At 50.4% G+C, this 102500-nt stretch overlaps 4 protein-coding genes and 1 pseudogene across 4 annotated transcripts; 3 read left to right on the forward strand and 2 right to left on the reverse strand.

Moving 5' to 3' along the window:
* The first annotated feature begins 2154 nt into the window (after nt 1-2154).
* On the forward strand, nt 2155-36766 carry LOC130191244 (CSC1-like protein 2). Its single transcript, XM_056410908.1, is given in 15 exon segments — nt 2155-2981; nt 5748-5799; nt 6808-6964; nt 16369-16502; nt 16578-16712; nt 16814-16967; nt 17032-17138; nt 24472-24558; nt 24646-24711; nt 25423-25585; nt 32883-32988; nt 33054-33221; nt 33303-33418; nt 33501-33583; nt 33851-36766. Coding segments are annotated over 15 exon segments (2004 nt in total). The 5' UTR covers nt 2155-2722; the 3' UTR covers nt 34068-36766.
* Nucleotides 36767-36839: 73 nt separating this feature from the next.
* rrbp1b (ribosome binding protein 1b) lies at nt 36840-54245 on the reverse strand. The gene is made up of 19 exons (XM_056410889.1): nt 54119-54245; nt 52124-52303; nt 50295-50441; nt 46520-47793; nt 46343-46446; nt 46051-46161; nt 45738-45890; nt 42607-42641; nt 42096-42185; nt 40730-40781; nt 40421-40455; nt 39598-39655; nt 38881-38949; nt 38697-38789; nt 38473-38544; nt 38322-38408; nt 38152-38244; nt 37893-37955; nt 36840-36947 (listed from the first exon to the last, which is right to left on the reverse strand). The coding sequence occupies exons 4-19, from the start codon at nt 47763-47765 to the stop codon at nt 36912-36914; spliced, it is 2397 nt and encodes a 798-aa protein (XP_056266864.1). The 5' UTR covers nt 47766-47793; nt 50295-50441; nt 52124-52303; nt 54119-54245; the 3' UTR covers nt 36840-36911.
* On the forward strand, nt 53546-67664 carry LOC130191224 (cysteine-rich protein 2-binding protein-like). The gene is made up of 12 exons (XM_056410890.1): nt 53546-53840; nt 54153-54307; nt 54446-54702; nt 64172-64287; nt 64358-64479; nt 64562-64734; nt 64976-65307; nt 65519-65956; nt 66072-66205; nt 66305-66480; nt 66759-66949; nt 67373-67664. Exons 3-12 carry the CDS (start codon nt 54456-54458, stop codon nt 67544-67546), a joined length of 2103 nt encoding a protein of 700 aa, XP_056266865.1. The 5' UTR covers nt 53546-53840; nt 54153-54307; nt 54446-54455; the 3' UTR covers nt 67547-67664.
* Nucleotides 67648-78607, reverse strand: dzank1 (double zinc ribbon and ankyrin repeat domains 1). The gene is made up of 16 exons (XM_056410888.1): nt 78493-78607; nt 77020-77071; nt 76590-76705; nt 76456-76517; nt 76034-76151; nt 75769-75915; nt 75198-75323; nt 74896-75118; nt 71968-72101; nt 70832-70915; nt 70675-70762; nt 69317-69357; nt 69147-69225; nt 68926-69052; nt 68638-68712; nt 67648-67932 (listed from the first exon to the last, which is right to left on the reverse strand). Exons 1-16 carry the CDS (start codon nt 78493-78495, stop codon nt 67770-67772), a joined length of 1638 nt encoding a protein of 545 aa, XP_056266863.1. The 5' UTR covers nt 78496-78607; the 3' UTR covers nt 67648-67769.
* Nucleotides 78608-85265: 6658 nt separating this feature from the next.
* LOC130191225 (DNA-directed RNA polymerase III subunit RPC6-like) lies at nt 85266-91717 on the forward strand (annotated as a pseudogene).
* The last annotated feature ends 10783 nt before the right edge of the window (nt 91718-102500 follow it).

Raw genomic sequence — 102500 nt, forward strand, 5'->3', positions numbered from 1 at the left:
TCATCATCATCACCACGGGTTGATTCACTCACGGAGCTCCAGACTCTGCACTCAGAACTCAGGACCTGGCTTCAGGGCATCTTCCTCCTCCTCTTGTTCTTCCTCCTCTTCCTCTTCCTCCTCTTGTCCCTGCTGACTGATCCGTTACTTTTAGCAGTGTCATGTTGATGTCGGTGTCAATGGGAGCTGCTATGTGTTGTGTTCACTGACTGTTGGAAGAATCAATACCAAGAGTTCGATCTGGATGCCCGGGCTTCAGCACCTGATTCTCTCTGTGACCTTTGACCTCTGTCCCGCAGCACAGTGCTCTCTAACAGGAAGTCCTCTTGCTCCCTTCCTCCTGCCTGTGACCTTTGACCTCAGCAAGGTGCTCTCTAACAGGAAGTCCTCCTCTTCTTCAGAAAGCGTTTTTCGGTTTTTTCCATCTCCGAAGGTGGCGATCACGCCGCCTGGGCTACGGTCACCGACGTCGACAGGTGATCCTTCCACCTTTGACCTTCTGCAGCATTCATCGGTTCGATGTCGCAGCCGGTGGCCCCTGAAGATGGGCCAGCCCGCCCGGTCAGCGAGAGTAACGGGGTCTGATGAGTCAGTCACCTAGCTGATATGGAGTATGTTTGTCAACAGATGTTTGTCAACAGATGTTGGTCTGGTTAAACTTCTCCACCGGTCCCGGCTGACCGGAGCCCGTGCTCACGCCGTCTGGGCGTCACTTAACTGTCTTCGTTCTCCGAAGACTGAAGTAGCGGCCGAGAGGAGCAGGAATAGTGAAGAAGGTTCGCCGCCCCTTCCACGGAGCTGCTTCGATTGGCGTTTCAACACGGAGCTGCTCTCTGATTGGTGCTCTAACACGGAGCTGCTCTCTGATTGGTGCTCTAACACGGAGCTGCTCTCTGATTGCGCCCCTTGAACAAGACTGACTCCCCGCAGGCAACAGGGGCTACCGCGCGCGCAGTTATTACATGAACGGGGTTCGACATCGCGACGACGTCGTAGAGATGTCGCGATGACGGGTGTGTTGCTAACGGAGGTGATGCTAATGGAGGTGATGCTAACGGGTGTGTTGCTAACGGGTGTGTTGCTAACGGGTGTGATGCTAACGGTGTGTTGCTAACGGGTGTGTTGCTAAAGGATGTGGAAGCACAGGTGATGCTACGTGTTGCTGGCGGTGTTGCTAACAGATGTGTTGCAAACGGGTGTGGTGCTAACGGGTGTGATGCTAACATAACTTCTCCCCGTTGTCCAGCCGGAGACGAGAGCATGATAAGGGAGCCGGCCAACAGGTAAATCGTTAGCCTCACTGTGTCAGCCAACCTGTATGCATAGTTTCGCGGGGCTTACTCACTTCAACAGAAGTCCTGACGCTGCGTTTAGTCAGATATAAAGTCCTTCATTGTTTACACTTCAGTCGTTTACTTGAGCTAAACTTTCTTTAATCAAAATGGAAACGCCACTGGCTGGAGTTAGTTGTAGAGAATGTGTGTGTGTATTACAACATTATATTTACATTTGCATAAGACCTGAGACGCCACAACAAACTCTGATTTATTATATTTCCAGTTCCTATTCGGGGTAAGTGTTCCGTCTTTGTCCCGCAGCGTCTGTGTTGATAAAGTTTGATCTTGACTCGCCTGTAAACGCCTTCACAGAGGCAGGTTGATGTTTGTGTTCACTTCCTGTTAGCGCCCTGTGCCGAGGTCAGTACTGCGCGTGAGCGGCTAACGCCGCCTGTGTGTCCTCAATGCTGTTCTCTGCGATGTACCCGGAGACGCCTGACTGGCTTAGTCATTGAGCCTTCAGGCTGCCCTCGGTGACTTCGACCAGAGGGACAACGTAAGACTCCTTCTGTCTCCTCCTCCTCCTCCTCCTCCTCACTGTCTCCTCCTCCTCACTGTGTCCTCCTCCTCCTGGTGACATCTGTGTTTATACCTGCAGGGTTTCTGCTCGTGGCTGACGGCCATCTTCAGAATAAAGTGAGTTCCATTGTAGTAATAAAATAATAATAATAATAGTAATAGTAAAATAATAATAGTAATAGTAATGATAGTAATAGTAATAATAGTAATAGTAAAATAATAATAATAATAATAGTAATAATAATAGTAAAATAATAATAATAGTAATAATAATAATCGTAATAATAGTTTAGAGCAGATGTTGCTCCGAACGCACAGAGTTTAATTTGTTGTTAATCTCTTGATAACTTCCATCCATTCTCATCCGCTTATTCCGGGGTCGGGTCTCGGGGGCAGCAGACCCAGACTTCCCTCTCGCCCGCAACCCTTTCCAGCTCGTTCTGGGGCCCCGAGGCGTTCCCAGCCGGGAGATGTACTCTCTCCAGCGTGTCCTGGGTCTTCCCCGGGGTCTCCTCCCAGTCTTGATAACTTGTCACACTTTATTTCAAATGAATCTGGATTAATCTCGAGGAAAAAACATCTCCCCAAAACATGGAACTGTAAAGCTGCAGTAGTTGCTGCAGCGCCCCCTGCTGTCTGCATGTTGTCATAGCAGGAGGCTCGGGGTGCATGGCGAGCCCGTTGAGGAGGTTAGTGACATCACACGTCCCGACCGGAGCAGTTCATTGGTCCATATCTTCTCAACAGTCAGATACCAACAAGCGTTTGATAACGTCGATGATGACGAACCAATCACGACGCGCACGTCTAGTGAGGCGTTCAGGGGGAGTGGAAGAAAACGCTTTTTACTCGATTCAAAATGGCGGATGATCTCATACAGGATAATAATAGTACACAATAACGATAGGTCCTTGATGTTGATGAACATATTACATGTTGATGTGGATCAGATCCTGATCAGGTTCTCGTGGTTCCCCCTCAGGGACGAGGAGATCCGGGAGAAGTGTGGAGAAGACGCCGTCCACTACTTGTCGTTCCAGCGCCACATCATCGGGCTGCTGGTCGTCGTCGGGGTTCTGTCCGTCGGCATCGTGCTGCCCGTCAACTTCTCCGGAGACCTTCTGGGTGAGGAGAGCCAATCAGGAGAGAGGAGGCTACTCTGCGAGCCAATCACGAGAGAGGAGGTTGCTTTCGTATTTCCTTCTCTTGATCCTCCAGGCTGCGAGTTTGAGATTTTTAAATCTTCCTTATGAATAATACAACTTGAGTAAAAGATGAAAGACTTTAAATGATTTCTTCCTCAAGTCCTTCTGACTGCTCCGCTGTGATTGGCAGAGAGAACATTGTCCCTCCTCCCAGGGTCTCCACCTGCCCTCTAACTGGTGCACTGTCCCTTTAAGAGTCTTCACACGCTGCTCTTCCCTTTAGCCACAGTTATCAGGAAAGATGTTTCCCTAAGACCCCGACCCCCTTCAACTGTCTGTGGGTGTCTAGGTCTGTGGTTACCTAGGTTTGTAGGTCTACATGTCTGTAGGTATACATGTCTTCAGGTCTACATGTCTGTAGGTCTACATGTCTGTAGGTCTACATGTCTTCAGGTCTACATGTCTGTAGGTCTACATGTCTGTAAGTCTACATGTCTGTAGGTCTACATGTCTGAAGGTCTACATGTCTTCAGGTCTACATGTCTGTAGGTCTACATGTCTTCAGGTCTACATGTCTGTAGGTCTACATGTCTTCAGGTCTACATGTCTGTAGGTCTACATGTCTGTAAGTCTACATGTCTGTAGGTCTACATGTCTGTAGGTCTACATGTCTGTAGGTCTACATGTCTGTAGGTCTGTAGGTCTACATGTCTTGGTTTCATGTCTGTAGGTCTACATGTCTTCAGGTCTACATGTCTGTAGGTCTACATGTCTGTAGGTCTACATGTCTGTAGGTCTACATGTCTGAAGGTCTACATGTCTGTAGGTCTACATGTCTGTAAGTCTACATGTCTTCAGGTCTACATGTCTGTAGGTCTACATGTCTGTAGGTCTACATGTCTTCAGGTCTACATGTCTGTAGGTCTACATGTCTGTCAGGTCTACATGTCTGTAGGTCTACATGTCTGTAAGTCTACATGTCTGTAGGTCTACATGTCTGTAGGTCTGTAGGTCTACATGTCTGTAGGGCTACATATCTGTAAGTCTACATGTCTGTAGGTCTACATGTCTGTAGGTCTACAATCTGTAAGTCTACATGTCTGTAGGTCTACATGTCTGTAAGTCTACATGTCTGTAGGTCTACATGTCTTCAGGTCTACATGTCTGTAGGTCTACATGTCTGTAAGTCTACATGTCTGTAGGTCTACATGTCTGTAGGTCTACATGTCTGTATGTCTACATGTCTGTAGGTCTACATGTCTGTAAGTCTACATGTCTGTAGGTCTACATGTCTGTAGGTCTACATGTCTGTAAGTCTACATGTCTGTAGGTCTACATGTCTTTAGGTCTACATGTCTGTAAGTCTACATGTCTGTAGGTCTACATGTCTAGGTCTACATGTCTGTAGGTCTACATGTCTGTAGGTCTACATGTCTGTAGGTCTACATGTCTGTAGGTCTACATGTCTGTAAGTCTACATGTCTAGGTCTACATGTCTGTAAGTCTACATGTCTGTAGGTCTACATGTCTGTAAGTCTACATGTCTGTAGGTCTACATGTCTGTAGGTCTACATGTCTAGGTCTACATTTCTGTAAGTCTACATGTCTGTAGGTCTACATGTCTGTAGGTCTACATGTTTGTAGGTCTACATGTCTGTAGGTCTACATGTGTGTAGGTCTACATGTCTGTAGGTCTACATGTCTGTAAGTCTACATGTCTGTAGGTTCTGTTTTTGGGCTACATGTCTGTTGGTCTACATGTCTGTTGGTCTACATGTCTGTAGGTCTACATGTCTAGGTCTACATGTCTGTTGGTCTACATGTCTGTATGTCTGTAGGTCTACATGTCTGTTGGTCTACATGTCTGAAAGTCTACATGTCTGTAAGTCTACATGTCTGTAGGTCTACATGTCTGTTGGTCTACATGTCTGTAGGTCTACATGTCTGTAGGTCTACATGTCTAAGTCTACATGTCTGTAGGTCTACATGTCTGTAAGTCTACATGTCTGTAGGTCTACATGTCTGTAGGTCTACATGTCTGTTGGTCTACATGTCTGTAGGTCTACATGTCTGTAGGTCTACATTTTCCATTTTTTCTACATGTCTAAGTCTACATGTCTGTAGGTCTACATGTCTGTAGGTCTACATGTCTGAAGGTCTACATGTCTGTAGGTCTACATGTCTGTAGGTCTACATGTCTGTGGGTCTACATGTCTGTAAGTCTACATGTCTGTAGGTCTACATGTCTTTAGGTCTACATGTCTGTAGGTCTACATGTCTGTTGGTCTACATGTCTGTAAGTCTACATGTCTGTAGGTCTACATGTCTGTAGGTCTACATGTTTGTAGGTCTACATGTCTGTAAGTCTACATGTCTGTAGGTCTACATGTCTGTTGGTCTACATGTCTGAGGGCTACATGTCTGTTGGTCTACATGTCTGAGGGCTACATGTCTGTGGGCTACATGTCTGTAGGTCTACATGTCTGGGTCTACATGTCTGTAAGTCTACATGTCTTAGGTCTACATTTTGGGTCTACATGTCTGTAGGTCTACATGTCTGTAGGGCTACATGTCTGAAGGTCTACATGTCTGTGGGGCCATGTTGGTTCGTGTCTACATGTCTGTAGGTCTACATGTTTCTAGGTCTACATGTCTGTTGGTCTACATGTCTGTAGGTCTACATGTCTGTAGGTCTACATGTTTCCAGAAGGTTCACCAACAGTCTTAATGTTTGTGTCTGTTCCAGAAAACAATGCTTACAGCTTCGGACGCACGACGATAGCTAACCTGAAGTCTGGGTGAGTACCAGATGAGACCACCAGAGACCACCAGAGATCAATAGAGACTGCCAAAGACCACCAGAGACCACCAGAGATCAATAGAGACCACCAAAGACCACCAGAGACCACCAGAGATCAATAGAGACTACCAAAGACCACCAGAGACCACCAGAGATCAATAGAGACCACCAAAGACCACCAGAGACCAATAGAGACCACCAAAGACCACCATAGACCATCAGAGACCACCAGAGACCACCAGAGATCAATAGAGACCATCAGAGATCAGAAAAGCCCAGTAGAGCCCCAGAGCCCAGTGGAGCCCAGTAGAGCCCCAGAGCCCAGTGGAGCCCAGTGGAGCCCAGTAGAGCCCCAGAGCCCAGTAGAGTCCAGTGGAGTCCAGTGGAGCCCAGTAGAGTCCAGTGGAGCCCAGTAGAGCCCAGCAAAAGGGAGCCCCGTGGCCCAGGAGCCCAGGAGCCCAGTGAGCCCAGAGAGGGGCCCAGTGGCCCAGTGGGCCCAGGAGCCCAGTGGGGCCCGTGGGCCCAGAGAGCCCAGTGGGGCCCAGTGGAGCCCCGTGGAGCCCAGTGGGGCAGTGGGCCCAGTGAGCCCAGTGAGCCCAGTGGGGCCCCGTGGGGCCCCGGGACCCAGAGAGCCCCGTGAGCCCAGTCCCCGTGGCCCCGAGAGCCCCGCCCCGATCCCGGGGCCAGTGAGCCCCGTGGAGCCCAGTGAGCCCCGTGGGCCCAGTGGAGCCCAGTGAGCCCAGTAGGCCCAGTGGGCCCCGTGGGCCCCGTAGGCCCAGTGAGGCCAGTGAGCCCAGTGGAGCCCAGTGGAGCCCAGTGAGCCCGTGAGCCCCGTGAGCCCCGGGGGCCCCAAAGGCCCCTAGTGGAGCCCAGTGGGGCCCAGTGGAGCCCAGTGGGGCCCAGTGGAGCCCAGTGGAGCCCCGTGGAGAGGGGCAGCGTGCTGTCCTCAGGACCAACCCTTTGGGTGCACCCCGGAACCCTTTCCCGTACCGCTGACGGTCTACAGCATGAGGAGGCACACCTCCAAGATGCACTACAAGGAACCTTTGGTGAGGGCCCCCAGGTCAGATAAAAAGACCCCGGGAAAAGGGAAGTACCCACAGAGGAAGTACCCACACAGGAAGTACACCCTCTGGTTCTCATCCATGGTTCTTGACTTGCAGGTGAAGAGAACTTTATTCATTAACGGCATCTCCAAATACGCTGAGGAGACGCAGATCAAACAGCACTTTGAGTGAGTTGGTCTCCTTCTTCTGTTCTCCTTCTTCTGTTCTCCTTCTGTTCTTCTTCTGTTCTCCTTCTGTTCTCCTTTTCCCCAGGCATGAGAAACCCCCACCCTTTCCAATCCGTTTGAAAAAAAAAGGTGACTTCGTGAATCGTGTAGATCCGAGTTTTGTTTTGGGGAGGTGGGGGCATGGCCGGGCGATATGAGTTTGGGGGGCAGGAGTGGGGGTGTTTAAAAGAACATCTTTGATGGGGGGTGTCGGTCCCGCCAACGTCAAAATGTCTTCAGCGTTTTGGTTTTGGTTGAATTTGCCCCATCTGCTGCTGCGCTGCGGTGGGCGATCCAAAAGCCCGCGTTAAGCAGTGATTTAGCATATTTTTTTTCTCAATACTTCATTAAAGGCGATCAGGCCGCTGCTCCCTGTCGGGGTGTCCAAAGGGTGGCGAAATGGCGAATTTGGCTTTAAAAAAAAAATAAAAAAAAATGCCAGAAGTGAAATGTTTAAATTCAGTCTTAGTTCTGTAACTCTCTGCTCATCCTGATGAACTTGTATCCGGGGAGACTAAATTATTTTCATCAATGCTCTGATGCCCCATGTAGTTTCATTTATCGTGGTAAAACTAAATTTCCGTTAATGTTGAAAAAATTGGTAAAAAGGGAAACCCTACAGATATTTTATTTATTACTATTATAGATAAATATCCTGTTTATTTTTGGTATACTGTTTTATGGTATGTATAGATCATATATTTTTTATATGGTTTGAAGATCGTGACAACCAGGTAGAGGCAGAACCCTGGGAACAGACCTTTGGGTCAGCAGAGCTCAAGACTTGAAGACTCTGGCCGGGGGCCTGTTATTAACTTTGTATTGATATGAATATGATGTATTCCCCTGCGGGGGTATCCAGCTAAGTCATTCATGTCAGTAACCCCCAAAATCTCTCAGGGATGGATTACGAGCGAGCCTACGGCCCGGGGCCCATGAGCTCAGGGGCCCCCCAGAGCCCCGGGAAATCTCTTTATTAAATGTATTGATATGATCGATCCAGTTCCAGGGGCTGTTTTTTAGCAGTGTTTTTTCTCGGGGCCTGGCCCCGGGGGGCCGTGGGTTTCAATCCGCCAGCCCCGTTTCCTCAACCCCCCTCCTGTCCAATCCCCCCCCCTTCCCGTTTTCCTCTTTCTGTTTTCTTCCCCCCCTTTCTTCTGTTCTCCTTCTTCTTCTGTTCTCCTTCTTCTGTTCTCCTTCTGTTCTTCTTCTGTTCTCCTTCTGTTCTCCTCAGGCATGAGAATCCCTTTACCCCCCAAAATAGGTGACTTAATCGTGTAGATCCAAGAGTTTTTTGTTTTAGAGGAGTGGGACACGGAGAAAATGTGGAGTGGTGCTCTTGCAATAGAACATCTTTGATGGGACGTGTCGCGTCTCGGCCAATCAGCGTCAAGATGTCTTCAGCGTTTGGTGGTTTAGGTTAGCTTGTATGTTAGCGCTCATCTGTGCTGTCACGCTGCGGTGGGGGGGGGGGGGGGGTTGGGGGGGGGTTTAAAGGGGGGGGGGAAAAAAAAAAACCCCAAACCCGGGGGGGGGGGGGGGGGGGCCCCCCCCCCCCCCAAAAAACCCCCCCCGGGGGGGCCCCAAACCGGGGAAATTTTGGGGGGGGGGGAAAAAGGGGGGGGGAAAAAAGGGGGTTAAAAAAGGGGGCCAAGGGGGGGGGAAAAAAAGGGGCCTGGGGGGGGGGGGGGGGGGGGGCCCCCGGGAGAAAAGGGGTTTTTCCCCGGGGCCCTTAAGGGGAAAAAAAAGGGGGGGGCCCCCGGGGGGGGGGGGGGGGTTTTTAAAAAGGGGGGCCCCAAAAAAAAAAAAAAAAGGGGGGGGGCCCGGGGAAACCAAAAAAGGGGGGGGGGGGGAAAAAAAAAAAAAAAAAAAGGGGGGGGCCCCCCCAAAAAAAAATTTTAAAAAAGGGGGGGGAAAAAAAACCCCCCCCCCGGGGAAAAGGGAAAAAAAGGGGGAAAAAAAAGGGGGGGGAAAGGGAAAAAAATTTGGGGAAAAAAAAAACCCCCGGGGGGGGGCCCCAAAAAAAGGGGGGGGCCCCAAAAAAAAAAAAAAAAAAAAAAAAACCCCCCAAATTTTCCCCCCCCCCAAAAAAAAACCCCCCGGGGAAATTTGGGGGGGTTTTTTTCCCCCCCCCCCCCCCAAAAAAAAAAAAAAAGGGGGGGGGGGCCCAAGGGGGGGGGGGAAAAAAAAAAAGGGGGGGGGGGGCCCCCCAAAAAAAAGGGGGGGGCCCCCAAAAAAGGGGAAAAGCCCCGGGGCCAAAAAGGGGGGGGGTTTTTTCCCCCCCGGGGGGCCCGGGGGGGGAAAAAAAAAAAAATTTTAAATGGGGGGAAAAAAAGGGGGGGAAAAAAAAACCCCCGGGAAATTTTTTGGGGGGGGGGGGGGCCCCCTTTTTGGGGGGGGGGGGAAAAAAAAAGGGGGGGTTTGTGGTTTTTTTAAAAAAGGGGAAACGGGGGAAAAGGGGAAATTTTTTTTAAAAAAAAAAAGGGGGGGGGGGGAAAATTTTCCCGGGGGCCCCCAAAAAAAAAAAGGGGGGAAAAGGGGGGGGCCCCCGGGGTTTTCCCCGGTTAAAAAACCCCGGGTTTTTTTTCCCCCCCCTTTTTTCCCCCCCCACCGGTTCCCTTTCCCCCCGGGGGGGGGGGGGAGGGGCCCCCCCCCCCCCTTTTTTTTAAATTCCCAAAAAAGGGGGGCCCCCTTTCCCGGGCCCCCCCCCCCCCAAAAACCATTTTTTCCCCCAAACCCCCCGGTTAAAAACCCCCGGCCCCCCCCCCTTTTTTTTTCCCCGGGCCCTTTTTCCCCCCGGGGGCCCCCCCAAAGGGGGCCCCCTTTTAACCCCCCCCCCTTTTTCCCCCCCTTTCCCCGGGGGTTTCCCCCCAAACCTTTTGCCACATGTCACCTGGTTACCACATGTCACCTGGTTACCACATGTTACCTGGATTTACACGCTGCGCAAGTTACCCGCGGTTTTGTGTCACCTGGTTACCACATGTCACCTGGTTACCACATGTTACCTGGTTACCACATGTTACCTGGTTACCACATGTCACCTGGTTACCACATGTCACCACGGTTACCACATGTCACCTGGTTACCACATGTTACCTGGTTACCACATGTCACCTGGTTACCACATGTCACCTGGTTACCACATGTTACCTGGTTACCACATGTCACCTGGTTACCACATGTCACCCTGGTTTACCATGTTACCTGGTTGCTTGATTTACCACATGTCACCCTGGTTACCACATGTCACCTGGTTACCACATGTTACCACGGTTACCACATGTCACCTGGTTACCACATGTCACCACATGTTACCTGGTTACCACATGTCACCTGGTTACCACATGTCACCTGGTTACCACATGTTACCTGGTTACCACATGTCACCTGGTTACCACATGTTACCTGGTTACCACGGTTACCACATGTCACCTGGTTACCACATGTCACCTGGTTACCACATGTTACCTGGTTACCACATGTCACCTGGTTACCACATGTCACCTGGTTACCACATGTTACCTGGTTACCACATGTTACCTGGTTACCACATGTCACCTGGTTACCACATGTCACCTGGTTACCACATGTTACCTGGTTACCACATGTCACCTGGATTTTCATGTCACCTGGTTACCACATGTCACCTGGTTACCACATGTCACCTGGTTGCCACACACATGTCACCTGGTTACCACATGTTGCCTGGTTACCACATGTCACCTGGTTACCACATGTCACCCTGGTTACCACATGTTACCTGGTTACCACATGTTACCTGGTTACCACATGTCCACCTGGATTTTTATGCCTGGATTTACCACATGTCACCGGTTGCCACATGTCACCTGGTTACCACATGTCACCTGGTTACCACATGTACTGCAGGTTACCACATGTCACCTGGTTACCACATGTCACCCTGGTTACCCACATTGCCGTTTACCATATTACCTAGTGCCACATAGCCACCTGGATTTACATATGCCCCATGTCACCTGGTTACATGTCCACATGGATTTTCATAATTGCACTGGTTACCACATGTCACCTGGTTACCACATGTCACCTGGATTTACCACATTTGCCTGGATTGCCTGGTTACCACATATTTGCCTGGTTACCACATGTCACCTGGTTTACCACATGTTGCCTGAATTTTATGTTGCCTGGTTACCCACATGTCACCCTGGTTACCACATGTCACCTAGTTTACATGTCACCTGGTTACCACATGTTGCCCTGGTTTACCACATGTCACCTGGTTACCATGTCACCTGGATTTGCCACATGTTACTGGTTACCACATGTCACCTGGTTACCACATGTCACCTGGTTACCCATGTCACCTGGTTACATATTTACCTGGTTTACATATTTACCTGGTTACCACATGTCACCTGGTTACCACATGTCACCTGGTTACCACATGTCACCTGGTTACCACATGTCACCTGGTTACCACATGTTACCTGGTTACCACATGTCACCTGGTTACCACATGTCACCTGGTTACCACATGTTACCTGGTTACCTCATGTCACCCACATGTTGCCTAGTTTACCACATGTCACCCTGGATTACCACATGTCACCCTGGTTACCACATGTTGCCTGGTTACCACATGTCACCTGGATTGCCACATGTCACCTGGATTTTACCACATATTTACTGGTTACCACATGCCTGCGATTTTTACCACATGTCACCTGGTTACCCTTACCCTGGTTACCACATGTCACCGCAGGGTTTACCACATATTTACCTGGTTACACATGTTACCTGGTTACCACATGTTACCTGGTTACCACCGGTTACCACATCACCTGGTTTCCCATATTTACCCTGGTTACCACATGTTGCCTGGTTACCACATATTTACCTGGTTACACATGTCACCTGATTTTCGCCTCTACAGTTACCACAGCGTCACTAGTTTACATATTTAGTTTACCACATGTCACCCTGGTTACCACATGTTACCTGGTTACCAGATGTTACCTGGATTGCCACATGTCTTCCTGGTTACCACATGTCCTTTGGATTACCACATGTCACCCCTGGTTGCCACATGTGCCCCTGGTTACCACCTGTCACCCGTTTTCCATGTCACCCTGATTTTCCACAGCATGCCTGGTTACCCATGTTGCCTGGTTGCCACATGTCACCCTGGTTACCACATGTCACCTGGATTTTCCCCTTGTGTTGCCTGGTTACCACATGTCTGATTTTACATGTCACCCTGGATTTTGCCACATGTTGCCTGGTTACTACATGTTACCTGGTTGCCACATGTCACCTGGTTGCCATGCCTGGATTGCACCACATGTCACCTGGATTTTTGCCACACCACCTGGATTTTTCCATGTACCTGGTTACCACCCAGTTACATGTCACCTGGTTACCACATGTCACCCTGGTTACCACATGTTGCTAGTTTGGATGTTACCATACCTGGATTTACCCACATGTCACCTGGTTACCACATGTCATTTGCCCTGGTTACCACATGTCACCCTGGTTACCATATTTCCAGGTTTACCATGTCACCATGTCACTAAATCCACACACATGTCACCTGGTTTACTGCATGTCACCCTGGTTACATGTCACCTGGATTACCACATGTCACCATGCTCACTGGTTACCACATGTGTCCCACCCTGGTTACCATATGTTACCCTGGTTACCACATGTCACACCTGGTTACCACATGTTCACCTGGTTACCACATGTTGCCTGGTTACCACATGTCACCTGGTTACCACCACGTATTTAACCCTGGTTACCACATGTCACCTGGTTTACCACATGTCACCTGGTTATCACATGTCCACCTGGTTACCACATGTCCTTACCTGGTACCACATGTTACCTGGATTTACCACATGTCACCTGGTTACCATGTCACCTGGTATCCACATGTCACCTGTGGTTACCACATGTCACCTGGTTACCACATGTTACCTGGATTACCCCACATGTTACCTGGTGCCACATGTCACCTGGTACCACATGTCACCTGGTTACCACATGTCACCTGGTTACCACATGTCACCTGGTTACCACATGCTACAGTTTATCACATGCCTGGTTACCACATGTTACCCTGGTTACCACATACCACCACATGTCACCTGGTTACCACATGTGTGTCTCACCCTGGATTTTACATGCCTAGTTACCACATGTTTTTGGTTACCCACATGTCACCTGGTTACCACCGGTTACCTGGTTACATGTCACCTGGTTACCACATGTTACCTGGTTACCACATGTCACCACATGTCACCTGGTTACCACATGTCACCTGTTTACCACATGTTACCACGGTTACCACATGTCACCTGGTTACCACATGTCACCTGGTTACCACATGTTACCTGGTTGCAACATGTATCACTGGTTACCACATGTTACCTGGATTTGCCACATGTTCACCTGGATTACCACATGTCACCACATGGCACCCTGGTTACCACATGTTACCTGGTTACCACATGTCTCCCTGGTTACCACATGTCACCTGTTGTCCATACCACCCTGGTTACCACATGTCACCTGGATGTTACCACATGTCACCTGGTTACCACATGTCACCCTGGTTGCCACATGTTACCTGGTTACCCACATATTCACCTGGTTACCACATGTCACCTGGTTGCCATGTTTACCTGGTTACCACATGTTACCCTGGTTACCACAGCGTCACCCTAGTTACCACATGCCTGGTTTTATATTTACCTGGTTACCACATGTCACCTGTTTACCACATGTTACCACGGTTACCACATGTCACCTGGTTACCACATGTCACCACATGTCACCTGGTTACCACATGTCACCTGGTTACCACATGTCACCTGGTTACCACATGTTACCTGGTTACCACATGTCACCTGGTTACCACATGTTACCTGGTTACCACATGTCACCTGGTTACCACATGTCACCTGGTTACCACATGTCACCACGGTTACCACATGTTACCTGGTTACCACATGTCACCTGGTTACCACATGTCACCACATGTCACCTGGTTACCACATGTCACCACGGTTACCACATGTTACCTGGTTACCACATGTTACCACGGTTACCACATGTCACCTGGTTACCACATGTCACCTGGTTACCACATGTCACCTGGTTACCACATGTCACCTGGTTACCACATGTCACCTGGTTACCACATGTTACCTGGTTACCACATGTTACCACGGTTACCACATGTCACCTGGTTACCACATGTCACCTGGTTACCACACATGTTATACCTGGTTACCACATGTCACTAGTATCCATATACCTGGTTACCATGTCACCTGGTTACCGTATGTCACCACTGGTTACCACATGTCATTTTCCCTGGATTTTACATGTTTACCACGGTTACCACGCATATCTTCTGGTTACCACATGTCACCTGGTTACCACATGTTACCTGGTTACCACATGTCAGCTGGTTACCACATGTCACCTGGTTACCACATGTCACCTGGTTACCACATGTCACCTGGTTACCACATGTCACCACATGTCACCTGGTTACCACATGTCACCTGGTTACCACATGTTACCTGGTTACCACATGTCACCACATGTCACCTGGTTACCACATGTCTTTGGTACCTACAGTCACCTGGTACCCATGTTACCTGGTTACCACATGTCACCTGGTTACCACATGTTACCTGGTTACCACATGTCACCTGGTTACCACATGTCACCTGGTTACCACATGTCACCACATGTCACCTGGTTACCACATGTCACCTGGTTACCACATGTTACCTGGTTACCACATGTCACCTGGTTACCACATGTCACCTGGTTACCCACATGCCTGGTCTAGTTTACCACATGTTGCCACTAATTTGTGTCACCTGGTTACCACATGTTACCACAGTGTCACCACCACATGTCACCTGGTTACCACATGTCACCACATGTCTACAGTTTACCACATGTCACCTGGATTTTGCCACATGTCACCTGGTTACCACATGTCACCACATGTCCCTACTGGTTACCACATGTCACCTGGTTACCATGTTACCTGGATTTGCCACATGTTACCACTGGTTACCATGTCACCTGGTTACCACATGTCACTAGTTTTATGTTACCTAGTTACCACATGTGCTGGTTACCACATGTCACCTGGTTGCCACATGTCACTGGTTACCACATGTTGCCTGGTTACCACATGTCACCAGATTTCGCATCACTGGTTGCACATGTTGCCTGGTTACCACATGTCACCTGGTTACCACGCGCATGTCACCTGGTTACCACATGTACCTGGTTACCACATGTTACCACATGTCACCTGGTTACCACATGTGCCTGGACACCACATGTCACCTGGTTACACCATGTTGCCTGGTTACCCACATCCACATGTCACCTGGTTACCACATGTCACCCTGGTTACCACATTGCCTGGTCACCACATGTCACCTGGTTACCATGTCACCTGGATTTACCACGCATGTTACCTGGATTTACATGTCACCTGGTTACATGTCACCTGGTTGCCACATGTCTGCAGTTGCTGCCACATGTCTTACATGTCACTGGTTACCACATGTCACCTGGTTACCACATGTTACCTGGTTACCACATGTCACCTGGTTACCACATGTCACCACGGTTACCACATGTTACCACGGTTACCACATGTCACCTGGTTACCACATGTCACCTGGTTACCACATGTTACCTGGTTACCACATGTCACCTGGTTACCACATGTCACCTGGTTACCACATGTCACCTGGTTACCACATGTTACCACGGTTACCACATGTTACCTGGTTACCACATGTCACCACATGTCACCTGGATTGCACGCTAACCGCCTGTTTACCACATGTTACCACGGTTACCACATGTCACCTGGTTACCACATGTCACCACGGTTACCCCATGTTACCACGGTTACCACATGTCACCTGGTTACCACATGTCACCTGTTTACCACATGTTACCACGGTTACCACATGTCACCTGGTTACCACATGTCACCACGTCACCTGGTTACCACATGTCACCCTGTTTACCACATGTTACCACCCAGTTTTTATGTCCTGGTTACCACATGTCACCACATGTCACCTGGTTACCACATGTCACCACGGTTACCCGGTAAAGTTTCCCCGTAGCCATGAGTGTTTCATGACATCACTTCTTGTAGATGAGCGTTTCAGGGCTCCGTAGCACATCGTCTGGTCAGATGCTCTGGGTGAAGTGGCGTTAGCCGGTTAGCATGTTAGCATTGGTCCTCAGGAGGAGGCGGTGAGCTACTACACCAAGACGGAATCCAAGCTGAAGGAGGAGTACCGGAAGGAGAAGGAGAAGGTCCACACCAAACCGCTGGGCATGGCCTTCGTCACCTTCCAGAACGAGTCCATGACGGCCATGTGAGTTCACCTTTAATCATCCGTACTCTGACCCCGCCTCCTCCTCCATGTGACTCCTCCCCCTCTGCTCCACAGCATTCTGAAGGACTTTAACGCCTGTCAGGTTCAGGGCTGCCGGTGTCGCTTAATGGGCCAACGCTCCTCTCAGTTCAGCCCGGCCGCTGCGATTTACAACTGGGCGTCTCAAATGTGCGCCCGACCCATGAGAGCGTCCGCTGGTAGGTCCTGGCTCACGCCCACAAGGCGACCGCACACCGACCAATGGCGCGCCGGTAGCCTCTCAGCTGACGTGTCCCGGTTCCTTCCTGCAGGGAGCACCTGTCGCTGGGCGGAGTCTCCTGGTGGATCCGCTGCTTCATCATCAACTGCATCCTCTTCCTCCTGCTCTTCTTCCTCACCACCCCCGCCATCATCATCTCCACCATGGACAAGTTCAACGTCACGAAGCCGGTGGAGTACCTCAACGTAAGGCTCCGCCGCCGGCCTCCAGCTGCAGCCTCCAGCGGCTGACTGTGGCTCTCTGTTGCAGAACCCCATCGTCACGCAGTTCTTCCCCACGCTGCTGCTCTGGGCCTTCTCCGCCCTGCTGCCCACCATCGTCTACTACTCGGCCTTCTTCGAGGCCCACTGGACCAGGTACCGCCAGAACCACCAGTCTGGGACGATAAGACCAGCCTGAGTGTTCCCACGCGGCTGCAGGTCACGTCCTAGGTTCCTCAAGTCTTAATGAGGTCATCAAGTCCAGGTCAAGTGTCAACAATGGCCTGCTGTCTAGTGACCTTGCATTGACCCTGACCTCTGTCTAGTGACCTTGAGTTGACCCTGACCTCTGTCTAGTGACCTTGAGTTGACCCTGACCTCTGTCTCGTGACCTTGAGTTGACCCTGACCTCTCTAGTGACCTTGAGTTGACCCCTGACCTCTGTCTCTAGTGACCTTGGGTTGACCCTGACCTCTGTCGTGACCTTGATTGACCCTGACACTCTGTCTAGTATTGACCTTGCCATTGACCCACAGCCTCTAATACTAGTGACAGGTTGACCCTGACCTGTCCAGCCTGACCTAGTCGTGAGCCCCTGACTGCTCTGAGCCTTAAGTTGACCCCTGACCTCTGTCTACTGATGACCTTCGTTGACCCACAGCTCATCTAGTGACCTTGAGTTGACCCTGACCTCTGGCTGACCATTGTATTTGACCTCTGTCTAGTGACCTTGAGTTGACCCTGACCTCTGTCTAGTGACCTAGTGTTGACCATGACCTCTGTCTAGTGACCTTGCATTGACCCTGACCTCTGTCTAGTGACCTAGTGTTGACCCTGACCTCTGTCCCAGTGACTAATTGAACCCTGACTTCTATCCCAATGACCTTGATTGACCCTGACCTCTGTCAATGTAATGTATGTTGACCCCTGACCTCTGTCTAGTGACCTTGTGTTGGCCTGCCTATAGTGACCTTGGGTTGACCCTGACCTCCTGTCTAGTGACCTTGAGTGTTGGTGACCTCTGTCTAGTGAGCCTTGAGTTGACCCTGACCTCTGTCTAGTGACCTTGTGCATTGTGACCCTGACCTCTGTCCAAAGTGACCTTGGAGGTTGACCTGACCTCTGTCTAGTAGGCTGGTGGCTGACCCCACAGAGCCTCCTCCATCCCCCAAGACCTTGGAGTTGACCCTGACCTCTGTCTAGTGACCTATATAGACCCCTGGACTTCTGTCTAGTGACCTTGGTTGACCCTGACCTCTGTCCTGGTGACCTTGTGTTGACCCTGACCTCTGTCTAGTGACCTTGGAGTTGACCCTGGCCTCTGTCAGTGACCTTGTGTTGACCTGACCTGTCTAGTGACCTTGAGTTGTGACCTGACCTCTGTCTGAGTGACGGAGTTATTACAATATCATCTGGTGACCTTGAGTTGACCCTGGCCTCTGTCTCGTGACCTTGAGTTGACCCTGACCTCTGTCTAGTGACCTTGCGTTGACCCTGACCTCTGTCTAGTGACCTTGTGTTGACCCTGACCTCTGTCTAGTGACCTAGTGTTGACCCTGACCTCTGTCTAGTGACCTTGAGTTGACCCTGACCTCTGTCTAGTGACCTTGTGTTGACCCTGACCTCTGTCTAGTGACCTTGAGTTGACCCTGACCTCTGTCTAGTGACCTTGCATTGACCCTGACCTCTGTCTAGTGACCTTGAGTTGACCCTGACCTCTGTCTAGTGACCTTGAGTTGACCCTGACCTCTGTCTAGTGACCTTGTTGACCCTGACCTCTGTCTAGTGACCTTGACCCTGACCGACCCTGACCTCTGTCTAGTGACCTTGTGTTGACCCCTGACCTCTGTCTAGTGACCCTTGTTGACCCTGACCTCTGTCTACACCCATTGACCTGACCTCTGTCTAGTGACCTTGTGTTGACCCGACCCCGTCCAGGCGACCTCTGACCCTGACCTTGTGTTGACTGCCTCATCAGTGACCTTGCGTTGACCTTGACCTCTGTCCTGGTGACCTTGTGTGACCCTGACCTCTGTCTAGTGACCTTGAGTTGGCCTGACCTCTGTCTAGTGACCTTCGTTGACCCTGACCTCTGTCTTGACCCCTGCCTCAGTGACCAAAGCGACCCCCGGACCTGTCCAGTGACCCAGCATTGACCGACCCCGCTTTCCTCTAGTGACCTTGATGACCCTGACCTCTGTCTGCTAATGACCTTGTGACCCTGACCTCTGTCTAGTTGACCCTGACCTCATCTAGTGACCCAGGTTGACCCTGACTCCTGTCTAGTGACCTTGAGTTGACCCCGCCCTGACCTCTGTCTAGTGACCTTACGTTGACCCTGACCTCTGTCTAGTGACCTTGTGTTGACCCTGACCTCTGTCTAGTGACCTTGGTTGACCCTGTCCATTGAAGCCTGCTGTTGACTGACCTCTGTCTAGTATTTAGCCAAGGTTGACCCCAGCTCTGTCTAGTGACCTTGGGTGCCACCTCTGTCTAGTGACCTTGCGTTGACCTTGACCTCTGTCTAGTGACCTTGCATTGGCCTGACCTCTGTCTAGTGACCTTGTTGACCCTAATCTAGTAACATTGACCCTGACCTCTCTAATGTGTATGTTGACCTCATCTAGTGACGTACCTGTTGACCCTGAAACTCTGTCTAGTGACCCAGGTTGTTGACCTCTGTCTAGTGACCTTGTATTGACTGACTTCTGTCTAGTGACCTTGCATTGACCCTGACCTCTGTCTAGTGACCTTGAGTTGACCCTGACCTCTGTCTAGTGACCTTGTGTTGACCCCTGACCTCATCTAGTAGCCTTGAGGTTGGCCCAACCTGTCTAGTGACCTAGTGTTGACCATGACCTCTGTCTAGTGACCTTGCATTGACCCTGACCTCTGTCTAGTGACCTTGAGTTGACCTCTGTCTCAAGCCTTGAGTTGACCTGACCTCTGTCCTGATGACCTTGTGACTAGCCCTGTCTAGTGACCTTGTGTTGACCCTGACCTCTGTCTAGTGACCTTTGTTGACCCTGACCTCTGTCTCGTGACCTTGAGTTGACCCTGACCTCTGTCTAGTGACCTTGCATTGACCCTGACCTCTGTCTAGTGACCTTGTGTTGACCCCTGACCTCTGTCTAATGACTGGCCGTTGGCCCCTGACCTCTGTCTAGTGACCTTGCATTGACCCTGACCTCTGTCTAGTAGCCTCCCTGACCTCTGTCTAGTGACCTTGACCCTGACCTCTGTCTAGTGACCTTGTGTTGACCCTGACAGCAGGTTATTTCTGACCTCTGTCTGGGCATGAGTTGACCTAGCCTCATCTAGTATTTGGATTGACTGACCTCTGTCTGTTGACCCTGACCTCTGTCCCTTGAGTGATGACCTTGTGTTGACCCTGACCTCTGTCTAGTGACCTTGTGACCCTGACCTCTGTCTAGTGACCTTACATTGACCTGACCTCTGTCTAGTGACCTTGTTGACCCGGCTTCTATCTAGTGACCTTACGTATTTAAGCCTCTGTCAAGTGACCTTGAGTTAAGCCCTGACCTCAATATCTAGTGACCTTGTGTTAGCCTGACCTCTATCTGACCTTGCGGCAGCTTAGCCTCTGTCCGTGACCTTGAGTTGACCCTGACCTCTGTCTAGTGACCTTGAGTTGACCCTGACTGTCTAGTGACCTAGTGTTGACCCTGACCTCTGTCTAGTGACCTTGAGTTGACCCTGACCTCTGTCTAGTGACCTTGAGTTGACCCTGACCTCTGTCTAGTGACCTTGTGTTGACCCTGACCTCTGTCTAGTGACCTAGTGTTGACCCTGACCTCTGTCTGTCTAGTGACCTTGCTGACCTCTGTCTAGTGACCTAGCGTTGACCCTGACCTCTGTCTAGTGACCTTGCATTGACCCTGACCTCTGTCTAGTGACCTAGTGTTGACCCTGACCTCTGTCTAGTGACCTTGCATTGACCCTGACCTCTGTCTAGTGACCTTGAGTTGACCCTGACCTCTGTCTAGTGACCTTGCATTGACCCTGACCTCTGTCTAGTGACCTTGAGTTGACCCTGACCTCTGTCTAGTGACCTTGTGTGTTGACCCTGACCTCAGTGACCTTGTTGACCCTGACCTCTGTCTAGTGACCTTGTTTTGACCCTGGCCTCTGTCTAGTGACCTTGAGTTGACCCTGACTTCTGTCTAGTGACCTTGAGTTGACCCTGACTTCTGTCTAGTGACCTTGAGTTGACCCTGACCTCTGTCTAGTGACCTGACCCTAGCCTCTGTCGTTGACCCTGACCTCTGTCTAGTGACCTTACGTTGACCCTGACCTCTGTCTAGTGACCTTGCGTTGAAGCCCGACCTCTAGTGACCTTGCATTGACCCTGACCTCTGTCTAGTGACCTTGTGTTGACCCTGACCTCTGTCTAGTGACCTTGAGTTGACCCTGACCTCTGTCTAGTGACCTTGTGTTGACCCTGACCTCTGTCTAGTGACCTTGTGTTGACCCTGACCTCTGTCTAGTGACCTTGACCTCTGTCTAGTGACCTTGTGTTGACCCTGACTCCTGTCTAGTGACTAGTGTTGACCCCTGACCTCATCGTGACCTTGCATTGACCCTGACCTCTGTCTAGTGACTTGATGTTGACCCTGACCTCTGACTGGTGACCTTGCATTGACACTAACCTCTGTCTAGTGACCTAGTGTTGACCCTGACCTCTGACTAGTGACCTGGCATTGACTGACCTCTGTCTAGTGACCTTGTTGACCCCTGACCTCTGTCTAGTGACCTTGTGTTGACCCCTGACGCTTGAGTTGACCCTGACCTCTGTCTAGTGACCTTGAGGTTAGCCCTGACCTCTGTCTGAGTGACCTTGGAGGTTGGCCCTGACCTCTATCTAGTGACCTTGCGTTGACCCTGCCCCTCTGTCTAGTGACCTTGCGTTGGCCCTGGCCTCTGTCCTAGCTGACCTAGTGTTGACCCTGAGCCTCTGTCTAGTGACCTTGTGTTGAGCCCTGACCTCTGTCTAAGTGACCTTGAGTGTTGACCCTGACCTCTGTCCTAGTGACCTTACGTTGGCCCTGACCTCTGTCTAGTGACCTGAGTTGACCTGACCTCTTGTCTGGTGACCTTGAGTTGAAGCCTGAGCCTCTGTCTGGTGACCTTGCATTGACCCTGACCTCTGTCTAGTGACCTTGGATGTTGACCCTGACCTCTGTCTAGTGACCTTGCGTTGACCCACAGCCTCTGTCTATAAAGTGACCTTGAACGACCCTGACTTCTGTCTAAGTGACACTTCGCGTTGACCCTGACCTCTGTCTAGTGACCTTGTGTTGACCCTGACCTCTGTCTAGTGACCCCATTGACCCCTGACCTCTGTCTAGTGACCTTGAGTTGACCCTGACCTCCTGTCTCCCTGACCTCTGTCTAGCTGACCGTGTTGACCCTGACCTCGACCTTGCTCTGTCTAGTGACCTTGTGTTGACCCTGACCTCTGTCTAGTGACCCTTGTGTTGACCCTGCAACCTCTGTCTAGTGAAGTTGACCTGACCTCTGTCTAGTGATAGCAAGGTTGACCCTGACCTCTGTCTAGTGACAGTTGACCCCTGACACTCTGTCTAATGACCTGACCTTGAGTTGACCTGACCTCCTGTCCTAGTAGCGTTGAGTTGACCCTGACCTCTGTCTAGTGACCTAGTGTTGACCATGACCTCTGTCTAGTGACCTTGCATTGACCCTGACCTCTGTCTAGTGACCTTGAGTTGTACAGCTTCTGTCTAGTGACCTTTGTTGACCCTGACCTCATCCTAAGTGACCTTGAGTTGACCTGACCTCTGTCTAGTGACCCCCTTGCGGCCAGACCTGACCTCCTGTCTAGTGACTAACATTGACCCACAGCCTCTGTCTAGTGACCTTGCATTGACCCTGACCTCCTGTCCTAGTGACCTTGACCGTTGACCCTGACCTCTGTCCTAGTGACCTAGTGTTGACCACGGCCTCTGTCTAGTGACCTTGCAGTGACCTGACCTCTATCTGATGACCTTGCATTGACCCTGACCTCCTGTCTAGTGACCTTGTGAGCCCTGACCTCTGTCTCCCCTGACCTCTGTCTAGTGACCTTACGTGTTGACCCTGACCTCTATCTAGTGACCTTTGACCCTGACCTCACCATGTCTAGTGACCCCTTGCGTTGACCCTGACCTCTGTCTAGTGACCTTGAGTTGACCCTGACCTCTGTCTAAGTGACCTTGTTGACCCTGACCTCTGTCTAAGTGACCTTTGAGTTGACCCCTGACCCTCTGTCCTCAAGTGACCTTGAGTTGACCCACAAGACCTCTGTCTAGTGACCTGAGAGTTGACCCTGACCTCTGTCTACGAAAAGTGACCTTGAGTTGACCCTGACCTCTGTCTGAGTGACCTTTATGTTGATTGACCTCTGTCTAGTGACCTTGCCTGACCTCTGTCTAGTGACCTGACCCTGACACTCTGTCTCAGTGACTGACTACCTCGTGACCTCCTCTGTCTAGTGACCTTGCATTGACCCTGACTTCTGTCTAGTGACCTTGAGTTGACCCTGACCTCTGTCTAGTGACCTAGGTAGTGGCCCCTGACCTCTGTCTAGTGACCTTGGAGTTGACCCTGACCTCTGTCTAGTAGCCTTGTGTTGACTGACCTCTGTCCTAGTGACCTTGAGTGACCCTGACTTTTCTCTGTCTAGTGACCTGTTGACCCTGACCTCTGTCTGAAGTGACCTAGTGTTGACCGACCTCTGTCTAAGTGACCTTGAGTTGACCCTGACCTCTGTCTAGTGACCTTGAGATTGACCCTGACCTCTGTCTAGTGACCCTTGCGTTGACCCCTCTGTCTAGTGACCTTGTGTTGACCCCTAGCCTCTGTCTAGTGACCTTGAGTTGACCCTGACCTCTGTCTAGTGACCTTGAGTTGACCCTGACCTCTGTCTCGTGACCTTGAGTTGACCCTGACCTCTGTCTAGTGACCTTGCATTGACCCTGACTTCTGTCTAGTGACGCCGTTGACCCTGACCTCTGTCTAGTAGCCTGAGTGTTGACCCTGACCTCTGTCTAGTGACCTTGAGTTCTGACCTCTGTCTAGTGACCTTGTGTTGACCCTGACCTGTGCCTCCTCTGAGTCCGTGACCTAGTGACCCTTGAGCCTGACTCTAGTGACCTGACCCTGACCTCTGTCTAGTGACAGTTGACCCTGACCTCTGTCTAGTGACCTTGCCCTGACCTCTAGTGACCTTGCAGTTGACCCCCTGACCTCTGTCTAGTGTGGATGTTGACCCTGACCTCTGTCTGAGTGACGTGTTGACCCTGACCTCTGCATCAAGTGACCTTGCTGACCTCTGTCTAGTGACCTTGAGTTGACCCTGACCTCTGTCTAGTGACGTTGAGTTGACCCATGACCTCTGTCTAGTGACCTTGCGTTGACCCTGCCCCTCTGTCTAGTGACCTTGCGTTGACCTTGACCTCTGTGTCTCCAGGTCTGGAGAGAACCGGACCACGATGCATAAGTGTTACACGTTCCTGATCTTCATGGTTCTGCTGCTGCCGTCTCTTGGACTCAGCAGGTAATACAAACCGCTCGCTGTAGAGAGTCTGAAGGTGACCTCGGCGTTTTGACCTCTGACCTCCTCACTGAATGATCTGTTTTCCAGTCTGGATGTTTTCTTCCGCTGGCTCTTCGATAAGAAGTTCCTGGACGATGTCACGGTCAGATTTGAGTGAGTCCAGATGTTAAACTTTAATATGTATTAAAACAAGGAGTTTTATTCTGAAGCTGAGCCAGAGACGCCGCCGTGTCCCCTTCAGGTGCGTCTTCCTGCCGGATAGCAGGCGTTCGCCTTGAACTACGTCATCGCCTCGGCGTTCATCGGGAACGCCATGTGACCTACTGAGTGATCCTTGTGACTGACTGCTCGCCACCTCTGATCCGCCCTTGGCCTGGCCCGCTCGGCCGCGAGCCGCCCGCTCAGCGTCAAGAGGTGCAGACTAGAGGGGCGACTAGACCTGGGGAGGACTCTAGGGCGTTGAGTTGACCCATGACCTCTGTCTAGTGACCTTGCGTTGACCCTGCCCCTCTGTCTAGTGACCTTGCGTTGACCTTGACCTCTGTGTCTCCAGGTCTGGAGAGAACCGGACCACGATGCATAAGTGTTACACGTTCCTGATCTTCATGGTTCTGCTGCTGCCGTCTCTTGGACTCAGCAGGTAATACAAACCGCTCGCTGTGAGAGTCCCTGAGTGACCTCTGACGTTTGACCTCTGACCTCCTCACTGAATGATCTGTTTTCCAGTCTGGATGTTTTCTTCCTTGATGATGAAGTTCCTAGACGGTCAGATTTGAGTGAGTCCAGATGTTAAACTTTAATATGTATTAAAACAAGGAGTTTTATTCTGAAGCTGAGCCAGAGACGCCGCCGTGTCCCCTTCAGGTGCGTCTTCCTGCCGGACAACGGAGCGTTCTTCGTGAACTACGTCATCGCCTCGGCGTTCATCGGGAACGCCATGGACCTGCTGAGGATCCCCGGACTGCTCATGTACATGATCCGCCTCTGCCTGGCCCGCTCGGCCGCAGACTGAGCCGACGTCAGAAGGGTGAGGACTGAAGGGGCGACTAGAGGGACTAGAGGAGGACTTGAGGCGGAGTAGAGGGACTAGAGGGAAGAGCGACTAGAGGGAGGACTAGAGGAGCGACTAGAGGACTAGAGGACGACTAGAGGACGACTAGAGGACTAGAGGAGGGACTTGAGGACGGAGTAGAGGACGGAGTAGAGGACGACTAGAGGAGGGACTAGAGGACGACTAGAGGACTAGAGGACGACTAGAGGACGGAGTAGAGGGGCGGAGTAGAGGGGTGAGAGGAGGGACTGAGGGAGAGACTAGAGGACGGACTGGGGGAGGACTGAGGGGACTAGAGGAGGGACTGAAGGGCGACGCTTGAGGGGGCGACTAGAGGAGGACTAGAGGGGGCGACTAGGACGACAGGAGGGACTGAAGGGCGACTAGAGGACTGAGAGGACTGAAGGGACTAGGGACAGGGAGGACTGAGGAGGACTAGAGGGAGGGCCGGAGTGAGGGTAGAGGGCGACTAGAGGAGGGACTGAGGGACGACTAGGGGCGACTAGAGGAGGACTAGAGGAGGACTGGGGGCGACTAGAGGGACGATGAGAGGAGGGACTGAGGGGCGACTAGAGGGGCGACTGAAGGGCGACTAGAGGAGGAGGGACTGAAGGCGACTAGAGGACTGACTAGAGGACGGACAGAGGAGGGCGACTGAGGGCGACTAGAGGGGACTAGAGGAGGGACTAGAGGGACTAGAGGACGACTAGAGGAGGGGAGGGACTAGAGGGCGACTAGGGGACTAGAGGGAGGACTAGAGGGGACTGAAACGTGGGAGGGACTAGAGGACTGGGGGCAGACTGAAGGCGACTGGGGGACTGGAGGGCCTGAAGGCGAGGCGACTAGAGGGCCGGAGGACGGAGGGAGGGGCGACTAGAGAACGACTAGAGGAGGGACTAGAGGACGACTAGAGGACGGAGTAGAGGACGACTAGAGGACGGACTTGAGGACGACTGGGGCGGAAGGGCGACTAGAGGGCGACTAGAGGGGCGACTAGAAGGGCGAGGAGGACTAGAGGAGGAGAGGGGCGACTAGGGCGACTGGGGGAGGACTAGAGGACGACTAGAGGGACTAGAGGAGGACTGGGGGACGAGAAGGGCCGACTAGAGGGGACTGAGGAGGACTAGAGGGACGGAGGAGGACTAAGGGCGGAGGAGGACTGAGGGGCGACTGGAGGACTAGAGGAGGACTAGAGGGCTAGAGGGACTGGGGCTAGAGGAGGGCGACTAGAGGGCGACTGGGGCGGACAGAGGAGGGACTAGGCTGGAGGACTGAAGGGCGACTAGAGGACTAGAGAGGGACTGAGGGAGGACTAGAGTAGAGGGCGACTAGAGGGGAGCCCTAGAGGGAGGGACTAGAGGAGGACTGAGGAGAGGAGGACTGAGGGCGACTAGAGGGGGACTAAGAGGACTGGGGAGCGACTAGAGGGGGACTAGGCGGACAGAGGAGGGGGGGCTGAGGGGACTAGAGCGACTGGAGACGACTAGAGGACGACTAGAGGACGGAGTAGAGGACGACTAGAGGACGACTAGAGGACGGACTTGAGGGGCGACTAGGGAGGCCTGGGACTAGAGGAGGACTGGGAGGGACTGAGGGCGACTAGAGGAGGGACAGAGCTAGAGGAGGACTAGAGGAGAGGAGGACTAGAGGGACTAGAGAACTAGAGGAGGAGGACAGAGGGCCGGTGAGGGACTAGAGGAGGGACTAGAGGACGACTAGAGGAGGGACTGAGAGGCGACTAGAGGGAGGACTGGAGGAGGACTAGAGGGGCGACTGAGAGGAGGACTAGAGGAGGGACTAGAGGACAGAGTAGAGGAGGGAGTAGAGGAGGGAGGAGGGACTAGAGGAGGGACTAGAGGACGACTGGAGGACTAGAGGAGGGACTAGAGGAAGACTAGAGGAGGGACTAGAGGACGACTAGAGGAGGGACTAGAGGAGAGACTAGAGGAGGGACTAGAGGAGGACTAGAGGAGGGACTAGAGGAGGGACTAGAGGACGACTGGAGGAGGGACTAGAGGACGACTAGAGGAGGGACTAGAGGAGAGACTAGAGGACGACTAGAGGACTAGAGGAGGGACTAGAGGAGGGACTAGAGGAGGGACTAGAGGACGACTAGAGGAAGGACTAGAGGAGGGACTAGAGGAGGGACTAGAGGAGGGACTAGAGGACGACTAGAGGAGGGACTAGAGGAGGGACTAGAGGACGACTAGAGGAGGGACTAGAGGAGGGACTAGAGGACGACTAGAGGACGACTAGAGGACTGGGGAGGACTAGAGGGGAGGGACTGGGGGCGACTGAATGAGAGAGGAGGGACTAGAGGGACTGAGGAGGACTAGAGTGAGGACTAGAGGAGAGACTAGAGGACGACTAGAGGAGGACTAGAGGAGGGACTAGAGGAGGACCTGGGACTGAGGAGGAGGGGAGGACTAGAGGACTAGAGGACTAGAGGAGAGACTAGAGGAGGACTAGAGGACTAGAGGAGGACTGAGAGGGACTAGAGGAGGAGGGCGACTAGAGAGGAGACTGAGGCGACTAGAGGGGCGACTGAGAGGGACGACTAGAGGACTAGAGGAGAGGGACTGAGGGGGCGACTAGGAGGGACTGGGGAGGACTAGAGAGGACTAGGGGACTAGAGGAGGACTAGAGGAGGGACTAGATGAGAGAGGAGGGACTAGAGGACGACTAGAGGGACTGGGGACGGAGAGGAGGACTAGAGAGGACTAGAGGACTAGAGGAGGACTGACTGAGGGACGGGGAGGACTAGAGGAGGACTAGAGACTGGGGCGACTAGAAGGGCGACTAGGGAGGGACTAGAGGACGACTAGAGGAGGGACTAGAGGAGACTAGAGGAGGACTAGAGGAGGACTAGAGGAGGGACTAGAGGAGGGAGGAGGACTAGGGAGGAGGACTGAGGAGGACTAGAGGAGGGACTAGAGGAAGACTAGAGGAGTGGGCGACTAGAGGGGCTGGAGGAGGAGGGAGGGACTAGAGGGCGACTAGGGCGACTGAGGAGGGACTAGAGGAGGGACTAGAGGACGACTAGAGGAGGGACTAGAGGACGACTAGAGGAGAGACTAGAGGACGACTGGAGGACTAGAGGACTGAGGAGGACTGAGAGGACTGGGGAGGACTAGAGGAGGACTAGAGGGGACTGAGGAGGGACTGAGGGGACGACTAGAGGAGGGACTAGAGGACGACTGGAGGGCTAGAGGAGGGACTAGAGGAGGGACTAGAGGACGACTAGAGGAGGGACTAGAGGACTGGGGCGAGTGAGGAGGACCAGAGGGGGACTAGAGGAGAGGACTGGAGGAGAGGGAGGCCAGAGGAGGACTAGAGGACAGAGGAGAGGACTAGAGGAGGGACTGGAGTAGAGGAGGGACAGAGGAGGACTGGAGGACTGAGGGGCGACTAGAGGAGGACTAGAGGAGGGACTGGAGGGACTAGAGGAGGACCAGGAGGACCAGAGGGCGACTAGAGGGAGGACTAGAGGAGGGACCAGAGGGACTGAGGAGGACTAGAGGACTGAGGAGGGAGGGAGTAGAGGAGGACCAGACAGGACTAGGGAGGGACTAGAGGGAGGACTGAGAGGAGGACTAGAGGACGGAGGACGACTAGAGGAAGGACTAGAGGAGGGACTAGAGGAGGGACTAGAGGAGGGACTAGAGGACGACTAGAGGAGGGACTAGAGGACGACTGGAGGACTAGAGGACTAGAGGACGACTAGAGGACGACTAGAGGAGGGACTAGAGGAGAGACTAGAGGACGACTAGAGGAGGGACTAGAGGATGGACTAGAGGACTAGAGGAGAGACTAGAGGACGACTAGAGGAGGGACTAGAGGAGAGACTAGAGGACGACTAGAGGACTAGAGGAGGGACTAGAGGAGGACTAGAGGACGACTAGAGGAGGGACTAGAGGAGGGACTAGAGGACTAGAGGAGGACTAGAGGAGGGACTAGAGGACGACTAGAGGAGGGACTAGAGGAGAGACTAGAGAGGGACTAGAGGAGGACTAGAGGAGGACTATACTAGAGGAGGGACTAGAGGGACCTACTAGGACTGAGGAGGGACTAGAGAGGAGGACTAGAGGAGGACTAGAGGAGGACCAGAGGCGACTGGAGGGACTAGAGGAGGACTCAGAGGAGGACTAGAGGAGGACCAGAGGAGGACTGAGGGGACTAGAGAGGAGGGACTAGAGGAGGGACTAGAGGACAACTAGAGGAGGGACTAGAGGACGACTGGAGGAGGGACTAGAGGACGACTAGAGGAGGGACTAGAGGGACTGGAGGGAGGAGGACTGAGAGGACTAGAGAGGGACTAGAGGAGGACTAGAGGAGGACTAGAGGAGAGACTAGAGGACGGACTAGAGGAGAGACTAGGAGGACCACCAGAGGAGGGACTGGAGGGCCGACTAGAGGAGGGACCAGAGGGACTGGGGAGAGACTAGAGGAGGGACTAGAGGACTAGAGGAGAGACTAGAGGACGACTAGAGGAGGGACTAGAGGAGAGACTAGAGAGGGACTAGAGGACTGGGAGGGAGACTAGAGGAGGACCTAGAGGACTGAGAGGACTAGAGGAGGACTAGAGGGAGACTGAGGGACGACAGAGGAGGACTGGACTAGAGGAGGACCAGGAGGAGGACTGGAGGGACTAGAGGACCAGAGGAGGACCAGAGGAGGACCAGAGGGGGACTAGAGGGAGGGACTAGAGGGACGACCAGAGGAGAGACTAGAGCGGGACTAGAGGAGGACTAGAGGAGGGACCAGAGGACTAGAGGGAGGACAGAGGACTGAGGACTAGAGGAGAGACTAGAGGACGACTAGAGGAGAGACTAGAGGAGAGACTAGAGGACTAGAGGAGGGACTAGAGGAGAGACTAGAGGAGGGACTAGAGGAGGGACTAGAGGACGACTGGAGGGCTAGAGGAGGGACTAGAGGAAGACTAGAGGACGACTAGAGGAGGACCAGAGGACCAGAGACTGGGAGACTAGAGGAGAGACTAGAGGACTAGAGGAGGGACTAGAGGAGAGACTAGAGGAGGGACTAGAGGACGACTAGAGGAGGGACTAGAGGACGACTAGAGGAGGGACTAGAGGACTAGAGGAGGGACTAGAGGACTAGAGGACTGGAGGACGACTAGAGGAGAGACTAGAGGACTAGAGGAGGACTAGAGGACGACTAGAGGACGACTAGAGGAGGGACTAGAGGACCACTGAGGGAGAGGAGGACCAGAGGAGGACTAGGGAGGGGACTGAGGACTAGAGAGACCAGAGGAGGACCAGAGGACCACTAGAGGAGGGACTAGAGGACGACTAGAGGACTAGAGGAGGGACTAGAGGACGACTAGAGGACGGAGTAGAGGACGACTAGAGGACGACTAGAGGAGGGACTAGAGGACGACTAGAGGACTAGAGGAGGGACTAGAGGACGACTAGAGGACGACTAGAGGACTAGAGGACGACTAGAGACTGAGGAGGAGAGGAGGGCCAGGGAGGAGGACCAGAGGAGGACTAGAGGACCACTAGGGACCCTGGAGGGACTAGAGGAGGGACTAGAGGACGACTAGAGGACGGAGTAGAGGACGGACTTGAGGACGGAGTAGAGGACGACTAGAGGACGACTAGAGGACGGAGTAGAGGAGGGACTAGAGGACGACTAGAGGACTAGAGGAGGGACTAGAGGACGGAGTAGAGGACGACTAGAGGACGACTAGAGGAGGGACTAGAGGACGACTAGAGGACGGAGTAGAGGAGGGACTAGAGGACGACTAGAGGAAGGACTAGAGGAGGGACTAGAGGACGACTAGAGGACCGACTGGGACCAGAGGAGGACTAGAGGAAGACCAGAGGAGGGACTAGAGGAGGCGAGGGAGGAGGGACTAGAGGAAGACTAGAGGAGGGACTAGAGGACGACTAGAGGACGGACTAGATGAGAGACTAGAGGAGGGACTAGAGGACTAGAGGAGAGACTAGAGGAGACTAGAGGACTAGAGGAGGGACTAGAGGACGACTAGAGGACTAGAGGACGGACTAGATGAGAGAGGAGGGACTAGAGGACTAGAGGAGAGACTAGAGGACGACTAGAGGAGGGACTAGAGGACGACTAGAGGAGGACTAGAGTGAGGACTAGAGGACGACTAGAGGACAACTAGAGGAGGGACTAGAGGAGAGACTAGAGGACTAGAGGAGGGACTAGAGGACAACTAGAGGAGGGACTAGAGGACTATAGGAGGGACTTGAGGACGGAGTACAGGACTGAGGGACTGAGGAGAGGAACTGAGGAGGACTAGAGGAGGACCCAGAGGAGACTAGAGGACCCACCAGAGGAGAGACTAGAGGAGACAGGAGGAGACCAGAGGATGACTGGAGAGGACCAGGAGGACTGGAGGACGACTAGAGGAGAGACTAGAGGACGGACTAGAGGAGGGACTAGAGGAGAGACTAGAGGAGGGACTAGAGGAGAGACTAGAGGACTAGAGGAGGGACTAGAGGACGACTAGAGGACGACTAGAGGAGGGACTAGAGGACGACTAGAGGAGAGACTAGAGGACGACTAGAGGAGAGACTAGAGGACTAGAGGAGGGACTAGAGGACGACTAGAGGACAACTAGAGGAGGGACTAGAGGAGAGACTAGAGGACTAGAGGAGGGACTAGAGGAGAGACTAGAGGACGACTAGAGGAGGGACTAGAGGACGACTAGTGGAGGGACTAGAGGACTGGAGGACGACTAGAGGAGAGACTAGAGGACGACTAGAGGACGACTAGAAGACGACTAGAGGAGGGACTAGAGGAGAGACGAGGAGAGACTAGAGGACGACTAGAGGAGGAGAGGAGGGGACCTGGGAGGACGAGGAGAGACTAGAGGAGGGACTAGAGGACTAGAGGAGGGACTAGAGGACTATAGGAGGACTAGAGGAGGGACTAGAGGAGGACTAGAGTGAGGACTAGAGGAGGGACTAGAGGAGGGACTAGAGGACGACTAGAGGACTAGAGGAGGGACTAGAGGATGACTAGAGGAGGGACTAGAGGAGAGACTAGAGGAGGGACTAGAGGACTGGAGGACGACTAGAGGAGGGACTAGAGGAGAGACTAGAGGACGACTAGAGGAGGGACTAGAGGAGAGACTAGAGGACGACTAGAGGACGACTAGAGGAGGGACTAGAGGACGACTAGAGGAGAGACTAGAGGACAGACTAGAGCCACCGGTCTAGAGGACTCGAGGCCAGGCCGCCCTGTGGCGCCCATGCTGTCCCCTGAGGTCGTCTCTGGTCCTCAGCACCAGGCCTACGAGTTCCAGTTCGGCGTGGCGTACGCGTGGATGATGAACGTGTTCACCGTGGTGATGGCGTACAGCATCACCTGTCCCATCATCGTGCCCTTCGGTCAGTGCTGCAGACACAGGTGAGCCGTGAGGCCGGCCGGTGCTGAGTCTGTGTCTGTCCCTCAGGCCTGATGTACATGCTGCTGAAGCACCTGGTGGACAGGTACAACATGTACTACGCCTACCTGCCCTCCAAGCTGGACAAGAAGATCCACTCGGGGGCCGTGACCCAGGTGGTGGCGGCGCCCATCCTCTGCCTCTTCTGGCTGCTCTTCTTCTCCACCGTGCGCACGGGTAAGCCCCGCCCCCTCGGGACGAGTCGGTATTCGCCAGGTGAGGGACGCTAACTCACGATAGCCGCTCGTGTACCGCTAGGTTTCGAGACGCCGACCTCCATGTTCACCCTGGTGGTCCTGATCATCACCATCGTGGTCTGTCTGTCTCACGTCTGCTTCGGACACTTCAAGTACCTCAGCGCTCACAACTACAAGGTACCAGAACCTCCTGTGACCTCTTTGACCTCTACGACCTCCAGAAACCTCACGGCACTCACTCGCTCTGCTTCTGTCTCAGATTGACACCAAGGACAACGAAGTGGACACCGTCGAGAACGGACGTCCAGTTCGTCCCTCGTCCTCCCCCATCACCAAGTCTCAGGTGAGTTGAGGGGGGACTCCTCTGGTTGTATAGAAGTCTATGCTTCATGTGTTAAAGCTAGCATCTAGCACGAATTAACCACAAATAGTCCAGCCAGTCACACTCCATGAGTCCACAGCCCTGATTGGTTGATAAGAACCAAGATGGTGACGGACAGAACTTCCACAAACCACCGAGCTAGCTGGAGCGTCTGGTGTTCCGACCTTTGACCCCTCAGTGAGGCAGCTCGAGCTCCTCTCCTGACCGTGGTTGTGTTCTTGTGTTTGGCAGCAGCAGCAGCAGCAGATGTACATCGCTCAGGTCCTCCAGGACCCGACCTCGGACGAGCCGGCCTCCGCCGCCGCCATCAGCGGCGGCGGCGGCGGCGAGGAGGACCGAGGGTCGTCCCAAGACGAGGAGCTGCTGAACGGAGGGAGCAGCATCAACGAGGCGGATTTTCAGTCAGGGGAGGACAGTCTGATCGCCAACGAGGTCCACCACTAGCCATGGTGGAGCTACAGGGAGGGGGCGGAGCTAGTTGAGGGTCCAACCCACACACAGACTGATGGTTAGCTCCTCCCACTCCCAGCTCGAAGACTTGACCTTGACCGTTGGCGCCGGGTCGCCGACCTGCACGTCTGTGGACACCTGGTGGACACCTGGTGGACATCGGACGTCCTCCACATGAAGACCTGAACACAACCTTTGATTTATTTATCTATATTTGTTTTTCTCAGGGGCGGCGGGGTTTAAATATTCGTCCCTCGGATGGGTTTCTGTTCGCACTCGTGTCTTGACTCCTGATCCCACCGCAGGCTGCCGGGACTCCACCTGTCGAGGGGTCGAAGCTGATGCTGACTCTTTCTTCGTCTAGTGGACGCTCCAAATGATCCACCAATACCCAACACTACCACCCACCACCACCGCCAACACTACCACCCACCGCCAACACCCAACACTACCACCCACCGCCAACACCCAACACTACCACCCAACACTACCACCCACCGCCAACACCCAACACTACCACCCACCAACACCCAACACTACCACCCACCGCCAACACCCAACACTACCACCCACCGCCAACACCCAACACTACCACCCACCGCCAACACCCAACACTACCACCCACCGCCAACACCAAACACCCAACGCCACCGCCAACACCCAATACTACCACCCACCGCCAACACCCAACACTACCACCCACCGCCAACACCCAACACTACCACCCACCGCCACCGCCAACACCCAACACTACCACCCACTGCCAACACCCAACGCCACCGCCAACACCCAATACTACCACCCACCGCCACCGCCACCGCCAACACCCAACGCCAACACCACCAACCACTGCCACCAACTTCACCATCCCCATTGACATTGGATGCTCCACCACCAGCTCTCGTAGCTTCACCGTCTCTTGACCTGGACGTTTATCTTTTACCTGGTGAGGGTCCGCTGCATGTCGTTAAAAGTTCCCTCTGGATCCTTTGAGGGACGTCACAGACCATAAAGGCCTCTGATCCCAGTATGGATCCATTGGGGGACTTTGGAGACCAGAGGTCCTGATCCCAGGATGGATCCATTGGGGGACTTTGGAGACCAGAGGCCTCTGATCCCAGTATGGATCCATTGGGGGACTTTGGAGACCAGAGGTCCTGATCCCAGTATGGATCCATTGGGGGACTTTGGAGACCAGATGTCCTGATCCCAGGATGGATCCATTGGGGGACTTTGAAGACCAGAGGTCCTGATCCCAGTATGGATCCATTGGGAGACTATGGAGACCAGAGGTCCTGATCTCAGCAACACGTCCTTCTCCTTTCTGTTGCACCCCAACAACCCTGAATCATTAACACCAAAACTCTTTTCATTCATGAGGACTCAATGAAGGACTTTAGGCCCTCTGACCGCAGCAGAGTCAGGTAGACGCTCCTTGTCCAGATAGCATGAAGCTATCAAGACCCTCGCGAGTGAGAGAGAGACATCACCAGTAACCACAAACATGTTTCACTTGATTCCTCTGGAGTCCAGTTCGTAGGACATGTTTAGCTTAGCTTAGCTTAGCACAGCACGAAGACAGGAAGCAAGAAGTCAGATGTTTCTTCTCTTAGAGACCAAAATATTAGCTTCTCTTCGCAGCTAGTTTCGGGTTTCCTTATCTTGGTTTGCTGTTAGCTGGTTTAGCTAACGCTTCTGTTTTCTCCTCAGAACTAAATGCTATTGTTTAGCATGCTAGCTAGTAGACACTATAAATATTTAATTTGCTGCAACACTAAGCCCCTGACTCATTGTGCTAAACTAGGCTACGGTAAGCCCTGAGTCATTGTGCTAAACCAGGCTACGGTAAGCCCTGAGTCATTGTGCTAAGCTAGGCTACGGTAAACCCTGAGTCATTGTGCTAAGCTAGGCTACGGTAAACCCTGAGTCATTGTGCTAAGCTAGGCTACGGTAAACCCTGAGTCATTGTGCTAAGCTAGGCTACGGTAAGCCCTGAGTCATTGTGCTAAGCTAGGCTAATCATGTCACCAGATGTTTTCACCGTAAAAAGTTAAATCCGGTATCTTCATCTCTTTGAGAATTCTCTCAAACTTCAGCTTCAGGACGGCGTGAAGTCTGTTTCCCACAATCCTCGTGGTGCTGGACGCCGGCTTCTGTGTGTCTCTGTGTGTGTGTGTGTGTGTGTCTCTGTGTGTGTGTGTCTGTGTGTGTGTGTCTCTGTGTGTGTGTGTCTGTGTGTGTGTGTGTGTGTGTCTGTGTGTCTCTATGTGTGTGTGTGTCTCTGTGTGTGTGTCTCTGTGTGTGTCTGTGTGTCTCTGTGTGTGTCTGTGTGTGTGTGTGTCAGCTGGACTATGAAGGCTCCGTGCTGGAGGACCTGCTACTTTGTGTGTTGTGATGTTTTTATTTTCTTGTTTACTCTTCACCTGCAGCTCAGATTTAAAGGGCCAGCGCTACGGACAAACCCTCCCCACGTCTACTGAAGCAGAACAAACAACAACAATTATAGTGATCCGCTTGTTAAACCCTGAGTCCAGAGGTCACTGAAGGGGTCAAAGGTCGAGAGCTGCTCTTTGCTTTTTTATTTTTATTTTTTACAGACGAGTGAAACGTGGAATAATGAAATGTAAATAGCTCTTTAACTTATGGTTATATTTATTTGTGTGTTCCTGATGAATAAACTGGCTTTCATCCGTCACCGCGTCCTGTGTTTATGGGCGGAGCCTCGTTAGCTCGTTAGCATGCTAGCACTGAAGAAAGAGCCTCACATTGAGTCACGTATGTTTATTGGTCAGTTCAGTAAAACAAGTAACCATGGAAACCAGACGCCAGGGACCGGGTTCAGACCTGGACCTCCTCCTGGACCTGGTCCTCCTCCTGAAGAAAAAAGAATTATTTATTATCTATTTAGGAATGTTATTTATTATTTGTATATATATTTTTTACAAAGACATGTACATATATTGTGTTCAGAATTAATATATTAGTAGAATATTTATTTTTATTTAGTACCAAAAAAATAATTCTGGATTATTATAATTATCAAATATTATTACAAGCCTTTATTCTTTTAATATTGCTGATTATGGCTTACAGCTAAGAAAACTCTAAATCCTATCTCATAAAATTTTAATATTTCCTCAGACCAAGTTAAAAAAAGATTTATAACAGCTGAGTGTTTGTCAAGGCTCAGGAAACCCTTGCAGGTGTTTCGAGTTAATTAGACAATTCAAGTGATTTGTTTAATACCCTACTAGTATACTTTTTCATGATATTCTAATATTTAGAGATAGGATATTTGAGTTTTCTTAAGCTGTGTCATAATCAGCAATAAATCAGAATAAAAGGCTTGCAATATTTCAGTTGATTTGTAATGAATCCAGAATGCATGACATTTTTGTTTTTTTAATTGCATTACAGAAAATAAAGAACTTCATCACAATATTCTAATTTTCTGAGACAGTCCTGTATATATATACACGAGTATATATGTATGTATGTGTACATAAATAAAAAATAAATAAATATACACTTTTATTTATCCCCAAGGGGAAATTAGTTCTCTGCATTTAACCCATCCTTAGTTATTAAGGAGCAGTGGGCTGCGGTGAAGCGCCCGGGAAGCAACTGGGGGTTCAGTGCCTTGCTCAAGGACACTTCGACTTGCAGCTAATGGGGAGAGCGGGGATCGAACCCACAACCTTGCGGTTGAGGGACGGCCCTCTTACCCCACTGAGCTACAGCCGCCCATAAAATATAATACATGAGTATATATGTACATATGTATGTATGTACACACGTGACCTGTGATGTGGTTCAGACCTCAGCCAGCTCCTCCAGATGCTCCTCCAGATGTTCCTCCAGCAGCTTCAGCTGATCCAGGACCTGCAGACAGAAGTAATCACACAATGAAGAACACAACAGCAGCTCATGGTTCATGAAGGTCCATCATGGTCCATGAAGGTCCATCATGGTCCACGAAGGTCCATCATGGTCCACGAAGGTCCATCATGGTCCACGAAGGTCCATCATGGTCCACGAAGGTCCATCATGGTCCATGAAGGTCCATGAAGCTCTTTACCATTTCTTTCTGCAGTTCAGCTTCAGACAGTTTACTCTTCCAGACGTTTTCTTCTTCTTCGGCTCGTCTGTGTGAAGCCTGAAGCTCCGCCTCCTGAGAGAAGAAAACAAACAAAAACATTGTTTACACACGTTATTTCCCTGTTTGTTGACAGGAAGTCGTCGTCGTACCGTTTCCTGCAGCCGCTTCGTGTTCTGGAGGAACTCCGTCTGCAGCTCGGCCCGCTTCCTGTCGGCCTCGTTGAGCCTCGACTGCAGCTGAAGATCATCATCATCAAAACAACATCTAATATTGAATAATGAGAAGGTTTTGTGTTTTTACCTCAGAGTGAGCGCTCTCTGCTGAGTGTTTACTCTCCTGAACCTTCTGGGTGAAAAGATCCAGCCAATTTATCTGCAGAAGGAGAGGAGTGTGTTGAGCCCTCAGTGCTGACTGACAGGAGGAAACAGAGTGTGTGTGTGTGTGTGTGTGTGTGTGTAAATGTGACTGACAGGCTCAAAGAGCTTTTGCTGCTATTTTCTGGAAACAGGAAGCAGCTGACTGACCTGCTCCGTCTCCATGGAAACACTAGGAAACAGAACCTGCAGGGACGCCTGGAAGTCCAAGCGCAGGGCTGAGAACCCGGATTGTACTTCAGTCTGGAGAAGTTTTAAAATAAATGATTTTTAAAGTTTACATTAGAACATAAAGTAAACCCCCTCATTGGTCTTTAGATATTATTAAACAGACCAGCGCCGCCTGAAGCTCCGCCTCTCGCCGCTCTGCAGTGGAGAGCGACGCCATCTTGTCCTTCAGCTCCTGAGGAGACAGAAAAGTATTTTTAGCAATGAGTTTGTAAATATTTGTGTTTGAAAGAATGAAAGTGTAAATATAATTAAAGCTGCAAGCAGCGATGAACGGGTCCTCTTCCTGCTTCGCACGTCGGGGGTGCTGGCCGGACGCCGGCCCCCTCGGCCGAGAGCGCACGCACGGCGTTCGGGCGTTTGACCGTTTGTCACGCGACACAGATTTTACTTTGCTAGTCGGTGGCGCTTTGACTCTGAGTGAAAAAAGGCTTGTTGATATCCTCAGGCCTTGAATTCTACGAAGCATGAGAAGTTTGGAGCAGATTTGAGCGAGCCCAGGGTTGCCAGCTGTGACAATGTGAACATATACATGCATCATGTGTATCCATGTGAAGTCTCGACCTTGTCATGTAAATTACATGTGAATGTGATTCAACGTGTCGCTACGAGCTCCACAGGGAAGCATCATCACGAGTTCTGATATGCGTGTGAAATTTCCCTTGGTTGGGGTATGCGGTGTGCGGACAGTCGACGTTTGTTTGGAGAGAATAAGAAAAAGAAAAAGAATCATTTGAAAAACAATAGGTTCCTCTACGACGAAGTCTCAGAGGACCCTAATGAATAACTTTTCTTCAGCTTGGTTCTTTATATTTAGACTCACGTTGTGAGTTTGAAGAAGTTCTTCCTCCAGACGCAGCAGCTGAGAGTCTTCCTCCAGACTGAACACAACATCAACATAACAACACAACGTCAACAACATAACAACACAACATCAACAACATCATAACAACACAATGTCAACAACAACAACATAACAACATCAACATAACAACACAACAACATCATAACAACACAACGTCAACAACAACATAACGTCAACACCATCAACATAACAACACAACATCAACAACATAAACATAACAACACAACGTCAACAACATAACAACACAACGTCAACAACAACATAACGTCAACAACATCAACATAACGGCAATAACATAACACAACGTCAACAACATAACACAATGTCAACAACAACAAAACACAACGTCAACAACATAACAGCACAATGTCAACAACATAACAACACAATGTCAACAACAACATAACAGCACAACGTCAACAACATCAACATAACAACACAACGTCAACAACAACATAACATCAACAACAACATAACAACACAACGTCAATAACATAACAACAACAACATAACAACACAATGTCAACAACATCAACATAACAACACAACATCAACACAACAACACAACGTCAACAACAACACTACATCAACAACAACATAACACAATGTCAACAACATCAACATAACAACACAACGTCAACAATAACAACATAACACAACATCAACATAACAACACAATGTCAACATAGATGATCTGTGAAACACCCATTTCATCTCAACCAGATCTAATAGTCATAATAATAACAATAACAAGTGAACTTTCAGACATGAAGCTCTTCACCTTTCAAACGGTTGATCAGACTCACTTCCTGGATCCTGAGGAGGAGAAGAAGAGTTTCATGTTTATTTAGTTTTGTTGTCATGACAACTATTAAAGAATGGTTTACAGAGTCCGTGTTGAAGTTGAGGTTCTTCAGCTGCTAACTAACGTTAGCTTGAACTAACATGAGTTTGAACTAACGTTAGCTTAAACTAACATGAGCTTGAACTAACGTTAGTTTAAACTAACGTTAGCTTAACTATAGCCCGTAACCCCGTTACGTCTTTGTAAACCAGACGATACAGACGTGAGATGTTTGTTCAAACGTACGTCTTTCTGCATCTCGGCACCAGCTGCTGCTTCCACTTCCTGTTCCTTCAGACTGAGACACAAAGACACAGAGACACAGAGACACAGAGAGACAGAGACACAGAGATACAGAGACACAGAGAGACAGAGACACAGAGACACAGAGAGACAAAGACACAGAGACAGAGAGACAAAGACACAGAGACACAGAGAGACAGAGACACAAAGACACAGAGACACAGAGAGACAGAGACACAGAGAGACAAAGACACAGAGACAGAGAGACAAAGACACAGAGACACAGAGACAGAGAGACAAAGACACAGAGACACAAAGACACAAAGAGACACAGAGACACAGAGAGACACAAATAGACACAGAGACACAGAGAGACAGAGACACAAAGAGACACAGAGAGACACAGAGACACAGAGACACAGAGACACAGAGACACAAAGAGACACAAAGACACAGAGACACAAAGACACAGAGACACAGAGACACAGAGAGACACAGAGACACAGACACAGAGACACAGAGACACAGAGACACAGAGACAGAGACACAGAGACAGAGACACAGACACAGAGACACAGAGAGACACAGAGACACAGAGACAGAGACACAAGGACACAGAGACACAGAGACAGAGACACATAGACAGAGACACAAGGACACAGAGAGACAGAGACACAGAGAGACACAGAGACACAGAGACACAGAGACACAGAGACACAGAGACACAGAGACACAGAGACACAGAGACACAGAGACACAGAGACACAGACACAGAGACACAGAGACACAGAGACACAGAGACACAGAGACACAGAGACACAGAGACACAGAGACACAGAGACACAGAGAGACACAGAGACACAGAGACACAGAGACACAAAGAGACACAGAGACACAGAGACAGAGACACAGAGACACAGAGAGACAGAGACACAAAGAGACACAGAGACACAAAGAGACACAGAGAGACACAGAGACACAGAGACACAAAGAGACACAGAGACACAGAGACACAAAGAGACACATAGAGACACAGAGACACAGAGACACAAAGAGACACATAGAGACAGAGACACAGAGAGACACAGAGACACAAAGAGACACAGAGAGACACAGAGACACAAAGAGACACAGAGACACAAAGAGACACAGAGAGACAGAGACACAAAGAGACACAGAGACACAAAGACACAAAGACACAGAGAGACAGAGACACAAAGACACAGAGAGACAGAGACAAAGACACAGAGAGACAGAGACACAAAGAGACACAGAGAGACAGAGACACAAAGACACAGAGACACAGACAACAGTGTGTTGAGCTTCAGTTCTTCTGTGAGGGAGGAATGAAGATAAACGTGTCTCTGACCTCTGAGATGATGTCAGCAATAGTAGCTCCGCCCTCATCTGAGTAAGCTCCGCCTCCAACGCACCAACCTGCTCCTCTCTGAGCTGCACGCTGACAGGAAGTCACACAGGAAGTCAAACAAGAAGTCAAACAGGAAGTCACACAGGAAGCCAAACAGGAAGTCAAACAGGAAGTCACACAGGAAGCCAAACAGGAAGTCAAACAGGAAGTCACACAGGAAGCCAAACAGGAAGTCAAACAGGAAGCCAAACAGGAAGTCAAACAGGAAGTCACACAGGAAGCCAAACAGGAAGTCACACAGGAAGCCAAACAGGAAGTCAAACAATAAGTCAAACAGGAAGTCACACAGGAAGTCAAACAGGAAGCCAAACAGGAAGTCAAACAATAAGTCAACCCGGAAGTCAAACAATAGGTCAAACAGGAAGTCACACAGGAAGTCAAACAAGAAGTCAAACAGGAAGTCACACAGGAAGTCAAACCAGAAGTTCTTTAGTAAAACAAAGGTGGTTACCAAAGCTTCAGCTGATCCATTTCAGACGAGTTCACCTGAGGACAAACAGGTCGCTCCTTAGCTTAGCATGTTAGCATGCTAACATTAGCCAGTGACCAGTAAACAGCTGATTGAATGTGTATTTCTTTAGTGATTACACGTCACGTGACGAACCACATGGCCTGTGCATGTCCTCTATTGTTCCATCTGTTGACAACGTGTCGTCCTCAGAGGAGCGTTACAGGAGCCAGGTTGTCCAGCTGGACCGTGAGCTCCTGCAGCGCCCCCTGGAGCTCTGGGGGTGAACAGCAGGAGTTCTTACTCCAGAGACTCCTGAGAGCCCAAGGAACGTTGGACTCTTTGCATCAGTTAGCACCGCCACGCTAACGGAAACACTCACGGCTAACGGCGGCGGCCTCCCGCAGAGCGCGCTCGCCGTCCTCACGCAGCAGCTGCACAAACATGGAGCGGGTCACTTCCTGTCTGCGGCTCCGCGTGGTGGCGGTTACCTTCAGAGTGTCTCACCTGGGACAGTTCTTGCGCTGCGGCGGCCATCTTGGCCTCCAGGATCTCTTAGTGATCCTCGGCGGCCCGCAGGGCGTCGCTCCGCTCGGTCAACTCCCGACCCAGGCGGACGCCGTCCTGCCTGAGACGGGCCAGCTCCGCATTCTGTCTACAGGAGGGGGGGGGCAGTGAGACTGGGCCGGTGGTTTGGGTTCAGGGCGTCTCGGAGGATGGAGTTCTCCTGCTGCAGCCGGGCCAGCTGAGCGCTGGGACCGGTCTCCAGCTGCTCCTGCAGACCCCCGACCTGTGGAGGTCCACAGCTAACACGTAGTCCAGCTGAAGGTCTGAGACTTCGCCATGACAACAGCTCCAAAGGGATTCAGCTCTCAGAGACCTGGAATGGACCCGTCTTCAAGGACCTGCCTCAGATTGGCCCTCAAGGACTAAAGACGCGATTTGATTCAAGACTTGAAGATTTCTCCTCAAGACTTGTAATTTGCTCTTGAAGACCTGTGAGGTGACCTAGAAACAGCTACAAGGACTCAAGACCTTGTGGACCTGCCCTCAAGGACTGGAGACTTGTGGACCTGCCGTCAAGGACTCAAGACCTTGTGGACCTGCCCTCAAGGACTGGAGACTTGTGGACCTGCCTTCAAGGACTGGAGACTTGTGGACCTGCCATCAAGGACTCAAGACCTTGTGGACCTGCCCTCAAGGACTGGAGACTTGTGGACCTGCCGTCAAGGACTCAAGACCTTGTCGACCTGCCCTCAAGGACTGGAGACTTGTGGACCTGCCTTCAAGGACTGGAGACTTGTGGACCTGCCATCAAGGACTCAAGACCTTGTGGACCTGCCCTCAAGGACTGGAGACTTGTGGACCTGCCCTCAAGGACTGGAGACTTGTGGACCTGCCCTCAAGGACTGGAGACTTGTGGACCTGCCCTCACGGACTGGAGACTTGTGGACCTGCCCTCAAGGACTGGAGACTTGTGGACCTGCCCTCAAGGACTGGAGACTTGTGGACCTGCCCTCAAGGACTGGAGACTTGTGGACCTGCCCTCAAGGACTGGAGACTTGTGGACCTGCCCTCAAGGACTGGAGACTTGTGGACCTGCCCTCACGGACTGGAGACTTGTGGACCTGCCCTCAAGGACTGGAGACTTGTGGACCTGCCCTGAAGGACTGGAGACTTGTGGACCTGCCCTCAAGGACTGGAGACTTGTGGATCTGCCCTCAAGGACTGGAGACTTGTGGACCTGCCCTCAAGGACTGGAGACTTGTGGACCTGCCCTCAAGGACTGGAGACTTGTGGACCTGCCCTCAAGGACTGGAGACTTGTGGACCTGCCCTCAAGGACTGGAGACTTGTGGATCTGCCCTCAAGGACTGGAGACTTGTGGACCTGCCCTCACGGACTGGAGACTTGTGGACCTGCCCTCAAGGACTGGAGACTTGTGGACCTGCCCTCACGGACTGGAGACTTGTGGACCTGCCCTCACGGACTGGAGACTTGTGGACCTGCCCTCAAGGACTGGAGACTTGTGGACCTGCCCTCACGGACTGGAGACTTGTGGACCTGCACTCAAGGACTGGAGACTTGTGGACCTGCCCTCAAGGACTGGAGACTTGTGGACCTGCCCTCACGGACTGGAGACTTGTGGACCTGCCCTCACGGACTGGAGACTTGTGGACCTGCCCTCAAGGACTGGAGACTTGTGGACCTGCCCTCAAGGACTGGAGACTTGTGGACCTGCCCTCACGGACTGGAGACTTGTGGACCTGCCCTCAAGGACTGGAGACTTGTGGATCTGCCCTCAAGGACTGGAGACTTGTGGACCTGCACTCAAGGACTGGAGACTTGTGGACCTGCCCTCAAGGACTGGAGACTTGTGGACCTGCCCTCACGGACTGGAGACTTGTGGACCTGCCCTCACGGACTGGAGACTTGTGGACCTGCCCTCAAGGACTGGAGACTTGTGGACCTGCCCTCACGGACTGGAGACTTGTGGACCTGCCCTCACGGACTGGAGACTTGTGGACCTGCCCTCAAGGACTGGAGACTTGTGGACCTGCCCTCAAGGACTGGAGACTTGTGGACCTGCCCTCAAGGACTGGAGACTTGTGGATCTGCCCTCAAGGACTGGAGACTTGTGGACCTGCACTCAAGGACTGGAGACTTGTGGATCTGCCCTCAAGGACTGGAGACTTGTGGACCTGCCCTCAAGGACTGGAGACTTGTGGATCTGCCCTCAAGGACTGGAGACTTGTGGACCTGCCCTCACGGACTGGAGACTTGTGGACCTGCCCTCACGGACTGGAGACTTGTGGACCTGCCCTCAAGGACTGGAGACTTGTGGACCTGCCCTCACGGACTGGAGACTTGTGGACCTGCCCTCACGGACTGGAGACTTGTGGACCTGCACTCAAGGACTGGAGACTTGTGGACCTGCCCTCACGGACTGGAGACTTGTGGACCTGCCCTCACGGACTGGAGACTTGTGGACCTGCCCTCACGGACTGGAGACTTGTGGACCTGCCCTCACGGACTGGAGACTTGTCTCATGTCCCGTAGAGGACTTGAGACCTGGCCTGAAGACCGGCTCTTTGAGACTTCCTTCCTCCTGAACCGGTCCACCTGTAGTCCTACCTGCTGGTGGAGCTGCTGGACTTGTCTCAGGTGGTCCTGGTTCGCCGTCTCCATCGTGGCCCGAATGACGTCGACCTTCTGAGCGTGAGCGCTAAGCTCCGCTTTTAACCGGGCCTCCAGAGACGCCATCTTGGATTTCTCTGCAGCGAGTTCCTGAAGAAGGAAACACCTGAAGGTGTCAGAGACCGTCAGACGAGGACGTCGTCACGGCGACGCCTCCCGTGTCGTCGGTCCTGTCCCCCGGAGAGTCCGCCGCCTCGTTTAGGGACCTTTTAAGAAGGTCTCCCTCCTTCAGAGGGCCCAGGGAGCTCACCTTGCTCAGCTCTCGGAGGCGGCTCTTGGCGTGGGCGGCGGCCTCCTGCTCGCCGCTCAGCAGCTTCTCCTCCAGCTGCTTCCTCAGGCCGGCGTCTCCTTTGGGACTCGCCTGCAGACACAAGCACCATCTTTACATTCACAACAGACGCACAGAGCTGATGACTCAGCGTTCGCGGCCTTGAAGACTCGGCGGTCGGGATCTCTCCGATCGATCGATCGTGACTCGGTGTTCTAGCTGCTAACGTTAGCCGGTGACCGCTCATACAAGCTAACGGTCTCGGTTGTGTTACCAGCTTCCAGGAGTCGTGACGAACGCCGGCCTTCTGGTCCTGGCTGAGCGACGCCTCGGACACGGCGGCGAGCAGCTCGGCGTACGGCGGCGAGGGGGCGGAGCCTGAAGAAGAACCAGGACAAACCCTCAGAGTTCTGTGAAACATCCTCTAACTTCCTGCTGCTCGTCCACTAACCCGGCTCCGCTTTGGTCTTCTTCTTCTTGCCGGCCGTCTCTTTGGGCTCTTCGGCAGCTTCTCTGGTGACTTCGGTGCCGACGTTCACCACCGGCGCCGCGGCCGTGAGCAGAACTTCCTGAGCAGCCGGCTCCACCTTAGCCGACTTCTTCTTCTTCCTCTCCTTCGGTGAGGGGGCCAGAGGCTCCTCGCCGGGGGCCAGAGGCTCCTCCGTGGGGGCGGCGATGGGAGCGGCGGTGGGATCAGCGGTGAATTCGGTGGGGGCGGCGGTGGGAGTGGCGGTGACCACGGTGGGGGCGGCGGTGGGAGTGGCGGTGACCACGGTGGGGGCGGCGGTGGGAGCGGCGGTGACCACGGTGGGGGCGGCGGTGGGAGCGGAGACCACGGGGGGGGCGGCGGTGGGAGCGGCGGTGACCACGGTGGGGGCGGCGGTGGGAGCGGCGGTGACCACGGTGGGGGCGGCAGTGGGAGCGGCGGTGACCACGGTGGGGGCGGCAGTGGGAGCGGCGGTGACCACGGTGGGGGCGGCGGTGGGAGCGGCGGTGACCACGGTGGGGGTGGCAGTGGGAGCGGCGGTGGGAGCGGCGGTGACCACGGTGGGGGCAGCAGTGGGAGCGGCGGTGACCACGGTGGGGGTGGCAGTGGGAGCGGCGGTGGGAGCGGCGGTGACCACGGTGGGGGTGGCAGTGGGAGCGGCGGTGACCACGGTGGGGGCGGCGGTGGGAGCGGCGGTGACCACGGTGGGGGTGGCAGTGGGAGCGGCGGTGGGAGCGGCGGTGACCACGGTGGGGGCGGCAGTGGGAGCGGCGGTGACCACGGTGGGGGTGGCAGTGGGAGCGGCGGTGACCACGGTGGGGGTGGCAGTGGGAGCGGCGGTGGGAGCGGCGGTGACCACGGTGGGTTCTGGATCCGGTGTTGGTTTAGGTTCGGGGGCGGCAGCCGGTTCTTGCTCAGATTCTGGTTCGGGACGAGCCGCGACCTCCGGCCCCTCGCCGCCTAGTTCTGGGAGCTTGTTGTCGTCCTTCTTCCGGGCTTTGTTCTTCTTCTCCAGGCTCTTGTCCTTCTTCTTCTTCTCTGCTCTCTGCGGCGGCGCCTGCACCAGCTGGCGGCGCTGTTTGGCCAGCGCCTCCTCGTAGGACGTCTCCTTCATGGACAGCGTGGACACCAGAGCGATGCCCACCGCCGACAGGAACATGAACCCTCCAAAGACCATGAAGCCGAGAGTCTGAGGGTCCGAGAGGTCCATGATGTCAGAGTGGAAGTCTCACAGGAATCTGGAGGGGGAAGACAGACGTCAGCTGAAGGTCCAGAAGAGGAACCGCCACATCAGGTTTACTGTAGCGCCCCATCAGGACAAACATGACGTCGCAGAACGATAACATCGCAGAACGATGATGTCGCAGAACGATGACGTGACAGAACGATGATGTCACAGAACGATGACGTGACAGAACGATGACGTCACAGAGCGATGACGTCACAGAACGATGATGTCGCAGAGCGATGACGTCACAGAGCGATGACGTCGCAGAGCGATGACGTCGCAGAACGATGACGTCGCAGAACGATGATGTCACAGAGCGATGACGTCACAGAACGATGATGTCACAGAACGATGATGTCACAGAGCGATGACGTCACAGAACGATGATGTCACAGAGCGATGACGTCGCAGAACGATGACGTCGCAGAGCGATGACGTCGCAGAGCGATGACGTCGCAGAGCGATGACGTCGCAGAACGATGACGTCGCAGAACGATGACGTCGCAGAGCGATGACGTCGCAGAACGATGACGTCGCAGAACGATGACGTCGCAGAACGATGACGTCGCAGAGCGATGACGTCGCAGAACGATGACGTCGCAGAGCGATGACGTCGCAGAACGATGACGTGACAGAACGATGACGTCGCAGAACGATGACGTCGCAGAACGATGACGTCGCAGAGCGATGACGTCGCAGAACGATGACGTGACAGAACGATGAAGTCGCAGAAGGCTGGCGTCGCAGAACGATGACGTCACAGAGCGATGGCGTCGCGACGATGCAGAACGATGACGTCGCAGAACGATGACGTCGCAGAACGATGACGTCGCAGAACGATGACGTGACAGAACGATGACGTCACAGAACGATGACGTGACAGAACGATGATGTCGCAGAACGATGACGTCGCAGAACGATGACGTCGCAGAACGATGACGTCGCAGAACGATGACGTCGCAGAACGATGACGTCGCAGAACGATGACGTCGCAGAACGATGACGTGACGGCGATGTCGCAGAACGATGACGTGACAGAGCGATGCGATGGCGTGATGACGTCGCAGAACGATGACGTGACAGAACGATGGACGTCACAGAACGATGACGTCACAGAACGATGACGTGACAGAACGATGACGTCACAGAACGATGACGTCACAGAACGATGACGTCACAGAACGATGACGTGACAGAACGATGACGTCACAGAACGATGACGTGACAGAACGATGACGTCACAGAACGATGACGTCACAGAACAGTGACGTCACATCGAGACTAACTTAAGATATTTAATAAGATAAACATAATAATGAGCCTCATGAATCAACACAAACAACCAAACTTCTCTGAGCTGTGAACAAACAGGAAGTCCCTCCTTCATCACACATGACACTGAGCCTCACACACCTGTATTCACCTGGAGGTTAAAGGTCACCGTGTAACAGTGATTCGTGACGCCTGACGTATTGATTGTACTAATATCTCGTGTCTCCAATTGGCTGATTGATCGATTACAGCTACGAATAATTAATCTGCTGATTTATTGATTAATTGTTTTGTCTTTAAATCTGAAAAGATGAAAGAAAGAAAATCAATAAGATTCATTGATATTGATCTCTGGATTAAACCATCGGTTCAAACCTCAATTTGTTGACGATGAATCAATAAAAACATCAATAGATGAGTAAACAGTGTGAGAACATGTGAGTACTACAGTAGTACCTCCGGACTCGACTGCTATGATACTTTATACTTTTATTAAACTGTCAGATTCAGAGTTATTGAGCGGAAAAGAGCTTCTGAAGTATTTAAAAGTTTATTTTTTAATACAATATTCAAATAATATTAATATATTATTACAATTATATTAATATTATATTATATTTATGTAATATTATATTAATATTTGATTTATATTAATATTTGAGTTCATCATTGTTTTCAGTCATTTTTCAGACTTCAAGAACATTTTGTTCCCAAAACTTCCGTCGTAGTAAACTAAGAAAGTAATAAAGTACACATTGAGTACTCGGAGTATTGTACACACAGAGTACACAGAGAGTACACAGAGTACACACAGAGTACAAAGAGAGTACACAGAGAATACACACAGAGAATACACACAGAGAATACACATAGAGTACACACAGAGTACACAATGAACTCGTAGGCTACTATCAACTCAGACACACACACACACACTTCATTATGTAACTCCGTTCAGATTCTTGTTTCTCTCTTGAAACCAAAGAGTTGAAATTAAATAAAATCTCTGAATTCTCAACATTTTATCTATTTGTTATATTTACTTCATAAAAATACTTTAAAACATTTGAAACCTTTAGTTTTAAAAGCAGAAAAAACTTTTCTTTACACATGTTTGGTTCTTTAAAACAACTCTTAAAACTTCGAGTCTTCTCTGTGTACTTGTAGTAGTACTTGTAGTATAACTTGTAGTATAACTTGTAGTACTTTAGGGTCAGTGTGGTGTAAAGTAGCTCTCACCTCTCCGGGGTCTGTCAGGCTGCAGAGCCGTGGCACTTTCTCTGAACGGGACCAGAAGACACGCCCCCGCCGGTAGCGAGGCTCCTCATTGGCCAGTCGGCAGGACGTCACAGTAAACACAGGCAGCCTCATGGGAGATGTAGTTCTCTTAAAACACACACATGACACATGTTGAGCTTGTTTTAAAATATAACATTTGTATTGTTTTATTAATCAAATGATGAGTATTGGTTATATTATATTGTATATAAGAAGTCAAATAAAATCAAGAATATTTTTATTGTAATTATTTCTTTTATAATTTAATTAAGGAGCGATGAACACATTAATGCATCAATAATTATAAGACAATGATATAATATATATTATTATCCATAATTAATACTTTTAATGTTGTTACTTTATTTTGATTAAAGTACTTTTGTGCTGGGATTTTGACGGATTTTGACTTAAATTAGAGTATTTCTGCAATATCTGAGTACTTCCTCCAGCGCTGCTGACTGACCGCCAGGCGAAGAAGAAGAAGAAGAAGAAGAAGAAGAAGAAGAAGAAGAAGAAGCCGTGATAAAAGCAGCAGCTGTAGAAGAAGAAGAAGCCTCATGCTAAAGCATTTGGGAAAGGGAGCACTTTTTAAGCTGCTGTGCCTTTATAACAGAGTATGGGAGGAAGGAAAGTTACCGAGCGTATGGAAGAAGGCAATAGTGATCCCAATTAGAAAACATGGCAAAGATCCATCTAAACCCACCAGTTACAGACCAATATCACTAACATCCAATATGTGTAAAGTAATGGAAAGGATGATAACGGAAAGACTTTCTTATACACTTGAGAAGAGAGGAATGCTCACGAGTTTTCAGAGTGGATTTAGGAAGGGTAGAAATACCATGGACCCAGTGATAAGGCTAGAGACTGACATTAGAAAGGCCCAGGCAAATAAAGAGGCAGTCGTTGCAGTGTTTTTTGACATTGAAAAAGCCTATGACATGATGTGGAAGGAAGGTTTGCTAATCAAGATGCACAAAATGGGAGTTGGTGGGAGAGTCTATAACTGGGTAAAGGATTTTCTGTTTGGAAGGAAAATTCAAGTACGGATAGGGTCAGACGTGTCAAGTCAATACTTAGTCGATAATGGCACGCCTCAAGGCAGTGTGATTAGCCCGCTACTCTTCATCATTATGATTAATGACATATTCACAAAGGTACCACTAGATATCGGTAGGTCTCTGTTTGCTGATGATGGGGCATTATGGAAGAAAGGAAGGAACATTGAACATGCAGTCAGAAAAGTTCAAAAAGCAATCGATGAGGTGGTGGAGTGGGGATATGATTGGGGGTTCAGGTTCTCAGTGGAAAAAACAAACTGTTTTTTTCACCAGGAAAATAATTAAGGATGGGATGAAGCTTACGATGTATGGGAAAGAATTAGAAAGGGTGGGCACATTTAAATTTCTGGGGGTTCTTTTTGATTCACGGTTAACATGGGCAGATCACGTCAGGAGAGTAGAGGAAAATGCAAAAAGTAATAAATGTGATGAGATGTGTGAGTGGTAGGGAGTAGAGCTAGCTGTTCAGCTTTAAAAACCATTTATGTGGCCTTGATAAGATCGGCGTTGGATTATGGAAGCATAGCATATGGATCAGCAGCTAAATCTTTAATTGGTAGATTAGATGTGGTTCAGGCGCAGGCATTACGAGTTTGTAGTGGAGCTTTTAAAACATCGCCAATCCCTGCCCTGCAGGTGGAAGTGGGAGAAATGCCGCTGGATTTAAGAAGAAAGCAACTAATGGCAAACTACTGGGCTAATTTGCAGGGACACAATAATGCTCACCCTGCAAAAGGAGTGTTGCAGGCGGTCTGGGAGAATGGGAGGAGCCAGAAAAATAACTTTGGTCGGATAGGCAATGACATTGCAAAGGAGTTTAAGGTGTTTGATCTCAGAATAAGCCCCTCTGTGGTTTACCCGGTGGTGGCTCCATGGACACTGGTGTGGCCTGAAGTAGACTGGTATCTGTTAGATTTAAAAAGAGAAGAGAAAGGAAAAGGGGATTTGTTAAGTGCATTTGAATATCGAGTCACGGAAATATACAGTGAGTATACTATGATTTATACGGACGGTGCGAAGAAACCTGAGACGGGACTGACAGGATTTGGGGTGGCAATACCAGATAAAGGAGTAGGGATCAACAGGAGAACATCTGATAGGCTAGGGGTCTACACAGTGGAGATGGTGGCAGTGCTAGTGGCGTTACGATGGGTGGAAAAGGCAAAACAGGGCAAGGTGTTAATATGTCGATGCAGCCTCAGTCCTAGCAAGCATCAGATCTTTTCATTCAAGCAGTCGGCAAGATATTCTCTATGAGGTCCTTCAGTCGGTCACACGTGTTACCAACCAGGGAGGTCAGGTGACATTCATGTGGGTTCCAGCACATATAGGGGTGAGTGGGAATGAGAGGGCAGACAAGTTGGCAAAGAGTGCTTTAAAGAAAGGAGACATAGAAATGAGAGTTAACATCAGTAAGGCGGAGGTCAAGAGTATTATCTGGGAAAACGTCAACCAAATGTGGCAAAATAGGTGGGACAGAGAGAAAAAAGGGAGACATTTGTATCTTATTCAAAGGAGTGTTACGGCAACCAGGATGGGAAGTTGGAACAGGAGAGAGGAAACAGTGCTGACAAGGCTACGGTTGGGCCATACGGCACTTAACATGACATTGAAAATGATCGGGAAACACCAGACAGGCCTGTGTGAAGGATGTGGAGAAGAGGAGTCGGTGGAGCATGTGGTGGTTCATTGTAAGGCGCATGAGACTCATAGAGGTGATGAGGAAGAAACTGGGGGAATTGGGGGTGCGTGAGTGTACACTGAAGGGAATACTGAGCATGGGGGGGAGAGCACAGATTAGAGTACTGTTCACGTTCTTAAAGGACACAGGGGTTTATTATAGGGTATAGTTGAAATGTAGGGATGAGGGTTACATTTTGGTTTGTTATATATTTTTATTTGTTTATTTATTTAAATATAAATATATAATTTTATTTATCTTTTGGGGGGGGGGGTTTGTTGGTGTTGGGGGTAAGGCGTCAACTAACGGAATAGTACTCCAGAGGGTGGCGGTAATGCACCAATTATATGGATGCCAACCGCCGTTAAAAAAGAAGAAGAAGAAGAAGAAGAAGCCGTAATAAAAACAGCAGAAGAAGAGCGCGAGGGAGGTGGCTAACGGGATGCTAAGCTAACGGGATGTCGACGGTCTCTAAAGTGGTTCTGGTGGTTTCTGTGGTTCTGACTCTGAGCACCGTGGCTGCTGTTCACCTCAACCAGTCCTGGGACAGACAGGTGAGCCCGGCGAGCTGGACCGAGCCGGGCTAACGGATAACGGAGCTAACGGTTAGCTGCGGAGGTCACTGGAAGCTACCGGAGCTCTTTATCTAGCAGCGGCCGGCGTTTAACCGTCAGCAGAGAAACTAACCGCTAAACTGAAGCTACCGCGGGAAACCCTGACAGATAAGTCACAACACCCGGTACCGTCTTTCAAAACAAGGAGGTATGCAACACATGGAGAGGTTTGGTTCCGGTGCGAGGTTTCAGTTTAAGCGTACCGTGATGTTAGCATGCTAACCGCTAGCCTGGCCTCAGTGCTGCCCCCTGCTGGTGGAATCAGAGCGTCACCTGTAAAGCTCACCTCCAAGCGTCACTTTAAGTTCATGACTTTCGTCTTAACGACCGAATCAAGGGACGAGATTAGAATGTGTCGAAGTCATTATCGTTTCGGTGGTGTTTTTACTGTTAAACTCTACTTTAAACTTGAACTTGGTGTGTTACCTGCAGCGGGTTTGACCTGTATGTCTGACCCTAGCGGCTCCACGAAGGCGTCCTCAAGGATCTGGAGCGTCTGCAAAGGAAGAAGGAGAACCTGCGCCTCCTGGAGGAGCAGAGGGCTCTGACCTCACAGCTGGAGGAGGAGCGGCAGTGCAGGCAGGCGGAGCTCCGCCCACAGGAGCACTGAGACAGGTAATCACACCTGGATGACCTCATTGTAACTCAACTTAATGTGATCATCACTTTTATGTTGCAGCTGGTGTAGCTCATATTAAACACTAAATATGTTTGATAACTACTACTTCATAATCCCTGCCGTTACCTGTACAGGTGAGCAGTGATGGACAGCAGCAGCGAGCAGCTGGGTGGAGCGGAGGACGAGGCGGCCTCCGAGGGCCTGGAGGAGGGCGAGGTGGAGGGGGAGACTCTGCTCATCGTGGAGTCTGAGGACCAGGGCTCCGTGGATCTGTCACATGACCAGAGCGGAGACTCTCTGACCAGCGATGTGGGCGAGGAGGCCGACGGAGGCTGGGCCTGTGAGGACGCGCCCTTCTACTGCGACCGCTGCCACAAGTGGGTCCCTGCAGGTGAGACGCATACATGTAGTTCTCCTGGTGTCCACTAGGGGCATCACTACTGTATTAGAGATAATACATGTAGTTCTCCTGGTGTCCACTAGGGGCATCACTACTGTATCATAGAGATAACACATGTAGTTCTCCTGGTGTCCACTAGGGGCATCACTACTGTATTATAGAGATAACACATGTAGTTCTCCTGGTGGCCACTAGGGGCATCACTACTGTATTATAGAGATAATACATGTAGTTCTCCTGGTGTCCACTAGGGGCATCACTACTGTATTATAGAGATAATACATGTAGTTCTCCTGGTGTCCACTAGGGGCATCACTACTGTATTATAGAGATAACACATGTAGTTCTCCTGGTGTCCACTAGGGGCATCACTACTGTATTATAGAGATAACACATGTAGTTCTCCTGGTGTCCACTAGGGGCATCACTACTGTATTATAGAGATAACACATGTAGTACACCTGGTGTCCACTAGGGGCATCACTACTGTATTATAGAGATAACACATGTAGTTCTCCTGGTGTCCACTAGGGCATCACTACTGTATTATAGAGATAATACATGTAGTTCTCCTGGTGTCCACTAGGGGCATCACTACTGTATCATAGAGATAATACATGTAGTTCTCCTGGTGTCCACTAGGGGCATCACTACTGTATCATAGAGATAATACATGTAGTTCTCCTGGTGTCCACTAGGGGCATCACTACTGTATCATAGAGATAATACATGTAGTTCTCCTGGTGTCCACTAGGGGCATCACTACTGTATTATAGAGATAACACATGTTGTTCTCCTGGTGTCCACTAGGGGCATCACTACTGTATTATAGAGATAATACATGTAGTTCTCCTGGTGTCCACTAGGGGCATCACTACTGTATTATAGAGATAATACATGTAGTTCTCCTGGTGTCCACTACCGGCATCACTACTGTATTATAGAGATAATACATGTAGTTCTCCTGGTGTCCACTAGGGTCATCACTACTGTATTATAGAGATAACACATGTTGTTCTCCTGGTGTCCACTAGGGGCATCACTACTGTATTATAGAGATAACACATGTAGTTCTCCTGGTGTCCACTAGGGCATCACTACTGTATTATAGAGATAACACATGTAGTTCTCCTGGTGTCCACTAGGGCATCACTACTGTATTATAGAGATAATACATGTAGTTCTCCTGGTGTCCACTAGGGGCATCACTACTGTATCATAGAGATAACACATGTAGTTCTCCTGGTGTCCACTAGGGACATCACTACTGTATTATAGAGATAATACATGTAGTTCTCCTGGTGTCCACTAGGGACATCACTACTGTATTATAGAGATAATACATGTAGTTCTCCTGGTGGCCACTAGGGGCATCACTACTGTATTATAGAGATAACACATGTAGTTCTCCTGGTGTCCACTAGGGGCATCACTACTGTATTATAGAGATAATACATGTAGTTCTCCTGGTGTCCACTAGGGGCATCACTACTGTATTATAGAGATAACACATGTAGTTCTCCTGGTGTCCACTAGGGGCATCACTACTGTATCATAGAGATAATACATGTTGTTCTCCTGGTGTCCACTAGGGGCATCACTACTGTATTATAGAGATAATACATGTAGTTCTCCTGGTGTCCACTAGGGACATCACTACTGTATTATAGAGATAATACATGTAGTTCTCCTGGTGTCCACTAGGGCATCACTACTGTATTATAGAGATAATACATGTAGTTCTCCTGGTGTCCACTAGGGCATCACTACTGTATTATAGAGATAACACATGTAGTTCTCCTGGTGTCCACTAGGGGCATCACTACTGTATTATAGAGATAATACATGTAGTTCTCCTGGTGTCCACTAGGGGCATCACTACTGTATTATAGAGATAACACATGTAGTTCTCCTGGTGTCTACTAGGGGCATCACTACTGTATTATAGAGATAACACATGTAGTTCTCCTGTGTACACTAGGGCATCATTACTGTATTATAGAGATAATACATGTAGTTCTCCTAGTGTCCACTAGGGGCATCACTACTGTATTATAGAGATAATACATGTAGTTCTCCTGGTGTCCACTAGGGGCCTCACTACTGTATTATAGAGATAATACATGTAGTCTCCTGGTGTCCACTAGGGGCATCACTACTGTATCATAGAGATAATACATGTAGTTCTCCTGGTGTCCACTAGGGGCATCACTACTGTATCATAGAGATAACACATGTAGTTCTCCTGGTGTCCACTAGGGGCATCATTACTGTATTATAGAGATAATACATGTAGTTCTCCTAGTGTCCACTAGGGGCATCACTACTGTATTATAGAGATAATACATGTAGTTCTCCTGGTGTCCACTAGGGGCCTCACTACTGTATTATAGAGATAATACATGTAGTTCTCCTGGTGTCCACTAGGGGCATCACTACTGTATTAGAGATAATACATGTTGTTCTCCTGGTGTCCACTAGGGGCATCACTACTGTATTAGAGATAATACATGTAGTTCTCCTGGTGTCCACTAGGGGCATCACTACTGTATTATAGAGATAACACATGTAGTTCTCCTGGTGTCCACTAGGGGCATCACTACTGTATCATAGAGATAATACATGTAGTTCTCCTGGTGTCCACTAGGGGCATCACTACTGTATTATAGAGATAATACATGTAGTTCTCCTGGTGTCCACTAGGGCATCACTACTGTATTATAGAGATAATACATGTAGTTCTCCTGGTGTCCACTAGGGCATCACCACTGTATCATAGAGATAACACATGTAGTTCTCCTGGTGTCCACTAGGGCATCACTACTGTATTATAGAGATAATACATGTAGTTCTCCTGGTGTCCACTAGGGCATCACTACTGTATCATAGAGATAACATGTAGTTCTCCTGGTGTCCACTAGGGCATCACTACTGTATTATAGAGATAACACATGTAGTTCTCCTGGTGTCCACTAGGGCATCACTACTGTATCATAGAGATAATACATGTAGTTCTCCTGGTGTCCACTAGGCATCACTACTGTATTATAGAGATAATACATGTTGTTCTCCTGGTGTCCACTAGGGCATCACTACTGTATTATAGAGATAACACATGTAGTTCTCCTGGTGTCCACTAGGGCATCACTACTGTATCATAGAGATAACACATGTTGTTCGCCTGGTGTCCACTAGGGCATCACTACTGTATTATAGAGATAATACATGTAGTTCTCCTGGTGTCCACTAGGGCATCACTACTGTATTATAGAGATAACATGTAGTTCTCCTGGTGTCCACTAGGCATCACCACTGTATCATAGAGATAACACATGTTGTTCTCCTGGTGTCCACTAGGGCATCACTACTGTATCATAGAGATAACACATGTAGTTCTCCTGGTGTCCACTAGGGCTATCACTACTGTATTATAGATAATACATGTAGTCTCCTGGTGTCCACTAGGCATCACTACTGTATCATAGAGATAACACATGTAGTTCTCCTGGTGTCCACTAGGGCATCACTACTGTATTATAGAGATAATACATGTAGTTCTCCTGGTGTCCACTAGGGCATCACTACTGTATTATAGAGATAACACATGTTCTCCTGGTGTCCACTAGCATCACTACTGTATTATAGAGATAACACATGTAGTTCTCCTGGTGTCCACTAGGGCATCACTACTGTATCATAGAGATAATACATGTAGTTCTCCTGGTGTCCACTAGGCATCACTACTGTATTATAGAGATAATACATGTTGTTCTCCTGGTGTCCACTAGGGCATCACTACTGTATTATAGAGATAACACATGTAGTTCTCCTGGTGTCCACTAGGGGCATCACTACTGTATCATAGAGATAACACATGTTGTTCTCCTGGTGTCCACTAGGGCATCACTACTGTATTATAGAGATAATACATGTAGTTCTCCTGGTGTCCACTAGGGGCATCACTACTGTATCATAGAGATAATACATGTAGTTCTCCTGGTGGCCACTAGGGGCATCACTACTGTATTATAGAGATAACACATGTAGTTCTCCTGGTGTCCACTAAGGGCATCACTACTGTATTATAGAGATAATACATGTAGTTCTCCTGGTGTCCACTAGGGGCATCACTACTGTATCATAGAGATAACACATGTAGTTCTCCTGGTGGCCACTAGGGGCATCACTACTGTATTATAGAGATAATACATGTAGTTCTCCTGGTGTCCACTAGGGGCATCACTACTGTATTATAGAGATAATACATGTAGTTCTCCTGGTGTCCACTAGGCATCACTACTGTATTATAGAGATAATACATGTAGTTCTCCTGGTGTCCACTAGGGACATCACTACTGTATCATAGAGATAATACATGTAGTTCTCCTGGTGTCCACTAGGGACATCACTACTGTATTATAGAGATAATACATGTAGTTCTCCTGGTGGCCACTAGGGGCATCACTACTGTATCATAGAGATAATACATGTAGTTCTCCTGGTGTCCACTAGGGACATCACTACTGTATTATAGAGATAATACATGTAGTTCTCCTAGTGTCCACTAGGGGCATCACTACTGTATCATAGAGATAATACATGTAGTTCTCCTGGTGGCCACTAGGGGCATCACTACTGTATTATAGAGATAATACATGTTGTTCTCCTGGTGTCCACTAGGGGCATCACTACTGTATCATAGAGATAACACATGTTGTTCTCCTGGTGTCCACTAGGGCATCACTACTGTATCATAGAGATAACACATGTAGTTCTCCTGGTGTCCACTAGGGCATCACTACTGTATTATAGAGATAACACATGTAGTTCTCCTGGTGTCCACTAGGGGCATCACTACTGTATCATAGAGATAACACATGTAGTTCTCCTGGTGTCCACTAGGGCATCACTACTGTATTATAGAGACAATACATGTAGTTCTCCTGGTGTCCACTGGGGCATCACTACTGTATTATAGAGATAACACATGTAGTTCTCCTGGTGTCCACTAGGGCATCACTACTGTATTATAGAGATAATACATGTAGTTCTCCTGGTGTCCACTAGGCATCACTACTGTATTATAGAGATAACACATGTAGTTCTCCTGGTGTCCACTAGGGCATCACTACTGTATTATAGAGATAATACATGTAGTTCTCCTGGTGTCCACTGGGGCATCACTACTGTATTATAGAGATAATACATGTAGTTCTCCTGGTGTCCACTAGGGCATCACTACTGTATTATAGAGATAATACATGTAGTTCTCCTGGTGTCCACTAGGGCATCACTACTGTATTATAGAGATAACACATGTAGTTCTCCTGGTGTCCACTAGGGGCATCACTACTGTATTATAGAGATAATACATGTAGTTCTCCTGGTGTCCACTAGGGCATCACTACTGTATCATAGAGATAATACATGTAGTTCTCCTGGTGTCCACTAGGGGCATCACTACTGTATCATAGAGATAATACATGTAGTTCTCCTGGTGTCCACTAGGGCATCACTACTGTATCATAGAGATAATACATGTAGTTCTCCTGGTGTCCACTAGGCATCACTACTGTATTATAGAGATAATACATGTAGTTCTCCTGGTGTCCACTAGCATCACTACTGTATCATAGAGATAATACATGTAGTTCTCCTGGTGGCCACTAGGGGCATCACTACTGTATCATAGAGATAATACATGTAGTTCTCCTGGTGTCCACTAGGGACATCACTACTGTATTATAGAGATAATACATGTAGTTCTCCTAGTGTCCACTAGGGGCATCACTACTGTATTATAGAGATAATACATGTAGTTCTCCTAGTGTCCACTAGGGGCATCACTACTGTATCATAGAGATAATACATGTAGTTCTCCTGGTGGCCACTAGGGCATCACTACTGTATTATAGAGATAATACATGTAGTTCTCCTGGTGTCCACTAGGGCATCACTACTGTATTATAGAGATAACACATGTAGTTCTCCTGGTGTCCACTAGGGCATCACTACTGTATTATAGAGATAATACATGTAGTTCTCCTGGTGTCCACTAGGCATCACTACTGTATCATAGAGATAATACATGTAGTTCTCCTGGTGTCCACTAGGGCATCACTACTGTATTATAGAGATAATACATGTTGTTCTCCTGGTGTCCACTAGGGCATCACTACTGTATTATAGAGATAATACATGTAGTTCTCCTGGTGTCCACTAGGGCATCACTACTGTATCATAGAGATAACACATGTAGTTCTCCTGGTGTCCACTAGGGCATCACTACTGTATTATAGAGATAATACATGTAGTTCTCCTGGTGTCCACTAGGGCATCACTACTGTATTATAGAGATAACACATGTAGTTCTCCTGGTGTCCACTAGGCATCACTACTGTATTATAGAGATAACACATGTGTTCTCCTGGTGTCCACTAGGGCATCACTACTGTATTATAGAGATAATACATGTAGTTCTCCTGGTGTCCACTAGGGCATCACTACTGTATTATAGAGATAATACATGTAGTTCTCCTGGTGTCCACTAGGGCATCACTACTGTATTATAGAGATAACACATGTAGTTCTCCTGGTGTCCACTAGGGCATCACTACTGTATTATAGAGATAACACATGTAGTTCTCCTGGTGTCCACTAGGGCATCACTACTGTATTATAGAGATAACACATGTAGTTCTCCTGGTGTCCACTAGGGCATCACTACTGTATTATAGATAACACATGTAGTTCTCCTGGTGTCCACTAGGGCATCACTACTGTATTATAGAGATAACACATGTAGTTCTCCTGGTGTCCACTAGGGCATCACTACTGTATTATAGAGATAATACATGTAGTTCTCCTGGTGTCCACTAGGGCATCACTACTGTATCATAGAGATAATACATGTAGTTCTCCTGGTGTCCACTAGGGCATCACTACTGTATAGAGATAATACATGTAGTTCCTGGTGTCCACTAGGGCATCACTACTGTATCATAGAGATAACACATGTAGTTCTCCTGGTGTCCACTAGGGGCATCACTACTGTATCATAGAGATAACACATGTAGTTCTCCTGGTGGCCACTAGGGGCATCACTACTGTATCATAGAGATAATACATGTAGTTCTCCTGGTGGCCACTAGGGGCATCACTACTGTATCATAGAGATAATACATGTAGTTCTCCTGGTGTCCACTAGGGGCATCACTACTGTATTATAGAGATAATACATGTAGTTCTCCTGGTGTCCACTAGGGGCATCACTACTGTATCAGAGATAACACATGTAGTTCTCCTGGTGTCCACTAGGGGCATCACTACTGTATCATAGAGATAACACATGTAGTTCTCCTGGTGTCCACTAGGCATCACTACTGTATTATAGAGATAACACATGTAGTTCTCCTGGTGTCCACTAGGGCATCACTACTGTATCATAGAGATAACACATGGTTCTCCTGGTGTCCACTAGGGCATCACTACTGTATCATAGAGATAATACATGTAGTTCTCCTGGTGTCCACTAGGGCATCACTACTGTATCATAGAGATAACATGTAGTTCTCCTGGTGTCCACTAGGGCATCACTACTGTATTATAGAGATAATACATGTAGTTCTCCTGGTGTCCACTGGGGCATCACTACTGTATTATAGAGATAACACATGTAGTTCTCCTGGTGTCCACTAGGGGCATCACTACTGTATCATAGAGATAACACATGTAGTTCTCCTGGTGTCCACTAGGGGCATCACTACTGTATCATAGAGATAATACATGTAGTTCTCCTGGTGTCCACTAGGGGCATCACTACTGTATTATAGAGATAACACATGTTGTTCTCCTGGTGTCCACTAGGGGCATCACTACTGTATCATAGAGATAATACATGTTGTTCTCCTGGTGTCCACTAGGGGCATCACTACTGTATTATAGAGATAATACATGTAGTTCTCCTGGTGTCCACTAGGGGCATCACTACTGTATCATAGAGATAACACATGTAGTTCTCCTGGTGTCCACTAGGGGCATCACTACTGTATTATAGAGATAATACATGTAGTTCTCCTGGTGTCCACTAGGGGCATCACTACTGTATTATAGAGATAACACATGTAGTTCTCCTGGTGTCCACTAGGGGCATCACTACTGTATTATAGAGATAACACATGTAGTTCTCCTGGTGTCCACTAGGGGCATCACTACTGTATTATAGAGATAATACATGTAGTTCTCCTAGTGTCCACTAGGGGCATCACTACTGTATTATAGAGATAACACATGTAGTTCTCCTGGTGTCCACTAGGGGCCTCACTACTGTATTATAGAGATAATACATGTAGTTCTCCTGGTGTCCACTAGGGCATCACTACTGTATCATAGAGATAACACATGTAGTTCTCCTGGTGTCCACTAGGGGCATCACTACTGTATTATAGAGATAATACATGTAGTTCTCCTGGTGTCCACTAGGGCATCACTACTGTATTATAGAGATAACACATGCAGTTCTCCTGGTGTCCACTAGGGGCATCACTACTGTATTATAGAGATAATACATGTTGTTCTCCTGGTGTCCACTAGGGGCATCACTACTGTATTATAGAGATAACACATGTTGTTCTCCTGGTGTCCACTAGGGGCATCACTACTGTATTATAGAGATAATACATGTTGTTCTCCTGGTGTCCACTAGGGGCATCACTACTGTATTATAGAGATAATACATGTAGTTCTCCTGGTGTCCACTAGGGGCATCACTACTGTATTATAGAGATAACACATGTAGTTCTCCTGGTGTCCACTAGGGGCATCACTACTGTATTATAGAGATAACACATGTAGTTCTCCTGGTGTCCACTAGGGGCCTCACTACTGTATCATAGAGATAACACATGTAGTTCTCCTGGTGTCCACTAGGGGCATCACTACTGTATTATAGAGATAATACATGTAGTTCTCCTGGTGTCCACTAGGGGCATCACTACTGTATTATAGAGATAACACATGTAGTTCTCCTGGTGTCCACTAGGGGCATCACTACTGTATTATAGAGATAACACATGTAGGTCTCCTGGTGTCCACTAGGGGCATCACTACTGTATTATAGAGAACACACATGTTCTCCTGGTGTCCACTAGGGCATCACCACTGTATTATAGAGATAATACATGTAGTTCTCCTGGTGTCCACTAGGGGCCTCACTACTGTATTATAGAGATAATACATGTAGTTCTCCTGGTGGCCACTAGGGGCATCACTACTGTATTATAGAGATAATACATGTAGTTCTCCTGGTGTCCACTAGGGGCATCACTACTGTATCATAGAGATAATACATGTAGTTCTCCTGGTGGCCACTAGGGGCATCACTACTGTATTATAGAGATAATACATGTAGTTCTCCTGGTGTCCACTAGGGGCAGCTAGATGAAACTAATTGTGTCCTCAGCTCAGCTCCGTGGGGAGCAGCCCAGCTACCTGAAGGGAGACAACTTCTTCAAATTCATCTGCTGCTCTGAAGACGGGAAGGAGAGCTTTGAGAGGATGAGACTCACCTGGCAGCAGGTAAACTACCACGCACGCACGCACACACGCACACGCACACACGCACATGGTCATGGTTGTGTGTGTCCAGGTGGTGATGCTAGCCATGTACAACCTGTCTCTGGAGGGAACCGGCCGCCAGGGCTACTTCAGGTGGAAGGAGGACATCTGTGCTTTCATTGGTCGACACTGGACCTTCCTGCTGGGCGCGAGGTCTGCCTCTCCTAAGGGTCTCAGGTACCGGTCTGACCCAGACCGCTGCCCGTTGCCGTGTTTGACCTGTCGACCCCTTCAGGAAGAAGACCTCCACCTGGTGGAGCACGGTGGCCGGCTGCCTGTCGGTCGGCAGTCCCACCTTCTTCCGGTCCGGGGCTCAGGAGTTTGGGGAGCCGGGCTGGTGGAAACTGGTCCAGAACAGACCCCCCACCCTGCGGCCGGAGGCGGACAAGTCCTCCACCAAGACCAAAGGTAAGCAAGACCGGGACCACGACCCTCACCTGGGACCCTCGCCCGGGACCCTGACCCGGGACCCTGACCTGGGACCCTGACCCGGGACCCTCACCCGGGACCCTGACCTGGGACCCTGACCTGGGACCCTGACCCGGGACCCTCACCCGGGACCCTCACCCGGGACCCTGACCCGGGACCCTGACCCGGGACCCTGACCCGGGACCCTGACCCGGGACCCTGACCCGGTCTCTCCCTGCAGCCTCCAGGCCGGCCGTGGAGCCGGCGCCGGCCGTGGAGGGCCTGAGGAAGCGTGGGAGCAGGAACGCCGTGGAGAACGCCATCCAGCTGAAGGAGAAGCGCTGCCGGACTCACGAGGCCAAAGACATCCGGCGTGCACAGAAGGAGGCGGCGGGCCACGCCGACCGCGGCGCCGCCTCCACGCTGGCAAAGCCGAGCGCGGGCCGCGGGGCGGCGGCCGGGCGCCGGCCGGACCCGGTGCTGGAGAAGGGCGAGGTCGTCGACTTCTCCTCCCTCAGCTCGTCGGACCGCACGCCGCTCACCAGCCCGTCGCCGTCGCCGCCGCCGGATTTCGCTCGGGGCGCCGGGCGTCATTCGCGGCGCCCAGCCTGCTGTCGGAGGCGGACCTGATGCCGGACGCCATGCGCCGCAGGCGCTGTTCCACGGTGAGTCGCGGTCGCCGCTTCGGGCGCCGGGCGAGCCGATGAGTGACGCGCCGTCTGCCTCAGACGACGAGGAGCCGGAGGGATGATCGACCCCGGCGTGAGTACGTCCCATTGCCCAGCGGCGGGCGGCGCGCAGAACCTCCCGCCGCGGCACGGCAGCACATCAAGCGCGGTTAAGCCGACAGCGAGGGACGGGCGACCTGACGGGCGGCGGAGGAGCGGCGGGCGCGGAGGGGCGCCCGCTGGGGGCCGGCGCGGAGGATACCTCACCCGAGAAAGCGGACGGCGGCAGACGGGCGCGGCCTCGGCCGCCTGTACGAGGAGCGTGCTGCCGCCTGCGCCGCCTGCCGCGCCCTGGGCGTGGCGCCGCAGGCCAGGCGGCTGCACAGGAAGCTGCTGCTGCCCGCCGCCAAGCGGCAGCGAGCTTGCTGGGCTGGACGCGCGTCAGCGCCACCTCGGCCTGGGGCTCTACGGCGCCCAGGGCGTCGGGCGCTGGTCCCGGCGCCGCCGTGAGAAAGTACCACCGCCAGGAGCTCCGGATCCTGGATCGGTTCCAGGTACCCGAGACCCGCCCACCTGGTTCTGACCCGTGACGGGGATAATTCAAACTGCTGGTTCAGCCCGGTGGTCTTGCCGAGTCCTCCAGAACCCTGACGGTCTTGTTCCTTGCAGACCAACCAGTCCAGCAGACGAGGCGCCGAGCAGCGGTCCGTGTCCTTCTGGCGCCGGCTGATGGGAGCAGAGACCGGATCGGACCAGACCATCAAGAGCCCCTACACCTCCCGGAGCCTGAAGCCCTTCATCAGGTACCTCTGGGGTCCTTGAGGTGGTTGGGGTCTTCATCTGAGGATCCTGTTGGGTCCAGGAGGTCCAGGTCCTCCTTAGTCCTCACAGCTTGTTTCCAGGAGGGACTACGAGAGTCGTCCGGTGAAGCTGAGGCTGCTGGATGAGATCCGGGCGTACCCCCACAGGAAGGAGTCCTCCTGGACCCCCGAGCCCAGCGCCCCCCTGGACTACTGCTACGTGCGGCCCAGCCACATCCCCTCGGTCAACGCCATGTGCCACGACACCTTCTGGCCAGGTACAGATCCTCCTAGAGCCGCCCCCCCGCCAGCCCTCTCCCAACCCTCGGTTCCCCCAGGTGTGGACCTGTCGGAGTGCCTCCAGTAGCCCTCTAAACCCTCGGTTCCCCCAGGTGTGGACCTGTCGGAGTGCCTCCAGTAGCCCTCTAAACCCTCGGTTCCCCCAGGTGTGGACCTGTCGGAGTGCCTCCAGTAGCCCTCTAAACCCTCGGTTCCCCCAGGTGTGGACCTGTCGGAGTGCCTCCAGTAGCCCTCTCTAAACCCTCGGTTCCCCCAGGTGTGGACCTGTCGGAGTGCCTCCAGTACCCGGACTTCAGCGTGGTGGTCCTCTACAAGAAGGTGGTGGTGGGCTTCGGCTTCATGGTCCCCGACGTGAAGTACAACGAGGCCTACATCTCCTTCCTGCTGGTCCACCCCGAGTGGAGGAGGGCCGGCATCGGGACCTTCATGATCTACCACCTGATCCAGGTGAGACCGCATGTTCACGGAGCCTGAACGCACCGTGAGAACCTTATCTACCTTCAGTCCTCATGTTCACTGAGCAGAGCCTGAAGGCCCCATGAGAACCTTATCTACCTTCAGTCCTCATGTTCACTGAGCAGAGCCTGAAGGCCCCATGAGAACCTTATCTACCTTCAGTCCTCATGTTCACTGACTAGAGCCTGAAGGCCCCATGAGAACCGTATCTACCTTCAGTCATGTTCACTGAGCAGAGCCTGAAGGCCCCATGAGAACCTTATCTACCTTCAGTCCTCATGTTCACTGACTAGAGCCTGAAGGCCCCATGAGAACCGTATCTACCTTCAGTCATGTTCACTGAGCAGAGCCTGAAGGCCCCATGAGAAGGTTACCTTGAAGGTGACTCTAAAGCATGATGTAATCCCCCCCCAGACCTGCATGGGGAAGGACGTGACCCTCCACGTGTCGGCCAGCAACGCCGCCATGCTGCTGTACCAGAAGTTTGGCTTCAAGTCGGAGGAGTACATCCTGGACTTCTACGATAAGTACTACCCGGTGGACAGCGCGGATTGCCGCCACGCCTTCTTCCTCCGCCTGCGGCGCTGAGGCCCACTGCCTGGCTCCAAGGCTCCCGGGCAAAGTCTGGCTTCATGAAGACTTTGATTCAAAATAAAACCTGAAGGAACCACATGAACCATTTAAATAAACCGTTTGTTTTAAAATACGTTTAATGTCAAATCCATCAGTGAAGCTTCACCTCATGGAGGCTAGAGGGAGTCCTGTGGGACTAGAGTGAGTCCTGTGGGACTAGAGGGACCCGTGGACCAGGTCACAAAGCATCCAGGGTCCCTTTGGGTCTCCCCAGTCCTCCCAGCAGGTCCAGTCCGGCCTGCGCAGCCAGCAGAGACACCATGGCGTTGCAGCCGCAGTTCACCGCCACGTCGTACGCCGTCTGCCCGCCGCCGTTCCTCCGCCTCACGCCGGCCCCACAGCTGAGTGATGTCATCAGCAGGGGGAGGAGCAACAACGTGTCCAACCAATCAGGGTGGCAGTAGTAGTAGTAGCAGTAGTAGTAGAAGCAGCAGTAGTAGTAGTAGTAGAAGCAGCAGTAGCAGTAGTAGCAGTAGTAGAAGCAGTAGTAGTAGTAGCAGCAGTAGTAGCAGCAGCAGTAGTAGTAGTAGCAGCAGCAGTAGTAGCAGTAGCAGCAGTAGTAGCAGTAGTAGCAGCAGCAGCAGCAGCAGTGCAGTAGCAGCAGCAGCAGTGGTAGCAGTAGCAGTGGTAGTGGTGGCAGTGGCAGCAGCAGGTGGCAGCAGCAGCAGTGCAGCAGCAGCAGGTGGAAGCAGGTGGCAGCAGCGTGGCAGTGGTGGCAGTGGCAGTGTTGCAGCAGTGGCAGCGGTGGCAGTGGCAGTAGTGGCAGGCAGCAGCAGTGCGGTGAGCAGCAGTAGTAGTAGCAGCAGTGGTAGTAGCAGCAGCAGTAGCAGTAGTAGCAGCAGTAGCAGCAGTGGTAGTAGCAGCAGCAGTAGCAGTAGTAGTAGCAGCAGTAGTAGTAGCAGCAGCAGTAGTAGCAGTAGCAGCAGCAGCAGCAGTGCAGTAGTAGTAGCAGTAGTAGCAGTAGCAGTAGCAGCAGTAGTAGCAGCAGCAGTAGTAGTAGCAGCAGTAGTAGCAGTAGCACAGTCTGTGGACCAGGTGTTTCATACCCCAGCAGGACCTGAGCACCCTTCAGGCCTTCAGATCCCAGAGCTGCAGCTTCATGCAGAGCCGTGTTCTTCATCCTGAGGAGGAGGAGTTTGATCATGTGACTTCATGTTAATATAACATAATGAAAGTTCCCTGTGGTCATTTATTCTGAACCAGTCGCAGGTCAGTGTTCAGGGCTCTCATCTGCGTATTAAACGATGACTCTATGGGGACCTCCACCGTGGGGACCTCCACCGTGGGGACCTCCACCGTGGGGACCTCGGGTCTCGGCCGTGTGGTCCTCTCACCGTCCAGACTGCTGGTTCACGTCGGCGCCGCGCTGCACTAAAACAGGAAGTATGTCGTGGTGACTGCTCACCACAGCCACCGCCAGAGCGTGCTGGCCAGTGCTGCTGCAGCAGGAAGGGTCCGCCCCTGGTGGCCAGGAGGAAGCAGACAGGTGGTGTAAGCTACGTCGATGGCATCGACCAATCGGGAGCAGTTTACTGGTTGTCCTCAGAGACTCGTACCTGATCCAGGAGCTGCTGGATGACGTTGATCTCACCTAAACCTGGACCCAGCTCCTTCAACAACTGCACGTCCCTCACCTGGAACCAGGAGAACCAATCAGAGAGGAGCGTTCATCTGGGACTGTAACACAGAACTCAGGTAAGTTCAGACCCGACAGAAGTTTCTTACCGGAGGTTTGGGAGTCGGGTTCAGTTTGGGAGAACCACTTCCTGTCGGACACAAAGCAGGGCATCAACATAAAGGTGAAGACGTGGTTCTCTAGGTGTGATGATGAAGGTGAAGAGGTGGTTCTCTAGGTGTGATGAAGAGGTGGTTCTCTAGGTGTGATGATGAGGGTGAAGAGGTGGTTCTCTAGGTGTGATGATGAAGGTGAAGAGGTGGTTCTCTAGGTGTGATGATGAAGGTGAAGAGGTGGTTCTCTAGGTGTGATGATGAAGGTGAAGAGGTGGTTCTCTAGCTGTGATGATGAAGGTGAAGAGGTGGTTCTCTAGGTGTGATGATGAGGGTGAAGAGGTGGTTCTCTAGGTGTGATGAAGGTGAAGAGGTGGTTCTCTAGGTGTGATGATGAAGGTGAAGAGGTGATTCTCTAGGTGTGATGATGAGGGTGAAGAGGTGGTTCTCTAGGTGTGATGATGAAGGTGAAGACGTGGTTCTCTAGGTGTGATGATGAAGGTGAAGAGGTGGTTCTCTAGGTGTGATGATGAGGGTGAAGATGTGGTTCTCTAGGTGTGATGATGAAGGTGAAGAGGTGGTTCTCTAGGTGTGATGATGAAGGTGAAGAGGTGGTTCTCTAGGTGTGATGATGAAGGTGAAGAGGTGGTTCTCTAGGTGTGATGAAGGTGAAGAGGTGGTTCTCTAGGTGTGATGATGAGGGTGAAGAGGTGGTTCTCTAGGTGTGATGATGAGGGTGAAGAGGTGGTTCTTTTGGTGTGATGAAGGTGAAGAGGTGGTTCTCTAGGTGTGATGAAGGTGAAGAGGTGGTTCTCTAGGTGTGATGATGAGGGTGAAGAGGTGGTTCTCTAGCTGTGATGATGAGGGTGAAGAGGTGGTTCTCTAGATGTGATGATGAAGGTGAAGACGTGGTTCTCTAGGTGTGATGTGAAGATGTGGTTCTCTAGGTGTGATGATGAAGGTGAAGACATGGTTCTCTAGGTGTGATGATGAAGAGGTGGTTCTCTAGGTGTGATGATGAAGGTGACGAGGTGGTTCTCTAGGTGTGATGATGAAGACGTGGTTCTCTAGGTGTGGTGATGAAGGTGAAGAGGTGGTTCTCTAGGTGTGATGATGAAGAGGTGGTTCTCTAGGTGTGGTGATGAAGGTGAAGAGGTGGTTCTCTAGGTGTGGTGATGAAGGTGAAGAGGTGGTTCTCTAGGTGTGATGATGAAGAGGTGGTTCTCTAGGTGTGGTGATGAAGGTGAAGAGGTGGTTCTCTAGGTGTGGTGATGAAGGTGAAGAGGTGGTTCTCTAGGTGTGATGAAGAGGTGGTTCTCTAGGTGTGGTGATGAAGGTGAAGAGGTGGTTCTCACTGAGGAGGCTGTCGGCACTTCGCTCCGTAACGCTGCTCAGAGTCTCGGTCCGGCCTGCAGGTCTACCGCTGTCCCCTGTTGGATCCACCTGAGAACAAACGGTCACCTTCTGGTCTCGTGAAGCGTGACGAATGGGTTCCGTGTATTGAGAACACACCTGATGTTCTTCTCGTCCGGCCGACACGAAGCTGACGGTCACACTGACTTCATAACAATCCTCCTGAACCACAGCAGAAACCATCTGAAGGAGACACAATGCGTCACCTGACAGGAAGGACCACCTGACAGGAAAGACCACCTGGTTAGGATGGACCACCTGGTTAGGAAGGACCACCTGAAGGGCCACCTGACAGGAAGGACCACCTGAAGGACCACCTGACAGGAAGAACCACCTGAAGGGCCACCTGACAGGAAGGACCACCTGACAGGAAGAACCACCTGAAGGGCCACCTGACAGGAAGGACCACCTGGTTAGAAGGGCCACCTGGTTAGGAAGGACCACCTGAAGGGCCACCGACAGGAAGGACCACCTGAAGGACCACCTGACAGGAAGAACCACCTGAAGGGCCACCTGACAGGAAGGACCACCTGGTTGGGAAGGACCACCTGGCAGGAAGAACCACCTGAAGGGCCACCTGACAGGAAGGACCACCTGGTTAGAAGGACCACCTGACAGGAAGGACCACCTGGTTAGGAAGGACCACCTGACAGGAAGGACCACCTGGTTAGGAAGGACCACCTGACAGGAAGGACCACCTGGTTAGGAAGGACCACCTGACAGGAAGAACCACCTGACAGGAAAGACCACCTGAAGGGCCACCTGGTTAGGAAGGGCCACCTGACAGGAAGAACCACCTGAAGGACCACCTGACAGGACGAACCACCTGAAGGGCCACCTGGTTAGGAAGGACCACCTGACAGGAAGGACCACCTGAAGGACCACCTGGTCATGATGTCTGAAACTGAGTCTTTTAACTTCCAGTTACTTTGAGATACTTTCACTCTGTTGGCTCTGGCGGTGTGGCCCGCCTGCCGGTCCACAAGGACCGACCGCCGGTCTGCCCTCTCAGTCCTTGTCCTGGTGAGCCTGCATGAGGTCATCTGGTTTCACCAGAATCCAATCCGGTGACTCCGATGTGGAGCTTTAAGAAGAACTCTATAGAACCAGAACACCTTCTCTCTGATGGTCTGGTTACTGATGGAGGACTATAGAGGCCCAGGACTAAACTGAGCTTGTATAGACTCTTTACAAGCTCAGTTTAGTCCTGGTCCGATCAGGTAAAGTTTCCTCACAGTAACTTTAAAGAGTCGGGTCTTGCGTACCCGGCCCAGACGAGGCTCTCCCAGCAGAGTCCTGAAGGGGGCGTTGTTCTGAGCGTAGCTCCTCAGGTGAGCACACAGGTGGTCCAGCTGCTTCCTCCAGAAACCTGAGGACACAGGCGGGTTCAGTCCAGCAGACCTCTACTGGGGCGAGGTACTCGTATATACCTCGACCAGGGCTGACGGCGGTCAGTAGGAGTACTTGTAGGAGTACTTTACCTCGACCAGGGCTGACGGCGGTCAGTAGCCATACTTGTAGGAGTACTTTACCTCGACCAGGGCTGATGGCGGTCAGTAGCCATACTTGTAGGAGTACTTTACCTCGACCAGGGCTGATGGCGGTCAGTTGTAGTACTTGTAGGAGTACTTTACCTCGACGAGGGCTGACAGTGGTCAGTAGGAGTACTTTACCTCGACCAGGGCTGACGTGGTCAGTAGTCGTACTTGTAGGAGTACTTTACCTCGACCAGGGCTGACGTGGTCAGTAGTCGTACTTGTAGGAGTACTTTACCTCGACCAGGGCTGACGTGGTCAGTAGTCGTACTTGTAGGAGTACTTTACCTCGACCAGGGCTGACGGCGGTCAGTAGTCGTACTTGTAGGAGTACTTTACCTCGACCAGGGCTGATGGCGGTCAGTAGTCGTACTTGTAGGAGTACTTTACCTCGACCAGGGCTGACGGTGGTCAGTAGTCGTACTTGTAGGAGTACTTTACCTCGACCAGGGCTGATGGCGGTCAGTAGTCGTACTTGTTGTCATACTTGTAGGAGTACTTTACCTCGACCAGGGCTGATGGCGGTCAGTAGTCGTACTTGTAGGAGTACTTTACCTCGACCAGGGCTGACGGTGGTCAGTAGTCGTACTTGTAGGAGTACTTTACCTCGACCAGGGCTGACGGCGGTCAGTAGTCGTACTTGTTGTCATACTTGTAGGAGTACTTTACCTCGACCAGGGCTGATGCCGGTCAGTAGTCGTACTTGTAGGAGTACTTTACCTCGACCAGGGCTGATGCCGGTCAGTAGTCGTACTTGTAGGAGTACTTGTCGGAGTACTTTACCTCGACCAGGGCTGACGGCGGTCAGTAGTCGTACTTGTAGGAGTACTTGTAGGAGTACTTTACCTCGACCAGGGCTGATGGCGATCAGTAGTCATACTTGTAGGAGTACTTTACCTCGACCAGGGCTGATGGCGGTCAGTAGTCGTACTTGTAGGAGTACTTTACCTCGACCAGGGCTGATGCTGGTCAGTAGTAGTACTTGTAGGAGTACTTTACCTCGACCAGGGCTGATGGCGGTCAGTAGTAGTACTTGTAGGAGTACTTGTAGGAGTACTTTACCTCAACCAGGGCTGACGGCGGTCAGTAGTCGTACTTGTAGGAGTACTTTACCTCGACCAGGGCTGATGGCGGTCAGTAGTCGTACTTGTAGGAGTACTTTACCTCGACCAGGGCTGATGGCGGTCAGTAGTCGTACTTGTAGGAGTACTTTACCTCGACCAGGGCTGATGGCGGTCAGTAGTCGTACTTGTAGGAGTACTTTACCTCGACCAGGGCTGATGGCGGTCAGTAGTAGTACTTGTAGGAGTACTTTACCTCGACCAGGGCTGACGGCGGTCAGTAGTCATACTTGTAGGAGTACTTGGAGTACTTTACCTCGACCAGGGCTGACGGCGGTCAGTAGTCGTACTTGTAGGAGTACTTTACCTCGACCAGGGCTGACGGCGGTCAGTAGTCGTACTTGTAGGAGTACTTTACCTCGACCAGGGCTGATGGCGGTCAGTAGTCGTACTTGTAGGAGTACTTTACCTCGACCAGGGCTGATGCTGGTCAGGAGTACTTTACCTCGACCAGGGCTGATGGCGGTCAGTAGTCGTACTTGTAGGAGTACTTTACCTCGACCAGGGCTGATGCTGGTCAGTAGTACTTGTAGGAGTACTTTACCTCGACCAGGGCTGATGGCGGTCAGTAGTACTTGTAGGAGTACTTTACCTCGACCGGGGCTGACGGCGGTCAGTAGTCGTACTTGTTGTCATACTTGTAGGAGTACTTTACCTCGACCGGGGCTGATGGCGGTCAGTAGTCGTACTTGTAGGAGTACTTTACCTCGACCGGGGCTGATGGCGGTCAGTAGGAGTACTTGTAGGAGTACTTTACCTCGACCGGGGCTGATGGCGGTCAGTAGGAGTACTTGTAGGAGTACTTTACCTCGACCGGGGCTGATGGCGGTCAGTAGGAGTACTTGTAGGAGTACTTTACCTCGACCGGGGCTGACGGCGGTCAGTAGGAGTACTTGTAGGAGTACTTTACCTCGACCAGGGCTGATGGCGGTCAGTAGTCGTACTTGTAGGAGTACTTTACCTCGACCAGGGCTGACGGCGGTCAGTAGGAGTACTTGTAGGAGTACTTTACCTCGACCAGGGCTGATGCCGGTCAGTAGTCGTACTTGTAGGAGTACTTTACCTCGACCAGGGCTGATGCCGGTCAGTAGTCGTACTTGTAGGAGTACTTTACCTCGACCAGGGCTGACGGCGGTCAGTAGGAGTACTTGTAGGAGTACTTTACCTCGACCAGGGCTGACGGCGGTCAGTAGTCGTACTTGTAGGAGTACTTTACCTCGACCAGGGCTGACGGCGGTCAGTAGTCGTACTTGTAGGAGTACTTTACCTCGACCAGGGCTGATGGCGGTCAGTAGTCGTACTTGTCGGAGTACTTTACCTCGACCAGGGCTGATGCCGGTCAGTAGTCGTACTTGTAGGAGTACTTGTCGGAGTACTTTACCTCGACCAGGGCTGATGCCGGTCAGTAGTCGTACTTGTAGGAGTACTTGTCGGAGTACTTTACCTCGACCAGGGCTGATGCCGGTCAGTAGTCGTACTTGTAGGAGTACTTGTCGGAGTACTTTACCTCGACCAGGGCTGACGGCGGTCAGCAGCGGTTGGTAGTCTCTGGTCTCCTGCTGCTTGCTGCGTTGAAGCTTCCTCTGAGTTTCCTGCCTCTGCAGCTCGGTGGCTGATGGGTAATACAGTCCAACCGTCTGAGTGGACTGCTCAGCAGTGGGCGGGGCTAACTTTGTGCTGGGAGCGGCTCCGGAGGGGGGCGTGGCATCAGTGGACATTGGAGCTGAAGCCTGCTCACAGAGGAGAACAGTGTGATGTCACCTGGTGGGTGGAGGTGAGGCCTACCTGGTGGGTGGAGGTGCCCCTGACCGGTCGTGTGATGTTGGGTGGGGGCGGGGCTTCCAGGAAGGTGCCGCAGGTGGGGCAGTAGAAGGCGTCCGGGGGTCCGTTGGCACCGCACCGCCAACACACCACGCAGCTGGCTGCATGGCCGCGCTACAGGTACACACAGCACTACATTTCCCACAATGCTTCATGTTCCACTAGCTGAGCTCAAAGAGAAACTGCTTGGCTCTCTGCCTAAATATGAACATAAGATCAACAAAAGACCAGAGATGCTAACTCTGGCTAGCAAGCTACCATTATGGCCAGAGCACACATGGAGGCCACCATTTTGATGAGTTCTTCTTCTGTCTTCTGAGTCAGGAGTGCAGAAATACATCCAGGATGTTTGAAAGCTTAGCTTAGCTCAAGGACTGGAAATCAGTGGGTAACTGCTAGCCTAGCTTAGCACAAAGACAGTCTTTGTGCTAAGCTAAGCCGGAGTAGTTAACACCTGTCCAGGTTTGTTTTCTGACAGCTGGACGCGGTGAGTTCAGGTGTCACAGAACCTGGCATCACCACGGTGACGCCGGTTACACCCGGTGCCGGTTACACGTACCGGCTGCACACGGCGCTCACAGGTCAAACAGGTGGACACGTGAGCTGGATTCCTGCTGCCACAGCAAACACCTGTGTGTACCTGCAGCGTGAGGCTGGACTGTGGTTGTAGTTGTTGATGGATGGAGGCCTCACAGAATAAACAGGTCTGAGTGTTCACAGGAACCAGAGACTTACAGAACACACAGCACAGCATCTACACACACACACACGAAATGTGACGGGAGCGTTTCTGCTGAAATCTGATTTGACAGTGGGTGCAGTACCTGTCCTCCCTCGGCAGGGGGCAGTGTGTGCTCCGGCAGGGGGGCGAGGGAGGAGCCACACTGAGCACAGAAGCCAGAGAACGGGTCTGCAGGCCGGGCGCTCAGACACTCAGCACACCTGCACAGGGGAGAGGGAGTGATGTCATCAGCTGTGATGACACCGCTTTCTCCTTTTTGTTTCACGGTTTTCCCAGCATGCTTTGCTGTGGCTTAGTCTGAATATTCATGAAAAGTATGTTAGTTAATAGACGTGTTTCACAAGGTTTTACTTGAAGAACACTTTAGTTTTCAATTTGTAAAAATCTGAGGACAATGTGTTCTTGTTATTAAGGTTTCTGAGGACTTCTCCCTCTGAAGAAGGCCAGCAGGTCCTTTAAGGTTCCGGATGATGTCATGAGGGAGGCCACCAGCAGAGGGCGCACCGCAGGAAGTGAGTGTGCCGGAGGATCCGGGCCGTGCTGCTCCGCTGCGCCGCCGCCGCCCTCTGACAGGAAACAGCTCAGGATGAGTCGGCCTGGCGGCGTCCGGTGGGACCGGCTGCTGGTGTTGTGCTTACCGTGGAAGGGGAACGTTGGGCGTCGCCCCCTGGTGGCGGCTGGGGCGCAGCGCCCAGCCGACGGCTCAGGAAGCGAGGCGCCGGGGGAGGAAACGCGTTTCCCAGCATGCTCGGGTCTGAAGGAAGCGGCCGTGTTTAGAGCATCTCATGTGGAGTATTAGCAAAGTTAGCGCACAGTTAGCTTCTACATGCTGACTCTACAAAACACAGCTGATTAGCTTGTTAGCTAACAACAAACCACATGTCAATCAGACCGCTAAGCTACCACTGATTAGCTCCAAACCGCCACCATAAGAGCAGATCCACAGCCCGACACGGTTTATTATACTCTTATATTATTATGTTTGTATATTAATTATATTATGATACAGTAGAAGTGTCAGAATACGCAACGTTTATTCTTATAGAGTCACAGATAACATGAACCCACCTGAGGGCCTCAGGGAGGAGCCAGCAGAGCTCAGGGCCCCTTCAGGCGGAGGCTGGAAGTACAACAACAACCATCACAACAGCAACCATTACAACAACCATAACAACAACCATCACAACAACACACATTACACCAACAACAATCACAACACACATTACACCAACAACAATCATCACAACAACACACATTACACCAACAACTATCACAACAACACACATTACACCAACAACCATCACAACAACACACATTACACCAACAACAACCATCACAACAACACACATTACACCAACAACAACCATCACAACAACACACATTACACCAACAACAATCACAACAACACATTACCAACAACAATCATAATAACACACATTACACAACAATAATTATCACAACAACACATTACATTAACAACTATCACAACAATAACACATTACACAACAACTATCACAACACAACACATTATAATTAACAACCATCACAACAACACACATTACACCAACACACATTACACCAACAACAACCATCACAACAACACACATTACACCAACAACCATCACAACAACACACATTACACCAACAACAATCATCACAACACACATTACACCAACAACCATCACAACAACACACATTACACCAACAACAATCATCACAATAACTATTACACAACAACAACACATTACAACAATATCACATTACACATTACACACAACAACAATAACAACACATTACACCAACAACTATCACAACAACACACATTACACCAACAATAATCATCACAATAACACATTACCAATAACTATCACAACAACACACATTACACCAACAACCATCACAATAACACACATTACACTAACACACATTACATTAACAACAACTATCACAACAACACACATTATACTAACAACTATCACAACAACACACATTACATTAACAATAATCATCATAATACACATTATACCAACAACCATCACAATAACACACATTACACTAACAACAATCATCACAATAATACATTAATTAATAACTATCACAACAACACACATTACACCAACAACAATCATCACAACACACATTACACCAACAACCATCACAACAACACACATTACACCAACAACAATCATCACAACAACACACATTACACCAACAACTATCACAACACACATTACACTAACAACCATCACAACACACATTACACCAACAATCATCACAACAACACACATTACACCAACACACATTACACCAACAACAACCATCACAACAACACACATTACACCAACAACCATCACAACAACACACATTACACCAACAACCTTCACAACAACACACATTACACCAACAACAACCATCACCACAACACACATTACACCAACAACCATCACAACAACACACATTACACCAACAACCATCACAACAACACATTACACCAACAACCATTACACCAATAACCATGACAACAACAACAACAACAACAACCATGACCCCCGGTCACAACAGGCTGATCGTGGAGTCTGACCGGTTGGACCTCCTTCGTGTCTGAATCCACCAGCTCAACCCAGAAGAACTTCGTCACCGTGGAGCTGTCTCTGCCGTCTCTAAAGGGACAGACAGGGAGAGACAGACAGGGAGAGACAGGGAGAGAGAGACAGGGAGAGACAGACAGAGACAGGGAGAGACAGACAGGAAGAGACAGACAGGAAGAGACAGACAGAGACAGGAAGAGACAGACAGGGAGAGAGAGACAGAGACAGCGAGAGACAGACAGGGATGTCTAAGAGGCTGGACAGGAAGTGACATCATGGTTGGGTCAGGTGATCACTTACCTGGTGACGGCTACGGCTCTGACAGCCACTCGACCGGCAGGCAGCCGGATCGGCCCGCTGTACTTCCTGCTGCCGCCCGCTGACCCCGCTGACCCCTGAGGCCACGCCGGCTTCGACCCGTCCAGAGTGAAGAAGATCAGAACCTCAGGGGTGTCTAGTACAGAGGAGGAACACCATGATACAGTAGTGATGCCCCTAGTGTACCAGAACTACATATGTTGTCTATAATACAGTAGTGATGCTAAGTGGACACCAGGATAACAACATATATTATCTCTAATACGGTAGTGATGTCCTATTGTACCAGAGACTACTGTATTATCTCTGTGATACAGTAGTGATGCCCCTAGTGGCCACCAGGAGAACTACATGTGTTATCTCTATAATACAGTAGTGATGCCCCTAGTGGACACCAGGAGAACAACATGTATTATCTCTAATACAGTAGTGATGTCCCTAGTGGCCACCAGGAGAACTACATGTATTATCTCTATGATACAGTAGTGAGGCCCCTAGTGGCCACCAGGAGAACTACATGTATTATCTCTATAATACAGTAGTGATGCCCCTAGTGGACACCAGGAGAACAACATGTATTATCTCTATAATACAGTAGTGATGTCCCTAGTGGACACCAGGAGAACAACATGTGTTATCTCTATAATACAGTAGTGATGCCCCTAGTGGACACCAGGAGAACTACATGTATTATCTCTATAATACAGTAGTGATGCCCCTAGTGGACACCAGGAGAACTACATGTGTTATCTCTATAATACAGTAGTGATGCCCCTAGTGGACACCAGGAGAACTACATGTGTTATCTCTATGATACAGTAGTGATGCCCCTAGTGGACACCAGGAGAACTACATGTGTTATCTCTATAATACAGTAGTGATGCCCCTAGTGGACACCAGGAGAACTACATGTGTTATCTCTATAATACAGTAGTGATGCCCCTAGTGGACACCAGGAGAACTACATGTGTTATCTCTATGATACAGTAGTGATGCCCCTAGTGGACACCAGGAGAACTACATGTATTATCTCTATAATACAGTAGTGAGGCCCCTAGTGGACACCAGGAGAACTACATGTGTTATCTCTATGATACAGTAGTGATGCCCCTAGTGGACACCAGGCTTCATGTTATCTCATAATGCAGTGAGTGATGCTAGTGGACATAGGGAGGAACTACGTATCTCTACGATACAGTAGTGATGCTAGTGGTTTCAGGAACTACATGTGTTATCTCTATGATACAGTAGTGATGCCCCTAGTGGACACCAGGAGAACATGTATTATCTCTATAATACAGTGGTGATGCCCTAGTGGACACCAGGAGATCTCTACTAACATGCAGTAGTGTTTCCCTAGTACACCAGAGAACTTCATCGTAATGCCCTAGTGGACAATACAGTAGTGACTTCTAGTGAGAACTCCAGGTATTTTGGACAGCATGTGTTATGCCCTCTGTAATACACAGTGCAAGTGATGCCCTAATAGTGGGACACCCCAGGAGAACTGTATCTCTATAATACAGTGTTATATCTCTATAATAGGCAGTAGTGATGCCCTGTGACACTAGGGAGAACACATGACTTCATCTCTATAATACCCGGTAGTGATGCTAGTGGACACCAGGAGAACTTCATTATCTCTATATTACCCGGTAGTGGTGCTAGTGGACGCAGGAGACAACATCTGTCTCTGTGATACAGTAGTGATGCCCCTAGTGGACACCAGGAGGAGACTACATGTATTATCTCTAATAACAGTAGTGATGCCCCTAGTGGACACCAGGAGAACTACATGTGTTATCTCTATACAGTAGTGATGCCCCTAGTGGCCACTACAGGAGAACTACATATCTCTATAATACAGGTGATGCCCCTAGTGACACCAGAGAACTACATGTATTATCTCTATAATACAGTAGTGATTGCCCTAGTGGACACCAGGAGAACTACATGTATTATCTCTAATGATGATGATGCTAGTGGACACTGGGAGAACTGTAATATTATCCTATAATACAGTAGTGATGCCCTAGTGGCTACCAGGAGTTCATGTATTATCTCTATAATGCAGTAGTGATGCTAGTGGACACAGAGAACCCATGTATTATCTCTATGATACAGTAGTGATGCCTAATGGACACCAGAACTACATGTATTATCTCATAATACAGTGAGTGATGCCTAGTGGACTGGAGGAACTACATGTGTCTCATATTACAGTGGTGATGCCTAGTGGTTATGGGAGACTACATATTATCTCTATAATACGTAGTGATGCCCTAGTGGACACAGGAGGAACTTCATGTTGTCTCCTATAATACATTAGTGATACCTAGTGGACGCAGAACTACATGTTATCTCTATAATACAGTGGTGATGCTAGTGGACACAGAACAACATGTATTATCTCTAATACAGTGGTGATGCCCTATTAGTGGACACCAAATTCATGTATTATCTCTAATGATAGTGGTACTAGTGGACACCAGGGGAGGGAACTACATGTGTTATCTCTATAATACAGTAATGATGCCCTAGTGGACACCAGGAGAACTACATGTATTATCTCATACAGCAGTGATGCCCCTAGTGGACACCAGGAGAACCACATGTATTATCTCTCATAATAGTAGTGATGCCCCTAGTGGACACCACAGGAGAACTACATGTGTTATCTCTATAATAGTAGTGATGCCCTAGTGGACACCAGGAGAACTACATGTTATCTCTATAATACAGCAGTGATGCCCTAGTGACACCAGGAGAACAACATGTATTATCTCTATAATACAGTAGTGATGCCCTAGTGGACACCAGGGGATAGCGACTACAACGTGCTACGTACCTAATATAGTGATGCCCTAGTGGACACCAGGAGAACTACATGTGTTATCTCTATACAGCAATGATGCCCCTAGTGGACACCAGGAGAACATGTATTATTCATAATAGTAGTGATGCCCTAGTACACCAGGGAATAACGACCGTACCTGACTCGATGGACACAGGTATGTTGGTGTCAATGTGGTTCTTGGCTCTGTGTGTCAGGTGCATCATAGAATGATGAGGTGGCACTGACACTGCTCCTGCTGTCATGGCGACGGCTGTCTGTCCGTCAATCAATCAATCAAGAGTCGTGAGTGTAACTTCCTTCACAGTAGAAATACAACATTGTCTTGAAGCATCAAAATATATTCATAGTACAATATATAAATATATATATATTTATAATATATACATTATAATTATATATATTATATCTAATCTCTAATGATACAACATAATATATTTGTAGAACGTACATAAGAATAGTGCAGTAAAAGTACAATAGTTCCTGTGGGATAGAGGTGGAAGTACATCAGATGTAAAATACTCAGTACTAGTAAAGAACGAAAGTAAAAACTAAACGTTACTCAGCATAATACTTATGGAGCTGGAAACACTCTGTTAATATATATATTAAATGTATATAGATACTACTACACACGTTAGAACCGCGTCGCACTGCACTCTTTATGTCCGTTTTATTAATCATAAATACAGTAAAATATAATTTCTTACTTCAGATTCGAAGAGAAGATTCAAAGGACCCTTCCGTGTATCGACGCGTCACCATGGTCTACATAATATCGCACACTCCTCATTTAAATAAACAAATACTTCCAAAGATTCTCTCTGAAAGACTCTGACGATAAGATGTGCCTTTAAAGCGTTTTTACACCATGCTTTGAATCAATGAAACAACTAAAACAATAATAGACGGTAAAGCTTTTTTGAATGTGTTTTTATTTTTTTTCTTACCGTAATTTATTAAACAGGCAGATCTCAGGTCGCCCCTGCTGTAACTTGAAGGACCCCTGAAGTGGCTCGTCCGTCCGAGACAACATTAGCTAACACGCTAACGCGCTAACGCGCTAACCTAACCCACCGCCGGAAGGAGCCGCGCAGCCTGACACATGGCGGAACTGTGATTCGCCTCTGAAGAAGGAGACCAACACTCTGGACGTGGCTGAGGTGGAGAGCAGGGTTTGGTGACGTCCACGCGCTTTACCGCCGCTCGCCCGTCTCGCGCAGAACACCACGCGCCTTCCGGCTCATTTAGCGTGTCCTCGCTCACCGCCCGACGCACGCGACTCGTTCACTTATAATCATGACGTCATCTTCTGAGCTGCAGCGGCTTGTTGTGCATTCGGCCCCCCGCCGGAGCGACACGTTGGACCGGCGTGGCGACATGGAACGAAGAAGGACCCTCAGGGGAGCTCTGACGTCATAGTCCAGCTGGTCTGACGTGTTGCTCTGAGCTGGAAACACCTGAGCAGGTGGAGAGAAGCGAGGAGAGCCTGCGCGAGCCGCTGCGCAGACGGGGAAACTGATACGGTCTGCACACCTGTGTACAATTCGTGTGTGTGTGTACTTACTGTGTTGCTGTACGTGTACATTGCCTTTCACGTGTGTGTGTTACTGTACGTGTGTGTTACTGTATGTGTGTTACTGTACGTGTGTGTGTTACTGTACATGTGTGTGTTACTGTATGTGTGTGTGTGTTACTGTACGTGTGTGTGTGTTACTGTGCGTGTGCTACTGCTGTCGTGTGTGTTACTGTGCGTGTGTGTATCATCGTGTGTTACATGTGCGGTGTGTGTTACTGTACATGTGTGTGTGTTACTGTACGTGTGTGTGTTACTGTACGTGTGTTTGTGTTACTGTACGTGTGTGTTACTGTACATGTGTGTGTTTTACTCATACGTGTGTGTTACTGTACATGTGTGTGTGTTACTGTATGTTGTGTGTTACTGTACATGTGTGTATATTTCACGTGTGTATGTTACATATATATGTGTATTTTATGTGTGTGTGTTACTATGCGTGTGTGTGTGTTACTGTACGTCGTGTGTGTTAATAAATGTGTGTTACTGTACGTGTGTTATATCACGTGGTGTGTTACTGTACGTGTGTGTGTTGCTATGCGATGTGTGTTATCAAGTGTTACTGTACATGTGTGTGTTACTGTATCGTGTGTGTTACTGTGTGTGTTACTACTGCGATATATATATTACTATACGTATGTGTGTTACTATACGTGTGTGTGTTACTGTACATGTGTGTGTGTTACTGCACGTGTGTGTTACTGTGCGTGTGTGTTGGTTACTGTGCGTGTGTTTGTATGTTACTGCTTTTATGTGTGTGTTACTGTCTGTGTGTGTTACTAATAAATGTGTGTTACTATGCGTGTCTGTGTTACTGTACGTAGTGTGTTACTGTGTACATTGTGTGTTACTGTGTCGTGTGTGTTACTGTGCACGTGTGTGTGTTACATGCATGTACGGTGTTACTGTACGGTGTGTGTTACTGTGCATGTGTGTGTTACTGTGTACGTGTGTGTTACTGTGCGTGGTGTGTGTTACTGTGTGTTACTGTCGTGTGTTACTGTGCCTTTACGTGTGTGTTACTGTGCGTGTGTGTTACAACCGTGTGTTACTATACGTGTGTTAACACGGTGTTACTGTACGTGTGTGTTACTGTGCGCAGTGTGTGTAACTATACGTGTGTGTTACTGTACATGTGTAACTATGTGTTACTGTACGTGTTACTATACGTGTGTGTATGTTATCGCAGTGTGTATATTTACTGTCACGTGTATGTGTTACTGTGCGTGTGTGTTACATACGCGTGTGTGTTACTGTACGTGTGTGTTACTGTACGTGGTGTGTAACTTACTGCTGACCGTGTGTTACTATACGTGTGTGTTGCACGTGTGTGTGTTACCAGTACTGCACATGTGTGTTACTATACGTGTGTGTGTTGTGTAATGTTGTGTGTGTTACTGTACGTGTGTGTTACTGTATGCGGTGTGTTACTATGCGTGTGTGTGTTACTATGTGTGCTGTGTTACTATGCATGTGTGTGTGTTACTATGCGTGTGTGTGTTACTATACGTGTGTGTTACTATGCAGTGTGTTGCTATGCGTGTGTGTTACTATACGTGTAGTGTGTGTGTTACTGCATGTGTGTGTTACTGTAGTGTGTTGTGTTACTGTGCTGTGTGTGTGTATGTGTGTTACAATAAGTGTGTGTGTACTATACGTGTGTGTTACTGTGCGTGTGTGTGTGTTATTATCGTGTGTGTGTTACTGTACGCAGTGTGTTACTATACGTGTGTGTAACTTTATACGTGTGTGTGTTACACGTGTGTGTGTTACTGTGTGTGTGTTACTGTGCGTGTGTGTGTTACTGTGCGTGTGTGTGTTACAATATATGTGTGTGTGTGTTACTGTACATGCGGTACTGCATGCGTGTGTGTGTTATTATGCGGTGTGTGTGTTACGTGTGTGTGTTACTGTACGGTATTGTGTGTTACTGTTGTTACTATACGGTGTGTGTTACTTACGTGCTCGTGTTATCAGTATGCGTAACTACTATACGTGTATTGTTACTATACGTATATCTTTACTATACGTGTGTGTGTTACTGTACGTGTGTGTAACTATGCGTGTATGTATTACTATCGTGTATGTGTTACTATACGTGTGTGTGTTACTGTACATGTGTGTCCTACCTCGTATGTTACTATACGTGTGTGTTATCTATACGTGTGTACTATGCGTATGTGTGTTACTATGCGTGTGTGTTACTATATGCAGTGTGTTACATATGTGTGTGTGTGTGTTACATACGTGTGTGTGTTACATACGTGTGTGTTACATACGTGTGTGTGTTACATACGTGTGTGTTACATACGTGGTAATATATACTATGTGTGTTACTATACGTGTATGTGTTACTACATAATAGTGTTACTATGTGTGTGTTATTAGTGTGTGTTACTATGTATGTAGTTACTGTAATGCAATATGTTACTGTATGTATTACTGTAATGCGTGTATGTTACAATACGTGTGTGTGTTACTATACGTGTAATAAACGGTGTGTTACTATACGTGTATGTTACTGTGTGTATGTGTTACTATAACGTGTATTACTGTAATGCGTGTGTGTGTATATTACTATACGTTAATATATGTTACTAATTAATATGTGTATTACTATACGTATGCAGTATTACTATGTGTATGTATTATCTATACGTGTGTATGTTACTATGCGTATATGTGTTACTATGTGTGTATTACTATACGTGTGTATTACTATGCGATATGTATATTACTATACGTGTAATACATTGTATGTGTGTTACTATGCGTATGTGTGTTACTGTGCGTGTGTGTAACTATGCGTGTGTGTGTTACTATAACGTGTGTGTGTTACCGTGTGTGGTGTGTGTAGCTATTGTGGCGTGTGTGTGTAACTGCTCGTGTGTGTTACTGTGCGGTGTGTGTGTAACTATACGTGTGTGTAACTGCACGTGTGTGTGTGTTACTGTACATCGTGTGTTACTGCTCACGCGTGTGTGTGTTAAACGTGTGTGTTACACTATACGTGTGTGTTACTATACGTGTGTATTTTTATGCGTGTATGTAACTATGCGTGTGTGTGTTACTATACGTACTGTATGTGTGTTACTGTAATTGTGTGTGTTACTTATGCGGTGTGTGTTACTATGCGTGTATGTGTTACTGTATGTGTAATATTACCGTGGTGTGTTACTATACGTGTGTGTGTTACTAGTGTGTGTGTGTGTTACTTATGCGTACGGTGTGTTACTGTGCGTGGTGTGTGTTACTGTGCGTGGTGTGTGTTACGTGTGTGTGTTACTATACTTGATGTGTGTGTTACTGGTGTACCTGTGCGTGTGTGTGTTACTGTGCTGTGTGTGTTACAATGCGTGTGTGTGTGTGTTACTGATGCGTGTGTGTGTTACTGTGCGTGTGTGTGTGTAACTGTGTGTGTGTGTGTGTCAGGATCAAAAGCGCTGTGTCAGCAGTTCCCTCATGGCATCACAGACCAGGTGATCCAGAACGACATGCCTCACCTGGAGCCCCAGCAGAGAGCCATGGCCATCAACAAGCTGCTGTCACTGGTCAGTCTACGGATGGGATAGCGTCACCTCACTGCTCTCTCCTGATTGGTCAGAACCCTTACCCCTGCTGTGTTTCTGATTCCAGGGGTCAGCTGGACCTGCTGAGGAACAGCTCAGGTCTCTTGTGGGATGAAGAGGACATCTCAGGCGCCAGGTACCCTCACTCGGTGTACTACTGTCAAAGTAGTGTGTACTACTGTGTGTGATGAGTCCTCTGGTGTTGCAGTAGATGAAAGGCTCAGACAACCAGGAGAAGCTGGTCTATCAGGTCATCGAGGACGCAGGAAACAAAGGTGACAGATGGGCATGACGTCATTACATGACATCATGACATGACATCATTATATGACATCATGAAATCATTACATGACATCATTACATTACGTCATGACATCATGACATTACATCATGACATGAAATCATTACATGACACCATGACATGACATCATAACATGAAACCATGACATGACACCATGACATCACTGGTTCCTTTCTGCTACCGTTGCTCCGCTTCATACGACAGAGAAGACGTAACCTTCAGATGACCTTCACATTCTCCCGGTGAAGGACTCCATCGGTCGTGTCCAGGAAGTCGTGTGTGGCGGTGCAAACCCGGAATCCGGTCTCCAGGCCGGGCAGCCCGCTGGGCGCTTCTTGTCTCCTGCAGGAATCTGGGCCGAGACATCCGCTTCAAGAGCAACCTGTCAGCTGGCCGGAGGTCAACAAGATCCTGAAGAACCTGGAGAGCAAGAAGCTCATCAAAGCCGTCAAGTCGGAATTGGCCCGGTGAGTTGAGAAAGTCCTGGGCGGTGAAAGAGGATCCGAGGGTCCCCCTGACCCGGTCCCCGGCTCTGACTCAGGTCCCCTGATCCGGTCCCCTGACCCGTCCCCTGACCCGTCCCCTGACCCCAGTCCCTCTGACCGTTCCTCTGACCCGTCCCTCTGACTCGGTCCCCCTGACACAGTCCTCACTGCAACCCACGGTCCCTCTGACCGAGTCCCTCTGGCTCGGTCCCCTGACCGTCCCCCTGACCCGTCCTCTGACCGTTCCTCTGACCCGGTCCTCTGACCCGATCCTCTGACCGGTCCCTCTGACCGTCCCCTAACCCGATCCCCTGACCCGTTCCTCTGACCCGTTCCTCTGACCCGGTCCTCTGACCCGTCCCTCTGACCCGGTCCCCCTGACCCGTTCCTCTGACCCGGTACCCCTGACCCGTCCCTCTGACCCAGTCCCCCTGACCCGTCCCTCTGACCCGGTCCCCCTGACCTGTCCCTCTGACCCGGTACCCCTGACCCGTCCCTCTGACCCTGACCCGTTCCTCCTGACCTGGTCCCCCCCTGACCGGTCCCTCATGTGCAGTCCCAGCGTCAAGAAGAAGAGGTCTACATGCTGTACAACCTGCAGCCGGACCGCTCGGTGACAGGCGGGCGCCTGGGTACAGCGACCAGGACTTTGAGTCGGTTTGTAAGTTCTCAACCAGCAGTGCTTCAAGTTCCTGCAGAGCAAAATTGTGTGTATCGACCTAATGTATTGACCCTGTGTGTTGCTGACCCTATATGTATTGACCCTGTGTTGACCCTGTGTGTTGGACCCTGTGTTGACCCTGTGTGTTGACCTGTGTGTTGACCGACCCTGTGTGTGTTGACCCTGTGTGTTGACCCTGTGTGTTGACCCCTGTGTATTGACCCTGTGTGTTGACCATGTGTTGACCACACCAATAATGTGTTGACCCTGTGTGTTGACCCCTGTGTGTTGACCCTGTGTGTTGACCCTGTGTGTTGACCCCTGTGTGTTGACCCCTGTGTGTTGACCCCTGTGTGTTGACCCTGTGTGTTGACCCTGTTGACCCTGTGTGTTGACCCCTGTGTGTTGACCCTGTGTGTTGACCCTGTGTGTTGACCCCTGTGTGTTGACCCCTGTGTGTTGACCCCTGTGTGTTGACCCTGTGTGTTGACCGTGTGTTGACCCAAAAGGACCTGTGTGTTGGCCCCTGTGTGTTGACCCCGTGTGTTGACCCTGTGTGTTGACCCCTGTGTGTTGACCCCTGTGTGTTGACCCTGTGTGTTGACCCTGTGTGTTGACCCCTGTGTGTTGACCCCTGTGTGTTGACCCTGTGTGTTGACCCCTGTGTGTTGACCCCTGTGTGTTGACCCCTGTGTTGACCCCTGTGTGTTGACCCTGTGTGTTGACCCTGTGTGTTGACCCCTGTGTGTTGACCCTGTGTGTTGACCCTGTGTGTTGACCCTGTGTGTTGACCGTGTGTTGACCCCTGTGTGTTGACCCCTGTGTGTTGACCCTGTGTGTTGACCCCTGTGTTGACCTGTGTTGACCCCTGTGTGTTGACCTGTGTGTTGACCCCTGTGTATTGACCCCTGTGTGTTGACCTGTGTGTTGACCCTGTGTGACCCATGTGTTGACCCTGTGTGTTGACCCTGTTGTGTTGACCCCGTGTGTTGACCCCTATGTCGCAGGCGAGGCGGAGGACAGCCAGCAGAGCCCCATGGTCAGAGGAACAGCTCGCTTCGCCACCTACGCCACGAAGTCTGGAAGTACATCTGTGAGCTGGGAATCAGCAAGGTGACATCACACAGCCCGCCCCTTTAGAAGACTTGTCCCTAGCCCACCCTCACCGGTGGCCTGACGCGGTGCCTCAAGGTGGACCTGTCCATGGGCGACATCGAGACCATCCTCCAACTGCACGCTGATCTGACGGGAAGGTGGAGATGACGGTGCGTCGCCGCCAAGGAGGCGCGGCGGGCAGCGTGGCAGCGGACGCAGATAGAAGCTGGTACCGCGGGCGTTGCAGCTCCGTCCTCCAGCTCCACAGACACCGTCTGCGGGCGCCCCTGCGGACTCTGCCCGGTAACACGCGCCTGGCGTGGCCGGAGGGCATGCCAGCGGGCGGGACGCGCCGGCGGCGCTGACTTCCTTGTTTGTGCGTCCTCAGGTGTTTGAGGACTGCCACGAGGAGAGATCTCGCCCGGCGCTGCGTCTACATGGCGGAGTGGCTGGACTTCTGAGGCAGAGGACGGCTCTGGTTGGTTGTCCGGGGATCGAGCGCCGCCCTCTTTTTATTTTTCTATTATATCTCTGTTCAAATAAAAGAAAAGCTGAGCGTGTTATGTCGTCTCCTCATAGCGGGCGTCGGCTAAACAGTGAGCAAAGCGTTCTCGTCATGTCTCGGTGTTCACATCCGTCCGCGGCGGCAGAGGCCGGGCGCCGCCCGGCGTCGCCGCCGGGTTCGCAGGGACCTCAGGCTGGGTTCCTCAGGCTTGGGTTTCATGAGCGCTGGTACAGTTCCTCAGGCTCTGGGGTTCTCTAAACCATGACACTGCAGGAGTCAAAGGCCCATTCAGGTCGGACCAGGAGAGCCCGTCTTTAAGCGGAACTACAAGGTGTGACGGCCGTAAAGGGGAACTTGATCAGGCTTGGGACATTCCTAAACCCGTCTGGAGGAACCCTGGCCTCCACCAGAGCTGTGTGGGTTCTGTGGTTCTGTGGATGTTCATTCATGCCATGTATTGGGAGGAATAAACTACACTACCCATGAGGGCTCCAGCGCTTCGTGGCTGTGGACCCACTGACAACACACTGCCAGGTCCATTAAGCTCATTCATCATTGAGTGCAGAGACACGCCCCTTGTGGTGCCACGCCCCCTTGTGGCGTCACGTCCGTAACCTCTTCTGGTTTTAAAAGTTGCTCTCTAGGGCCCCTCTAAGTCTGACCTTGGCCCTCTTAGAATGCCCCGTTGACCTCTCGGCCCTAAACTCCGCCCGCTTAGATTTTCCGCCATGTTTTGAATTTTGCCGAAGAACTCAATTGGCTCCTCCTGAGCACCATAGCTCCATCCCCACAACAACTATCAACTCTTCTGGACAGCAATGAACGTCTGAGGGGCGTGGCTTGTTCAAGGCTCATCACCCACTCAAACACTCCAGCCTGTTTACTCCAGCGATCCTGTAACATGCATCCCATCGCGGCCCGCTAAGGGGCGCTGCAATAATCATGTGCCTAATTTTTGTTTTTGTCTCATTTTGTTGTTTTGCACATTCAGACTTTTTAGAAATGATCTGAAGACAGAAACATGAATCGTTATCCAGTTCTGAATTAATACGCAATATGTTGGGAGGGGAGAGGAGGAAGAGGAGGGGGGGGAGGAGAGTGGGAGGAGGAGGGAGGGTGGGAGGATGAGGGGAGGAGGTGGAGTGAAGGGGAGTGGGAGAATGGAGTGGGGGAGGAAGGGGTGGGAGGGAGGGAGGAGGAGGTGGGGAAGGGAGTGGGAGGAGGGGAGGATGGTGGAGTGGAGGGGCAGTGGAGTTCTCTCCCGTCATTTCCTGCAGCAGCAACAGCACCCTCCTCCGCGGACTCACTCTCTCCCTCGGCTGAAGTTTGCAGACTCATGCGATCTTCTGAACAGGTTTCCTGAGTCTCTGCAACTGTACCTGGGTCTCTGCTGGTCAACCTGTACCCTGGTCTCTGTTTGTCGCTGACCTCCAGCCCCGGAGCCTCGCTGTGCTCCGGGGCTGGAGAATCTCAACCCAGTCACTCTGCAGCCGGGCCGCAGGGCTCCTCCTCCCGCCCACATGCCCAGGCCCTCTCCCCCCGCTGTTCGGGTGGAGGAGGGATGGAGCCAGGTAACGGTGCACGCCGTGCACGAGGCAGGCGTGGCCGCGGAGGAGGAGGGTGCGCGTGCGTGTGCGCGCGACACTCAACAGGACGTGCTTGGCGATGTTGTTGTCCGGCCTCCAGCGGTCCACACGCGGGCCGGGAGGCTCCGCAGGCCGCAGAGAGGACGGGGGTCCGCTGAGGACCCGGACCGGGTCCTGCGGGTCCTGCGGGTCCAGGACCTCAAACCTCCGTGTTGTGATTTCTCTTGACTAAAGTTGATTGATAACTGATGACTTCCGGTTTCGTACTGTGTTGATTGGATGCTTTTGTAGTTTAATTTTGAAAACTTTTAAAGGACTCGTTTTAGTATTTTATTCATCAAATAATGAATGAATGATTAGCTAAAGACCAGAGGAACCGTTCTACGTTCTACGTCCTCTTGAGGTTCCTTAAGTCACCATAACCTTTGAGGAGGCATTCAGGAACCAACAGACGGCGTGGGACAACCAGCCGCTCAATGTTCGTATGTTGGCCCACTGAAGGTTCTCTGACGGTTCTCTGACGGTCTCTCGCTACAGAACTTTGGCCGAACGTTCCAAAACACGACGTTCTCCACACCACAGGAAATATTTACGATGGAAACAGGAAGTGGTTTACTTGTTTACGTGTCGGACTGTAAACAAACAGCTTCCTGTAAAAAGCAGGATCCATCCGGATCATCAGAGCCGATCAATAACATGAATAATGAAGTCTGAGCTCCATTAGAGACGCTCAGGTGCACGAAACCAACGCACCCACTGCCAGGAGGACTGTGTACTACACCTAGAGGTACACATAGTACTCTACCCTGTACTACACCTAGAGGTACATGGAGTACTCTACCCTGTACTACACCTAGGGGTACATGTAGTACTCTGCCTATACTACACCTAGGGGTACATGGGTACTCTACCACCTGTTACACACACCTGGGGGTACATGGAGTGCTCTGCCCTGTACCTACACCCTAGAGGAATTTGCATGGAATTGCTCTGCTGTGTACCACACCTGAGGTACATACGGAGTATACCACCCTGTGCCACACCTAGAGTACATGATGTGCCTCTGCCACTGTGCCACACCTGAGAGGTACATGGAGTACTCTGCCTGTGTACTGCACCTTGGGGTACATGGAGTGCTCTGCCACTGTACCACACCTAGAGGTACATGGAGTACTCTGCCTGTACCACCACCTGGTGCATGAATTGCTCTACCCTGTACTACACCTAGAGGTGCATGGAGTGCTCTGCCACTGTACTACACCTGGGGTGCATGGTGTACTCTACCCTGTACCACACCTAGAGGCCACATGGGTGCTCTACCTGCTGCCACACCTAGAGGTACATGGAGTGCTCTACCCTGTGTACTACACCTAGAGGTACATGGGTGCTCTACCCTGCTACTACCTAGAGGTACATGTAGTACTCTACCCTGTACTACACCCTGAGGTGCATGGAGTACTCCTGCCTGTGCCACACCTAGAGGTACATGTAGTACTCTGCCCTGTGCCACACCTGAGAGAGGTACATGTGGTACTCTACCCTCTACCACACCTAGAGGTACATGGTACTCTACCACTGTGTGCTACACCTGGGGGTACATGGGGTACTCTGCCCTGTACCACACCTGAGGTACATGGAGTACTCTGTGCTTGCTACACCTAGAGGTACATGTGGTATCTACCTGTACCACACCCCTAGAGGTACATGGAGGTACTCTACCTCTGTACCACACCTAGAGGTGCACATGAATTACTCTACCCTGTGCCACCTAGAGGTGCATGGAGTACTCTGCCACATGCCACACCTGGAGGCCCTACATGGGTACTCTGCCCTGTACTACACCTAGGGGTACATGGAGTACTCTGCCACTGTACTACACCCCTGGGGGTACATGTGAGTACTCTGCCCTGTACCAACACTGCACCTAGAGGGGTACATGTGAGTACTGCTGCCTGGCCTGCACCTGGGGGTGCATGTGATACTCTGCCCTGTACCACACCCTGGGAATGCATGGGTGCTCTACCCTGTGCCACACCTGGGAGGTACATGGGTACTCTACCCTAATACCACACCTGGGGTACATGGGTACTCTGCCACACCCTGTGCCACACACTAGGGGTACATGGAGTACTCTACCCTGCTACACCTAGAGGTACATAGTGCCTCTACCTGGCCTTACCTGAAATTGCATAGGTACTCTGCCACTGTACTACACCTGGGGGTACATGGGTACTCTGCCTGTGCCACACCTAGAGTGCATGGTACTCTGCCCTGTACTACACCTGGGGGTACATGTAGATTACTCTGCCCTGCTGCACACACACCTGGGGGTACATGGGTACTCACCTGTGCCACCTAGAGGGTACATGATGCCTCTGCCTGTACTACACCCTAGAGGTGCATGGGAGTACTCTGTACACACCTGGGGGTGCATGGTACTCTGCCTGTGCCACACCTAGAGTGCACATAGTGCTTGCTGCACCTGGGGTGCACAGATTGCTTCCCTGTACCACCACACCTGGGTACATACAATTACTCTGCCTGTACCACACCTGAAGTGCACGTAGTACTCTGCCTGTGCCACACCTGGGGTGCATGGTGCTCTACCCTGTGCTACACCTGAAGTGCACATGGTACTCACCCTGTGCCACCTAGAGGTACATGGAATTGCTACCCTGTACTACTGCCTAGAGGGTGCATGGTCTCTACCTGTGCCACTAGGTGTGCATGGTACTCTGCCTGTGCCACACCTAGAAGGTACATGGTACTCTACCCTGTACCACACCTAGAGGTACATCACCACCCTGCCACAATACTACACCTAGAGGGTACATGGGCCTCTACCTGTACTACACCTGGGGTACATGGAGTGCTCTGCCTGGCACCACACGGTACCTGGAGTACTCTACCCTGTACCACACACCTAGAGGGGCATGGAGTACTCTGCCTGTACCACCTGGAGGTGCATAGGTGCTCTGCCCTGTACCACCACCTGAGAGTGCATGTGAGTACTCTACCCTGTGTACACCTGGGGTACATGGAGTACTCTACCCTGTACTACCTGGGGGTACATGGTGCTCTACCTGTGCCACCTATGAGGTGCATGAGTACTCTACCCTGTGTACTTTTCTCAGAGGTGCATGGGTGCTCCTGTACTACTAGAGATTTTTTTGTGTAGTACTCTGCACCATACTACACCTGGGGTACATAGATTGCTCTACCTGTGCTACCTAGGTGCCTCTAAGTGCATGTGTTCCTGTACCACACACACCTGGGGTACATGGGTGCTCTGCCCTGTACTACACCTAGGGGTACGCATTGGGTACTCTACCCTGTACCACCTAGAGGTACATGGAGTACTCTACCCTGTACCACACCTGGAGGCCATACTGTGCTACTCTGCCCTGTACTGCCACCTGAGGCATGGGTGCTCTGCCTGTACTACACCTAAGAGGTGCATGGAGTTACTCTACCCTGTGCACCACACCCTGAGAGGTACCGCAGATTACTCTACCCTGTACCACCTAGAAAGTACATAGTGCTCTACCTGCTACACTAAGTACATGGGTACGCCTACCCTAATTACATGGGGTGCATTTGCCTTCTACCCTTTATCTTGTACTATCACTCTGTGTGTGTGTCTGTAGCGTGTACTCACCCTGTACTACACCCTGTGAAGGTGTGTGTACTCTGTCATGTACTACACCTGTGGGTACATGTGTGTACTCTACCCTGTACTACACCTAGAGTGTACATGTGAGTACTCTACCCTGTGTGTGTCTCTGTGTACATGTGTGTCTACCTGTTCCACACCTAAGTGTGTACATGTGTGTCTCTCTGTGTACACCTGGGTACATGTGATGTCTCTACCTGTGTGTGTGTCTCTGGGAGTCTCTCTCATGGGTACTCTGTACCCTGTACTACACCTGTGTGTCTCTCTACATGTGAGTACTCTGCCTGTACTACCTAGAGGTACATGTGTCTCTCTGTGTATGTGTCTATGTGTGTGTGTCTCTGTATGTCTCTCTCTGTGTGTGTCTCTGTGTGTGTCTCTGTGTGTGTATAGTACTCTACCCTGTGTGTGCATGGTCTCTACCCTGTGTCTGTCTCTAGAGAGGGTGCATGTAGTACTCTGCCTGTACCACACCTCTAGGTACATGGTGTACTACCCTGTGCCACCTGAGGTACATGTGTCTACCCTGTATCTACACCTGGGAGGAACATGAATTACTCTGCCCTGTACTACCTAGAGTGTGTGTACTCTACCCTGTGTGTGTCTCTCATGTGTTTGTGTCTCATATGTGTCTCCTGTGTGTAATAATGTGTCTCTATGTGTGTGTCTCTGTGTGTGTCTCTGTGTGTGTGTGTGTGTGTGTGTGTGTCTGTGTGTGTGTCTCTGTGTGTGTCTCTCTGTGTGTGTCTCTGTGTGTGTGTGTCTCTGTGTGTGTCTCTGTGTGTGTGTGTCTCTCTGTGTATGTCTCTGTGTGTGTGTGTGTGTGTGTGTGTGTGTCTCTCTGTGTATGTCTCTGTGTGTGTCTCTCTGTGTGTCTCTGTGTGTGTCTCTCTGTGTGTCTCTGTGTGTGTCTCTGTGTGTGTGTGTGTGTGTGTCTCTCTGTGTGTCTCTGTGTGTGTGTGTGTGTCTCTGTGTGTGTGTCTCTGTGTATGTCTCTGTGTGTGTCTCTGTGTCTCTGTGTGTCTCTGTGTGTGTGTGTGTGTCTGTGTATGTGTCTCTGTGTGTGTGTCTCTGTGTGTCTCATGTGTGTCTCTGTGTGTATATATATATATATGTATATGTATGTGTCTCTGTGTGTATATGTCTCTCTATGTGTGTGTGTGTGTCTCTGTGTGTGTGTGCGTGTCTCTGTGTGTGTGTCTTTGGTGTGTGTGTGTGTGTGTGCGTGTCTCTGTGTGTGTGTGTCTCTGTGTGTGTGTGTGTGTATGTGTGTCTCTCTGTGTGTGTGTGTATGTGTGTCTCTCTGTGTGTGTGTGTTTGTGTGTGTGCCTCTCTGTGTGTGTGTGTCTCTGTGTGTGTGTGTGTGTGTGTGTGTGTGTCTGTGTCTCTGTGTGTGTGTCTCTGTGTGTGTGTGTGTCTCTCTGTGTGTGTGTGTCTCTCTGTGTGTGTCTCTGTGTGTGTGTGTGTCTGTGTGTGTCTCTGTGTGTGTGTGTGTGTGTGTCTCTCTGTGTCTCTCTGTGTGTCTCTCTGTGTATATGTCTCTATGTGTATCTCTCTGTGTATGTCTCTGTGTGTGTGTCTCTGTGTATGTGTGTCTGTGTGTGTCTCTGTGTATGTCTCTATGTGTGTCTCTCTATGTATATATATATATCTCTATGTGTATGTGTGTGTATGTCTGTGTGTATATGTCTCTATGTATGTGTATATGTCTATATGTCTCTGTATATGTGTCTCTATGTGTATGTATGTATGTGTCTCTGTGTGTGTGTGTGTGTGTGTGTGTCTCTGTGTATGTCTCTGTGTATGTGTGTGTGTGTGTCTCTCTGTATACTCTGTGTGTGTCTCTGTGTGTGTGTGTGTGTGTGTGTGTGTGTCTCTGTGTGTGTGTGTCTCTCTGTGTGTGTGTGTGTGTGTGTGTATGTGTGTGTGTGTCTGTGTGTGTCTCTGAGTGTGTCTCTGTGTGTGTGTGTGTGTGTGTCTCTCTGTGTGTGTGTCTCTCTGTGTGTGTGTCTCTGTGTGTGTGTGTGTGTGTGTCTGTGTGTGTCTCTGTGTGTGTGTGTGTCTCTGTGTGTGTCTCTGTGTGTGTCTGTGTGTGTCTCTGTGTGTGTGTGTACCCCCTCTGTGTGGGGGTGTTTTTTCTGTTGTTTTGGTGTCTCTCTGTTGTGTCTTTGTGTTTTGCTCTGTTTGTCTCGTCTCCCCCTGTTGGTTCTGTGGGGTCTCCGGTTCCCCCGGGTTGGAGGAACTGTTCCCTTAAAATTTTTTGTTTTAAAAACCTTTGACCCTTTTTTGTTTCTGGGGGGTTTTAAAAACCCGTGTTTTTGATATATTTTTGTAAATGATCATGGGGTTTTTTTGTACATAAAAAATTACTACCCTGATAAAAGAATTTAAAACAAATTCCTTATTATATTGATAATACTACCCCTTCCCCCGTTGGTTTTTGCTCAGGGTTTAAGTTTTAGTCTTTATAAAATGTGTATATTTTTATTTATGGGATTTAATAACATGTATGTTTTATATAAAAATACTTTTATATATATATACAACATTTTTAAATTTAAAAAAACACACAAAATTATTTATTGGTTTTTTATTTATTACTTTCCCTAGTTAAAATTAGTTTTTTGTCTTTAGTTTTTCTTAAAAACTTCCCAAAAACAATATTCCCTCAATTTATACTTTGGGCTTTAAGGGTTCACCCCTGGGTTTCTTTTATTATTAATTTAATTTTATTTTTCCACACCCCAGAATTCAAAGGGTTCTGGGTTGGGGGCCCCGGGGGATGTTAAACTCCCTTCTAGCCCCTTGATATCTGGGGTCTTTTTATTAGCCCGTCCCCACCGGACCAAAAGGTTTTTTCTAACCCTTAAAGGGAAAGTCTTCAAATCTCCAGGAAAGTCCAGGACTAACCTTTTGAAAAAAGGGGGGGTTAACCCCGAACCCCCTGGTTCCCCCTTTAGACTCTGGGGCCCCGACCCCCTCCCGAGAATTGTTTTTTTCTACATCCCGGGGGGGGTAAAACCCCTGCCCATGGGTAAAATGGCTCCTCCTTTTTTAAAATTTCACCAAATCTCTAATGGGTCTGGTCTAAAATCCATGGGGGAAAATGGACTCTCCCTTAAATTAATGGGGCATGGGTTTTTCCCCTCCCCCCCGGAAAGGATCTCTCTCTTGGGGAAAATACAAAGAGGGGGAAAGGGCTACCCTTCTTGGGGGCATGGGTACCCGCTCCCTAGGGGTAATGTTGGGAAACCCCTTGGGTTTTTACTACAACCCTGGGGGTAAAATGGGGACTACCCTCTAATGGGGTAAAATGGGGAACCCCTTGGGCCTGGGACCAACCCTAGGGGGGTAAAATGGGGACTCTCCTTGGGGGAACATGGCCGCCTCTAGGGGGGGGCCCAACATGGTACCAAGCTCTCTTGGGGAAAAACCCCCTGGGGGAACATGGGGACTACAAGCTCCTGTTAAAACCCGGATACAAGGCTCTCCCAGTGGGGCAACTACAACCTCTAGTGGGGAACATGGTTCCCCCAAACTTCCCAATGGGGTAACAATTTTGGGACTACAAGCCTCTAGTGGGTAAATGGTACTAAAACTCCTGGGGAAAATGGTACCACAAGCCCTCTGGGGGGGAACATGGTACAAGCTCTTGTAGTGTAATTTCAAGCTAGTTGGGGGGAAATTCCTTTTTCCCCGACTCCCTGGGGGCCCTGGACTGCTCCCCAGTGGGGGGTAACAATGGTTCCCACAACCCCATGGGGGAACAGGGACCCCCCCTGGGGGTCCCTGGTGGGAAAAAATGGTTTTTTCCTACCCTCTGTGGGGGTTCCCTGGACCAAGCTCTTTTCCCTTGGGGCTGGTACTACAAAACCCCTCTGGGGTTGTGGTTCTTCCCCGTACCCCCTTGAGGGCCTTGGGGCCCCTTAAAACCCCGTTTTGGGGGGGGTTAAAATGGGGCCCCTGTGGGCCCCTGAGGTACATGGGGTCCCCTAAAGGGGGTTTTTTGGGTAACCTTTTAACCCCTTTTCTGGGAGCCCCTCTTTTGTGGGGTGGTCTTTTGTTGGGCTTGTCGGGGCTTTTTGTTTGTCTAGTGTGGTTTTTTCTGTTTTGGGGGGGTTGGGGTTTACTCTCTGTGGGGTCCTTTTGGGTTTTCTGGGGGGTGGGGTGTCTCTGGTGGGCCGTTGGTCTCTATTGGTTTAAAATGGTTTGGGTCTCTGGGTTGGTACTAAAGCTCTCTAGTGGGGAACATGGTACCAAGCCTCTGTGGGTGTGTCTCTGTGGGGTCTTCCAAACTCTCTGGGGGGTTCCTTTTGGTTTCAAACTCTCTGTGGGGTTCCCTTTTGGGGGGTCTCTAGTGGGGTTTTGGTTTAAAATCTCTGGTTTTGGGGAAAATGGTCTCCCCCTTGTGGTTTAAAATGGTACTACAAGCCCTAGTGGGGGTTTGGGGGTGTTTTCAGTCCCTTTTTGTCTTTCCTTTTTTTGTGTGGGTTTTTGTGTGTGTGTTCTTTGTGTTTTGTGGCAAGAAAGGGAAAAAGGTCCTACCAAAATGGCCGATCTGGGCCTTGTTGGAGCAAGGCGTTTTTGGGGGGGGTTTCTTTTTTCTTTTGGTTTTGGTCTTTTTTGTTTTTGGGCTTTCTGTCCCGCCTCGGGCTTTTGGTGGGGCCCCCTTTTCCCCTGAAAAAAAATTTTTTTGTTTTTAAAATTCTCCTTTTTTGGGTACCCCAACTTTGTGTTTCCCGGTCCCACTTTTTTCTCTGTTAAAACGGGGTTTGGGTTGTTTTTTGTTTTTTTGTTTCCTTTAAATCAAAAGGGCCGTTGTTGTTCCTTCCCGTTTTTCCTTTTCAAATTTGGGTTTTTGTTGTCTTTAAAAGGAAAAATGTCCTTCCCGGGTGTGTTGGGTGGGTTTGGGGGTTGTCCTTGGCCGGCTTTCCCTGTGCTCCCTTCTGTGGGTATTTTGTTTTTTATTTTTTGCTTTCTTTTCTTTGAAAATTTGGGCCTTTCTTGGGGGCCCCTTTTGGGTTGTTATGGCCCCCAAGGGCTACCCCAAACCCCTTAGGACTGGAGGTCTTCCGTGGGTTTTCTTGTTCTTTTTTGTTCTTGTTTTCTTTTGTTCTTGTTTTTGTTTTGTTAAAGGGCAAAGTCTTTGTTGGGAACCAAAGGAAAAATACAAAAATTTTGTTGGTTTCTTTTGTTCCCTGTGTTGTGCCCTTTTGGCCTGGGGTGTAAAAAATGGAAAAATTAAAAACTGTGTGGAAAAAACATGTTAAAAATTGCCTAAAAATTTTGTAACTTTTGTGTGGTTGGGGGGGTTTTTGGGGGTGGGGGAGTTACTTCCTGGTGGTGGTGGCTTTGGGCCCCGGGGTGACCAGGCTCTCTTGGGGCCGGGGGGGCCGTGTGGGGGTTCCGGGTCCCCCTGGGTGTTTCGGGGGGGCGGGGGTTGTTTGTCCCCAGGGGGGGGGTGGGGGCCCCTGGTTTGTGCCTTTTCCCTTTTGGTGGGCCTTCCCGTGTGGTTGTGGTTGCCCCCTGTGGTTGGGGGTGTTGTGGGGGGGTAAATTTAAAATATTCCCCTTTTTTAGTTTGGGAAGTAGGGTTGTGTTTCTTTGGGTGTGTGTTGGTGTGGGTCCCCCTGTTTGGTTTGGGGTGTGTGCTCTGTGGTTTTGGGGTGGGGGGTGTGGGTGTGGCCTTTTTCCCTCTTTTGGGGTTTTTGTTTTGACAGGAAGGTTTTTGGGGGTTTTTTTTCCCGTGGTTTTTAGAAAGGGGACCCCCTTCCCGTGGGGTTTTTTTGGGGGAGACCTTAAAGGGGCTCCTTCCATTGATTGGTTTCTGTAGCGGTTTTCCGTCTTCCCGGGGAAAAGGGTAAAAGCCCCCAGGGTTTCATTATTTCCCCTTTTTCCCAAAAGTTTGGGTTTACCAGGGAATTTTTTTTTCCCCGAAAAACACTTTTAATTCAAATTTTAATTAAAAAAAAGTATATTTTTGAAGGTTATAAATTATAAAATTTTAATAATTTTTTGTTTTAAATTACTTTAAAGGAACAGATTTATTCCCCCGTCCGTTTCCCCCTTGCAAACAAATTGATGGGGAAAAATTTTATACTTTAGTCTTCAAAGGGGATTCCTGACCGCCTGGTGGATGAAGCTGTTGGACAGCTCAGGCGGTGTGAGCCGGAGGCTCGGTGCCTCCTCCCAGAGGGCAGGAGGCTGAAGAGACCGTGTGAGGGTGGCAGGGTCACTCACAACCGAGGTCTCTTGGCGGGTGTGGAGGGTGTAGTATATGTCCTGCAGGGATGGGGAGGGGAGAGGCACCCATGATCCTTCCAGCTGCCTTCACTATGCGCTGCAGGCGTTCCTGCTGTGGTCTGTGCAGCTTCCCACACAGTGATGCAGTTGGACAGAATGCTCCCGATGGTGCCGCGGTAGAAGGTGCACATGATGGATGGGGGGCTCCCTGCTTTCCTCAGTTTCCGGAGGAAGTAGAGGCGCCTCTGTGCTTTCTTTGCCAGCGATGTAGTGTTGGCTGTCCACGAGAGGTCCTCACTGATTTCCACTCCCAGGAATTTGGTGCTGCTGACCTGCTCAATGTCCGCACCGTTGATGGTCAGTGGTGGGTGATGGGTGTGGCCTTTCCGGAAGTCAACAACGATCTCTTTGGTCTTGCTGTTGTTGAGCAGGAGGTTGTTGGCTCCGCACCACGTGGTCAGAAGGTTGACCTCCCTCCTGTAGAGGGTCTCGTCATCCTTGGTGATGAGACCTATCAATGTTGTTAATAGCCTGCAAACTTGACCATGTGATTGGTGCTGTAGCTGGTTTTGCAGTCGTGAGTCAGCAAGGTGAAGAGCAGGGACTGAGCACACAGCCTGAGGGGCCCCTGTGCTGAGTGTGATGCTGCTCGAGGTGTTGTTGCCAACACGTACTGCTTGTGGCCTCTCACTCAGGAAGTCCAGCAGCCAGTTACACAGCGGTGTTGAGCCCCAGCTGGTCAAGTTTGCAGATGAGTTGTTGTGGGATGATTGTGTTGAATGCTGAGCTAAAGTCTATGAACAGCATTCTTACATAGGAGTCTTGTTTGTCCAGGTGGGTGAGGGCTGGGTGGAGAGCAGAGCAGATTGCATCCTCCGTGGACCGTTTGGCCCGGTATGCAAACTGGAAAGGGTCCAGAGTGGGGGAGAATGGATTTGATATGCGACATGACTAGTCGTTCAAAGCACTTCATGATTATGGGGGTCAGTGCCACTGGGCGATAGTCGTTGAAGCAGGACGGAGTGGATTTCTTTGGCACAGGTATGATGGTGGTTACCTTGAAGCATGATGGAACAACAGCTTGTCTCAGAGAAGT

Source organism: Pseudoliparis swirei, unplaced genomic scaffold, assembly GCF_029220125.1.
Source record: "Pseudoliparis swirei isolate HS2019 ecotype Mariana Trench unplaced genomic scaffold, NWPU_hadal_v1 hadal_29, whole genome shotgun sequence".
NCBI lineage: Eukaryota > Metazoa > Chordata > Actinopteri > Perciformes > Liparidae > Pseudoliparis > Pseudoliparis swirei.

What these genes read in the sequence shown, in the direction of transcription:
- rrbp1b (XM_056410889.1), bottom strand. Translation starts at nt 47,765, where the DNA reads ATGGACCTCTCGGACCCTCAGACTCTCGGCTTCATGGTCTTTGGAGGG. An exon ending in TCCAGCAGCTCCACCAGCAG is followed by an intron (nt 42,642 to 45,737) that starts GTAGGACTACAG and finishes GTTTGTCCTCAG; the next exon opens with GTGAACTCGTCTGAAATGGA. An exon ending in CGAAGCGGCTGCAGGAAACG is followed by an intron (nt 38,245 to 38,321) that starts GTACGACGACGA and finishes TTCTTCTCTCAG; the next exon opens with GAGGCGGAGCTTCAGGCTTC.
- LOC130191224 (XM_056410890.1), top strand. Translation starts at nt 54,456, where the DNA reads ATGGACAGCAGCAGCGAGCAGCTGGGTGGAGCGGAGGACGAGGCGGCC. An exon ending in GTCCTCCACCAAGACCAAAG is followed by an intron (nt 64,735 to 64,975) that starts GTAAGCAAGACC and finishes CTCTCCCTGCAG; the next exon opens with CCTCCAGGCCGGCCGTGGAG. An exon ending in CCACGACACCTTCTGGCCAG is followed by an intron (nt 66,481 to 66,758) that starts GTACAGATCCTC and finishes CGGTTCCCCCAG; the next exon opens with GTGTGGACCTGTCGGAGTGC.
- dzank1 (XM_056410888.1), bottom strand. An exon ending in CCCAACGTTCCCCTTCCACG is followed by an intron (nt 76,518 to 76,589) that starts GTAAGCACAACA and finishes GTTTCCTGTCAG; the next exon opens with AGGGCGGCGGCGGCGCAGCG. An exon ending in AAGTGCCGACAGCCTCCTCA is followed by an intron (nt 69,358 to 70,674) that starts GTGAGAACCACC and finishes TGTGTCCGACAG; the next exon opens with GAAGTGGTTCTCCCAAACTG.